Here is a 123,827-nt window from a genome sequence, read left to right as displayed (position 1 = left end):
TGACCTTTTAAAATCTTCTCTAAAAGGTTACCAAGTCTGTTTACTTAATCCTGTTTTAATTAATGTTACATGTTTTGCAAATTATTACATAAGGACATATTTCAGTAAGGCTTTAAAGGAGGAAGAAGCGACCTCAAAGAGCTCGCTGCTGGCCAGACCAGGAAAGAAGTGCTCAGGTTGCACGCGGACAAGCCTTGAGAACGTGGAGAGCTGCTGCCGGTGCGGGGCGCTGAGAGCCGCGGGCAGAGGCACGCTGCAGCCCGTGGCAGGTGGTTCGAGCCTGGGAGAGGTTTCTGTCCCCAAACCCGGGCCGCACACAGGGCTGCAGAGACTGGGAGCAGGTCTTGCTAGTGAGAGGCATGGGCAGGTTTGAAACGGGGATGAATTTGGCCCTAAAAGGAGGGTCTCAGACTCTCGTCATGATTGACATCAGATAGTCTTGTCCATAACGTCATTATTAAATACAGCCCTTTTGGTACCTTTTCTTTCTATTTTGCTGGTAAGTAGGCTCAGGTTTTTCAGAAGGTGAGATCTGAAGGTAGCACAGGCTGGGCCTGGTCTTACTGCCATGGGCTTCTTTACCGATGGGGACCGCTGGGGACCATCAGAAGGAGATGGGCCAGGCATGCAGGGCCCGAGCTGCCAGCACATGCCAAACCCTCCAATCCTTTAAAAAGAGGAACTGAGCCCGGTTGGCGTGGCTCAGTGGTTGAGTGTCAACCTATGAACCAAAGGTCGCAGTTCGATTCCTGGTCAGGACACATGCCCGGGTTGTGGGCTCGATCCCCAGTAGGGGGTGTACAGGAAGCAGCCAATCAATGATTCTCATCATTGATGTTCTATCTCTCTCTCCTTCTCCCTACCTCTCTGAAATCAACAAAACCATATTTTTTTTTAAAAAAAAAATAGAAACTAAACATGTGGCCCCAGGTTTACTTACCAATGCGGCATTGGCCGTCAGATTCACGCTGCTACATTATACTCAAGTTGCTTCCTCCACCCAATTTTGAGAGCTGACTGCTGACCAAGGAAAACCTCATTATCCAGTGGAATTTATTAATAGAGCTCCAGGCCCCAGAGTGAGATCTCTGAGGTACCCGGGACAACCTAATAATTCTGCCTCTTCGTCACAAAGCCATCCAATCCAGGGTTTTTTCAAATTCATTTACTTAAGAAGTTAGATCGTTCATTACAGTTAATCTGGTGGCAAAGACAGCCAGCTGCTCGAGTGGGAGCCCCAATTTTCTAACAAATTGAATAAACACGCGTTCGTTCGTTTGTTGCTGTGATTATAGAATCAGCAAAACTGCCTGTTCCTCAGCATGAAAAATTAAGATCCTAATTGTTTCATTATGACTTTTCTCTCTGTTACAAGTTAGATGAAATGGAGAATCTCTGAGTCACAAACGAAACAAAGTCATGGTTAAGAATAAAAACCACTGGAACAGAGTCTGAAGCCTCTAACAGCAGGCTGCAGCCGGCCCTTCCTCTAATACGGAGCCCACCTCCTCCTGAGCGGGCGCTGATCCCCCCACAGACCTGTCTTTCCAAACTGCTTCCGCTTTACTGAAATCCGGTGTTTCACAGGGTAATGGTTCACCAAGACCTTCTACTGTATGCATTTCACTATGTGCAACAGCTTTGCAAGAGTCCAGGAACATGCTAAGGAGAGTTTAGGTGTGTTGCCTTCTTATCCTTTACACTTAAAGGAGATTAATTTGCAGAAATGGCACTCTTTACTCCGAAGAATATCTGTGTGCAGTTGGGGCAGTGGGAACACTTATTTTTTTTTTCTTTATGTTTCAGTTACAGTTTACATTCGGTATTATTTTGTATGTTTCAGGTGTGCAGCACAGTGGCTAGACAATCACATACTTTACAAATTGTTCCCCTGATATTTCCAGTACCCACCTGGCACCATACCTAGTTATTACAGTCTTATTGACTATACTAGAGGCCCGGTGCATGAAATTCATGCACGAGGGGGTGGGGGGCTCAGCCCGGCCTGCACCCTCTCAAAATCTGGGACCCCTCAGCAGATGTCCAACTGCCGATCCATGTGGGATTGGGCCTAAACCAGCAGTCAGACATCCCTCTCGCAATCCGGGACCGCTGGCTCCTAACTGCTCACCTGCCTGCCTGCCTGATCGCCCCCAACCACTCGCCTGCCTGCCTGATCACCCCTAACCACTTGCCTTCCTGCCTGATTGCCCCTGACTGCTCTGCCTGCCTGCCTGATCGCCCCTAACCACTCGCCTGCCTGCCTGATAGCCTCTGACTGCTCTGCCTGCCTGCCTAATAGCCCCTAACCACCTCTGCCTTGGCCCCTGCCGCCACAGCTTCATCCGGAAGGACGTCCAGAAGGCCGTTCAGCTGACCAGTCTAATTAGCATATTGAGCTTTTATTATTATAGATTTGCTATACTTTACATCCCCAGGACTATTTTGTAACTACCAATCAGTACTTCTCAATGCCTTCACCTTTTCAACCACTTCCCCAACCCCACCCCTCTGGCAACCATGAGTGTGCTCTGTGTCTGTCTGTGTTTAGTTTGGGAAATGCTCATATTCGTGCTGCTCTCATTTCCCTAAAGAGAAGGAAAAGTACTAAAGGACATTTCAGGCCTCTCCTCCCTGCTTCCTGGCAGCGAGGACAGACTTAGCTGTTTGGAGACCGTGGGGGCATGGAAATGGGAACAGAGTGAAATTATATTAGACTAGAGCTAACGGTAGAAGAGAGTAAAATTCCTTAAGCAGAGAACAACAATCGTGTACTACCTTTTGGGAAAGGCCGATATACACTAATATCCACACTGGAAATTGAGCCCACAACCTGGGCATGTGCCCTGACCAGGAATCGAACCGGCAATCCTGTGGTGCACGGGACGATGCCCAACCAACAGAGCCACACCAGCCAGGGCTCACCTAATTTTTTATTGCTCATGACATTTGCAATGCTTCGGGGAACCATTTCCTTGGACAGAGTAAGGTTTTTGGGTTGTTTTACTGTATTTGTCAATGCAAGAAACTAAGAAATAAGAAAGCAGCATCAAACTGAGTCTGTTAGTGAAGGCATGAGGAGAAAACTACCTCACACACTCCTTAGTTTATAACAAGGCTTTCAAACTGTAATGAAAACAAAGTGATTTTCCTCTTAAGAAAAACATATGAGGAGTGCCTTCAGATATCAAGAGAAGGCTGGGTATGCACAGCACAAGCACAGTATGACAGCGGTACCCATCGCATTAACAAAAAGTTTGCGCCGAAGCCGGTTTGGCTCAGTGGATAGAGCGTAGGCCTGCGGACTGGGGGGTCCTGGGTTTGATTCCGGTCAAGGGCATGTGCATTGGTTGCGGGCACATCCCCGGTAGGGGGTGTGCAGGAGGCGGCTGGTCGATGTTTCTCTCTCATCGATGTTTCTGGCTCTCTGTCCCTCTCCCTTCCTCTCTGTGAAAAATCAATAAAATATATTAAAAGAAAAAAAACACACAAAAAGTTTGCAATGCGACAACTGTTACAAATGAATTTCTAGGCATGCAAGTGAGTGAATTCAGTTTTAAAAGCTTGTATGTGTTTTTTATTAAACTAAATGCCAGGATTAGGAATATCTGTCACTTACAAAGCATTCCATATGTTATATTAAAGCCATCGGAAAAGCTATTGTGTTAATCACAAAATCCATTCAGCTTTTAATGGACAAGAGTAATTTAATCAATTCAATGCTTCAACTCAGCAAGAATTTCCAGTGTGTATCCTGCACGACTCTTAAGTATTAAGAGATGATATGAAGGAAGCAAATCTCATGGTTGATGTACATGCGGCCCAAGCCTGCAATCAAAATAAAGCCGATAATCTTGAACAAAATTGGAAACTTAAAATAGCACAATGGTTGTTACTACCCACAGAATTGATTATGGGTTTATGGCTCATAGAGCCATTTGAAATGCATCTAATAGAGGGCTCACAAAGAGCATTCTCAAATGGAATTTAAGTGAAGCATGTTTACAAATAGTCATATATTGCATACTTACCGCCTGTCAGTCACTGAACTAAGACATGAATGGAATTAAGTCAACTGCTCCTCACCACGTCCCACAAGAGGGGAGCCACTGCAGGCACACCATAAGGAGGGGAAACGAAGGTGGTGGGACTGTGACTCTCTCAGGGTCTCACGTTCGGTCCGGAGGAAAGCCGGGTGGGAGCTGTCCACACTAGATCTCCCGACGCAGCCTTGTTTGCAGAGATTATGGCCTATTATCCACAGTAAACTCATCCACTCCAATCATACACCCTTACTTCACTGCTTAGGAAATATGACAACCCGCCTTTAAACACCCCAAGTATTTAATTAAGGGTGTAATCCTCAGTCCTGGTGTTGACTTTGAAACCAATGTTTTAGTTTATAACTAACTTCTGTTTTAAGATTTGAAAGATTATGTATGCCAACTTCTAACCAGCGCCCGACTTTGACTTTTGGGTAACTGGGAGACACTTCAGAGAGCTGCCCCAGTGAGAGACTCAAACTGGTAAGTTCTCTGTTCTCAAAGTCGGGGCCTTCGGGTTGCATCCTCTCACTCAGTATCATCATCTCCCACGGGCAGGAGTCCTCCAGGGACATTTAGACACGTGGCTCACCCACACAGCATTTAGCCAGGTAGCCATGATTTACTATGCATTCAACCCCATGTTCCAAGCACTTTAAAACCCACAACCTCACTTAAATACCATTAGAAATCCTGTGTTATAAGGAAACAAAGAGATTTGGCCACAGCTGACAAGCGGGACAGAGGAACTCTTACCTACATTTTATCAGAGGTTTTATTGATTTAACAATTTTCTATTTGAGCCTCCATTTTAGACTGCTTTGTGACAAATTAAATGACACTGTGAACAATGAAAATTTGTCTTAAAATATAAAAATTTCAAGAAAAGCCATCCGTCTTGATTTTCTGGATGGATGAGATAAAAACTACTAAAATGCCAGCAACTGTTTTAATGAAGAAGTATTTCCTGGGTCATTATCTTTGGTATCTTAGACGGGTAAGTTATATATCATATAACTTGCCTGGTTCTAATTCTCTGTAGCTACAAAAAAATGTGTAATGCTAACTCCAACTCCACTAAGTACTACCTCATAATAAAATGCTAATTTCAACATTTTAAAGGCAAATTGTAAAGATAGCATTGATGCAATATTGTACTCCAGGTGCCCTCTAGTGGACATAGGTGGTTTCAGAAATCACTTGCTAGGTTTTACTAGGTGTACCAGTACCAGTTAATAATGCGGATTTTTTTCAATAGATGGAGTTACACATGTTGATATATATGTGATTTGGTATGTATGCTATTTTGTTGTATTGACAGCAAGCTTCAAAACTTCATATGTCAAATTTGCTGAAGGTGTTAACACCATAGATATATTTGTGCTTAAAAATGTCAAATTTCGTGCCAAAAAAAGAGAGCATTTGCGAGAAGTTTTAATTCATTACTTTATTTTGAAGAAAAGTGCTGCTGAATATTTCGGGAAGCATATTGTGAACATGCTCCATTTCAAGATACTTGTGAACGCTGGTTTAAACGCTTTAAAAGTGATGATTTCAATGTAAAAGAAAGATCGTCCAGGTCAACCAAAAAAGTTTGAAGACCAACAATTACAAGCATTATTGGATGAAGATGTGTGTCAACCTCAAAAACAACTTGCAGAAAGATTAAACGTCGCTCAGCAAATAATTTCTGATCGTTTACAAGCAATGGGAACAATTTGAAAGGAAGGAAAATGGGTGCCACATCAACTGAACAAAAGACAAATGGAAAACTGAAAAGTCATCAGTAAAATGTTGCTTCAATGGCACGAAAGAAAGTTTTTCTTTCATCGAATTGTGACTGGCGATGAAAAGTGGATTTATTTTGAGAATCCCAAATGCACAAAATCGTGGGTTGATCCAGGTCAACCATCAACATCGACTGCAAGGCCAAATCGCTTCCGAAAGAAGACAATGCTCTGCCTTTGGTGGGATCAGGAAGGTGTGGTGTATTATGAGCTTCTAAAACCAGGTGAATCCATTAATACTGATCACTACCGACAACAAATAATCAATTTGAACCACGATTTGATCATGAAAGGACCAGAATGTGCCAGAAGACACGACAAAGTAATTTTGCTTCATAACACACCATCACACACTTCAACACCAGTTAAAGACACGTTAAAAGATCTTGCCTGGGAAGTATTAATTCACCAAAACTTGCTCCTTCAGATGACCACTTGTTCCGATCAATGGCACACGCACTGTCTGAGCAGCACTTCAAAACGTACAAAGAAGTGGAAAATTGGGTCTCTGAATGGCTTGCCTCAAAACAAGAAAAGTTGTATTGGGACGGTATCCACAAATTACCCAAAAGATGGGGAAATGTGTAGCTAGCGATGGACATTACTTTGAATAAAGCACTTTTGATATTTCTCTTGAAATTATCGTGTTTTCTTTGATTACAAAATCCGCATTATAAACCGGTACACCTAGTAAGTGAAGCCCGCCTTTGGAAGGAATGAGCATCCCTTCGCCCTATGCAGGCCCCTCTTGTTTCTCCTCCTTTACTCTTGTCCAGATTCCCAAGATACAAAGACAATGCCACTTAGTGTTAAGGCGAGTAAAACTTGACAGGGCTGGGAGGTAGGTAGGGGGCATGGCATACAGTTTTCCTGCGATGGAGCATTACCAAACAGGTTTGACCCTGAGGAAGATGATGAAATGGGCCACGTTTTTCTTCAGCATCCTGCCACTTCCCCTTTAGACCCTGCCCCGACTCCTGCAGCCCCATCAGCCTCCTCTCCTCCCTGGAGGCACTGCTTCTACAAACTCCTGGCAAGCCTGACATTTGGAAGACAGGTTGGGGTATGCTATTAGGGTACCTACATGCATGTGCAACTTCATGGAGTCTTCTGGAAATTAGGCCTAAGGGTGTGAATGTCGAATGGAAGAATTTCAGTTGAGATTGAAAGTTATTTGGGCTGCACAAGCCTCAAAATACTCAATAGTCTAAGTAGCTGACTGATGAGGTAATTTCTGTCAGGAGGCATGTCCTTAGCTGTGTGATGGATGGTCCCTCTTCCTGCTGCTGCAGAGACTCAAACACCTGCCTGTCACCAGAGCTCTGCTCCACCAGCTCTCATTATACTTTCACAGTTAGTGTCAACTTCTGTTTAGTGACTTCAACTCACCCTTAAGTCCTCTGTTCTCTCATTTTCTACCCAGTCTTTCTGGATTCGTCTTCCCCTCCTCCACTCACCACAAAAGCTCCCAGGAGAGGCCGAAAGCCAGGTGGGAATCAGTGCCAAACTTGCCCGGACAGGTGTCAGGTTAGCAAAAATCTGTCTAGTTATGCTAAAAGCACGAGTTAGGTGTGGCTTCACCTGCTCTTCTAGTTGATTTGCACACTTATTTGGAGAATGAATGGGAACATTTTGATTTGGGCAGACACCTCTGTCCTGCGGCCACCTGGAAGTCAACTCTCTGGGTTTGTCTGTCTGAACATATCTTAGTTTCACTTCCATTTTGAAAGGAATTCTTGCTGAGTGGAGAATTCTGGCTTAGCAGCTGGTTCCAATCCTCTGAGGAGACTCTGCTATCTTCTGGCTTCTATTATTTTTGGTGAGAAGTCGGGTAGTATTTGTTGAATTACTACCATTCAAGTAAGTTTTGTCTTCTGTATTTAAGATTGTTTCCTCCTTTAATTTCCACCGTGTCACCATGATGCATCTGGATACATAGGTTTCTTTATATTCGTATTGTTTGGAACTTATTGAACTACTTGAATCTCTAACTTGATGTGCATCTTGGAAAATTCTCAAAGAATCTCTTCATATACTGCTTTTGCCCTATCCTCTCTCCTTTCTAGGACTCCAAATAAACAGATAGGATCTCTCACTGAACTCATTTTTTCACCCACTTTCCACCCTTTTCCTCTCCTTGCTTCAGTTTGGATGATTTCTCCTGACCTGTACTTCTTCACATGTGTCCAATGCAAGGCTCTGCCTCTCAGCTGCTGCTTCATAAGTGGTCACACACTCCAAGGAAAGCAGTCCCAAATGACGGTCTCCTCTCTCTGGACTGCCTTCTGGATTTGGGTCCTCTTATAATTGGCTATATTGGTCACACTTTGTTTTTGTTAAGATGTTTTCTTCTACTTGGTTTGCAGTTTTACTTGGCTTCAGCAGGAAGGCTAAATGACCTGGTCGGCCATAACCAGCACCGGTCTTCAAGGTGGTCATTCATAACAGGTTCATAAACACGGATCTTCCTTTCTCCCGGAAAGAAGAGGATTACACATTTGTAACTGGGCATCAGACACAACACTCTGGCAGACGAGATTCATGTGCCCACGTTTAACAAGGTCACAAGGACTGCAGGAACAAAGACTGTGCTTCACTTTAGAACCAAAGATGAGAAAATGCTTTCTCAGGAAATTGGTCTGGTACCTGCCATCATAATAGAGTTGGCATTCATTTTAAATAAAGATTAGGTCCTCAGAATAGAAAAAAAGACCATCTAATAAATTTATACAGTGAATAGCGTGTCTTTATTCTATTTACAGTACATTTGTTATAAATATAATACATTTTTGAAAAGCTTATTTTTATTAACTGAGATTTATATTTTAAACAGATCAACTCAAATGTTAAAGTTACATAATAAAGAATATAATTTAAATGACAAAAATCTCATATTGTGAAATAGTGCACACTATGCTGAGATGAATGAGGAAAAAAAGGTCAAACTCCTTTCAAAACTATATTCAAAGCATCAGAAAAAAATTTCTTTTTACAAAGTTATGTATAAGCCATAGGGAACCACCAGGTACTGAACCATGACTTTGTAACCAAAGTTCAGAACTGATTTTAGAGAACCGTGTGAAGCAAGACAGGAAAGTTTGTATTTCATACTCTATTGAACTTCACAGTAAAGCTGGAGTTTGACTAAAGGCTTAACAGGAGAGTACTGCCAACGAGGCCTTTTCTTCCTCAAAATCGTCTAATGTTCGCATACCATCAGTAAGTTGTAACAGCAGACTTAGACACTGGTTTTTAAGATGGTGCTTAATAAGGTGCATGGATATGTTGAAGTTCTGCAATATGAGCATGTAAATTATTACCAGGTTTAAAGAAATACAAAAGAAGAATATCAGTTTCTCAGTCCAACGTGCTTTACATCATCAGCAAATTGACAAGTATTTTGCAGTGATCCGACACCAACCTCGAGAGCAAGTTAGGTATTTCAAATACTGCTGTAAAAGTCAGTCAGTAAAATAATCTGATTCTTGTGGATTTCAGTACAACTTCACAAGCTGTCACACATTATTAATGATGATCAGGGCAGGCATGGAGTTCTGCTGACTTGTTTCAAACACTGTGACTTGGTCCGATAACTTGGCAAATACCCTAGGAGTTCCAAGGTTATAGACACCTGTGTGGACAAAGCATGCTTTCAGCTGCAAACTGTGAATCTCCTCGCTTTTAAGCTGCAGTTTATACTGTGTTTGTCCAAGCCATGTAAATGATCCATGGATTTCCAATGATTCTGGACTAAGGAAGGAGGGAAAGGGTAAGTTGAAGGGTTTTTTCTTTATAAAGTTAACCCCAAAGTCCCAAATAACACATCCCTTCTATCTAGCAATTTTATTTCTAGAAATAATTTTATGAAGCCAACTATTTATTAAACACTCAAAACAGCAGCTAGCAAATGATGGAACCTGTTTTCAAACCGGAGCTTTTAACCACCTGGCTAACCATACATAAAAACCCATGTGTATGTAAGAATGCTTATAATATTGAAACTGTTTATAATACTGAAAAATGGAAAGCAACTCAGTATCTACCAATAACTCATTAGTTACTTAATTACAATACAAATAATCATAAACAGAATGTGTTTGGATTTCCGAGAGTTGCTTCCGATCAACAATGAGTGTATGTTTCACATTACTTTTCTAACAATCCACAAATTTCTGAATTCCAAAAAGCACCAGCTGTTGGAATATCAGATGCGGGAGTATGAACCAGCATTTTTTTTAAGTATTATTTATAATCAGGAAAATAAAACTTAAAAAAACACACCTTTTATCACAATCTTGCTGGTTTTCAATTTTAGAGTTCCTTCTCACCAACAAACTTCCATAAAACTTTTAGCTCTGGTCAAATTAATGTCCTGCTTGGGGGAGGCTTTCCATTTTGTCCCTACCCTATGCTAAGATAACCCTCCGTGACCCTTTGCTAGCACTTCTGCAACACCAAACAGAAGAAATCAGGACACGCCTGAGTAAACTTTATCCATGTTAGTAACTATTTGCAGAATTTCAAAATATTAAATTGCTCTCAAATCAACCTTAAACTATAAAAAAACCTTTCACTACATAAACCTTTACCTTGTGGTTTTATGCCGAAGATCAACTATGACATCAACATCAGCCTTAGAACAATTGGAGAGTAAAAGGGTGACTGGTACTAAACACAGGCTATGGAAGAAAATAAACACAATAATTAGCTGTGTGTTTTTAAAAACCAACTTTCGAGTAAATAACACTTAAGAATACCTTATAGAGAAGCAGCTCCTTAAAAACAACTAGATTTAAGAAGGAATAAAACTGGGACCCAAAACCACTTAAGACAAATTGTGTATGTGAATAAAGTAAAACATAGTAATACAATGCCTAAGTATCAGAATATACACATCCACAAAACCATTTTTTATTTCAATGTATTATAGTTAATCTTAAAAAAAAACACAAAAACAAAACACTAAAATATTTCTAGGTGGTTATTTCCCAAAATGAAAACAAAAGTAAATAATCTCAACTACAAAAGACCAACAGAGGAAAAATAAATCCTGGAACTGCCAACACATAACCCTGTTCTCCTCCCCACTCAGTCTCTCAGGAAACAGAACACCTTCGGCACGATGCCACGTGCGCTTTCACTGGGAATGGGGCCACGGCTCGCCAGCCCCAGCACATTCCTGCTTTCCTATTACACTTCATTCACTCCTGTCAATTCTTTCACCCACACATCTTAGGAACCCAGCACTTCACCCCCTCTTCATTTTCCTCTGGAAGTTTACCACTTGGTAAATCTTAAGTAATTAATACTGTCGAAACTTGAACTGTTTTGATGTGTCTATATTGCATTCATGTCTTGGGTTTAATTTCTGTCTCTAAAACAAACACAAAATTATATAATATTTTTTCCTTGTTTCTGACTTAATGATAAACCTGCTCATTAAAAGGAATACTTTTGGCAACTGAGGTGGCTGAGGCAATATCCATCTTTAACCATAGCAGCAACACAGAGAACTGTAGTCAAGGGTAAATTACTAACACCAATACTTATAGATTAACTATTATTCTAAATTTCTCCTTCAGCATTTGGGTTAATGCCATTGTCAAATTAAACAAGTGTGTATGTGTTGTATAAAAATTTTAACAAAAAAACCCTCAAACCTTTTTTGATGAAATGGGTGGTTAAGTGACTCTGGGTAGTGAAGACTTGTTTTAATGAGACTAGAAAGCTGCTCTACAGATGGTCTCGAAGAAACTGCAGTGTGTTCTGGCCTGAAAAATTTTAATGGTTCCATTTCCGGTGGCTCCTGAAAAAATACATGACAATAAAAGCACTGCCTTATTATAATGTATAATGAATACAAAGTTAAAACCAATAAAGTAAAGCAGACACTATTTCTGCTGTTATTTAAACCAACAGTTGGAATCATTTGCAATATAATTTAGGATAAAGAAACTAGGATATGGAATCATTTATTCATTTCCCATTTATTATATGCTGTACTTAAATGTTGTTGTTTTTTAATATATTTTTATTAGTTTCAGAGAGGGAAGGGAGAGGGAGAAAGAGATAGAAACATCAAGGAGAGAGAATCATTGACTGGCTGTCGCCATGAATTCCAGCAACTTCACATATTAGCTCTATGATCTTAGATAAGCTAGTTAATAGGTTAAGACTTAATTTCCTCATATGTAAAAAGGGGTTCATAATAATAACAATAATTTCAAAAGTTGTGGTTCTTATCTGGTGAAAGGGCTTAGTAGTAAGGCTATCTTCATCCTGTTGTATAGCATCTGTTTACCTTTTTAATGTAAAGCTTGAAAATTAAGATCTATTTATAAACACAATATAAAGTAACTATTTGAATTACTGGACTAAATGTGCTTAAATTTTGTTCACAGATACTATGAGAACTTTTTGGTAAGACCAAACAGTATTTCAGGAGAAATAAGAAAACACATTAAACACTATTACCAGCTGCTACCCCACTCCAGAGGGCGTCCGGTACATTTTAAGAGATGCCCCTGGAATTCCACAACAGGGTGGGCCTGTTACAAGTGAGGAAATCTAGAGAACACTGTTCTCTCGAGCAAAGCAGTTCTTAATATAGATATATATTAATATAGTATGAATTCTAGATTCAATATAGAGTATACCGTAGGAACCACAAATGCATCTTAATACTCTTAGAAGGGGTTAATGAATTTTATAAGAAATTTACGTTCATTTCTAATTTTAATCAGTCTTCTCAACCAACCACCAACTCAAATCCTAACATAAAGGCTTGCACAAGCCAGACCGCATCCAAAATACAACCTCCCCCCCACCCCCGCCTTGTTTACAGGAAAGCCCCAAAGCAAACCGTTAGTACCTGTTTCTGCGGATACGAATAGGCTTCTTTTCCTACAGTGTGAAGAACAACATGATGCTGACCTTCCAAAATAAGCTGCTTACTGTCTTCCACCACGTAAGCCTAAGACACAAAGCATAAGAATGTCACCCTGCTGAGCAGGAACCTGAAAAGCAACTCAGGGATTCTCTTTCCCTGCTGCTGCGGAGTTAGGCTGAGGTGGGGGTTGGGTGTGTTCAAATCTTGGCTCCATCCCTAACCCACCTCCATGGCTGAGGGCGCATTGCTGCTGGAGGGTAATGGGGCTAATGCTGCTCTGCGCTGAAGACTGCCCTCAGCGCCATGGCCTAGCGTGCGGAACTAGGGGAATACATCAGTCACTGTGAAACCCACAGAGGAAAGCCCCGGAGAAGCGGTTGGCTGCAGTTGAGTGGTGGTTACGGACTAGGGCAAAGAGTCTCAGGCCAAGGATGTCACCGAGGAGTATTTCAAATCCAAGAAATGAACAAATAAACTCGGCTTTGTTTCTAAAAAAAAAAAAAGTAACCAACGCAGTATTTAATGGAAGGCAGAAATATTATGGCTACTACCTACCAATTACTAACACTCACGGCTGTGTCAGCATTTCTACTTTTTTTTATTCACTGAATCTATGAAGTATTTGTCGAAATCTGTCTGCCTCAATATAACACAGCTGGCTTGGACATTTCAGAGACACATCTGAAATCTGTTCCAATTTGCTCTAGAGTGCCTAAGGCACTAGAACAAAAGAACAGTGTCATGAGACAAGCTCCTTTTCCTTACTGGAATACCAATATAGAGGCAAAGGCTTATTATATTCCTCTCTATCTGCTGGAAGTATATGCAGCAGCATTCTCAGATAAAATATTATGTCATAAAAAAAAATGCTATAGGCCCTGGCCAGCTGGGTAGCTCAGTTGGTTAGAGCGTCATCCCAATATGTCAAAGCTGCAGGTTCAATCCCCAGTCAGAGCACATACAAGAATATATCAATGAATGCATCAATAAATAGAACAACAAACTGATGTTTCTCTCTCTCTCCAAAATAAATAAAAATAAATTTTAAAATATGATACAGCAAAAAATAAAGGTAAAAATAAAGAAAACAAAGGAGAGAGGCAAATGGAATATATGAAAGATGAATAGCAACAAATGAGTAATGGGTACCAAGAGGTTCATGCTGCTATTTCCCCTTTTTCAGAGTTTGGAGAGTTTACTAATTAGTAAAGAGTTTAATACCTGCTGCCATGAAGCTCATCATGTGTACAGTATTCTCAGCATCACTTAGAAATAGCAATAATACAGAGGAAAGTGACTGAATTTGAATTCTTCCTTTTGGCAAAAAAAGTCATTATGGAACTACTAAAAAGTTATAAAACAACCTTAATACTGAAACTGGAATATTGAAGCAGGAAAAACATAGGTAGCAGTTTACATTTGTTCTTCAGCTCAAGAGTCAAATATGTACAAGCAAGGCTGGCTGAAATAACGTCACGTCACATACCTTCCACAATATGACAACATTCAAATCGACCTCACTGCACTTCTGAATTAATCTCACAGCGTCCTCTATCGACTGCTTTTCCGCATGCGCTGACGGCTGGACTTTTTTTAATTCAGAGGATAAACTTCGATAAAAGAAATCTGCACACGGGCTTGCCGAACTTATTATCTGTTAAAAGAATATCACTTGTCTAATCAATGTTTTCTACTGAATACACCCTGCCAAATTTATATTTCTGTAACTTGTACATACCCAAAAGGCTTATTTGATAATTTCAGGTCAATGTGTTGACTATAGAGAGGCCACACTAATACTTAAACACCTAAAATATCTGGTACAAATTACCTGGAATCTTAAAAGATGTTACTTCAACATAATTAATCTACACTGCTGTGACATTAGGTTTGATCTTTCAAGTATCCATGATGAATGAGTAGCTCTAAGAAAATGATTAAAAAATAAATTGTTGAAAAGAAAGTAAATTTTTTCACTATTAAAATATTAAAAGTATTTCTCATTCAAATACTTAGAACACTAGGCAACATCCCACCAACCAGAATGCAAGTGACTCTGGTATTAATTTGGCTCTTATACTTGAAGGGAGAGAATATGAGAAAAGAATTTTAAATGGACTCAGCGCTGCAGGATTTCCCTTAATGGAACATTGTTTCATCGTAAAATCTCTTAGATTTCCTGCATTACAGGCTGTATTATATAGATGCCAACCTTAGATTTAATAACTATTAATAAATATATACATTGTCCCCATTAGGAGTGAACTTTTCTGGTAAACTACTGTCCCATAGTTTTCTCATTGATCTGCAATGCTTGGTAAGTTCTACTCAACCAGATTCATCATAAGGGGAAATGCCTTTGTTTCTGTCTTCAATGTTCCCATACAAAACTATGCAGTAACAATACAATAACAATTACAACCTGAATATAATTCAAGAGGCCTGGTGATGTTTCTAGGTATTTTAAATTTAAAAATGAACCAAACAAAGCAAATGAAGTCCTGAAAGCTAAATTCAACCATTTGGGAAGCACAGTAGCTCCAAAAGTCATACTTGTTTTAGAATTATTGGGGTTTTGGTGCTCTGAGCTATTTCTAAATACCTGTTTCCTCAAAATGTCAAAAGACAGTTACAAAGAGTAAGTCAGATGAAGGCAAATGATAAGAGAAATACAAAAAGTAAAAGGATGTTTGGAATTATCAAGGGAAAAAACACAAGGAAGAAATAATGCCAATAACAGCACACAACATAGAATTTTACATCCTTGGTCCAGAATTTTTTAGAAGCAGATCCCCAGATCACCTCTTCAGATTATCTGCAGGGCTGGTTGAAAATGCATATTCCCAATCTCCACCCAAGACATAAAGAAAAGGAGCTTTAGAGGTAGAAAGGCAAAGCTCTCATTTTCACAAAATTCTCTAAGTCAAAAATAGGGTCTGCAGACTGATAACCTCAAGATCACCTGGCAGCTTCCTATAAAATAAAAGGCTAATATGCAAATCGACTGAACAGTGGAACGTCCTGTCACTATGATGCACACTGATCACCAGGGGGCAGACACTCAACATAGGAGCTGCCCCCTGGTGGTCAGTGCACTCCCACAGGGGGTAGCGCTGCTCAGCCAGAAGCTGGGCTCACGGCTGGTGAGCTCACTGGCAGTGGCGGGAACCTTTCCCGCCTCCATGGCAGCACTAAGGATGTCCGACTGCCGGCTTAGGCCCGCTCCCCCCAAGGGATCCCAGACTGCGAGAGGGCGCAGGCCGGGCTGAGGGGACCCTCCCCACCACCATCCCCCCCACTGCGAGTGGATGAATTTTGTGCACCAGGCTTCCAGTATAATAATATATAATAAAAGGCTAATATGCAAATCGACCGAACGGCAGAACAACTGGTCGCTATGATGCACACTGACCACCAGGGGGCAAACGCTCAGTGCAGTGTGCTGCCACAGGGGGCGTGCTGCTCAGCCAGAAGCTGGGGTCACGGCTGGCGAGCGCAGTGGTGGTGGCAGGAGCCTCTCCTGCCTCCGTGGCAGCGCTTGCTAAGGATGTTCGACTGCTGGCTTAGGCCCGCTCCCTAAGACGTCAGTCAGACATCCCCTGAGGGCTCCTGGACTGTGAGAGGGCACAGGCTGGGCTAAGGGACCCCCCTCCCCCCACCCCCGAGTGCATGAATTTCATGCACCGGGCCTCTAGTAATAATATATTCTCAGGCTCACTCCAGTCCTGCTACATCAGAATCTGCATTTTACATCCCCAGGTGACTCATATGCACATTTTGAAAGTTTGAAAACTACTACTCTAGGGAATTCTTACAAATAATGAAGTTGGGAGTATCACTGCTTTAGACAGTAATACATTTAAAATTATAAGAGTTCATTACTTGGGTCTCAGAACCATATGGTAACCAAAATCCGGAGGATTATCATCTATATGTTCCACTGTGACCACTTTCTCTAGTAGACAGGTTCCTTCATATAATCCTATTTCTTTTTTTTTTTAGCCCCAAGAACTATACTTATTTCATGATACTCTTAAAAGAAAGTTAATTTTAAGTAATTGATTAAAATGGTATAACCCTTATAGCATTTTTGGTCTGTTTTGGGACATGAAGTCAAGTTGTAAAACCCAACAAAGTTGACAAGTTCATCCACCAAAGAATGCGGGGATTACTAAAGCAATAGTTTTGCCAAAAGAGGCAGATGTTCCAAAACTGTGACTTTTATTGTCATTATTCTTATTCTTCTTATTTTTTTTGGAGAACTGTGAATTTTAAAATCAAATGCTACTATGTAAAACTTCAGATAATAAAAAAAGAAAATTATAAAAAAAAAATCAAATGCCTCTGTGTTTATTTGCATACCTGTTCATTTCCAAAGATGATATCTGCAAAGGTGTATTTTTCTGAGGACTGTGTGGCATCTGAAAAATAGAGGGGAAAAACCTAATCATATCACTGGCACGAAATATAAAATGACCACAAAGAACGGTTAAAGTAAAATGATTTACCTTCTTTTTCCTTACATCGTATTGCCTTGAAGCAAAACTTTCCTTTTTCCCTACTGCCAAGTTTGGCATCTAGGAAGAATAGAAAATTTCAAAGATCGTTCTCAGTTTATGACATGCGAAAAGCAATTCATTATTCAGATTTCCTCAGTCAAATTGGAAAATAATTCATAATTATAAATAACTAGAGGCCCAGTACATGACTTTGTGCATGGGTGGGGTCCCTCGGCCTGGTCGGCGATTGGGGCCAATGGGAGCCGCAGAAGGTTGGCAGGGGGAGGGGCCATGGGAGGTTCCAATCGGGGCCATTGGGGCCAGCCAGCTGGGGGGGGGGGGGGCGGGAGCAGGGGAGGGACCACGGGAGGTGGGTTGGCCAGGGGGAGAGACCACAGGAGGTTGGCCAGCCATGGGAAATTGGCTGTGGGAGCACAATGACCACCAGGGAGGAGCTCCTGCGCCGAGTGTCTGCCCCCTGGTGGTCAGTACGCGTCATAGCAACCAGTCAACCGGTCGTTCGGTCACTTAGGCTTTTATATATATAGACTAGAGGCCCAGTGCACAAAATTCGTGCATGGGGGGTGTCCCTCAGCCCAGCCTGTACCCTCTCACAATCCAGGACTTTTCGGGGGATGTCCGACTGCCGGTTTAGGCCCGCCAGCAGTCGCAATCTGGGACCACTGGCTCCTAACTGCTCGTCTGCCTGCCTGATCACCCCAACCACCTCTGGCTGCCTGCCTAATCGCCCCTAACCACTCTGCCTGACTGCCTGAATGCCCCTAACTGCCTCTGCCTGCCTGCCTGATTGCCCCTAACCACCTCTACCTACCTGCCTGCCTGATAGCCTCTAACCACTCGCCTTCCTGCACGATTGCCCCTAACCACCTCTGCCTGCCAGCCTGATCACCCCTAACCGCTCCCTGGGGGGCAGGACCAGCTGGAGCGAGGGGCCATGGTCGTTCTGGTCTCTGGTCGTTCTACCGTTTTGGTCACTGGGCTTTTATTACATAGGATGTTTAAGGAAAAATGTCTTTGCTATCATCTCAATAAACTAAATCTCACTCAGCTCTTTAAAAGGATAAAATTAAATTTTCTTGAAAGACATGTTCATATGTTTGTCTGTCTATATATACACTGAGTGGCCAGATTATTATGTGTTCAGAGATCATAATAATCTGGCCACTCAGTGTATATAGACAGAAAGTTTGAAAGATTAGAACTTGTGGGCTAGGATGTCTAAAATCCCACCACTCTACCGATACTTCATTTCCGTTCAGTATCTAATCTAATAATAGACAAATATGCAAATTGACCGCACCTTCGCTATGCCCAAGCCACGCCCGCCAGCCAAGCCACGCCCGCCAACCAATCAGGACGAATATGCAAATTATCCCAACAAAGATGGCGGCTAATTTGCATATCGCGACAGCGTAGAAAGAAGCCAAGAGCTGCAGAAGGGAGCAAAGCTGCAGAGAAGCAAGCAAGCCGGGGGGGAGGAGAAGGGAGGAGCGGAGGCGGGGCCGGGGGAGAAGGGGCGGGGCCGGGGCCAGGGGAGAAGGGAGGAGCGGAGGCGGGGCCAGGGGAGAAGGAAGGAGCGAAGGCGGGGCCGGGGGAGAAGGAAGGAGAGCGGGCTGGCGGAGAAGGCGGGGTGGGGGAGAAGGGAGGAGCAGAGGCGGGGCCGGGGGAGAAGGGAAAAGCAGGCGGGCTGGCAGAGAAGGCGGGCCGGGGGAGAAGGGAAAAGCGGAGGCGGGGCCAGGGGAGAAGGAAGGAGAGTGGGCTGACAGAGAAGGCGGGGCGGGGGAAGGGAGGAGCAGAGGCGGGGCCGGGGGAGAAGGGAAGAGCGGAGGCGGGGCCGGGGGAGAAGGGAACAGCAGGCGGGTTGGCAGAGAAGGCGGGCCGGGGGAGAAGGGAGGAGCGGAGGCGGGGCCAGGGAAGAAGGAAGGAGAGCGGGCTGGCGGAGATCGCGGGGCGGGGGACAAGGGAGGAGAGCAGGCAGGGTGGGGTAGAGTGCAGCAGGAAACCCTATTGCAGGATTTTTCCTGCAACAGGAACGCTAGTTTATAATAATAAAAGTGCAATATGCTAATTAGACCAGACGGCCGAACGACCTTACGGACTAAGCTGGAGCTGTGAGGGCCAAGGCAGCCACCACGACTGCAAGGACAGAGCCCCTTGCACGAATTTCGTGCATCGGGCCTCTAGTTTCTTCATAATATGCATGATTTATACCAATATTGTTATATGCACATAATTTGCGAGAATATATTTTTTCACCATTGCAAACACCTCTAAAATGCTAATATATTTTAAATACCACAATAGTTTTGGTTGCAGCTTAATTTATATTACAGCTACACTGAATTTTTCCCTAGTGAGCATAAATCTTGCAATAAACTGCTCTGACCTATATGGGTTTACCTTATTTTAAGTTAATTCCTTTATATAAATGCCCAAAACAAGGATGACCCTGAGGCTAAGGGTTTAAACATTTTTTATATTTTTTGAATATGTATCATACAATTCATTTCCAGAAGGAGCAAATATCATTTTTCCAGCCTCACTCCACTCTTGTTACTGGCAGGATGATAAACTGATAGAAATATTCTGGAAAACAATTTGTCAGTATATATCACAAGTATGAATATTCTTTTTTTTCGATGTTATATAGGTATGGAAATACACAGAAGAGCCAGGGAGTACATAAGCATGGTTATATTCAGAAAATCCAGCCTTCTGATGGCAAAGGAAACTTCCATATTCTAGTCTATAAGTTTCTGAACTGTTTGAAATTTTGACAGTGATTGTGTATTCAGGTACCAATTTTACAAGTGAATAAAAAATAATGCAAATAGATCTTGAAGAGGATAAAAAGATGGAAGATGGAAAAGAATCAATTAAAAAAGTAATTTGATTTATAGTTACGTAAACTAATGAAGGCACAATTTAATGCTTAATAAAATCAGTTTTAAGGAAGGTACCATATTATGGTACTATTCTAGAGGAAAAAAAAGTCAAGCAATGAAGATATGTCAGAATTTACTATGAAGAGGGAAAAAAGCACAAACCTTTGTTTTCAGAGAGATTTACAGATTTCTGTAACTTCCAGTGTTTGCTACAACTTGATACTTGTACTATATGGAATTCCTTAACACCTGCTTCACTCTATCAAAAAGAAATAACACAATCATTCAGGATTAAAGAACGCTAACGTATTCTAATGAAAATAATATTCAAACACTGATACCAAAGTCAACATCGATTAACATTATATGGAAATTTTATTTTAAAATAAATTAACGATACACATTTCAGAAAGTTTGTTATTTAAATTCCTTTAACATTCTTAAAAAGACAAACCAACATTGCATCTAAGAAATGTTTATAATGTATTCCTAGTGGCAAATTTTAAAAACACTAAAAGTATTCATAATGAGTTACTGGTAGTGTTTAATAGATTGAGAATTATTTGTTCTCAATTTTTAATCAAAATTATATCATTATTTCATTTCTTCTGATCGCTCTGATATAACCCATTCCCATTAAGGCAAAAAAACAAACAAAAAACTCTACAAAACAATAAGCATGACCAATGGACACAGACAATAGGGGGGTATGTGCTGGAGGGCGGGAGCGAACGGGGAGAGGTCAATAGGAAAAAGGAGACATATGTAAAACTTTCAACAATAAAGAATTTAAAAAATAAATAAAAATAAAATTATATGAGAAAAAACACAACTTACAAAACAGAATCCCAATATAAAGTTATTTAAACCACATATGTTTTTATTCTCCTGAATAAGAGCCAATATGAACATTAAAATTTTCTTACTCTTTCAATTTTTTGGGGGGGGGGGTCGTGGGGGGGGTCATCCAAGTATTAGTGCATTAACCCTAAATATCCTAAAAATAAGTGCCCTTACAAATTTATGAAGCTAAAAGCAAATTACATTATAGAATTAATAATATTTTAATAAGTATTTGAATCGAACCACTCTAAAGCTCAGATCCTATTTTAATTATGAGATTGCATTCCTTTTTAAGAATATTTATTTTTATATTTTGAGTACATAAACAGGAATGGTAAAATGTTTAAAAAGCTTTGGAAATTGTACTGTCAGAAAAGTATGTGAAGGTTTATCAAATTAATACTGAATGTGAAATCCTAACAGAGCTTTATAAATTTAATTACAAAAGAGATTCTCAATGGTGAGATCTCTTTTGGGTTGAATTACTAGCATATGAGGCTAAATTATCATGTGCAAATGTACCATATTTATGCCACCAGATCTTTTTATTTGGAGACTTAAAATTATAAAGCTAATGGAGAATTAGTATGTTTTCATACTCTGTTCTTGTGAACGGAAAAATATCCATTACTAAAAACAAAGGAAATACTTCAAATAGAGTTAAAAACAAAATTTAGTTTTAAACCAACTTACAGTATTGATATTTTCCACATCCACAAAGACTAGCATATTGCCTCCTCTGCCCTCCTCATCTTCAAGAGAATTACTTCTGCAGACAGTGGCACGTACGTTCAGAGATCGGCTGGTGCAAATAACTGCTGTGTGTCTTAATATCCTGTGACTGAAGAAACAAAAAACTGCAAATTTAATCTAAAAGCCTCTTCCTCTGTGTATGATTCTCTAATTCCAAATAAAGCTTTTAAAACCTCATCACTTTCAGAATCATTTATTTTAAAAATATATATATATAATGAAGTAAAATTACCTAGTTGGCCTTAAGTTCAATCAATTCTCATTTGGAGGGTACTATTAGTCTCTCTGACTTAGGAAAACAATCTTCATGTAGTCATGTCCTGACCATGCCTCTTCTGTGACAGCAGTTCCAAAGAAACTACCCACCAAGTCAACTCCAACCTTTCACCTGTCACTCAAAGCCCTCCACAATAAAGCTTTACATTTCAGGCTGTATTTAGTTCCCTTTACTTGCTCCTTTATGTTTTACACTGTGGCCAAACTAACTGGTTCAGGTTGTAAATCTCGTAACTCTTCATATATACAGTCCTGGGAAACCCACTACACTCTTGCCTATCCCCCTTGATATGCAAATTCTGAAGTCTTCACTTTCCTTGGAAGCTCATTTCATCTCTACTCCATTCCCTAAGGCCTTCCCTGTTGTCTTGGCCAGAGTATTCTCCAGCATCTTCTTGAGAATTAGCACTGAATGAGGATTTGAAATGTTCTTATGCTTACAAATACTGCGTCATTTCTCCTCAGGGTCGTATTTTAAATACTCCATTAAATAAGATAAATGTAGCACAATCACTCCTAGTTAATTTTATAAAAATGACAATGCATTAACACAAAGAAAATATTCTGCTGTGTAATAGGATAGGTCACAGTCCTTGTCAGAGACAGGTTTGATTTCTTCAGTGAGCTCCATTAAAACACCACCCCAATCATCTGTCAAGCACATACATACTTTTTTTTATACATTCTCGTGGGGCAGGAGAGGGCACAAGGGAAAAAGAAGTTAAAGTTAAAATAATAAAACAGAATGACTGCAGGCATGTTGTCTTCATATACAAATGATACTTGTGAACTTCATTATTATGTGATAACTCTGGACAAAAAAATCAGTTTTATTAAAGAATCATAAAGTTTAGCCCTAACCGGTTTGGCTCAGTGGATAGAGCGTTGGCCTGCAGACTCAAGGGTCCCAGGTTCGATTCCAGTCAAGGGCATGTACCTTGGTTGCGGGCACATAGCCAGTGCGGAATGTGCAGGAGGCAGCTGATCGATGTTTCTCTCTCATCGATGTTTCTAACTCTCTATCCCTCTCCCTTCCTCTCTGTAAAAAAAATCAATAAAATATATTTAAAAAAAAAAAGAATCATAAAGTTTATAAATAGTGACGCCACTAAAAAGATTAAACTAGCCTGGCTGGTATTGCTCAGTGGTTGAGCACTGACCTATGAACTAGGTCACGGTTCGATTCCTGGTCAGGGCACATGCCTGGGTTGAGGGCTCTTTCTCGATAGGGGGCATGCAGGAGGCAGCTGACCAATGATTCTCTCTCATCACTGATGTTTTTTTCTCTCTCGCTCTTCTTCCCTGAATCAATAAAAATATCTTTTAAAAGATTAATGTAGCTTAATTTTTTCTACTTTCGGCCACTTAGAACTTATAGCTCGCTATATTAGGAACAGCCTCAGATATAAACATCATGTAGAAGTTGGAAGGGAGTACTTCATAAAAAATTGACATGCTAGCAAATATCAAAATGTTTATTTGAATTTGTACACATATATTAAACGAAGAGGTTAAATCAGAAGTTTCCTAATGCTCACCGTATTTTAGGCAGCTTTTTAACACTTTCATAGTAAAACAGAAAGTTAATTTCATGGACACCTTCTTCATCTGGCCCACGTAACCACAGTGGCAGCTGGACTGAAGCTCCAGGGAGAAGAACAGTGTCTGGAAGGGGAACAGGAATCACCTCTGGCTGACTTCCGATGCCAATGCCAAAGTCCACAGAAGACGCTGACGAGGTGAGTGCTGTACACACAGAGGTGGACTCTGTCACCACAGTCTTGTAAGCACTACAGTTCTCAGAAGCTGAGGGACTTAGTGGTGTTAGAGCAGTCGTGTTACCACCAAAAGTAAAGAACTCTGGACGTTTAGAAACAACCTTCAATCCAGTAAGAGGACATTTGCTGACATTGACAAATTCTACATAAGCTTTTCGGATTTCTCCACAGAGGAGCCCTGTAGGGAAATGTATAAAGAACACCTGCATTGGAGGGAAAAAATAGTATTATATTGTCTGTTAACAACTCTGACCCCCGAGTGAATGAATGACACTTTAAGATGCTATATTCTTTACTAAAGGTTTGCAAGTATTTTATTCTCTTTGATCTCTCTCTGAATATGTGGCAATTAACAACTCCATTTTAGAAAAGAGATAGAAACCAATGTTACTCAGTAGCAGACTTCAGTTATGAATTAAAGGAAAAATGTCACTAACAGAGGGTTACTGGCAAAATCTTCACAGCTCTGTAGATAACAGACAAGAGAAGTCAAAAGTAATTTAATATGGTTATATGAATTAAATAATCATCAGTCAAAAAGTCCTTATCAATATTAACTTAAAAAATAGCTCATTTATTTATACATCATTAAAATGAAAAGATACTAGTACATTATAGGTCTTAAAAGGGAAGAACACAGAGATCCATGATTCCATACCCATAATTTGAGAACCTCAAAAGCTCAAAGACACTCAAGCTTTCAGGAACTCACATGGAAGCAAAAGCTGAACTTGACTAATGTGGGCTTTATATAGCTTTTCCCATTTAGTGTATTACTCATTTAGTGTATGATTCACGCAAGAAATGAGCTTGATAACCAGGTGCTGCCACAAACCCAACAGGAGTTACATAACACTTTGAACATAAATATGAACATAGTCACACAATTTCTAAAAATTAAGACAAAAAGTGACTTCCAACACACATCTGGTTTCGAGACATTCAGATATTGTGGACCTATATTAAGAGGTAGAAATATGGGCTAACAACTACTTGCATTTAAAGAATCGTTAAGTATAAATGTCAGAACGACACTGAGTATATCAGAAAGGATAACTATAACCAGTATGAGGGGAAATGTTCTAATAAAGTTATGGCTGGCAATCCCAAAGGAGTTATAAAAATCCAGGAATACCTGTGTTTCTTAATCTAAGTTTGAATGGAACTACATTATCACCACAGTTTTAAGGAATCAGATAAAATTTGTGTATATTAGAAGCTTTAAAATGGATATGACAAAATAAGGGATTAATGTAGAATCCCAATTATAGGATAAAAAGAGGAAAAAATAAAGCAGCATAGCATTATACTGAAGACACTGACTGAACTGATTGGCTAGTGTCAAATAAACTTAACTCAAATTACCTAATATTTGTGGAGGAATATCAATTTTGAGATGTTACATCAAAACAATGACATGAGTAACTAGTGAGACAGAGTACCACAGCCACACTACAATATACAGACAACTGGACACCATTAACAAGGCTACGGCGCTGGTGAAAATGGGAAAGGTGATGGTATACGTAAAAGATCAGTGATACACCATATGGAGATGTTGTGTAATGTAACTTCAGAATAAAGGTTTTACTAAGTATAATAAGTTGGCTCTTTAAGAAGAATCAACATATCTAGCCTTTATTTCAAATGCAGTTACTGAAAGTCCTTTTAAACAGTCAATATTTGTAACAACTTTAATTTAAATGGAAAAGACCAAGACTTACTAATTTATCTTAAAAATACCTATGTGTAAATACAAATATGCAAAAATGATATGCATGTGGTTATTCACTGTGGTTTTATCTGTAAGGGAAAAGGACTAGACACAAATAAACATCTATCACACAAGTCTGGTTGAATAAACTAGACAGTCTATACTAGAAAGTCAGTGGAAACTTGAAGGGGCCTGCTCTTCTCTCTGCTTTTCTATATTAAAATGGTAGTATATATACAGTATTTTAATTTTTATCTTTTTTTCAATGAGTTTCAGTAATTTTCATCCTTACTTGTTTTGATAAATATCCTATAATAGAGGCCCAGTGCACGAATTCGTGCACAGGTGGGGTCCCTCGGCCTGGCTGGCGATTGAGGCCTATCAGGGGGCAGGCTGGCCAGGAGGAAGAGCTGCAGGAAGTTGGCTGGCCAGGGGGAGGGACTGCGGGAGGTTGGGGAGGGGCCGTGGGAGGTTGGCTGTGGGAGTGCAATGACCACCAGGGGGCAGCTCTTGTGTTAAGCGTCTGGCCCCTGGTGGTCAGTGCGCGTCATAGCAACTGGTCGATCGGTCATACCAGTTGTTCGGTCATCATGGTCGCTTAGGCTTTTATATATAAAGATAATAAAAGCGTAGTATGCTAAGTGTCCAACCAATCGGTCAACCATTCAGTTGACCACTCGACCAGTCACTATGACACACACTGACCACCAGGGGGCAGACGATCAGACCGGTAGGTTAGCTTGCTGCTTGGGTCCGACCAATCGGGACTGGGTGAGAAGGCTGGATACGCCCTGGAGCCCTCCTGCAGTCCCTCCCCGGCTGGCCAGGCCCATCGGCCCCAATCAGGACTGGGTGAGATGACCCAGATCAGCCATGATCGCTGGCCAGGCAGAGGGACCTCACCCGTTCACAAATTCGTGCACCGGGCCTCTAGTATAATATAAGACATTATTTCATCAGATTGTAGATCGGCAACTTCTTTCACTACTCCTTTAAAGTTCAAATCCTATAAAATATTTCTGACATAAGATATTAGGAATAGCTCAACCAGCATGGCTTAGTGGTTAACCTTTTGCACTCGGATGTCGAGTGTGACTCGACACGGTTAGCATCGGTAGCAGCTCGTATGTCGAATTGTATTGAATGTATCAATAATTTGAAATATAAAAAAATCCAAATAAATAAGTTTGTATGAAAAGAAACTCCAGTTTTTTATTCTACTGCCGCGCTTTGTAAAATCTGGGGTATTTAAAAAATTAAATCCCGAGTAGAATAAAGGAATCGAGAAAAAAGCAAGTGAGTGCAAAGGGTTAAGCATCAACCTATGAACCAGGTCACGGTTCAATTCTCGGCCAGGTTGTGGGCTCAGTCCCCAGTGTGGGGAGTGCAGGAGGCAGCTGATCAATGATTCTGTCTCATCATTGATGTTTCTATCTCTCTCCCCATCTCCCTTCCTCTCTGAATATATATATATATATATATATATATATATATATATATATATATTTTTTTTTTTTTTTTTAAACAAGAGTACAGTATTGACACAGAAATGGATGAGGGAATAGAGTACTGAGCCAAACAGGTATCACCTGAAAACAAAATAAAACAGGGTATGCGTACTTTCAGGATATTAGTATATTAAGTATAATAAGTTTGCAATATTCAAATGGTAATTGGAACTAGAAACCAAGTTTGATCCCTACCCCTTGACATTCAGAAGATGAAATTCCCTTGGATTAAAAATAAAACACATAGAAGTTTGACCAGGGAAGTCTGTGTAATTATAAAACTTAGAAGCAACAAAGTAAGAGACTATCAGGTATTATTTTATATATGTTTAAAACCTGAACATGGTGAAAGATACCAAATTAAAGTTAAAATAGGTGCAAAATAGGAATCAACAGAAACTAGCACTGAAATCAGTCTACAAGTCTTTTATTGGCCCTATTCACATGACACTAAATGCAACCTAATTAAGCAAGTGTAAAACTTGGAAAGAATATAAGCAGCTCAGCAATAGCCTATGCTCAACACACATATCACCATTGTCATGAGTATGTTACCTATCAATAGGTATAGATTTAGTACCCACAAAAATCACCCAATGAGAAAAGGGAAATAACACCAATTAAAGGGGTATTAATAGAATTATATGGACATATGGAAGAAAAAAAATCATATAGACAAAAAATACGAAGATTGACAAACCTTGTCAGTTATCAGAGAAATGTAAATGAAAGCAATGTAATTTTCACCAATCTGATTTGCCAAAGTTAAAAAAAACCAAAACTGCTGAAACCGGTTTGGCTCAGTGGATAGAGCGTCGGCCTGCGGACTGATAGGTCCCAGGTTCGATTCTGGTCAAGGGCATGTACCTTGGTTGCGGGCACATCCCCAGTAGGGGGTGTGCAGGAGGCAGCTGATCGATGTTTCTCTCTCATCGATGTTTCTAACTCTCTATCCCTATCTCTTCCTCTCTGTAAAAAATCAATAAAAATATATTTTAAAAACAAACAAACAAAAAACAAACAAAACTGAAAAATACGTAACATGGCAATGTGCACTTGCACTCCAAAGAAAAGTGCAAACTACTACAGCCTTGCTGAAGGTAATTTTGTGGTATGTTGTAAAGATTTAAATTTCTATACCCTTTGACCAAGCAATTCCATTTCTAAAGTTTAATCTAAACTAGAATATGGACACAATATATACATAATGATGTTTACCAAAAAAAAAAAATGTCAGTAATGATGAAAAACTAGAACCACACCCATCAATAGAAAAATGGTTAAAATATGTTACAATGTAAAATAAAGGAACACCGTACGTAGCTGTTAAAAAAAAAAAAAAGTTTTCACTGAATGAAAACAGTATGTTGTGAAAGACAAAAGCAAGCCACAGGGTCAAATGTGCAGTATGATTCTACTTATAATTGCTAAAACTATATGTAAGGGTACTATGAAGTCTGAAAAGAGAACCACCAATTTGGTATCACGGGCACTTTTTGAAGGTAAATGACGACGCTTTTAACTTCCCTTATTAGAGAAATGTGAGGATGCAGGAGGAAGGACTGCCTTCCAGTGTTCACCCTTAGACTTCACAACCCTGCATTGGTTCTGCCTCACAGGTAGAGACACCTGACCCAAGGTAGGCCAGAATTCTCTCCCAGAAATTTGAAACTTGTATTAAAGTGGCACCAAAACTGTAAGTTATAAGACTAAGGCCATATCAAAAGCAATACTTTTAAAAGGCTTACAAACATTTACTGCTACATTCCCTGGAGCTGCTGAGTCCTTATTTTTCTTTGGGACTTATTATTCCATAATTCTTTAGTTGTCGGGTGATAGCCAATACCCTTCAACTAAATAATGTTTTCTCTTTTTTGGCTTCTGCAAACTAGCATCAGTGAGTCTTCTGCAACTAAAAGACCTTGAACTCCTACGGCATGAATGTAGAAGTGGGTGGGGATACAAACAAACAAGGTGAAGGGAACGTTGCTTTTTATCCATATTACTTTAAATTTTTACAGCATTCCCATATTACTTTTATATCTTTACTAAAAAAAAAAAAAGCCACTGATTGTATTAACAAAAACGTTCTTTTAGAAGTTTTTCCAATTTCCATTCATATTTTGAGGGTCATATTTCATAACCAGGCTGTGACTTAATGCCAAGTTGCATGATTACCTTTATCTTCGTGAACTAGATTTAATCCTAGCTTAATAATAATTTTAAAAGATCAATGTATTATCAATAACCTCAAAGCCTAAAATTAATTTACTCAAAGTATAATCTGAACTTATAAATAATTAAATCCACAAATTTTTAAAAAGTGAAATACCTCCAACAGTGGCATTTCCTCAATGATTATGGGATCTAATCGTCGATCAGGACCATATGTTATAGATGTTTTCTCTTCTTTTGTGGTGTTAAGTCGAGGACCTTGAATTTCTAAATCTTGTCTCCCTCGAACTGACATGCTCAAGGAATGTTTCCCTGAAATAAAAAACAATCAATGTCCTAACAAACTTGGTATGTTATTATAAGTTTAGCCTGAATATATGAATACTCTAAGTTTCAGATGATTTCTCGAAAAATTCTAAACTATTGACTAGCATGGTTCATCAATAAATTATGCTTTATTTTCATTTTGATTATACCTATTTTATGCTGCTTAATTACTCATCTTATTAGGATTTTCTTACTTTGCAGAACGACTACCTATCACTAAATAGGAACCTGTATTTTTGAAACCTGTATTTAACCATAATGGCTATTATCCAAAAAATTTCTATCTAAGAGAATGGCTGTGTTGGGACCAGGTTATGAAAAAGATCCATTCTCGTCCTTGCCAGTTTGGCTCAGTGGATAGTGTTGGCCTACGGACTGAAGGGTCCGAGGTTTGATTCCGGTCAAGGGCACATGTCCGGTCAAGGGCTTGATCCTCATGTGGGGTGTGCAGGAGGCAGCTGATGAATGATTCTCTCTCATCATTGATGTTTCTATCTCTCTCTCCCTTTCCCTTCCTCTCTGAAATCAATAAAAAGAAAGGTATGAGAAAAAGCATATTTTTCAAAAAAGAATAGCATCTTTAAAAAAAAATCTATTATCAAAGGGAAAAAATTCCAAAATATTGAAGAGATCAACTTTTCACTTTTACTCATATTCAAATATACTATACTAATGTGTATACTGATAACAAATATATGTGCTAATATTTCTTTATAACTACAACTTTCACTTTTACTCATATTCAAAGATATAGTAAACTAACATAAATACTGATAGTAAATGCATATACTAATATTTCTGGATAACTACATTTTCTCAATAGATTGTACAAAGAAAATTAAACTCATTTAATATTTATGTGAGATTATCCCCCAAAAGCTTTGACACAGTGGGAAAAAATCAAGGGTATTAAACTATCTTTCCTACAGGACTACTCAGAGCCTTTAATGTTCATATGGTCACTGTAATATTCCCAGGAGACATATAATGTAGCATTTCCCATACTTTATTTGATCTAGATCCCTATTAGCATTTTACATAATAATAAACTACACTAAATCATGAAAATTCTGCTTATAAGATGCAACTTATTTCAATAGTTAATTCAGGGCTTGTTCTCATTAACGTCCTAAAATAACATCCTATCTAATAAGAGTAATGTGCAAATAAACCATCACTCCGCTACACCCACAAGCCACGCCCAGAAGCCAATCAGGAGCAAGTATGCAAATTAACCCAAGATGGCTGCAGCCACGTAGAGAGCAGGAGGGAGGCTTGGGTTTCCCCAGTGATGGAGGAAGCCAAGCTTTCAGCACACCCTGGCCGGCCCAGGCCTCCGCTTAAGGCTACAAAGTTTCAATTATAGAAGATAAATAAATCCCAACAGAAATGGCTGCCGCCACGGAGCGAGCAAAAGGCTTGGCTCCACTCTAGGCTACAAAGTTTCAATTGTAGAAGATAAATAAATCCCAGATACCAGGGCCTTCACTTGGGTCACCGGGGGTTGTGGCCGGCCTGCAAACCACCACAGGCCCCTTACCCAGGCCACCCCACACTCCAAGGGAACCCCCACCCTGATCCGGGACACCCTTCTGGGCAAACCAGCTGGACCCTACCCATGCACCAGGCCTCTATCCTATCTAATCATACCTAATAAAATGGTAATATGCAAATTACCAACACTCCGCTACGCCCACGACTGGGCCGTTGGGAGGCTGGGGGCGGGACTCGGGGTGGCCGATTGGGCTGACTCACGAGTCCCCGCCCCCGTTCCTCCTGCCGTTCCCAACGGCCGGAGCTGCGGGAGGACCCATGGGGCCAGCGGAAGGTGGCGGTGGCGGAACTCCGGGTGGCTGATTGCGTGGCTGCCGGCACCAGTTTTCCGCCAGCAGCAGTTTTCCTCTGGCCTCCCGCCTATTGGAGTGCCTCCCGCCAGTGCGATCGGCCACCCTGAGTTCCTCCAGCGCCGTTTCCTCTGGCCACCCGCCGATCGGAGCACCTCCCGCCAGCACGATCGGCCACCCTGAGTTCCTCCACCGGCGGCGCTGGAGGAACTCTGATCGCGCTGGAGGCCAGAGGAAACGGCGCTCCGATCGGTGGGTGGCCAGAGGAAAACTGGTGCTGGCGGAAAACTGGTGCCAGCAGCCAGGTGAAGGAAGGTCTTTTGCACGAAACTTCGTGCAACGGGCTTCTAGTAAAAGAATAATATGCAAATTGACCATCACTCCAACACACAATATGGCTGCCCCATGTGGTCAAAAATCCTGCCACCATGTGGACACAAGATGGCCACCACAAGTTGGCAAGCAGGGGAGGGCAGTTGGGAGGGAATAGGCCTGCAAGGGAGGGCAGTTGGGGGGGCAATCAAGCCTGCAGGGGAGGGCAGTTAGGGGTGACCAGGCGGGCAGAGGAGGGAAGTTGGGAGTGACCGGACCTGCAGGGACGGACAGTTGGGGGGGACCCAGGCCTGCAGGGGAGAGCAGTTGGGGGGGACCAGGCCTGCAGGGGACAGCAGTTAGGGGCAAACAGGCTGGCAGGGGAGCAGTTAGGCATCAATCAGGCTGGCAGGGGAGTGCTTAAGGGGTGATCAGGCCAGCAGGCAGAAGCGGTTAGGGGCAACCAGGAAGGCAGGCAGGCGAGCAGTTGGGAGCCAGCAGTCCTAGATTGTGAGAGGAATGTCCGACTGCCCGTTTAGGCCCGATCCCACCTAAACAGGCAGTCGGACATCCCTTAAGGGGTCCCAGATTGGAGAGGGTGCAGGCTGGGCTGAGGGACACCCCCTCCCCCCCCTGTGCACGAATTTCATGCACCGGGCCTCTAGTCTATTTATATAAAAGCCTAGCGACCGAACGGCAGAACGACCAGTCGCTATGATGCGCACTGACCACCAGGGGGCAGATGCTCAACGCAGGAGTTGCCCCCTGGTGATCAGTGAGCTCCCACATGGAGAGCTCCACTCAGCCACAAGCTGGGCTGACAGCTCTAAGCGCAGCAGTGGTGGCAAGAGCCTCCTCGGCAGTGCTAAGGATGTCCAACTTGGGCCCGGGGGGAGCAAGCCTAAGCCATCAGTTGGACATCCCCCGAGGGCTCCCAGAGGGATGTCTGACTGCCAGCTTAGGCCTGATCCCCTGGGGAGCGGGCCTAAGCCGGCACACGTGGACCCCCCCACCTGAGTGCATGAATTTTCGTGCACTGGGCTTCTAGTTAATAAATATATTTCGAACCATAAATGAAACAATGATCTATAGTTTACTGAAAACCATAACTTACTGGTATTAGATTAAGATCCTAAGTATGTACAAGTGGGAAAGGAAAAGATCTTAAAATTCTTAACATTCAGCTTACTTACTTAAAATGTGCAATAAATTAGGAAGATTACTTATAAATGTTGCCTGCCTGTCAACCAAGAATTAAAAATATAGTACTAAAATGCAGAATACCATACTCAACTTCAGTGTAAATTTTTTGTTTTTAATTTTGAATTCTTATGGATTCATTCCACTTCTGTTTACTTTGTATAAAAATCATTTGTATCTAAATTCAAGTCTGTTTTAAAAAATAAGCCTTATCTACTAAAGTGAAGTGCCAAAAGAAGGGATTTTACAGTATACTGTGTAGCATCTTGTCAACTTAAATAACTATATGTAACAATTACAAGATAATATTAGATCTCGAAGTGTTCCCTAAGTTTAAAGAAAAAAGTAAACTATGTTAAATATGTATCTTAGAGTTTTACTCTTCTAAAATTTGTAAAACATCATCTGGGACACCAAAAATAACACTACTTTCTTCATAGGAGATATAACAGAATTTAAGGTGTTTAATATCCAATGATGTGAAAACACTGGTCTTTAATTTGCTAAAAAACGATATTCAAAAATAGAATATGCTAAGATGGTTTTTGTATTGGCAGCAGAAATCTCAGTCAATGGTTTGAATATATTTGGTCAGACTTTATTAAGTTTGGATCAGTAACAGAAAAGAGAAATACATATGGTAGAACCTAAAGATTATCAAAAGAAAATACATTAGAAGGGAATAAAGTTTATTTTTGAAGAAATGGCAGTTTCAAATAATCGAAATTATTCATTCTTCCATCTGACTAAATGCTGAATTAAAAGTACATTAAACCTATTTTTAAAATGCCTCACTTTTATTCATTTTATTCTACAGAGACTGAATGAAGTCCTAGTTTCCTAACTGTTTAGTGATGTCATAGCTTTACCTGTGTGACATCCAGGAAGAGCACCGATGCCGTCGACTGCCGTGGGGCCCTGAACAGTGCCCAGGTCATAAACAATCCCCAGAACATGCAGCTCCCCTATGTGGTGGGGAAAGAGCTTTAGTCTGGCCTGTGGAGATATTTAAGTCACTCTCATTATCTGTTTTCATAGTATCTTAAAAACAGCATCATACCTAAATTCTGTAATGTTGCAGAAATATAAACCCATGACCTAAACTTTTAAGTTATCAACTAATATTTCTTATTGGAAAACATTTTCTTCAAAAGAAAGTCTCTAAATTCAACAGAGGCCTGGATCCTTATCAATACTTTTAATAAGAATGAAATCTTCTGGTCAACCAAATATACTGACCGCAAGAAAAAAGCAAAAACTTTTCACCAGGCTTCTTAGAAAATTAACAAACCAAAGAACACTGCAAACCTATTTTTCCCACCAATTTCCTCCTGTGCAATCCCAGTATCCTAATCTTCCAAATTCTAGTTTTAAGAAAACCAGGACCTAAAACAAACTGAATAAACTGATTTTTTAGAAAGTTTTCATCTTTCTTTCAGAAAGGCTTAAGACTGAAAAATAATCAAATTACCACTTTAGATTCTTCGCTGTTAATTAAGAATTCTGAAATAACTTCAGTTCCAATCATTTCGGGTTCACTTGTTACCTAAAAAATAAATTATTTTGTAAAATATACATTCTAATAAATAAAGTTATCAATTATTAACATTCCTATGTATCAACACTAAGAACAATTAACAATAATTACAGTTAGTATTTACTAGGTTCTTACTATGTGCTAAGCAATATGCAGTTTTACTTTTACAACGGCAGTAAAGCCATTCAGTAGTGGGCACTTGTTTTTACCCCCATTTAAGTCAGTACAACTCAACTGAGGACAGTAAGTGAAAGTTGCAGCCACCAAGAGGTTAAACCTCAAGAGATAAAATTCAGCTGCTTATTATCAACAATGGCCAAAATGGCCATTTAATTTAATCTTGCAATAAGAGCAATTTCTCCCTTTCACTCCAATCAGCACCTTTTTCCAAACTGGTTAATTACACGTAAGAAAAATAATGGCAGCCTAAGCATTGGTGGAAAAATAAGGGCCGTGGGGAGAGCAAAAAAAGGCCTGTCTACTCCAATCAATGACATCAGTAAGGAACTCTAGTCTCTGGTCATGTAACAAGCAGAACTAACTGGCTCACACCTGGAGTAAACCTGATCCTCATGACCACAGATTTACTTTTACCATGAGATTACATTTCCCTAAATTCCAGTTCAGCATCTTAGTCCATCAGTAGAAATTCATGAAGAAATCCAGAGTTTGAAATTTATAGGAAAAAGAATACCTTCAATATAAACAATAAAAACTTTTACTTAACTTTAATAAACCTCCTTTGAAATCTAATTATTAAGCAGACTAATATACTTTAAAAGCTAATAGATATTTAAAACTTTTTTCCAGGAATAAAGGGTTCATACTCTTCTAATATGTATTCCAGGTATCCATAAAATATTAGAAAAATGACTAAAATTCAAGTCAGAATAGAGCCTGGGAAGTCTCATTCTTTCAAACTATTCCCAATGAGTATAGTAATCACAAAAAGTCTTCAATTAATTTAAACAGCAAGGTTTTAAATAAGCCAATCTTTTTTTAAAAATGAAACAAATAGTTTAAAGTTAATACAACAGATGTCTTTCAGGTTCCCCCTTCATAAATGAATATGAAAATGTTGGAATATTTCCCAGTTCCAAAATAATGCTAACCACATTATTAATGCACATAGGAAGGTAGTACTAAGAAGTAAAATTTATATAAAAGGTATCAGTAAATGAACTAATAAATAACTAGGTAAAAAATGTATTTATGCAAGTTCTTTCTTTTTTTGTCCAAGTTCTTTCTGATACTATCAACTGGGTAACAAAAATTCTTTGTTCCAGACATTCCTACTTCAAAAATAACATCTTAAATTGTGTGTGTGTGTGTGTGTGTTTGGGGGGGGGGGGAAGACACATGTACTACTATTTGTAATACCTTAAACAATAAAAAATAAATAAATAAATATATAAAGAGGTTATGACATAGTAAAAAATAAATATAATTCAAACAAAAAGAAATACAAATATAAGAATTTCAACTTTACTACCCATCAAGATGAAATATAAAATAGTATAAGATGGGCCGAAACTGGTTTGGCTCAGTGGATAGAGCGTCGGTCTGCAGATTGGAGGGTCCCAGGTTCAATTCTGGTCAAGGGCATGTACATTGGTTGCGGGCGTGTCCCCCTGTGGGGGGTGTGCAGGAGGCAACTGGTCGGTGTCTCTCTCTCATCGATGTTTCTAGCTCTCTATCCCTCTCCCTTCCTCTCTGTGAAAAATATATTTTAAAAAAAATAGTATAAGATGGCACTTTTAACCTATCAACTCAAGATTTTTTTTTATATAAATAAGAAGACTTCATGTTGCAAAGATGAGATACTGAACCCCATGTTGTGCTGGTGAGAAACTCATTGGTATAACCTTCTGAGAAACCAATAAAATATTAAAATATTTATTCCCTAAAATGTTCTAACTTCATGCCTAAGAATCTTTCCTACAGAAATAATCATTATAAAAAATACTATGCACCCAAATTTTCACGAACTGATTGATAGTAAACAAATGGTAACTTCCAAAATAACTACCAATAGAGAGATAAAATAACTTATAGATCATTCGTATGATGATTATTCAAAAATGAAATGTAAGACATTTTAAAATTACAATATGCAAATAAATCAACAGAGAATGAAAAAACAATATATATGAGAAAAATACAAATGAGAGTTATTGAATATATAGTGAAGTGTTAAAATGGTTATTTCTAAATACTGAGAAGACTTTTATTTTTATTCCTTAAATTCTTTTGCATTTTCAGTTTTCAACAATAAGTATATAACATACTTTCTATAACTAGGGGAAAAAAGCCTAAAAAAGAGTAAGTACAGTTCACTAAACAGAGAAGTTACAATGTTATTACAGCATCTGGTATGCTATCTCTGAAACAAGCTTATTACAAATACCTTTTAACAACTTACTAGTTCTTTAACTTCTTCATCATTCTTTCCACTGCAGTCTTTAGGTTGAAACTTCCAGAGCAATGACATATTAGTCAACAAAAGTGGAACCTTCAAAGGGTTTCTAAAAGCCACTTCCACTGTTATTGGTTCTATAAAAGAAATGCCTCAATCAGTAACTTTAATCCCATACTTCATCTTGTGTGTAAATTCTCTGAAAACGCCTTGTTTCCTACCTCTGAATTTCTGCCTAGACTATTCCACTAAATTAGCTCAAGAAACATATTAAGCTTAAATATAGGACTGCTTAAAATTACTTTAACATGCATTATATTTATAATTTTGGCCCAGTTCTGCCATTCTAAGGCTCAATCCTAAGGAAAAATTCTGTATTTTAAAAAGCCTTACAAGAACAACAGAATAGGGGCAACTGTTCTGTACTTCTATGTATATTTGAAAACTTCCATAATAAAAAGTTAAGAAAAAAAGTTTTATTCATAAAGATGACTCTTACAACATAATTTTATATAAAAAAAGATGGAAACAGCCAAATTATATAACAAGCAAACTTGAAAATAAAGTACTTCCTTTACCAACTTGTAACTGTCTATTTACCCAGGATTCAGTTTTAAAACTGCCTCCTCAAAAGCAGTGCCTCAGTTTCTCGGTACTAGAGATGGCATTCTCTCTCTGGCATTCTAACAGCGCTTTGCATCTACCTACGTGAGGCGCCCCACCGCCTGCTTTTATAAATGCAGCTCACTAAATTTTGAGTTCCTAATTTATTTTTGCATCCTCAGCTTCTGGTGACTTGGGGCACACAAAACATTACGTTGAATCTACTGTAAGTAAAACAAACAAACAAAAAACCATGTGTAAAAATTCCAGTATATCACCTTCTACAACTGCAAGCGGAAATCTTGAGTTATCTGAAAAACTATTCAAACAGTATTGCGTGGGATGGAAATTGGGTGGAATTACTCCTTTGTTAACCAAGGCCACAACTTGTTCCTCAAGTTCTCGCCACTGCTGAGAGGATTCATTGTCATATTCTTGATCAAGACTTACATGAGTAGCTGCTTGCTTTTCACCTAAAAAATAAGTATCAAAATTAAGTATACATGCTTATTACTAACTACACTCAAATGAAACACTTAAATAAAAATCTAACTTATCCAAAGAAATACATATATACACCCACTCTTGCCTATTTCCAATTATCCAAGAGAAAAAAATACCCTCTTATTAACCCTCGCCTATCTGGAACTCTGCTGGTCTTTTCCTGCTGACTCTGAAAGGATATAGTTTCTCTTATCTTCCACAGCAATTTTATATAAAATACTTCAAACATACAAAAACAAACAACCACCCATGAAGAATAATGTAACAATTGTATATCAAAATTTAACAAAAGTACTATTTTCATATAATCCCACAATTATTTTTTTATAAAATAAATGTTACAGATCTGTGAAACGCTCTTCAACCCCTCATCTCCACTGGCACCACTTCTCCCGGAGTTACTCCAGAGCCGTACAGCATCTTCATCCTTTTTTTTTTTTTTTTAAACTTTTCATATATGGGTATATACTAAACAATACATAGGATTGGTTTTATGTTTGAAATACATAAATGAAATTATATTTGATCTATCATTCTAACTTTTTTCACTCAGCCTTTTGTTGTAGTTATTACCTATGTTGAAACATGTAGAACTAGTTCACTCATGTTCTACAGCATGAATCCTTTATATGAAAATACCAAAATCTGTCAACTCATGTGCTGCTATTGTATCATTTTTGGCTATAAAAAAACAATGCTGTTATAAATACTTTTTAAATAAAACACTAAATTAGCTCAAGAAACATATTAAGCTTAAATATAGGACTGCTTAAAATTACTTTAACATGCATTATATTTATAATTTTGGCCCAGTTCTGCCATTCTAAGGCTCAATCCTAAGGAAAAATTCTGTATTTTAAAAAGCCTTACAAGAACAACAGAATAGGGGCAACTGTTCTGTACTTCTATGTATATTTGAAAACTTCCATAATAAAAAGTTAAGAAAAAAAGTTTTATTCATAAAGATGACTCTTACAACATAATTTTATATAAAAAAAAGATGGAAACAGCCAAATTATATAACAAGCAAATGTGAAAATAAAGTACTTTTATGCACTGAATGTAATATATTACAGCCATTAAAAATGCTTATCAAGATTATATAATTACAGGAGCATTCTTTATATAAGAAAGCCATTATAATTATAGCTATTTACTAGTTTTTAGTTTAGGGCTAAGAAAAAACAATGTAATAGTGATTATCTTCAGATGGCAGAAAGACAGGTGTTATGGTATAGAATTATTTATTTTCAAATATTCTTTAACAACAACACGTCAGTTTAAGTGGAGAGAGGAAAGAACTTTAAAAAAATAGTCACTAGGAAACAAGGCCAAAAAAACCTTTACTAACCATCTGCTGGTCGTCTGTCATGGCCAAAGAAAACCCGTGTTGCCGAACTGTTAATATATGGTAAAGGAAGCTGCGGCAAGGGCCCATCTGGTGATAGCTGACTTACATTCTAAGAGAAATACAAAAGAAATAAAGAAGAATTTCTGAGAAAACTCCATTTTCTTTATATTTGCTTCCCCATTTGTATTGTTGTTGTTAATCCTCACCTGAGGATATATTTTTTCCATAGCTTTTTCAGAGTGTGGGAGGGAGAGAAGGAGGGGAGAAGACAGAGAGAAACATCAATGTGAGAGAGACACATGATTGGTTGCCTGAAAGGAACCCACAACCCAGGTACATGCCCTTGACTGGGAATCGAACCCAAGACCCTTCGGTGCACAGGCCAACATTCTAACCATTAAGAGACAACGGCCAGGGCTGCTTCCCCATTTTTAAATACACACGGTATTAAAACATGTTAAGCAAAAATATTAAGATAAAGAGTTACTAGTTTTACTTAATAGATCAGAATTACAGAATTTAGAGATCATTTATTCTGGCCCAAGAAAGTCTTTCTAAGATTATTCAGCTAGTTAGCTCTCTTTGGATGCTAAACTTCCAAACATTACCTTGGTATGCATTTTACTTCCTGTGACTCATTATAGCATCCTATCTGCCAAAATTTTAATCCACATGATTTCAAATTAATAAAGCATAAAGGGTAGTTAGTTACTTCCTACAGGACAGAAATACAACAGTGTTCACTCTTCAAAGGACTTGACAAAAAATTACAACTTCCAATTTTCCCCGAAAAACAATGCTTTACATTTCCTATCCTCCTGTGCCAGGGAAATATTTTTCCTTCAATTTTTCTGGATTACACCATAATAATTTGTCTACTTCCCACAGATCCATACCTCCTCATTTTTCATGGCGAAAATAGAGGGGACATACTTTCCACAGGGTGGTATGAGAACCCAATATATTATAAAATCAATTATGATTTTTTTTTTAAAACCCAAAAGCACAATAATGAAACAGTCCAGAAAACATGTAATTTAAGATTCTAAGAACAGCCACAAATCAAATATATACTGGAATATTAAAATTCTCTTTTGCCCTAGCCAGTTTGGCTCAGTGGACAGAGTGTCGACCTGCAGACTAAAGGGTCCCAGATTTGATTCACAGTCAGGGTACTGCCCAGGTTTCAGGCTCGTCCCCAGCAGGGGGCATGCAGGAGACAGCCAATCCATGATTCTCTCTCTTCACTGATGTTTCTAGCTCTCTCTTCCTTTCCCTTCCTCTTGGAAATGAATAAAAATATATATGTTTTAAAAATTTATCTTTTAAAGAACTCTGGAAGGGCAATGCAACTCCGATCTATGACCAAAAAACAGCTTGTCACACTTTATATATATATAATTATATATATACTAGAGCAGCGGTCGCCAACCTTTCGGACCTCACGGACCAACAGTGGTCTACAGACCACTGGTTGGCGACCACTGTACTAGAGGCCTGGTGCACAAATTTGTGCACAGGTGGGGTCCCTCGACCTGGCCAGCGATCGGGGCTGGCCGGCCAGAGGGGAGGGACCACGGGAGGTTGGCTGTGGTAGCGCACTGACCACTAGGGGGCAACTCCTGCGTTGAGCGTCTGCCCCCTGGTGGTAGTGTGCATCATAGTGACCGGTTGTAATGGTCACTTAGGCTTTTATATATATAGATATTCTAATAAAACTTTGACTCCTGCTCGATAGTACTAAATATTAGGCTTTTTGCTAAAAATGATTAAAATTTTAATATCTGCTCCAGAAACTATGTATTCACCTTGTAAACATAAAGATATTCTCTGAGGAAGGACCCTTGCTGAGCCGCAGATTGTTTACTCTCGTTGATTAAAATATGCCTGAAAGCAGACACAGCATTGTCCAGCTGCCTAAGAGTATAGGATTGGCGCCCAATAGTGAAGTTAATGTGATCCTCTGCAAGAGACCAGCCTTTTCCTTTGTAAACCTGCATGGCTTGACAGTAGCAGCGTAAAGCATGCTTTTTCTGTAAGAAAATAAACACAACAAAGTATTACACAACAAATCCAAATTTCTCTGGGACTGGAAAAAAAAAATACACAGACACACAATCAACTAACTAGTAACTGATCCTTCCAAGGCTCGCATACTGAGGAAAATAAAACCAACATTTTGGAAAACCTCTTAACAATTACTACTAAAAACCAAGAGGTCCTACAGCAAGCAGCTGTTTGTCCAAGGGCAAGAAGTCTAAAAGTCAGGAACATCGATGCCCTCATGAAAACCACCTGGGCGTTCCCACAGCAGTAGCGTTATGGAGTTATGGATTAGTTAGAGGCTTGGTTGTTAGCTTATGAATGAGAGCGATCTTATAAAGTCTCAATTTTGTTACGGTCATCTCTCTTTATACCACTGCATTGGGCTGAATGGAAATACCCCATGTGTGCTAAAACTGCATATGTGAGTATATGGTTGTATACACACACATTTTTAAACTACTGTTTTGTTTGTTTGGTATTATTTTCTTTTGCCCCCTGCATCCTGCCACATGAGCAGATATTTGGAATTAATCAGCTATAATCACTGCCACCTGCTGAACTCGGATAACTTCCATCCTAAAGATGGAATTTGGTACCAAGGAAGAGGCCTCCCTCCAGAGAGAGTTTCTCCTTTGCTTCAGAGAATACTCTTGTATCCACTCCCCATCCCAGGGTAGATTACAAACTTTGCACCATGTATTGCCAGAATTATTTGTTTCTTTAAGAAATGTTTTCTTTATAAAGAGATAATGAAAGCAAATCACAGTCATCTACCACTTGACAGCATGCGGAGAATCACCATCTGACTGCTGCGACCACTCTCTATCTCCAGCAAAGCTCCCTCCAACTAACGCTTGAATGGACCCTGGGAGTTAATAAAGATCTCTCCAACCCAACTGCTTTGGGGACCAAGAAGACTTCTACTCCTTTACTATTCAGTACATGCCATCAGAAAGCAGCCTGGGAGACAACAGAAGAGCAGAGCTGAAGTGGGGAAGGTGCAACCCTATTAAATAGTAAATACTGTTTGAATGCATTCATCGTATCTGGATTTTCACATATATGATTTGGTTTAGCCTTACAGAAAATTGGGGCAAAATTCCAATTTATTTTTTTTAAAGGAGGCTCAGAAAAATTGCTCTACCAAAGTAAAGTTGTAAGCAGAACATCATGGTATTTTTTTCACTGTATTCCCCCATTCAATCTTGGCTGCCACAATCAGACAGACAGAAAGCGCGAGGAACCTTTGTTCTTGCATCTGCACTGGAACCTTGGCAGCAACAGTGACTGCTCCAGGTCTGTCAAATAGATGCACAGAATTTCAAAACTGAATCCCAGATTTCTCTAAATCTAAACCTCATGCTCTTATCAACATAAAACATTACACATTACCTTGAAACAAAATTTGTATCCGTCTTTAGGATTAATATTAAGTCATAAAACATTGACAAATGACATACATTTATAAAATAAATAGCAAATTGTAACAAATAAAAACTAAAATAATGTTATTTTCTTTTTAAAGAAATTGCACTCACCTGCCCTGCTTTACTAAACCGATGGCCTGCCAATATCATATGAAACGCGTATTTTCTAACCATGGGACTCTTCATGTTTATAAAGCAGTGAGCCGCCTGTTCCAAAAGCAGTGCACTTCGAAGATCAGAGTCCTGTTGAATGTTTAAGAGGAAAGGTGAGTTTCACAAAATTAAAAATAAGATAATAGGTGAAAAACATTTACTTCCTTAACCTTTTGCACTCGGATGTCGAGTTTGACTCAACACGGTTAGCATTAGAATAAAGGAATTGAGAAAAAAGCAAGCGAGTGCAAAGGGTTAGTATGTAACACATTCAATATTTAACTTAGAGTATCTGAGGGCAGAGAGCAAGGGGTAATCCAATCCTGATCATTCTTTTTTCCAATAAGCACATTAAAAAAATAAAATCCTTCAGAAAACACTCTATCATGAAGTATTTTCTTTTGCTTTTCATAAAGCCAAATGCCTGTTATGACATACACCAAGTAAAATGTCTCTGAAGAAATGCAACCCCTTTTCAAATGGCAAAACAGTATGTAAACTGAGAATTGAATACAAATATACTGATAAATGATAAACCAGAAAACAGAGCACACACAAACACACAAAAATAGATTCACACCAATCTAATTTCCTCTGGAAATTGATCTGTGACATCCAATAGTGTATTTCCATCCAAAAACAAAGGGGGGGGGGGGGGGAATAAAACAGAATGTGTAAATTATAATTTAATCTAATACTTTATCCTCCATAAAGTTTTACTGTATTTGAAAAGCATTCTTAATTTTTGCTACAATTCAAGTAGGCCAAAATAGCTACTTCATTAGAAAGTTCAGAAGGCTTCCCCTTCAAGGAGTATTGCCTGCTATATTAATAAACTAGAGGCCCAGTGCATGATTAAATCATGCACATGTAGGGTCCCCTACACGCTTTCGCTTTCGATCACGGGGGAGCTGGGTGCCTGTCCGCTGGTGCACCAGGCCTTTCAGAAGCCTCTGGCGCGGCGGAGGCTTCTGAAAGGCCTGGTGCCTGAGAGGACAGGCACCCAGCTCCCCCGCTTTTGATGGCCCGCAGCGGGAGGTGAGCTCGCTGCCCCAGAGGCCCCTTCTGTGCCGCAGCACAGCCAAGGTGCAGACGTTGAGCTTGCACCTCCGCTGGCGACGCGAGCTCAGCGTCCCGCCGGCCCAATCGGCCACCCCGGCCACCCCGAGTCCCGCCCCCCCGCGCCTCCTGGCCAATCGTGGGCATAGCGAAGGTACAGTCAATTTGCATATTTGGCTATTATTAGGTAGGATGGTACAACTCAAATTATTTCTCCTTCAACTGAATCGTACAACAGTGTCTACAAAAACCACATACTGAACTTATATCCTTATCCATAAGAAAAATCTTTCAACTGAAAGAGCCATCATTACTTTCAAAATCACTGAGAAAGTACTGAAGGTTGCTGATCAAGTACCAACAACATTTTCACCAAAACTTTCTCTAGGTTTCCAACTACTCTGAAGCAGAACTTACCATGCCCTTCCACGTGTTCTGCTGCATTATTTTCCCCAGGGAAAGTTGAAAACAGAAAACATTGACTTTAAATGAAATAATTTCAACAGATTATAGTTACATCAAAAAGTATTCAGACACTATTATAACTATCTCTGCAGCAATCACAAAATTATATTAGAGTTGGAACAGATCTGAGGAAACACTCCAGAAAGCATTCAGTAAATGGTAGATATATTATCTATTTCAAACCCCTCAGAACAAAAACTAAATAATCAGATAATTTTTCTAGTAACTAAGAGCCAAAAGCTAGTAAGTGAGAAAATTAGGAATATACATTTAACAAGTGGTTCTATATCAATGCATCAGAATTACCACGCCCACCAGCCAATCAGGGCGAGTATGCAAATTAACCCCAATCCAAGATGGCTACAGCCACAGTGAGCAAGGTTTCCCAGGTAACAGAGGAAGCCAAGCTTTCCCATAGCTGTTGCAGGCCTAAGCCTCCACTCAAGCTACAAAGTTTCAATTATAGAAGGTAAACAAATTCAAACAAATGGCGGCAGAATGGAGCTTGAGAGAGCAGGCCACAGTTGCCGGCGGCAACAGGGGAAGCAAAGCTTTCCACACACCCTGGCCGGGCTCACCCGCTTAAGGCTACAAAGTTTCAATTGTAGAAGGTGAATTAACTGCCACAGAAATGGCTGCCGGAGCCCCAGGCTTGGCTCCGCTCCAGGCTACAAAGTTTCAATTGTAAAAGGAAAATAAATTCCAAATACCAGGGCCTCCCCTTGGGTTGCCAGGGGGCGTGGCCGGCCTGCAAACCACCACAGGCCCCTCGCTCAGGCCGCCCCACACCCCAAGGGAATCCCCACCCTTATCTGTGACCCCCTTCAGGGCAAACCAGCTGGCCCCCACCTGTGCACCAGGCCTCTATCCTATCTCATAAAAGAGTAATATACAGATTGATCATCACTGCAACACACAATATAGCTGCCCCCATGTGGACACAAGATGGCCACCACAAGATGGCCAGCAGGAGAGGGCAGTTGGGAGGCACCCGGCCTGCAAGGGAGGGCAGTTGAGAGGGACCAGGCTTGCAAGGGAGTGCAGTTGGAGGTGATCAACCCTGCAGGAGAGGGCAGTTAGGGGTGACCAGGCTGGCAGAGGAGGGAAGTTGGGGGCAAACAGGCTGGCAGAGTGGTTAGGGGGTGATCAGGCTGGCAGGCAGAAGCGGTTAGGGGCAATCAGGAAGGCAGGCAGGCAAACAGTTGGGAGCCAGCAGTCCTGGATTGTGAGAGGGATGTCCGACTGCCCGTTTAGGCCCGATCCCACCAGGATAAACGGGCAGTCGGACATCCCTCCAGCAGTCCCAGATTGGAGAGGGTACAGGCTGGGCTGAGGGACAACCCCCTGCCGTGCACGAATTTCGTGCACCGGGCTTCTAGTCTCTTTAATAAAAGAAAAATTACTTTCTCAACATACATTTCTTTAACAGTAGGCTGTTAATCTTTTCCTATGCTTAAAGGTCTTTGTACTTTTTTTGTGAATTGCCTTTTTATACTCTTTTGTGAATGGGTTTTTGTGATTATGTGGTTTGTAAAAGCCCTTTGTACACTTAATCAACATCAAGCCTTTATCATACATTTGCAAATAGTATTTCCCAATTTTGACATGAAAGAGTTTATTCTTTAGTAGTCAAGCATATTATATTTGCCTTTGTTTTCAGGATACTGCATCAAACTAGGAAAGGATGTTATCATTCCTAGATTTTTAAAATGCTCTCCTATAGTTTCTTCTCGTTATTTTTTGTTTTATTTTTCACATTATAATTAATCCAGCTATAGTTATATTATCATGTAATGAATAATCCAACCCCAAACAGCTAGCTACAAGTCACAATAGCATTCAGTGAATTATCTAACACTCTTCACTAAATTAAATGACACCTAAACATATGTATTTAAATTCTCATTCCATTACATTACTCTGTCTACTCTTATCACTGTAAACAGTTTTAATTTCTATAGCCTTCTAATACATTTTAATAAACAGAACAGGTACTTCCCTCTAAATTACTTTTTCTATTTTGGAACTTTATTTAGACTTCTCAATAGTTTCACAGTTTTTTCTCTCAGTCCTATATATTTCTTAAGTTTATTCCTAGCATGCATGTACACATAACATTCAAACACACACATTCAGAATAAATACATATTTTTAAATTGCCAGAGAAACTTCATTAAATTGCAAAATTTGGATGGGCAGCAATCTGGACATTCTGATTAATATAAGGATATGCCACAGATATCTTTGATAGTGTGTAAATGATTCTAATATGTAATCCAGATGAGAACTAGCACAGTAAACCCTCCGCGTTCTCAAATTTAACCCTCAAGGACTGACCAATTTAGGAGAGACCTGGAAGCCCATGGCATGTATTAATTTAGCTAAAACAAAATTTGACTCTTGTATCCAGAAAGCTGTTGTCTGAGAAAGCATGAATTTTCAGGTCTGAATAACTACATTCATATCTCACTGCAGCTTAGTTCTGCTAGCCCATCTCTTTCAGTGACACCTCAAGAAGAAAAAAACACTGCTTTGAAACACACAAAAAAAGCCCTGAAAAGAATGACAACTGCCATGAATGTTTTTGAAAGGAAAATGAAAGAATTTTAGTGATAGTTTTATTTAGAAAGAAGCTATAAGTGAGTTGAAGAAGAATATTTTATTTTCTGTAGTTCATGATATGACAAGCCTATTATATATACTAGAGGCCCGGTGCACGAAATACGTGCACAGGGGGAGGGGGTCCCTCAGCCCAACCTGCACCCTCTCCAATCTGGGACCCCTTGAGGGATGTCTGGCTGCCTGTTTAGCATCGGGCCTAAATGGGCAGTCAGACATCCCTCTCACAATCCAGGATTGCTGGCTCCCAACTGCTCGCCTGCCTGCCTTCCTGATTGCCCCTAACTGCTTCTGCCTGCCAGCCTGATCACCCCCTAACCACTCCGCTGCCAGCCTGGTTGATGCGTAACTGCTCTCCTGCCGGCCTGGTTGCCCCTAACTGTCCTCCTCTGTAGGTCTGGTCACCCCTAACTGCCCTCCCCTGCAGGCCTGGTCACCCCTAACTGCCCTCCCCTGCAGGCCTGGTCACCCCTAACTGCCCTCCCCTGCAGGCCTGGTCACCCCTAACTGCCCTCCCCTGCATGCCTGGTGCCCCCCAACTGCCCTTCCCTGCAGGCCCGGTCACCCCCAACTTCCCTCCTCTGCCCACCTGGTCACCCCTAACTGCCCTCCCCTGCAGGCTTGATCACCCCCAACTGCCCTACCTTGCAGACCTGGTCCCTCCCAACTGCCCTCCCCTGCTGGCCATCTTGTTGGTGGCCATCTTGTGTCCATATGGGGGCAGCCATCTTGTGTGTTGGAGTGATGGGCAATCTGCATATTACTTTTATTAGATAGGACAGAGGCCTGGTGCATGAGTAGGGGCCAGCTGGTTTGCCCAGAAGGGTGTCCCAGATCAGGGTGGGGGTTTCCTTAGGGCGTGGGGCGGCCTGGGCAAAGGGCCTGTGGTGGTTTGCAGGCCGGCCACGCCCCCCGGCGACCCAAGCGGAGGCCCTGGTATCTGGGATTTATCTATCTTCTACAATTGAAACTTTGTAGCGTGGAGTGGAGCCAAGCCTCCTGCTTGCTCTGTGGTGGCAGGCATTTCTGTTGCTATTTATCTATCTTCTATAATTGAAACTTTGTAACCTTAAGCAGAGGCCTGGCCGGCCAGGTGTGCTGAAAGCTTGGCTTCCTCCATCACCACGGGCAACCCTAGCCTCCTGCTCTCTCTAGCTCCGTGGCTGCCGCCATTTCTGTTGGGATTTATCTTCTATAATTGAAACTTTGTAGCCTTGAGTAGAGGCCTCCGCCAGCCAGGGTGTGCAGAAAGCTTGGCTTCCTCCATTGCCAGGGAGACCCAAGCCTCCCTCCTGCTTGCTCAGTGGCCACAGACATCTTGGTTGGGGTTAATTTGCATACTAGCTTCTTGATTGGCTGGTGGGGCATGGCTTGTGGGTGTAGCGGAGTGGTTAATTTGCATATTACTCTTTTATTAGATGAGGAACTAAGGGAAAAAAAAAACCCTGTGATACCACTTTAACAAGAACTCTAGCTTATAAACTTTGCCCACAACCAAGAGATAATTTTAACAAAAACTGAAAGGGCAACGTTAACTTAAATTATGAAGATAAATATAGGGGGAAATCATCTAAGCTAAAGGCGTGAATAAACACTTCCACCAGCTACACAAGCTTAACTGAAATCAGCTCCCAAGGATGGCTTAAGATTTTTTTCTTCACACAATTGTGAGCTTACCAGGAAATGTGCTACCAGCTGATCAATTTAACACAGGACAGTTCCTCCCAAGCTGGAGAAATTTATAAAAACCGTTGCTATTTCTCCCTGGGAAACTGATTTAAGGTCTTTAGATACAGTAGTAGACAAAAAGAGCTTTAAGACTAGAATAAATGTTCAACACAGAAACACAGACACAAGCAGAGGAAAAGCATCCCTTCTTAAACAGCAAATGCAGGCCCACGATCCTCTGTGGTGGTGAATGCGGCATGCTTTGTCTTTAAGCTGGGATGCTCTGCCACGCTGAGAACAACACAAGTATAAGATCCACTTGCCCATCCACTTGCAGTCCAAAATATAAAGTCAGAGCACAACTCTTCCCAGGCCTCACAGCTGTCTTTTGCTCTAATGGCATTAGCAAATTCTAACAAGCACAATTCATAAATGTCAAGAGTATGTAACGCAGTTCCCTATCCTCAAGACGAGGGAACTTTTTACGATATTATGCAGCCCTCCTAGTTAATGAAATACATACAATAAACACAAATTATTAGTTAAAATTTAACATAACTTTATATGCATTATGTCTAGAAGTCTTTACTTTCAAAACTGCCTCAAAGAAATATCTGAAAGGTACAGAAGAAAAGGCCAGAGAATCACAATTCCTGGAGAAATAGAGCCACACATCACCCCAAAGTAGTAAATAACAATGATAAATTTGCTAGAATTTATGACAAAATAAATCACCCAAGTTTGAAAAAGGTGAAAGCAAAGAGATGGAAAGGAAAAGAGAACAAGGACAGAAAATTACAAGGTTACAATGCAGACTGAAGAATTTGCTCTAAAAAAATTTTATTCAAGCTCCTAAACCATAAGTTCCTTTTCTATTCACTGAGGATCCCTAGGTTGAAAACAACAGCAACATATACAAACCCAAGTTAAGATTGCTAACTATAATACAGAACATCAACAGACCCAGGAGCCTATATTCAGCTCTATCAAATAGTTTATGTCTGGCAACAGTTCATATTGGTCAGTGTTCATGCGGAATCAATTATTAAACATTTTGAATATCATCTCTTAACCTAATTAGTTACATCATACAGAAACCTTTTGAGAACAATTAAGGTTCAGTTCAACAAACATTTGTAAATCATATACCATGTGCCAAGCCCTGTGTCAGGTACTAAGGATAAAAACAGAGAAGGTAGCACAGTCCCCTACTATCAAAAGCTCATAGCTTAAATGTAATATGACAAGTCAGGTCTCACAGCACTATAAGAGAGGGCATGACAGAGACACTTAGGACAACCTGGTGTACTGCAGATGACTGTATGAAGGTCATAACAGAAAAAGGGCCAGGAGAAGGACATTAAGGAGATGAAACAAGACATTAGGAGGGATTTTTTTAAAGGGAGAGATAAGTATAATATTTGTATATAAAAAAATACATATTTAAGAAGTTAACCACCCCCCACCCCCACCCCCAATTGTGTTACTAACAGGTAAGAGAATATCTCAACTAGTTTCAAAACCTTAAGCAAATGAGAAGCTACCTGGTTATGACAATTTAAGATTACGATCTATAAGGTAAGAAAGTTTATGTGGTTACTCACTGATATGTCAACTTAAAAGACAGGTCTAAAAGGCAGTTGGCCATACAAATCTAAAACTCAAGAAGTCAGGGCTGGAGACAGATTTGAGAGTGAAAATCCTGCCTATGAACAAATCACCCCCAAAATATATAGTGTGAAAAGTACAGAATGGTCCTAAAAGTAAAATCATAGTGTATAGCCCTGGCCGGGTGGCTCAGTTGATTGGAGCATCATCCCATATACCAGGTTACTGGTTCAATCCCCAGTCGGGGAGCAATTGATGGATGTTTGTCTCTCATACTGATGTTTCTCTCAATCCGCCCCCCCCCCCTTTCTTCTCTCTCTAAAAATCAATAAAAACATATCCTCGGGTGATGATAATAAAGAAATAAAATAAGTAAAATAAATAAAACCGTAGTGTACATTACATTAAAATTTAAGGAACAAAGGAGGTGTTTGATTTTGTTCTTCTGTTCTTAAGCGCGTTCATCTAAAAAATGTGTCTTTAACCATACTTTTAAAGAAATTACTATCATTCTTTACAAGTTTGTAGGCAATGCAACTTAATAATGTTATAAATCTTTAATGGCAACTATAAATGGATTACTTTTTCTCTTGAAATATTCATATAGATTTTTTAAATGCTTATGGTGACTTTTTTTAAAGGTCATACTACTAAAATAAGATTAAAAATTCCTGAGTTATCACTCTTTTAAGTATCAATTTTACATGAGGAATGATGCACATGCTTGTTTAATTGTTGTTATGCATGGGTCACAACCTAATTCATAGAAGATGTACAACATGTTTGTGGTTAATAATGATGTAGACTTAAATCTATAAATAAAATCAGTCTATAAAATATTGCATGTAAAATTTATTCAAATAACTAAAGTAGCCATGTTATAAATTCCCAAAGAGAGATTCCCCTCTAATTTTGTTTGGCACACCCTCAAACAAAAAGGGACACTTACTAAAAATTATGAAATAACACTAATTAAAACAAATACTACACAGTTTCAGTACCTCACTGGTCAACCGTATTAGAAGAGCTGCAGCCTCTGAATATTTGCTTTGGCTTTTTAAGATTTCAGCACTAAGCAATACACATCTTTCAGCCAATACCATATTCCTAAAAAAAAGGCAAGAAAAATATAATTAGCACTACAATATCTTTATACATCATAGTAACTATGTGTTCAACAAAAGTTTCCAATTCTAGTTTTCAAGTAAAAAGAAATCCATGTCCTTATTTTCCACTTACCAAAAAAGTTAAAAAATAAACACTCCTAAGAATTCTCATAACTATTCAAAGCTTTTCATCATGTAATTTTGTGGTAAAAATACTAAGTAAAGTCACATTTCCAGTGTGCAAAGAGCTAGGACTTATCTGGTATCTGTAAGCCAGCAGCTACTTAACAAATAAAACTTGCTCTGAACAGAAATGAATACAAACTTTTCACTCTTTTAATTCTGGCTCCCTTTGCTACCTCACTCTCCTAGTTCTTTTTCACAGTCTCCTTCAATCCTTCCTCTCACAGAAAGCTGTATCTCCTGCCAGAATCTCCAAATCTATTCTCAAATAGATTACATAAGGTATAATAGGTAAAATTCAATATTGGCCCCACCATTTACTAGCTGTGTGCCCTTGGGAAAGTTAAACTCTTCAGTTTCAGTCTTCTCAATTGTAAAGTACAGATAATAATAGTACCATTTTATAGGCTTAAGATTAAATGAGCATGTAAACTATTTTGGCATAGTAGCAAATGCTGAACACTCAATAAATGCCAATTATTATTATTAGTGTTGTGCTGTAAATATAACACCATAACTAGTACTACTTATACTTCAACATTATAAGACAACCCATGCATGCTACATAGAAAAGTCAGATTAATCTTCCTGAAAAACAACTTTTATTATGTCAAGGCTGTACTCAAATATTCAGTAACTTCCCATTTACTACTACTTAACTCTTACCTACAGCTTAATAGAGGGTTGAGGCTCCCCACACGGATTTTCTCTCAAACCATCTTTCCACATGTCGCACCCAATACTTTTAATACTCTCAAACCCCCTACCCTCGCCACGGCTCTATTCCCTTTCTCTAGGTAGGCAGCATCCAAATCATCATTCCTAACAATCACAATTTCTGAATTGTCTTTATGTCCATCAAATCCCAAACCACCTTTCTTTCAAGGTCTATTCCCCAAACATCCCATGAAACTCCCTGCCTAATTCTGGACCAGCTCATTGTCTCATTAAAGTAATGAGTTCTAACAGTTCTCATGATGTGTACAAAACGTTTCTCATTTCCTTCCCTGGACTATTATTTGTTTGTGTTTTGCCTATTTAACAATGAAAGTTCAAAATGGCTAATTCCTGGTTTAACAGCGGTTAAGGTTAGATGTTCCCACAATACAAATCACCCTCAATATTACATGTAACCTCAACATTACACATAACAAATTCCTAAGCACAAATCCAAATAAAATAGGAAACACTAGTTTTAGATTACCTCATCTTGTCTCTGACTACATTAACTTGCATGGGAAACACAGAACAACTTATATTCAATAACAATGTGAATGCCAACTTACTTCTAAAGGGAAAGAACATAAATATTCTAGTCACCTACTTGCAGATATCCCTGTATGTCTGGATTGCTGTATCCATGTAATGTGCAGGGTATGGCCTCGCTGCTCCTTGCTGAAGAAAAGCTGACACTGCTGCCATTTCCTGGAGGAAAAGACATTATTTACACTATTTCAAAAATGCTTGTGGTTCAGCATTCACATGTTTTAAGAGGACTGTCCCAACATTATTTTTCCCCAAGGCCTATTACTTTTAGGGCAGCTTTTACAGACTACAAGGATTTTTACGCATGCATACATTATGTTATAGTAGATAAGCCTTTATTTTCCAGTGCTGAACTACTTTCTCTCATATAACTACTATTAATATCTTCATCTAAATGGCTCAAATGCAGTATTTATCATACTACAGATAAAAAATGAAAAAACTTAAGTGCCATAAAATCGTAGAAATTTTTGCCATATCTTTAGAAGATTTTATCTCCATACAAATATTAAATTTGCAGGTACATTATGTAAAATTTAATAACTGTATATTTAAACCTATGTTATATTAATGAAATGACATTCAGTATGTGTGATTTCATTATCAGCTTACATGGTATGACTGTAATAGAAAAATCAGATGTCTAACCAAGAATAGTTCACATAATTTTTTAAAACACTTGAACATGAAAATTTTCTGTTCCTGAACAAGTTGGTCAAAAAGTTAGTTGACTTTTTCATTGAAAAGTATTACAGAAATAAAAGGGAAGAGTAATATAATTTTGATATTTTAGCTTCACATTTTTAAATTACCCATTTTAGTTTTATATATACATAGCATTAAAAAATACAAAACAGAAGCAATTAAACAAGTGTCTACATGATAACGACCCAATGGAGTATTTTGAGTTCTTATACAGTTTGTTCTTCACACTTTTGTTTAAAAGCTTACATGTTTTAAAGAAGATTCAGTAGAAAGCAACAATGCTAGTTTTACTCTTTTCCAGGCACAGGAAGCAAATTATATTTTTTTTTTTTAAAAAAAACAACTTTTCAAAAATACAAAAAGGTGATAACAAGTATAGAAAATTCTTTCTAAAACACCAATTACTCACATTGTACCATAGATGCTACAATGCTGACAGCTTATTACATACAAGGAGGTATGCTAAGCACCTTATATGCCTTATACCTTATTGAATCCTGTGCCATTAGGATTCATATTTTATAGACAAGAAAACCGAAGCTTACAAATACTCAATAATTTGCATAAGAGAACAGTCTGTCTTACATCAAAGCTTACACCAATTTATAGTCTTACATCAGGGGAAAAAAAAAACATTTCAAGCAATTTTAAAAGACTATTCAAGAAGTCCAAAATAAAAGCATCTTCTAAAAAAAGGAAACTTTACACTTTGAATATAGGAACTGAAATTGGAATCAAATTTTGAAAACATACAGAAAAATTAGGTGTTAATCAAAACTAAGAAATGAATCTTTACATACTACCACTAGAGGCCCGGTGCACGAAATTCGTGCATGAGGGAGGGGGGGGGGAGGTGTCCCTCAGCCCAGCCTGCACCTTCTCCAATCTGGGATCCCTCTCACAATCCAGGACTGCTGGCTCCCAACTTCTCACCTGCCTGCCTTCCTGATTGTCCCTAACCACTTTTGCCTGCCAGCCTGATCACCCCCTAACCACTGCCCTGCCAGCCTGATTGACGCCTAACTGCTCCCCTGCCAGCCTGTTTGCCCCCAACTTCCTTCTTCTGCCGACCTGGTCACCCCTAACTGCCCTCCCCTGCAGGCTTGATTGCCCCCAACTGCCCTCCCTTGCAGGCCTGGTCCCTCCCAATTGCCCTCCCCTGCTGGCCATCTTGTGTCCACATGGGGGCAGGATCTTTGACCACATGGGGGCAGCCATATTGTGTTGGAGTGATGGTCAATCTGCATATTACTCCTTTATTAGATAGGAAAAAGGCCTGGTGCATGGGTGGGGGCCAGCTGGTTTACCCAGAAGGGTGTCCCGGATCAGGGTGGGGTTCCCTTGGGGCATGGGGCAGCCTGGGTGAGGGGCCTGTGGTGATTTGCAGGCCGGCCACGCTCCCCGGTGACCCAAGCAGAGGCCCTGGTATCTGGGGTTTATTTATCTTCTACAATTGAAACTTTGTAGCCTGGAGCAAAGCCAAGCCTTCTGCTTGCTCCGTGGCTGCCGCCATTTCTGTTTGGATTTGTTTACCTTCTATAATTGAAACTTTGTAGCCTTAAGCGGAGGCCTGGGCCGGCCAGGGCAGGTTGAAAGCTTGGCTTCCGTGGTCGCCAGGAGCAACCCTAGCCTGCTCTCTCCAGCTCCGTGGCTGCCGCCATTTTTCTTGGGATTTATCTTCTATAATTGAAACTTTGTATTCTTGAGTGGAGGCCTGGGCCCACCAGGGTATGTGGAAAGCTTGGCTTCCTCTATTGCTGGGGAAACCCAAGCCTCCCTCCTGCTGTGGCGGCAGCCATTTGGGTTGGGATTAATTTGCATACTTGCACTGATTGGCTGGTGGGCATGGCTGGTGGGTGTAGCGGAGTGATGGTTCATTTGCATATTGCTCTTTTATTAGGTAGGGTGTTTAAAAGCACTAGCTTGAGGAAAATCCATCAATTCAGCTAAACTAATTCAAAACCCATAAAGCATTGTATGCTCTTTGAATACAACTTTATCCCTAGGTATTTTGTTTGCCATTTCATTAGCAGAAATGTCTACATCTTATGGTAGCGGAAGTAAATTATATAGAATACCAACCAAGGCACCAGCTGCATAAAGCATTGCTTGATCATTAAGAAAATCCTTCTTTGCAGTATGATAGCAACTGTAAGCCAGGTCATAATGCTGCACCAAGAAACATAAGTCAGCCATTTTCCTGATTTGAAGCTCTGGTGCTTCTGGTGGATACCTATAAATACAAAATATGGTAAGAAAGTAATTTGTGATTTATGACCCATACACCACTAAGTATTATCAAATGTTTAACAGCTGCTTAACTGCCCAGAACATTGTAAAAACCGATCATGTTTTACAAAAATCCTATCTTCAAGGAAAGAGTGTCATGTCTCAAAGATATCTGGAACTATAGTTAAATATATATTTAAATAATTTATAACCCTATACTGAGAACTTCTCAACAACAGGCAAGCACTTTCTCCATGGTCAAATTATGAAGGAAATAGTTAATTCCAGTTTTATATACAACCAGGAAAAAAATTTAAATCCAAAACGTGCTTTTACTTTACCTTAAAACAGTATCTTATATTAAATAAAATTTTCTAAGTACAGGCTGTCTTAGAATCACAAGACCACAATATTTTAACATAAAAGAATCATTAATGAGCACCTAATCTTACAGCACCTTTTTACAAATAGGAAAACAGAACCAACGTAAAGTGACTCCGTTATCTTCTTTATTTTTAGACATCCAATTACTTAAAAGTTTTTAATTAATGGAATTTACCTACAGTCACTGTTCTTACCTACCTGAATTTGATCAATGTGAAAGTAAGAAAGTGAAAAAATAGTCATTTTTTACAGGCTATCATATAGTCAAACACTAGTAAGAGTTAAACACGGGGGGGGGGGGGGGGGGGGGGGGATATTATTTCACTCACAGCAATCCAGATGTATTTTTCAGCTCATTTATGCTCTTTTCTGGAACTTTACTGCCACTAAACCATTTTTTAGTTGCAGAAAATAGAGACCGACTCAAACCTTTTCTTGATATAAGCTAAGAGAAAAGATTAAAAACATTGACAAATATGAGAATTTAATATTTTTATTTTATATACAAAAGAAAAAACTCTAAATAAGTAAAAAGCTTCAATAGTGAGCAAATGTTTATTTTTAACAACACTGATTTTTTTTTTTTAATTGTCGAATATGCTGAAAAACCCCTAGTGAAAATGATTTAACAGAATTTCATTAGGGATAGTAATGTTACTAAAACCTAATATTGGTTTTTCCTTAAAAAAAAAAAAAAAACATTTTAAATACTTTAAAAAACTTATACTATTATATTCTGAAGTGTACTATGTACTGAAAATTTTAAAATATTAATATAAAAAAAATCAAATCTTACCTGATCATTTAATTGCCGAATTGTTTTCTCTATATGTGGCAAAAGGCCCCGAAATGTGAATTCTTGTACAAACTGTCGAATTCTATCATGATCAGTAAGGGTTAAGCATGCACCATGAATAATTCCAGGATTTGCTTTCTTTGTTTCATGTAATGATGAGGCAGATTTTACATGATCTGGGCCATCAATGTTGTTCGAAGGGTCACTAGATGAGTCCAATTGAAGTGGGTGGGCTCTAAAGTTATTTGGTAAGCCATCTACTGAAAAACAGACCTTTCTTTTACTCTCAGTATGTAAAAATATTACTATCATACTGTTAAAGAAAAGAAAGGATGTAGGAATCCTTTATTTTTCTGTATATCTTAGACATCTATGGTACAATAACATTAATATTTTCCCCTTTAAAATTACAAGGCTTGGGTTATTACTTGTTACACATAATAGAAATTTTAAAAGTCATGTAAATAAATTAAGAAAAATTCAGTTTTTAATTATTTTCAAGTTGCAAAACTAAGCAATAAGAAATATTATAATAAAAAATTGTAAAGCTACCCCTATTACCAAAACTATAATTTAAAATATAAAAAGAAACCCTCAAAATCATGTTAATTTTGGAAATAATTCATGCTGCACATATCTCCCCTTGCTTTCCATAAATTTTTGAGAAATGTAGTACTTAGAAAATTTAAATGTCAAATAAAAACAATCTCAACAAAATCTTCAGAAGAAAACCTAACCTGTAGATTATCTTTATTATTAATATTTCTCCTATCTTTAATCTATAAAGTTTAGCATGTTTTGACAACAGTGCATATATTCAATTAAAAAGAGAAATTTACAGAAAGGGTATCAAGACCTTTGACTTCGTTATCTAATCCATCCAATGAAAGCAAGTTACTATCAGAATTCTTATTTGAAGATATAGTACAAGGGCCATCCTCATATGATTCCTATCAAAACAAAATAAAAAGCATTAGCACTTACACTTAATCATTTTAAGATAACTCTAAATCCATTAACATATATGGCTGCTCTGCTTCATTTATTTGCTACAGCAGGACTCTTCTTCCAATCCTCCAAATTCTTAACTTTTTTCTACGCATCTTTTTCTAGCACTCCAGTCCACACCTACTATATTCTTAAATTTCCTTCCACATTCAATCTAATCTACTACCCTGATTCTTCTGGATTCAAATGATCTCTATCCCAGTTTATCTGTGTATAAATGATGGGTACAAGCCAATATGAATATCTGTATATGCATCTAAGTAAGGAATAACAGCAAAAGAAATGTACTATTAAAGTCAAGCCAGGGGAAAAAGAGATGGCATGGAACCTCCTGGTCATGAACCCAGTGTTAATAGGTTGAAATGCATACTGAACATATCAAAATGTTTTAGAAAAATATCCAATGCAATGCTTATTTGAACAAATACACTGTTTCCTCAATCAACGAAGAAAACAAACTAAAAATACTCAGTGTAGTCAATCAGACCAGTAAGTTTGAGGTATTATTCCAAATCCTATATAAAATAGAATTTAATAAAGGGAAAGTGATCATGACAAAAAACAGTCTAAACCCTTTAAGAAAAATTTGAAAAAGACTTGGTATATTTAGCCTGGAAAAATATAGAAGGGGACATGAACGCCATTCTCCGATATTTTGAAAGTTGTCTTAACAGAAAATTTATAGTCCTCACAGGACAAATTAGTACGAACAAATGGAGAAAATTTTTGGTTGACCCTCACTCAAGGTGTTCATAGATGGAAAGGGTCACGTGGGAAGATAGTGAGCAATGTAACTGAGGTCATTCATAGGTTCAAAGGAAATTAAAGCATTAGAAAACAGGGGTTAGGTTCGGTAACCTTTAAACTATCCTCCAAGGACCTCTAGGGTTATCAGCTATAGAATTGTTGATACTTCTGGTTTTGTGTTAAAAGTTCTCAAACTGAACAGTCTCAACCTTAGATACTGGGCTCTAAACTAAATATTCCACTACTATTCCTATTCTGAGTGTGGCCTTAGGACCATTTTAAAACACAGAGCCCCTTCACATCTAACTGGTTCTTTTTTTCTCACCTTTCCCCAGCATTATCTTAAAGAAGTCAGTAATCATCTCAATATTGCAAATATCAGTACAGAACTATATGTGGATCACAATTTCCATATATATAGAAAAGTAGGGCAAATAAACAGATTACTAAATATTTACAGATCTAAAGTTACATAAACTTTATAATTGGTATTTTTTAAAATATCACATAAAGAGAATACAATGTTAATTATACAAAACAAAAATATTTTCCATTTACTTAAGAAATCCTACTTCTAAACAAAAACCAGTCAACTCTGGATTATCTGAAATAATCTTAGGAACTTGTCATTTGACTATTTACTACCAAGTGGCAGACAATGCTTTCTCAACAGTGCGTTGCCCGGTGGGTGTAGCTCAGGGGCCTGAGCGTAGTCCTATGCCCCAAGAGGTCACCAGTTAAATTCCGGGTCATGGCACAGGCACAGGCACAGGCTGCGGATCGATGCCTAACAGCAGTTGTGCAGGAGGAAGCCTATCGATGTTTCTATCTCATCAATATTTCTCACTCTCCCCCTCGAATTCCTCTCTCTCTTTAAAAAAAAAAAAAAAAAAAAAATCAATAAAAACATATTTTTTTAGAAAGTTTGACAGTGTGAAACTGTATATCAACCCATTTCAGACAACAGTTAACATTAGTATGGAACTCTAGATTAAGAAAGTAGATTAGGAAGAAACAACACTTCCTGAAAACTCCAAGGAAAGGAATCACAGAAAAGTTATGGAAAAAAGCCCACCCACCACCTAAAAAAAGTATGAGCTCTAAAAGGTGGCCATAAGAATAGCATATTGAAAATGAAGGAATTCAACCCCACAGCATGTGAATAATAAAGAATTGACTGTAAAAAAAAAAAAAAAAAAAAAAAGAATTGACTGTAAGCATTCATAATGAATTAAATGTACAAGTCAAAAATTCTAGCCAACTTAATTCAATTCTCAATGTATAAGTCACTTTTCATCTTTTCAGGAAAAAAGATCAATTAACATTGATATTATGTGCCTGAAAGGAGAAACATAGGGATTATTATTAGTTAAAAATAGCTTTGAACCAGTGATTTAAGAGTTCACATAGTGATGAATGAAAGCTAGCCAGATTCCAAAATAAATATTATTAATTCTATTAGTTAAACTAAGATACAAAAAATTCTACAGATACCATTATGTCATAAAACTGAAATAGAGCTTTTATGGTTTGCTTCATTGTTGTTTTCTACATATACCTGGTTTTGAATACTATTTTTCTGAAGATACTGACTCCAAGGATCTGGTATCTGTTCATCTGATGCTTGATTAGATGTTCGAGAATTAATTTTAAGTAAATAGCAACCCTGAGTTCCATATTTCTGTTTCATTTCTTCATAAATGGATTCAGCTCTAAATTAAAAAATGAAAAACAACAAGTAAGTACTTAGCAGACTTTAGGCAATAAAAGATACTAAAATAATTTTTAAATGATGTAAAAATAATCCCCTAAAAAGGCAGAACAGAAAATTAGAGATAGACTAATTTTCAAATGAAAACAAAGATAATGATCTTAACTGAAATTCATCTAGCTTGGATAAAGCAGGGTTTCCAAAGTGTGTTTCATGGAATAAAATTTTGCAAGCTACTCCTATGTTACTCAAAAAGAGTTCTGGTGGTCAAACTAGTTTGGGGAATTACAGTAAACAGTTTTTTTGCAGCAAACCATCTCTAAGTCTTCCATTTGTTAATGTGCACTATGAATTTACAAAGAGCAGCAAACAGTACTGTAACTCTTTCAACTCTGAGGATTTCAAGAAATATGACTTTGGGAAATTCTATCTTAGAGAACAGACATTTATAAAAAAAACTAAGTGCTAAAATAGAAAAGTACAGTACCCCACACTTACAAAACATCTTAAGCTGCCAATTTACCCTTCACTTAGCTGTCTCCAAAGGGACACAGTATAGAAGAGGAAAGAGAAAACTCAAGAAGAGCAGCCATAGAATTTATTACATAAAATCATTCAATTTTTCTTGCAAAATTTATAATAGTTATATCCATGAGCTGTATATCAGATGTAACAAAAAGCATTTTGATTTCCATACTTTATATTAACTAAACCTCCTCACTGGTGGGAAATAAAATAATTCAAATGACAAAACAGCCTAAGAAGCAAACAGTATATTCTGATGGAAAATGAAATTTTGGTACTTAGAGCTAATCTAGTTTAAATAGGTACTTTTTTTAGTCAATCAGTCATCTGGTGAAAAAAAAAAGTTCTGGAAAATCTTATATATCATGTTCAAATTGCTAATACTATGCAAATAACAAGCCTAGCGTACAATGAAACCATAGTGCATACTATAAAATTAAGGCTAGAATAGTTATAAATTTCTATAAACACAGATATAAGGATACATGCATGTACATATACTCAAGTACAATAAACTAACCTTCTGCTCGATTTACCAATGATACTGCTAAACATGTGAATCACTAATCTAATACCTGAACTACCACTTAAATGTCCTAGAAGATACATAACATATTTAACTGACAGAAACTAATCTTAACAACCAGTTCAAGATTATTTCTATTCTTTATCCTACAGGCTACAGAGTATTTATGATTTCAAAGATTAGTAATCCTCAAAATAATTCTTTGGTTCTATAGAGAAAAATTTATTAAAAAGATGGCTTGTGCTCAAAATAAGGGCAAGAAATAATTACTCAACTGCATATTATAAATGTCACTGTGACATCAGAAAAGTGAGAAACAAAAGATTTGGTACACATCTTAAACCAAGAGTCAAAGTCAACTCCATAAGTAAAATTGCTTTTAATGCTATCTTATTTTTTAAGACATTTTTAAAGATATGTTATTCAGTTATCTGAAAGATAAAAGGACTACAGCAAATCACTAATAATAAATAGTACAGGAAACATAAGGAAGAAATGTTCGGATGTTTCTGAGGTTGTGAAAAACATCAAGGCTAAAAATATAAAGTGCCAAGAGAGTGAAGAGTGAAAAATGAAGTGCCTATAAGCAACAGCCAGGAAGTGAAAAGTCAGATGAAAACTGGGAAGGAAAAAAAGAGAGAAAATGAGAGAGAATTTTATATAAAGTAAGAAATAACACCTTAGACCTATAGGTATAAAATGGCAAGCACTTGTGTACAATGATTATGCTAACAGAGATTCACAGTGAAAGAAAAGTTTGGGTAAGCATATGAAATCCAACATAAAATGATTCAGCTATTAACTATAACTCTGAAATAAAAGATATAGTTATGTTTTTTTTACTCAATTCTTACTTTCACAGATGAAAAATATACCTAAAATTTAAATAAACCATGTTCAAATTAAAGTTATATTATTTAAAAGAAAATCTCTCAATTAACAATGGAAAGCTTACCTCTGTTCATCTCCTGCACTTACATCGTATAAGAGGACATAATATTTAAGTGTATTTGGTATAAACCACTTGGGGTAGGAATAGTCATTATTGTGCTGAATTCGATGCTGCTCTTGTGACAACTTTCCAAACTGTTCCATAGGTTCTGCTTCACTAGACGATGCTACCAGCATACCTTATGAGCCATATTATTAAGGTAATTATCATTTACCACTCAGTGATAAAAATATCCTATTAAAAGAAACTTAGGAAGATAATTTCTCAGCCAAAAAAAATTGGTACCATAGGTTTTCACAGCAAGCACAAAATAATGTCTCCAACACTTCTATGTTATTCAAGATTCTAAATCTTAAAGATATTTTGTTGACATTGTTATGTCATTTACATATCAATATGGAAAATAAAAACGGACAATATCAAAACTGTACAACTATCAATATATCCAACAATTCTGCTGAATCTTGCTCCTTCCCATTCCATTTCCCTGCAGTTTCATACTCTATCCTACCTCTTAACTTTTCTCTGTAATCTCCATTTAAAAAACTAAAAAAACCATTAACTGTCAAAGGAGGTTAATAGCTACAAAACAGCTTACCAGTAGGGGACGCGCAGGAGGCAGCCAATCAATGTGTCTCTCTCACACCGATGTTACTTTCTCTCTCTCCTTATCCCTTCCTTTCTCTCTAAAATCATTAAAAACATATTATTTTTAAAAAGTTATTATGCATAAACCACTTGAGTTGGGGGATAAAGAAAAACAATAAGCAATCCCTCAGTATTCTTATTTTATAATCAAAAATTAATTTATTACACCAATCCCTATCTAGTATGCCACTTAACACAACAATAACGAAAACTTTTGAAGCATTATCAATTTTAAAATAATCCAGCCCTAGCTGGTTTGGCTCAGTGGATAGAGCATCGGCCTGCAGACTGAAGGGTCTGGGTTGCATTCTGGTCAAGGGCACATGTCTGGGTTATGGGCTCGGTCCCCGTAATGGGGCGTGCAGGAGGCAGCCATTCAATGATTCTCTCTCACCATTGATGTTTCTCTCTCTTTCTCCCTTTCCCTTCCCCTCTGAAATCAATAAAAATATATATTTTTAAAAATCCACATTCTCTATATCCTTTCAACAATTTTGCCTTCATATAACTATTTCTGAGATTAGTAACTTCCAAAAAATTTGATTTTAAGAGAACAAAAAGGTCAAAGGATACACGCTAAATAGTGGTTCAGAAATTCATGATCTGATGCTGGCATTGACTGAAGAAAGGTCTCTCTGTAAGCCTCAAACCATGGAGTAGTAGCTAAAATCAATCATAAACAAAACAGTTAAATTTCTCAATAGAACCAGTTTACAACAGACTAAATTTCAAGTCCATACTCCTTAAAGGCATAAGTTAGTAATTTCTAGCAATAAACAAGCATTTTCACCTGTGCTTTAATATATACGTACGTAGTATGTATATATGATAAGGCCATATACACAAATACATTCATATATGAGAGTACATACAGGGGGTGTCCCAAAGAAATGTATACATACTTTGAATAATTATAAAGGCAGTATTTATTAAAATACATTTTCATTTCAAAATGTAATAGAATCAGCTTTTAGAGTGTGTATACATTTTTTGGCACACCCTGTATATTTGCAAATATAAAATTGATTTATTCCCAAACCTACATAATAATCCCACAATTTACTTACCTATTAATGCTTTAAATATCACCTACATGAGTAAAACGATTTTAGAACTAAAGTTTTGTGTTCTTGCCACTAGTCACATTGTCATAAGTAGCTCCTTTTCATAAATGATATCATTTCAGAACACTGGTTCTTAACTGAGAGTGGCTTTAACCACCAGGAAACATTTAGCAATGTCTGGAGATACTCTGGGTTGTCACAACTGGGAGTGAGAAAGGGGTGCTACTGGCATCAAGGGAAAGAGGAATGACGCAAAACATCCTACAATAAACACAACAAGACAGTCCCCCACTTCAAAGAATTATATGGCTCAATGTCAATAGTGGCAAGGCTGACAAACACTACTTTATAATTTAATTACTTGACTATGACAGTAACAAAACCTCTTTAAATGGAATTTCAAAGCATATTTACCTTATAATCAAATATAAAAGATAGGTGTTTTCACTTTTTGAATACATGTACTGTATATTAAGCGTTTCTTAAAATATCAAATCGCTCTTGCTCCATGCTAAGCATTTTACATTACAACTATTCTAACATTTTTTTATTTGAACTTAGTCATTTCACTAGGTTTAAGTAGATTATCTAAATCACAGTATTTCTAAAAGGACATCTATTCCTAGTTTCTTATGCCAATTACCAAGTCATATTTTTTTTTGTTTGTTTCATCTTAATCACTGAAAACAGCAAATAGATTTTCTGTTTAATACTACATTAAATGAGTGGGAAGGTTGAAGAGAAAAAAGCTATTCAGCTTGACCAAATAGCATATTTCACCTGGTAGCAGACATACACAAACATTTAATTCCAAGAAATGCCGTATGAGAATAACCCATATATTGTTTAGGAGGGCTATTAGTGTAACAATTTCATGTTCACTGCTATAGGGAAAAAAAACAACATTCCCAGAAATATTATAATCTATATGAAAAGTGGCAAAAATAATGCCCGACCAGTGTTGCTCAGTAGTTGAGCATCGACCTGTGAACCAAGATTTCTGGTCAGGCCATATGCCTGGATTGCTGGCTCAATCCCTAGTAGGAGGCGTGCAGGAGGCACCCGATCGATGATTCTCATCATTGATGTTTCTCTCTCTCTCTCTCTCTCTCTCTCTCTCTCCCCCTTCTTACTCTCTGAAATCAATAAAAATATACGTATATTTCAAAATAAAGTTAAATTTTAAAAAGCAAGTATACACACACAAGTTCTTAAATTGAAATACTTTCTAAATACTGGTACAAGACACTGGATACTCACTAAGGATATGAAAAACGAGGGAAAATTTTTAAAATATGTATGGCAGAAGTGGGTTTTATCTTTTAAGAAGGTCACATTCACATTGAGAGAGTAAATTTTCCCTTCAGCCTTTTATTTCCCTAAGGGGCTAATTAAGAAGTCCTTCAGTTATTTTACATGCCAATAAATCAAGGGCATCCTTCTTTTTTTTTTTTTCAAATGACATTTCTGTAGAAAGTGGAAAACATAATAGTCTTATGTTACTGTAGAGTAACCCAAAATGTCTTCTGTTAACAAAAAGACTTCAACGTTTAGTGACAATTCTCTCCCTTTATAAATTCTCTTATACTTATTTGAGGATGAAATTAGTACTTTGCCCATACCACTTTCCTTGGAATTTCAAGAGCCAACCATGTTATCCTACCAGTTTCTCTATGCAGAATGCATTTTGCCTTGGTAAGGAAGGTTAAGGAAGGCAGCGAAGGGCCAGAAAACAACATGATGGTCTAACTCCCAGCCATCCTTCTTTGCTCCCTTTGCAGTATCAGTGATTTGGAACACAAAGTTATTACTATTCCCAACAAATGTCTAACAAGGGCTACAGCAGTGAATTAAACCTAGAGCAACGTGGGTCCTCATCCTACTGAAACCAAAAGTATTTACGTAATGACCCCAAATCTGCAGGTGAAAAATACTGAATATCCTAAATATAAGCATCACCTGTAAATCACGTATTTGCCCTTTCTAATCATTTACAAAAGCTGAAGGTGCCAGAAAACACTATCAAACTAAGAAATACTAACATATTACAAAATAATGTTGGCACTTATGACTATGCAACTTTAGATAAAACAGTAGTAGACATACCAAAACTAAATGCAGGGTGGAGCAAAAGTAGGTTTACAGCTGTGAGTACACAAAACACAGTTTATTCTTACAGTATTATTGTTATTTTCTTTGAAATGACAGAGGATATTTTTTTTTCTGATCAAGCCTCGAAATTTTATTTTTTCGAGGATATATTTTTTTAAAATATATTTAGAACATTACATAAATATTCTAAACCTAATATTTAGTTGATAAAGCAATTAATTATTATTTTCCATATGAACAACTCAACTGTAAGCCTACTTTTGCCCCACCCTGTACTAGTATATATTCAGAATAAAAATATCCTAGTAAAGGAAAGGAATTAAATAATTAAATGTAAAATACTTAATTACATAAATGTATAGCCTCAAAGTAAAGAATATTTGACATTAAACTCATTTGTAAAATGTGGCTTGTCTGAATTAAGATGTGATATAGATTTCAAAGGCAGTACCAAAAAATTAAAATTTCCAATTACACGTAGAAATAATATTTTGTATAGTCTGGATTAAGAAAAATATAGTATTAAAATTAATTTCACCTGTTTTAAGATTTTTTTTATTGACTTTTAGAGAGAGAAGGGAGCGGGAGAAACATTGATGGTAAGAGTGAAACACTGATCAGCTGCCTCCTGCGCATCCCAACCAGGGATTGAGTCCACAACCTGGGCATGTGCCCTGACCAGGAATTGAACTGAGATGAGAATCCTTGGGTGCATGGGATGATGCCCAACTGAGCCACACTGGCCAGGGCTTCACGTGTTTTTTTATATTCTTTATTGTAGCTAAAGAACATTAAAAACAATATAAGTGGCTCACAAATTTCTACTGGACAGTGCTAGTCTAGAATGCTGTTACACTGCCCTCATTTCTGATTTGGCTAATTGTGAAAAACTGTGTCTTCCACAGTCAAATTTATTTTCTTTGCCAATATGGACTAAAAATGAAAAGTTCTCAATACTCATCTGGGCTCAAAGGAGAAAAAATGAAAACAAAGGGAACGGCTAGAAATATGTCTTCATTCTTCCTTTATAACTTCTTGAAAGAAAAGCTCTGAGACAACTGTTGAAAAGTATCACCTACACAACCCAAAACTTTCAATGTTTCCAATATGCTTCCTTTTTCCTGACCTATTTTAATCTTTAAGCAGAAAACCATGAATTAGCAAACATTAGAAGAAAACAACTGGTATGAAATGACAGAGATCACAACAAAGAGGAAAGCTACTAGAAAAAACAGGTTATTCTTGGATAAAAACATTTTAAAAGGCCACCAATAAAATCAATTTTGGTGTGTAAAATAAAAAGATGCAATATACTATGGGCAACACAAAACTTAAAACTGAAGGATGATATAATAGTAATGATTTATTTCACTACTGTATCATCTTTCTAGGCAATTTCATCATTCTTGCACTTTTGATAATTCACAGGATGATGAAAAATACTTTAAGATATTGGAAAAATAAGAACACTAAGTTCTTTATTGCACTAGACATATTTTAAGTAATTGTCATTTTTAAAAGCATTCTTTATGCTTTTTATTCTTACATAAAAATTTAGGAAAAAATATTAAAGAATATTTAAACAATCCTCTAAAATACTGTTTACACATGACTACTCTCCAGAGAAAAAAGTAGGAAAAAACATTCTTCCTTATCAAAACAAAGTGTAACCCAAATTATACTATTCTGAAACAATACCTGGATTTAGAAGATAATGTAAAATCAAGAGTAAACAATAAACAAGAGAAGATAGGATAGATAACTTAAGTTGCACAAGCATCACCAGACTGTCTCTGTTTTAGAAAAATTAGACATGTTAATTGGGACAAATATTTTTTTTTAAAAAGTAGCTGAGTAGAAAAAAGATAATAGGCAGGAGTAGAGTGAGAACACTCTGGAAAACTCAGACCAACATAGAAAATACCTGTATTTAATGAGGATTCTTTCATTTCCATCAATGTGTCTTTCCAATTACTGTACCAAGGAACACTAGCTTTAATTGACCGATCTGATGAAGAAAACATGGCACTGATAAGGTAGTCTTATGAGGTAAAGATATAACATGTATTTATCTTAAATAGAATGGGTAAACAGTATGCTGACTCACATTAATGGCAAAAACTAGAAGTATTTTTCCAGACATAGAGAATATCTTATTTGAAATGAGTAAAATCACTCATATATCTCTAGAGTATCACTGTTATAACGGAATTTTATTATAATGCATTCAGTGCTTCAGCGTATCTCATTCCAGTCTTCAAGACCAACATAGGAGATGTCTTAAAGCAGGAGCAGGGAGAGAAGCTAAAGACTGTTTTCTTCTGCAATGTAGCGTATCCAAACCACTGGGGGTTCTTTTTAAACTCTGCCAATGGAATCAGCTATAAAGCAGTGCCTGCACCTGTGCTTAAAGACAAACAGCACTCAATCCTTCCGTAGGTGGAGTGTTAGCAGGGGCCTGAGAATATAAGTAATTTAACTGGATAAAATAAATTTTTAAACTAATATTTTGCAATTGTCATTATATTAATGGATATTAATATACAGGACATTTTTTAAAATATATTTTTATTGATTTCAGAGAGAGGGGGGGGAGAGGGGGGGAGAGGGGGAGAGAGAGAGAGAGAGAGAGAGAGAGAGAGAGAGAGAGAGACAGAGACACATCAAATAATGAGAGAGAGTCATTGATCTGCTGCTTCCTGCATGTCCCCCGCTGGGGATGGAGCCCAGATCCTGGGCATGTGCCCTGACCAGGAATTGAACTGTGACCTCCTGGTTCACAGGTCAACACTCAACCACTGAGCCATGCCAGTCAGCTGGATAAAATAATTTCTCACAACCAAATCATGACCATATTGTTCCTATAAACTATCTACCAAACCACTTTAATATATCATTTAAAAAAATAATAAGCCCACCCCCAGCAGCCAGACATCAGATTTGAGAAACTTACTCTCGAGAAACTAAATGACCCCATATTAAAGAACTGTAAGTAATAAAAGCAGGGTAACAGAAGACAAGTTTTGTTATGCCCAGTCAGGGCTTTAATGCCTCAATTAGAGAGAGAAAATAATGCCAAGGGCTCAACAGACATTTGAGTAAGATTCCAATATGAAAGAGAGACCTAAACAAACTGGAAAATAATACAAATGAGAGAAAAATCATAAGAGAAGAAAACTTAACAACTTATTAATATTTTCAGAATTAAGTTACCACAATAGGAAACAAGAACTACATGCTACAAAAAGAAAAATCAGCCCAGCCGGAGTGGCTCAGTGGTTGAGCGTCGACCTCTGAACAAGGAGGTCACAGGTTCCCGGAGAGGGAATATGCCCAGGTGACGGGCTCAATCCCCAGGAGGGGGTGGGGGGGAGACGGACATGCAGGAGGCAGCCAATCAATGATTCTCTCTCATCATTGATATCTCTCTCTCTCTCTCTCTCTCTCCTCCCCCTTCCTCTCTGAAATCAATAAAAATGTATTTTTTAAAAATAAAAGAAAAATCAAGAGCAAGGGAATATTAAAATTTCAATAGAAGATAGAAAATAAAGTCAAGAGTATCCCCCAGAAAGTAAAACAAAAAGACCTAAGAGATGGAGATGGACAATATTAGAAGAAAGATGAAAACATCAAAGGAGTAACTCAGGAAACCCTACATCCAGCTAACAGTAGTCGTTCTAGAAAGAGCAAAGAAAACAATGGAGAAGAAATTAACAAAGTAATAAAAAACCATACACACAAGAAATTTCTCAGGATTAAAGATTATGCATGGCCAGATTATCAAAAGGGGCTACACAATACAATGAGTAAAAAAGGAGTTAAATCAGGTCCAACATGAAATTTCAAAGTAAGTGGAAGAGCTTCTAAAAGTTGAAGGGAATAGGGGGAGACATATCATAATGGCATATAGTTTCTTTACAATACTAGAAGTTACAAGAAGTGAAACAATTCTGTGAGAAATTATTTCTAACTTAGAATATATATATAGTCAAGTATATAAGAAAACTATTTTTCAGACATTCGTTTCTCAAAAACTGTACCTTCCCAGCAGAGTTTCTTAGGAAGGTACGGAGATGTCCTTCACCAAACCCAGGAAATATGCCCAGGAGATATGAGTGAGAGACTACGGAGAAGGAGAGGGAAGGAAATCCCAGAGAGGACAGTGTGGAGCAGGCCTTGGGCAGTAACCAGTCCAAAATGGGGAAGAATGGTGTTTTGCAACTTTTATTTCATTATCTCCCCATGAGCCTTTTTCTTTCCTAACTGGTCCTTTCCCCCAAAAAATGCTTTTAAATAATACCACAGATATACTATGTATCCATTTATGTAGCACAGGCCTTTGGAGAGCCACAAACCATTGTAATATCTAGATTTTTTGTCTACCAAATCTCTCTCCCACTGAAGGATATCATTCCCCGTGGAGTAGAAGACTTCAGGAAGGAGATCTTTTGATATGGAAAAATAACCATAATATTCTAAACTTGAAATTATCAAGTTAACTTACCTTGCTGTAATTAAATTAACACAGAAGAAAAATTATGAACATTTAAACAATTTAATTTTACAAATATTTCTATCTATACAAGTATAACCAACTAACTTCGTGACCTAAAACATACCACTTAGGTTCTCTTAGTATGTTTACCACAATCTTTAAATATGCAATTATTTTAAATAAATTAAATTTATTATAAATTGCACTGACCTAAAAACATTATTTTATTAGGCTACTGAAATATCCTGATTAGATGATGTACTTTTAATCTTTTCCCTCTAAAAACCTATCCCATGTCCCTCTTTTTCATACTGAGTCACACCAAATACTGTTAACTCACTTTACATATTAATATATCATTTCACCCACCAATCTTATCATAAAAATGTTTATCACTAAAGCACTCAAAAAGTATTAAATATTTATCCATACATTAATTATAGTACTATTTAATTATAGTACTATTTGTCACAAAAGAATATGTTGTTTTTCATCTACTATTTTTCTTACATTCAAGAAATATTTATTATATACATGTTCTAGGCATTATTTTAGGTGCTAGGAGTAAAATAAAGAGCCAAAGTCCATGCCCTTATGGAGCATCTATTAGCTTCACAAGTAGAACTATAAAAACAATTTTAATGAAAAAATAAAAAATCATGTAATTCAGTCTCAATGGCTGCGTACTCATCTATCTATAATAATAAAAGCATAATATGCTAATTATACCTGACGACCTTCCGGAGGAAGCTGGGGCTTCGAGGGAAGCCAGGGTCCCAGGTGCCAGAGGGAAGCTGGTGCCGGCAGCCAGGGGAAGGAAGGCCTACTCTTGCACAAATTTTGTGCATCGGGCCTCTAGTTTGATTTTAACTTCCTTAAAAGCAGTAACTGCTATTTTCAACATTGTATTCCAGATCTATCATTCAGTAAGCACTTAAGTGTTTGTTAAATGATTTCCAAGTTACAGAAGTACTTTTTCTTAAAAAAGAACAATTCCTTTTAAAAATAATAAACCTTATTACATACCACTGATGTTGAGGTCATAGTCTCCTGCCGTAATCACATTAGCTACTAGTCCATCCGCAGGCTGACTGCCAGAAACAACATCACTCAGAAGTTTCCGAATGGCTCCAGGCTGAGGCGGTTGGGTGATAATGTTGCTTACTGCTATCTTCAAATTTTTTATTATGTGAAGCTGATTATTAGGATCTCTCATATGAACTTTAGGGGGGAAAAAACATGAAATTAATTCTACACAATTCATAACAACCCAACTATAACAATAAAAAAAATTGGGTTAATGTTTTACAAACAAAAAAGATGATCAAATCAGAAACCAGAAAGTCCTAGTGGAACAGTCTTTCATAAATACAACTGACTGACAACATTCCCTTATTACCAAAAGGGCTAGCCAGACAGTCTAACCTTCCCTCGCAATGCTACTGCTCATGTCCCTACAGTATGTACTTTCCTTCTTCCTGTTGGGAGTTGCCAGGGACCCACCACTTACATACCACGTCGCTAATTCTCACCTCACACCAAGGCTGTCCAGAGCATTGTGAAGTCTGTGGTACCAACGCTGACAATAGTAAGGACTAAATGATGCACTGGGGATTCCTCTACCTCCCCAAGTGTGCTCCCTGCATTCTCAGCCACTATTGTACTATCATAAAAATCCCGGGATGTTGATAGTGGGAAGGTACTGGAACAGAAGGTATACGGAAACTCTTTCTGCTCAATTTTGCTGTGAACCTAAAACTGCTCTAAAAAATAAAGCCTATTTTAAAAAATCAACACCCAAATCCCTCTTCCCATCCCCAATATCTCTTGCCGCTACCCTGTTACAGGTCTTGCCTCAAGTCCATGGGATTTATAACCAGTGGCTCAGAGCGACAGACCAAGGCGTAGGTTCTTAGGAGATTATACCAAGACAGTATCCACAGTGCACAGTAGGAAATGTGAGCATATCTTTTCATAAAATATATTCAAGCAGTTTCCGGAGTAGTATTAGAGCAGCCCATTATATTAAGGTCCAATTTTTGAAGTCAGACTTTTGGGTTTTTTTTAGAAAATATATTTTTATTTATTTCAGAGAGGAAGGGGGAGAGAGAGAATCATTGATCTGCTACCTCCTGCTGGAGATCGAGCCCGTACCCGGGCATGTGCCCTTGACCGGAATCAAACCCGGGACCCTTCAGTCGGAGGCTGACGCTCTATCCACTGAGCCAAATCAGCTAGGGCTGGAGTCACACTTTCTTTTAAATCCCACCACTTATTAACCGGGTTACCCTAAATAACCTTTTAACTTTTCTGTTCTTCAATTTCCTCATCTGTAACATGTGATTAAAACCTACTTCACAGGGTTATTTTAAAGATGTACGTGGGATATTGTTGGGTGAGATAGTAAATGTAAAGCACTGAGCCCCATGCCTGCCACATACGTAATCATGTAGTTAAGTTCTCAAGAGGTGATGGAGGCAGCAGGTGTAACACACTATTATAAGAACATCATGAATCATTGTATACAAGTAAGAGGCAACTCTGGAAAATTCGCTTTGGATACCTACCCATAAAAAAATGACTTTTATTCCCAATGGAAAATGCTTTATACTAAACTTTTAATTTCAGGCCTGCCTATATTTTAAATAAGGTTACATCTGTAAAAACTGTCTTCCTAAATTTCCTGTGAACCCTTGTTGATTTCTAAGCTTTTAATTAAAAAAATAAAACATAAAACAACAAGTTTATAAAAACTATAAGGAATAAATATGTGTACTTGTATTACAAATATATGTACAAAAGTACAAATAAAATACATGCAAATTCCATTATAATGATTGCCTATGAAGGAAGGAAATGAGACCAAGGGAAGGTTTAAAGGTGACTTCAAGGGCATCACTAATGTTTGGTTTCTTTTCAAAGGAAAGAAGACACAAAGTAAATATGACAAGAAGGTTAGTATTTGTTGGTTCTGGGTAGTGGGAAGCTGTATGTTTCTAGTATTCTTTGCATTCTTCTGTAATTGTTTATTTTTTCTAACTTAAACACACACAGAGCTCTCTCCCTAATTAAACTTTCCAGCTAGTCTAACTATGAAACAGAGAAACCAAAAAACAAGAAAATATTATGGTACATTTCTGATATTTTTAGAAACAAGTATTTTCCTTAAAGTTAGTTTGTAATTGTTGAGTAACGTGAGTAGCCATGTGTGTACTAAACATCTCTCAAGCCTGGCCAGTGTGGCTCAGTGGTTGAGCGTGGAACGTATGAATCAGGAGGTCTAGTTCGATTCCGATCCAGACATATTCCCAGTAGGGGGCATGCAGGAAGCATCAATGATTCTCTCTCATCATTGATGTTTTTCTCTCTCTTTCCTTTCCTCTCTGAAATCAATAAGTATATATATTATATATATATACACACACACACACACACACACACACACACACACACATATATAAACCTCTCGTAAAGTTTTAAATTGGCCAGATATCTTTTAGTATTCCTAAGTATTAACACAAAAAGGATATTCTAGTTTTGCACTATATTCAGAGTGGGCTTATCGTTAGGTAACCCTAATAAATCCAGAAATGAGTTAACAGGTGTGGTAGCCAGTCTCTGAGATGGCCCCCAATGATCCCGATAGTTCCTGTTACACACACTCTTGTGTAGTCACCTCCTACATCCTAGGGTTGCTATGTGTGACCAACAGAACACAGCAAAAGCAATGGTATAGCACTTCTGAGATAAGGTTATAAAAGAGTACAGCTTCTATCCTGGGTCCTCTCTCTGATCACTCCCTCTGGAAGAAGCTAACTGCCATGCCCCGGGATACTCAGGGAGCCTATGGACAGGCCCACGTGGCACAGACTGAGGTCTCAGGCCAGTATCAGTGAGGAAGTGAGACTTGCCAGCAACCATGAGTGAGCTTGGAAGAGGATCCTCCAGCCCCAGAGGACTGTAGTTCTTGCTGACAGCTCCACTTGCAACTTCAAGAGAGACCCTGAGCCAAAAGCATCCAGCTAAGCCACTCCCAGATTCCTGAGAAACAGTAAATGCTTTTGTTTCTAAGGTACTAAGTTTGAGGGTCATTTGTTAAATGATAATAGAAACAAGAATATCAAAATATAAGAGCTAATTAAGAAAAATGCTCTTAAATTCAAAAGCTTCAGAACTAAATTATATTAAGGCTTTGTTAAGATTATAACCACACAAATGAAGAATGAATATATATATATGTATGTGTGTATGTATATATATGTACATATGTGTATATATATGTGTGTATGTATATATATATATATATATATATATATATATATGAAAGGCTAAGTAACCATCCAACCATCCAGTACTTATGACACACACTGACCACCAGGGGGCAGACGCTCAACGCAGGAGCTGCAGAGCTGCAGTGACTTGGCAGCGGCAGAACTCTGCAGAGTGCCCTCTCACACTCCAGGACCCCTCGCGGAATGTCGGTTTCGACTGGATCCCTGCAGGCCAAGCCGAGGGACCCCACCTGTCAGAGGGACCCCACTCACTCCTGATGCCCCAGACAGAGGGAGGTTGGCTCCAGGGCGTGTCCAGCCCATCTCACCCAGTCACGCCCCGCCAGCTACCTTCTAATTAATTTCCTTTCAATGTGCACGAATCCGTGCACCGGATCACTAGTATATCATATAACATCTCAGTTTCAAAATGATATTCAACAGTGTGGTGATTTCCGGAAAAGGGGAAAGTGGTGTGTAAGAGGGTATAGGAAGGATAAATGAGGATGGAAGAGAAATTTAAAAGTCAATAAAATTCCATTAAAGTTAAAAAAATGAAATTCAAATCTACCATTTTCTTAATTTTATAGGTTACCAGATAGTATCTTGAATACTGTATTATGAAGTAATATTTCTCAGTATACGCTACTCCATGGAATACTGCTTCAAGAAAGTTAAGAGCTTGTTTCTGAAAAATTGATCCCGTGTTCAAATAAACTTGGGAAATAAAAAATAGTATATATCTAAGAAAAAGGTATTATGGAAATAATAAAACTTGAAACAGCCTTTGCCTAATGGGCCAGGGAGTAAGAACAAGTTTTTAATTTAACCTAGGTTGGGTCATCTAGATTTATAGAGAAGGCAAAGTCCTAAAATTTGGTTTTCAGATAAAAATTAAATCATTAGATTTTTTATGCACTCATTGGTTGCTTCTTTTTTTATTTACTGTTGACAGTATCACAGATGTCCATTTTCCCCTTCTTTGCCCCACTCCGCCCAGTCCCCTCACTAAGATCTTTTTAACCCGTACCAGTGTGGCTCAATTGGCTGGAGTGCAGTCCCCATACACCAAAAGGTGACCCGTTCAATTCCCAATCAGGGCACATACCCAGGTTGTGGGTTCGATCCCAGGTCTGGGCACCTGCCAGAAGCAACCAATTGATGTTTTTCTTTTTCTCTCGCTCTCCTTTCTCTCTTCCCCTTCCTCTCGCTCAAATGAATAAAAACATATCCTCAAAAAAAAGAAAAAAAAACACAAAAAACACAAAACACCATATCCTCAAGTGAGGATTTTTTTAAATGATCTTTTAATATTGATTATATATTGAAATAACATTTTGGAAATACTGGGTTAAATAATATACATATCAGTCATTAAAACTAATTTCACCTGTTTCTTTTCACTTTATCATGTGAACACTAACTTTAAATTATATATGCGACTCACATTATATTTCTATTGGATAGTGCTGCTGCCCAGTGTGAATAAGTAATTCTAAATACTGCCAGGAGATGAGAGGACCTGATTAGTACCTGTCTTGAGTCACAGGGCCTGTGTTTAAACCTTTCCCACATGTAAGACTGGACATGTGAACACTCGGCCTCAGTGTCCTCCAATGTACAGTGACGATAACAGTGTCTACCTCATAGAATTCAGTAAAGACCACAAGAGAAAAGCTACGGAAAACGGGTATCAGGTATTAGCATTATTACTTATTAACAAAGCAGGAGAGCGCACGCACGTCTCTCAAAGAATTGAAGAATGTAGGGCACTTCGCTGTTCTTGTTGACTTAGCGCAACACTGGAGGAGCTGGCTGTGGCACGGGCTGAAGAAAACCCACGCGCTCCCAAACTCTGTGTCCTGGGCACCTTCCTCCCTGTCCACACTACAGGGAACTCAGAAAGGAGCTGCTCGCCGAGGAGCACACCTGTGGCTGTGAGCGCACGAGTTTGGGGCACAGCACGTTTCTGTGCAGAAGTCATAGAACCGAATCATCATCATAGGCGTTCACTTGGCACAGCTGTATTTTTTAAAAATATACTTTTATTGATTTCAGAGAGGAAGGAAGAGGGAGAGAGATATAGAAACATCCATGATGACAGAGAATCATGGTGGATCGGCTGCCTCCTGCAAGTCCCCCACTGGGGGATGGAGCCCACAACCCGGGCATGTGCCCTTGACCAGAATCGAACCTGGGACCTTTCAGTTCGCAAGCCAACACTCTACCCACTGAGCCAGACCGGCTCTCGATTCCAATAATTACAGGCTGTTGTTGTTCCTTGTGGTTAAGCCCCTATAGGGCAACACGGCTGTATTGAATGAAGCCTTCGTCTTATACATACTTTGCTGTGTTCTGTTTGCAAAGTACAGACAAAGGCACTGGATAAATCATACCTGGGGTTCTGTTAGACCTGGTTTCTTCCTAACAAAGACGCTAAAGCTGTAAAAACCAGGTAGCTCCTCCATAAAAGACACATTCCTACTAATGATTTAATTTTTATCTGAAAAAACACATTTTGGGCCTTTTCCTTCCCTGTAAATGAACAATCTGTTCTTACTCCCTGGTCCGTTAGAGGCAAAGGCTGTTTCAAGTTTTATTATTTCCATACTACCTTTTTATTTTCTGGAGAAGTTAAAATATGACAGACCTAAGAAAAAGTTTACATTTTCAATGGGGGAAAAAAAAAGTAAAATAGCGAAACGGGAGCTGAGAAAGAGATGAGCCTCGTTGCTGTTCAAAAACAATCGCCCCAAGTCCAGTTTGACAGCCGGGGGGGGGTGATGATCCGGCTTCTCCCCCGGACCTCCCTAGCCTCACCGGTCTGACAGCTCCCCCCCTCGCGGCGGCCCGCGTTTTCTCTGCAGAAACTACCCAACAGGCGGCCGGTGCGAGGTGACAAGAAGGCGCCTGGAGGGTCCGGGGTCAGGCTCCCTCCCGGCCCCGCCGCCCGCAGCCCCGCCGCGGGGCCCGGCCGCAGCGCACGCGCCGCCCTCGGGGATGTAAACACGGCCCTCTCCCCGCCCGCCCGCCCCCGCCTCCCTCCCGGCCGGCCCCGCGCGCGGACGCCCGGGGACCCGGGGGCAGACCACGTACCCTCGGAAGTGAGGCGGGTGAAAGGCTTCAGCAGCTCGGCGAAGCTCAGGTGGTTGAGGCGAGTGAGCCGCTCGGCGTCGTCGCTGCAGAGCGCGGCCACGCAGGGCACGAAGGAGTCCGGGATGAGCTCGTGCACCGACTGCACGCACTGGGCCATCGCTCACGGCCGCCCCGCGGCGGCAGCAGCCCCGGCCGCCGCCCGCCGGCCTCGCCCGGCCGGGCGGGGCCCCGCAGGGAAGCCTCGAGACCGAGCCAAGCGCCCGACTCCGCCGCCTCGGCGCCCGGGGCCCACGCCGCCGACCCCGCCCCGTCACCGCCGCTCCTCCGCGCTCGCCACGGCGGCTCACGTCCCACCCATGAGGCGGACACGCCGGCCGGCCCCGGGGAATCCTTCCGACCGCGAAGCCTCGGTCACTGCCCGGCCGGAACCGCCATGTTGAGGCCGAACCCTGACCCACCGGCAGAACTAGTCCCGACGGCCCCCGCGCTCGCCCCTCACGTGACGGCGTTAAAGGAGGCAATGGGGGCGGGGAGAGAGCGGAGGAGACGGAAGTGGAGGGCGACGGGAGCCGATTGGACGCTAGCACCGGAAGTCGTGTGGCGTCTGGAACCCGCCCACTGGGCGGGGTCTGGGCGGGGCTACGAGCGTGGTGGGCGGAGCTAGGCGTGGGCGATACTCGGCGTCCCACCAGCTAGACTCGCAGGGACTCCCCGGAGCCCGGCGCGGAGCGGGGGGGCCCCCGGGCGGGCCCGCGCCGAGATCAACGCTGTCAGAGTGGCAAAGGCGCCGCCTGCCTTCCACGCCCCCCGGCCTCGGTGGGACCCCAAGGGCTCTCCGGGAAACTAGGTAAACGGTGCCCTGCTTGCTCGCCCCGCCCCGCCCCGCCCCGCCCCCCGTGCAGCGGCGAGGGGCACCTGCTCCCTGCAGAGGGTGCTGCCCTGCCCCTCACTGCCCCCGCCCCCCACACACTCACACCAGCCCGGGGCGGGCGGGGTCCTCTGTTTGGACACAGACTGCCTTGTAGAAACACACCGCCACGAATGTGAGCTCCACCCGAGGACAGGAACGTGCGCCCCGCGTGCCCTGCCATTAACGGGAGTGGCGGATGGGGGCCCGCCCGTGGGGACCCGGCGGCGCCTGCCCTGCCGCGGGGCGCAGGGGAAGGGTGCGCCTGCTAGCGTCCGAGTGGGTCGTCTGCAGCCGCTGCCTCGTCCCCCCTCCCTGCTCCGGCGTTTACTTCCGAGCGATGGGGGTGCAGGAAGCCAGTCCTCATGGGGCGGGGGGGGGGGTCCTGAACCGGCCTCCATCCCTAAGCTCTCATTGTTGTAGATTGTTCCTCTCAATAGGCAGAGGGGACGGGGTGAAGTTTACTGTCGCGTTCCTCAGTTGTTGGAATGGCTTCTGAATTACATGCCCAGAGCATCAGGGAGGGAAGAGGCCATGTGCTGTCATCACGGTTTCTGGTGCCTTATATAAAGGAGGTTTCCCCACCATCAGTAATCCACATTGTCGGGTTGTTGGGCCCGTGAGGTCTGTACTGCGGTAGGAACTTAGGACAGGTGGGACCTGTGACTTCCTTCTGTAAACTGAGGAATGGGGGGTCGGGAAGGACTGTAGGACATAATGACGTGGCAGCTTTGGCCACAGATGAATCATGAGAAGGTAATACCTGCACGTTGAGGATATGGAAATTAATTTTCTGAAAACGATCCGTGCCAGAGCACCTCTTGGAAATTTTTCTCGTGTCCCCCGGGGGTCCATATGTTCCCTTTTGAATACCTCTGATGTCGTTCCCTTGCATTTTATAATGTAAGAATCTCATACAATTGAATATGATGAGTTAAAAGACATATTTTTTGGAAACAGGGTTCCTAAATGCAAGCATACTACTTTATCTGGTACTCAATTCAGAAATTAAAAAGGCAATTTATTTTTTTAAACAAAAGATAAAACAAGCTGTATTACATTCTTTAAGAAGGATTTTCAAGGGCAATTTAGCTTAAATTTATTTTCTGGAGATATAATCCACATGCCATAAAATTCACCCCTTTATCGTATGCAATCCAGTGGTTTTTAGTATAGTCAGAAAGTTGTACAACCATTACTACTGTCTAATTCCGGAACATTTTCATCACCACCAAAGAAACCTGATACCCACGACCAGTCACTCTGCACCCCACGCAACTTCTAGCCCCTGACAATCACTAATCTCCTGTCTGTAGATTTACTTATTCTGTGTATTTCCTATTAGTAGAATCATACAGTATGTGACTTGGTGTTTGAACCTTAACGTGTTCAAGGTTCCTCCATGTTGTAATATGAATCAGTACTTCATTCCTTTCTTAGGGCTGAGCTTAAATGGTCTTCTGCTTTGACTTGACCATCTCCCAGCACATTCACACACAGGGTTTTCAGTGAGTGATTCACTGTAAAAATCTATTTCCCAGTTAATCTAAGGTGTCCATTTCCTCAGGTCAGTATTGCTCTCATTAAAGGTTAAAGCTGAGTCACTGATACATTGGGAAACATGGACTGATGGTTTAACATCAAATGGTAGAAATGGCATTCAGCAATTTCACTCACATCCCATTGGCTCCAGTGAGTCTATTTGTCACACCTGTCTCCAAAGGAGACTTGGAAAACAGGTTCAGAGGTTCTGTTGCTAATGAAGAGGAGGAAATGAATATGGGATAACAGTCAGGGGTTCCCAGCACACTGTGTTATGAAGGAGGTACCCTGCGGAAGGTATTTGCGTGGGGTCAGAGATATCACACTGCTCTCGTTCCTCTGACTCCTCCAGACACTGCCTCTTTTCGCAGCACATGTCCTCTGAACCATTCTGTGTCCAGGAAAAACTAGGTGCTGTGATTGGCCAGGCCCTGACAATGTGCACACCCTCAAGGCCAAGAGGACAGATTCTATCACTAAAAGAAAGGAAGCTTGAAAAAAATAAAAGAAAGGAAGCTTGCTCTACTAAATAAGACAAGAAATTAAGGATCTGTTTTCCAAGCACTGAAGGTGAGGCTCAGCTTTCTTCTTTACCAAAATCAAAGAATCCTATAGAATGTCAATGGGCTTATATGCTGTGTTAGCAGATGTTCATGACTTATTTTGTACGTATAATAAGACTGTTGGCTGGTGTGGTCAGTTTTAAACAACACAGACATTGAAATCAGAAGCATCTGGGTTTAAAAGCAGGTCTACCACTTGTTGCCGGAATCTGATCATGGCCTCACTAATAGAAAGATGTGGAAGACTGGTCAACCTTGAAGCTCTGAAAGGTCAGAGCCAACCACTCCCTATCTAATTGAGACAATGGTAACTGAGGCAACTTCCCCACCAAATAATCATGTAAATCCTTACTGATAAAGTAATCTGCTTATTACCTGCCTAAGGGCTATGGGTGTATCCCAAACCTGAATAAAAGGGATGGCAAGGCCAAAGCAAGGTGGTAGTCCTCCCACTAGAGGTGGGCTCCCGCCTGGCCCCCAGTATTCCCAAATTAATACTTTTCTAGTCTCTTTCATTTGTGTTCGGCCTTCTCCAGAACCCGAACCCTGAACCACGCGGGACGTGAAAGGGGTTCCTACAACTTGTGAATAAGAACAGTGTCACCATTACTGACCTACATCTATCAAGCATGGCACTTTACATACATTGTCCAGTACTTCTGTTTCTCACACACACCCCGAAAAGGACGTGTCACCAACGTTCAGATGTAGAAACGGAAGCACAAAGCGTTAGTTAACTTGCCAAGAGGCAGTCAGCCCGGGAGCCATAAACAGCCAGCTTGGTTTTCAACCCCGGAGACTCGATCAGTAGGATGAATTGCCTTTCCATGTTTCCTTGCTTGGAAAGCACTTACAGAAATTTTAGTTTGCAATAGTATGTATTATCTGTGACTTTTGACAAGTTCCTTATCTTTTCTGAGCCTCGCTTTCTTTATCTGTGAGCTTAGAAGTTTGGGGTTAGAATATTTCTTGTGTTTGTTTCAATGTGAAGATCTGAGGCTATTAACATTCTTTCCACTATTATTAAATTTCACTACGTTAACAGTAGATGGTGCTATTGAGTACTGGCTTTAAAACCCAATAAAAACAATTCTAATTACTGAATTCATAGTCCTCAAAGGAGACACCTTCTCAGAGCATGCGAGGTCAGGGGATGCTCAGGAAAGTTGCACGTTCAAGTTTGTTAAGCTGAAAAATGTTTTGTTATGCTACTTTAAAACACTAAAAAGAGAAAGGTTTAAATATGTAATCTGCATATTGGCCCATACTTTATTTTATTTACTGTACTGGATGTTTTAAGACAACTTATTAACATTAATATTCTGATTACAAAAGATGGCATCTATTTCTCAATTATATTAAGAGTGAATCATAACCACAATTTTGCATTCTAAAGCTCATAATTCTATTTTATACTTATAGGTATTTAACCTCCAAATATAGCTTCCTCTAAGTTAATCTGCAGCAAGTAAAAATATATATTTTCACTCTTACACTTCTAAGATGGGGGGAGGGTGCATGGAAATATTGAACATCTCAACTGCAAACAATTTTATAAATTTTTTATTTCTCAAGAATTAGTCTAAAAATAAATACAGGCCTGGCCGGCTTGGCTCAGTAATTGAGTGTCAACCTATGAACCAGGTCAGGGTTCGATTCCCAGTCAGGGCACATGCCCAGGTTGCAGGCTCAATCCCCAGTGTGGGGTGTGCAGGAGGCAGCCAATCAATGATTCTCTCTCATTATTGATGTTTCTATCTCTCTCTCCCTCTGCCTTCCTCTCTAAAATCAATAAAAATATATTTTAAAAATAAATAAATACAGTTGCATGCCATATTGATTGCTGTCATAGACCCATGATTTCCTATTTAGGGAAAGTTACAATATTATTTTATACTAGAGGCCCGTTGCAGGAAGATTCCTGCAAGAAAAGGGCTTCCGGCGGGCTTTCCTCCCGCCACCGCCACCTCTCCCGCCCCCCCCCCGCGCTTTCCCTGCCACCTCTGCTCCCCAACCCCCACCCCACGCTTTTCCTCCCGCCGCCACCACCCCCCACCCTCCGCGCTTTCCCTTCCGCAGCCACCGCTGCCCCGCACTTTCCCTCCCGCCGCCGCCTGGTGCTTTCCCTTCCCTCCCGCCATCTCTGCCCCCCACCCCACGCTTTCCCTCCCACAGCTGACCCCCCCTGCGCTTTCCCTCCCGCCACCGCTGCCCCGCGCTTTCCCTCCCGCCACCACCTGGTGCTTTCCCTTCCCTCCCACCATCTCTGCCCCCCACCCCACGCTTTCCCTCCCACAGCTGACCCCCCCTGCGCTTTCCCTCCCGCCACCGCTGCCCCGCGCTTTCCCTCTGGCAGCCGCCTTGCTTTCTGCTTTCCCTCCCTCTTCCTTCTATGCTGTCTTCAGTCTTCACTCCTCCCTCCCTCAGCGTATGCAAATTAACCGCCATCTTTGTTGGGTTAATTTGCATACTTGTTCTAATTGGCTGTGGGCATAGCGAAGGTACGGTCAATTAGCATTTTTCTCTTTTATTAGTGTAGATGTGAGGAAACAGTCCTAGAGAGGTAAAATAATTTTTCCGAAGGTTATACGCCTAGCTTCCCAATTTCCTGACTTCCAGTCTCAAGCACTTTTCATTATACTTTCTCAGTTTATATATTAACTAAATTTTGTGGGGGGGTTTTGTTTGTTTCTTCTGATTTAAGAAATTACTTAGAGCAACATGTATTGTTTTAATGAGTACTTCCTTTTTTTAGCGGGGGGAGAGGGAGAGAGAGAAAAAGAAACATTGATCGCTTGGCTCCCATATGCACCCCGACCAGGGATTGAACCCACAACCCAGGTATGTGCCCTGACCAGGAATCGAACTGGTGACCTGGTGCATAGGACGACACTCCACCAACTGAGCCACACCGGCCAGGACTAATGAGTACTTCTTCATAAATATTTTTAATTCTAATACATTAAGAATTACTTTAGCTACATAAAAGTAAAAGGAATAGTTATAGCTGCTAATCAGTACCCAAAAGCTATTTAGTTTATTTTTTAGCTAACTAGCTGTGCGAGTTAAATGTGTGTGTGTGTGTGTGTGTGTGTGTGTGTGTGTATGCAATTTGAAAAAAAATTAAAAAAACCTAAACACATGGAATGGCATCTCATGTTCATGGATCGGAAGACTTAACATCATTAAATGGGTATTATACTAAATGAGTAAGTCAGAGAGGACAAATACCATATTATTTCACTTAAATGTGCAATAAAAAAACAAATGAATAAATAAAACAAAATAAAAACAGTCTCATAGATACAGAGAACAAACTGAAGGTTGCCAGAGGGCAGGGAGGTGGGGGAATTGGCAAAAAATAAATAAATAAATAAAAGTGAAGGAGAATAAGAGGTACAAACCACCAGTTATGAAAAATAAGCCATATGGATGTAATGCACAGCATTGGGAAAATAGTCAATATTATCATAATAATTCTGTATGGTGACAGATGGTTACTAGAATTACTGTCGTGATCACATCATAAGGAATATAAATGTCGAATTAACTATGTTGTACGCCTGAAACTAATATACAGGCAGTCCTCGGGTTACATATGTCGTTTCATGGTTATGTCACCATCTCCCATTTATTTATATAAAAAAAAAGTTCCATCATTTCAACGTATGTACATATGTATGTGCTTTATGTTTTTTATTATTTACCGCAAATAAAGGTCAGGAATTGTTATCTTTCTTTTAAATTTTTTTTACTGTCAGTTCATTCCTGCTGTGTCTGTGCTCCATGTGAGTGACGTAAGTGCTTATGTAAGTAGGTTCCGACTTATGGCGAAAATCACGTTACGTCACGCCGTAGGAAGGGATCTCCGATGTAACCCGAGGACCTACTGTAATATTGTATGTCAAATATCCTATATAATAAAATCCTAATATGCAAATTGAACAGCAGAAAAACTGGTTGCTATGACGCACACTGACCACCAGGGGGCAGATGCTCAATGCAGGAGCTGCCCCCTGGTGGTCAGTGCACTCCCACAGGGGGAGCACCTGCTCAGCCAGACGCCGGGCTCACGGCTGGTGAGTGCAGCGGTGGTGGCAGGAGCCTCTCCCGTCTCTGAGGCAGGCGGGTGGTAAGGAGCGAGGGGTCCCATACTGCGAGAGGGTGCAGGCCCAGCTGAGGGCCCACCTCCTCCCCACCCCCACAGTGCACAAATCTCGTGCACCGGGCCTCTAGTACTTCAATAAACAAGAAAAATGAGTGAAGGATATAAAGAGAAAAATCAAAGTTTTACTTGGTGGCTGTATAAATTAAATGTTCTACTTCTGAAAAGAATTTGGTGGCATGTATCAAGAGCTACAGAAATGTTCATAGTCCTCCACACATTGATTCCCCTAGGGAGAATGCATGTCATTTCATTTCATTCAACAAATATTTATTGACTACTTTTCATATGTTAGGCATTGCTCTAAACTCTAGGGTTTAGGACAGGCCAATAAAGACCTGTCAATATCAGGTAGATCACCACTGTTAGAGGTTTGAACCCCGTGTGTCGCTCTCCATGGTTCTGAACCATACCCATCACGACACAGTCTACTTCACTAACATCCCCTAGGTCCGTGGTCGGCAAACTCATGAGTCAACAGAGCCAAATATCAACAGTACAACGATTGAAATTTCTTTTGAGAGCCAAATTTTTTAAACTTAGACTTCTTCTAACACCACTTCTTCAAAATAGACTCGCCCAGGCCGTGGTATTTTGTGGAAGAGCCAACCACACTCAAGGGGCCAAAGAGCCGCATGTGGCTCGCGAGCCGCAGTTTGCCGACCCCGGCCCTAGGTAATCTTCCCCAGAATTGTGAAGCAGAGCGGAGAAGAGAGAGTAGTAAGACAGAAATGTGGGATCCAGAGGAAGACAAATCATCGCAAAGGCATAGCCACTTAGATTCAGGCAGAAAAAAAAGGAGATTTCCTTTGAGATTATTTTCAAAAAGTTTATTTTCAGCTGCAAGGTTCCACAGTAAAGGAAACAATCAATAGAATGAAAAGGCAACATATGGAATGGGAGAAAATATTTTCAAATTCTATATCTGATAGAGGGATAATCTCCAAAATATATACAAACGATCATTTGTCCTATGAAAAACATGCTCAACATCACAAAATCATCAGGAAAATTTAAATCAAATGAGATAACACTTCACACCTGTCAGGGTGGTTATTATCAGAAAAACAAAAGACAAATGTTGGCATGATGTACATGGTTGATGGGGATGCAAAATGGTGCAGCTAATATATAAAACGGTATGGTTCCTGCCTGGTGTGGCTCAGCTGGTTGGAACATTGTCTCTTGCACTGAAGGGTCACAGGTTCGATTCCCAGTCAGGACACATGCCCAGGTTGCAGGCTCCATCTCCAGTGGCATGCAAGAGGCAGCTGATCAGTGTTTTGCTCTGACATTGATCTTTCTCTCTCTCTCCCTCTCTTTTCCTCTCTCTAGAAATCAATTTTTTAAAAAGTCTTTTAAGTAAATAAAACAGTATGGAAGTTCCTCAAAAATTTTAAAAATAGAATTACCGTACCATATAATCCAACAATCCTACTCTGTGGAATTCCAAAGAATTCAAACCAGTATCTTGAAGAAATATTAGCATTTCAATTTTATTACAGCACTATTCACTATAGCCAAGATGTGGAATCAACCTAAATGTCCATCAACAGAGAAATGGATAAAGAAGTTGTGGTATATACATATAATGGAATATGATTCCGTTTTTAGAAGAAGAAAATTATGGACAGTTCCCTTGGTGGTCCCGGATCTGTCTCTTGCTTCAACAGTGTTTGGATGGAATAGACCCGGGGACCCAGCCTCCAGCCACTCTCCTGTGTCTTATCCAGTCTCCACCTTCAGAACCACCTCTGAGACCATCAACACACTGAGTTTTTTTCCTACCTTAACTCCTTATTGCTGAAAAACCATGAGCTCCCAAATTCGTCAGAATTATTCCATCAAGGTGGAGGCTGTGGTCAACCGCCTGGCCAACCTGCCTCTGTGGGCCCCACATTACCTCTCTCAGGGCTTCTATTTCGACCGACCGTGATAATATGGCTCTGGAGGGTGTGGACCACTTCTTCCTCGAGTTGGCAGAGAAGTAACTGGGCGCCCAGCGTCTCTTAAAGATGCAAAGCCAGCGTGGTGGCCACCTTCTTCCAGGATGTGCAGGATGAGTGGGCAAAACCCAGGACGCCATGGAAGCTGCCCTGGCCTTGGAGAGGAACCTGACCCGGCCCTAGTGGAGCTGCAGGCCCTAGTTCTACCCGTGCAGAACTCAGCTCCGTGACTTCCCAGAGAACCACTTCCTGGGTGAGGAGGTGAAACTCATCAGGAAGATGGGCCACACCTGACTCACCTCCGAAGGCTGCCGGCCCCCAGGCTGGGCTGCGAGAGTGTCTCTTTGAAAGGCTCCCCCTCAAGCACGACCAGGAGCCCCCAGAGGGGGCTTTTAGAGGCCCCTCTGCACCCCCCTGGTGTCTTCTCTTATAAGGACACTTATTCTCTTGGATCAGGTCCTCACCCTTAGGACCCTACTTAACCTTAATTGCTTCCTTAGAGGCCCCATCTTCAAATACAGCTATATTGGCGTTAGGGCTGCAGCATATGAATGGAGGGGAACACACACATTCAGTCCATAATATTTGGAAATCCTCAAATATTTAGAAGTTAAACAACAGACTTCTAAGTAATCCATGGGTCAAATTAAAAAAGGAAAATTGGAGAATATTTCAAACTGAATGATAACAAAAATACAAATTACTTATTTGGGGTGGAGAGGAAATGCAACGAAGGCAGTGCTCAGAGAAAGTTTTATAGCTTTAAATTCAACAAACAAGTGCCGACGAGGATGTGGAGAAAAGGGAAGCCTCGTGGGAATGTGGGCTGGTGCAGCCGCTATGAAAACGGTATGGAATTTACCCCAAAAATTAAAAACGGAACTGCCATTTGAACCAGTGATCCCACTTCTAGGAATGTATCCTAAGAAGCCTGAAACACAATCAGGAAGAATATACACACCCCTGTGTTCGTAACAGCACAATTTACAATAGCTAAGACCTGGAAACAGCCCAAGTGCCCATCAGTAGATGAGTGGATAAAAAAGCTGTGGTACATTTACACAATGGAATGCTATGCAGCAGTAAAAAAGGGATTTCTTAACCTTTGCAATAGCAAGGATGGACCTGGAGAGTATTTTGCTGAGTGAAATAAGCCAGTGAGAGAAAAATAAACATCATATGATCTCACTTATAAGTGGAATCTAATGAACAAAATAAACTGAAGAACAATATAGTTCCAGAGACATGGAGGCATGGAACAGACTAATATGTCTCAGAGGGGGGATGGGAAGAAATTAAGAATAACCAATGGGTGCAGGAAACCGACCATTGTCTCACTAATAGAAAAGATGTAAAAGGCTGGTCAACCTTGAAGCTCTGAAAGGTCAGAGCCAACCACTCCCTATCTAATTGAGACAATGGTAACTGAGGCAACTTCCCCATCTTGTAATCATGTAAATCCTTACTGATATGGTAATCCGCTTATTACCTTTACCCAAATTAACTCTTTTCCAGTCTCTCTTCATTTTGATTTCGGCCTTCTCCAGAAACCGGACCTGAACAGGAACCCTGAAAAACGAGAGACGTGAAAGGGGCTCCCACAAATGGGCACAGATAATAGTGGCCTGGGGTGGGCAGAGCTGGGAGGAGGAGGGTAAAGGGGAGGGAATTGGGGGGCATCAATTTACTGTCAACAATTAAAAACAAAACCCGGAAAACATTGGTCCTCTCTTACACGTCATGTCTGAGCTCTTTTCCTCCTAGACGGCATTTAGAAATCACTGCGCTAGCCTTGCTTTCTGCTGACAGGCAGCAGTGACGCAGTAAATGTAGGTTTGGGCTGATCCTAGCGTAAAGTAAGCATCTGAATAGTGTCAATATTTTTAAAACATAAAATTTAAATAGAACTTATGCTGTAACAGTAAAATGACAGGAGCTCAGTTCTTATTTTTGGGCGAAACATTTCCACGGCACTTCCTATTATCTATTTTAAGGGCCCACACTGACTGTCCCTGGGTAAAAAATTGGGACAACTATTGGAATAATTTTGTTCATCTACTTTTCCCATCGATCCCACTGTTTCCAAAGGAAAGCAAACAAAATAAAACAAAGAACAACCGATTTCGTCATAGTTACTTGGATAACTCAGACCAAAGGCAGTCATTTGGTTTGAATTATATGGTTTGCTTTCCCCAGTTAGCCATTCTACCTTGCCTGTGTATAAATGCTATTTTAATGTTGCTGGCATAAAAAAAAAGCAAATGACTACACTTTCCAGAAGGTAGGTGACTTAACTCACTCATGCACACTCAGGCTGGGCCTTGACCTTCCATTTAAATCTGTGCCTATAAAAACACCAAGCGTACAAAAGGGTTAATAGTATCTGTGATCCAAAGTTGGCTCTGGGTATTTATTTATTTATTTATTTTTGTCTGCAGATTATGGTTTACATACTTAAGCAGTGCTTTAGAGATTATCAGAAAACAGAATTCCTTGGTATAGTCTTCTTTATTCCATCTCCAGTAAGTCCCTTAATCTATATTATACCTAAATTAATTCTCTCTCTCTCTTCCCCTCCCTCCCTCCCTCCCTCTCTCTTTGTTAATCCTCACCAGAGGAAATTTTTTCCCATTGATTTTTACAGTGGAAAGGAAGGAATGAGAGAGGAAGAGAGAGAGAAACATCAATGTGAGAAAGACACATCAATTGGTTGCCTCTTGCACCCACCCTGACCAGAGCTGGGGATCGAACCTGCAACCCAGGTATGTGCCCTTAACGGGAAATCAAACCCAAAACCCTTAGGTGCAAGGACTGGCGCTCTAACCACTGAGCAACCAGCCAGGGAAAGTCTCTCTTTTTTTTTTTAAATGAAATCCTTTCATTTTAAATAGCTGAAACATTATTATGTTTACATTTGTCCATCTACGATTGAAACTCTTAAGACAGTGAAAGTGTAATTTCTAAAAAAAGGTCTAGGATCTAAATTTCTTTCCTGATATTTCAAATTACATGGTAGGGTTAAGGCAATGTTTGCTTAATTCTTAGGACTCCAAGTAGAAACCCTTGAATAATGACAGCTGGCACTTCCAGACCGTTTACCAAAGGTTAGATGTCAGAGTTCTACATTGTTAATCACTGAAAATGCGCGACAACTCTAGTGAGAAGTGGGTGCTGTCATTGTCTCCACCACTGAGGAGGCCAAGACCCAGAGAAACTAACTGGCTCGGCCACAACCTCCACTGCAGGCAGCGGTGGAGTTAGAATCTAACCTCCAGCTGTCAAAAAAAATAAAAGAATAAAAATAAAACAACTTCAGCTATCAGGCCCGGACTCCACAGTCTTGTCTATTACATGCTATGCCTCTGCTGTTGCCACTACTCTTTGTCATGTCATAGCTTGTACTTGTCCTTCCTCCTCAATAAATACTTCCTGAATGGACCTAAATCAAATTATTTTTTTAATATATTTTTATTGATTTCAGAGAGGAAGGGAGAGGGAGTGATAGAAACATCAATGATAAGAGAGAATCATTGATCGGCTGCCGTGTCCTGACTGGGAATCAAACCATGACCTCCTGGTTCATAGGTCAGCGCTCAACCACGGAGCCATGCTGGCTGGGCTGAATCAAATCCTTCATGTTGCACTTGAGAAATATTAGAATTGACCTTTTCTGAGAAGCAGCACAGGTATAAAGAATATTAATTTGAAAAAAATAGTACTCAACATTTCTGCTTTAGTTTGAGGATTCACTGGCACAAGCCCTAAAATGAGAAGATTTACTAGAACAAGCCAGAATAAACATAGGAAATGCATCCTGGACCTGCTGTTCATGCTTTTGAGCAATTGTGTCAATTACCGGGTCAGATGTCCCTCTGGACAATACATAGGCACCACAGAACGTACTCTCGCCACCCAAACTACACAGGCGGCCAAAATGCGAAAGACGGGAGATGATCTTGGTCTTGGTTACTGCAAAAATGCAATGCAGGGATCCTCACTGGCACCCAGCACACCCACTGGCCTTACACTGGGGACCCAGAATTTGGCCGGCAGTAAGCAGGTTTGGGATTCCAGACATTTCGAGAATATTTTAAAGTTTTTACAGTGTTCTATTTGGTCACATAACATGTGAACGAACTTTGACAAATAGAAGATAGTGTTCAAGTAGAAAGTCGTGTTTTTTTAACCATCCTCAGAATCTGGAGGCTTCTCTAGTCTTCAACACCGATGGACTGACATCGGAGAGGATGTACTTCTGCCATCCAGCTAGGTGCCCCCTGGACTTACTCTTCCCGCCTTCTCCTAGCAGCAGCCTCCTAGGCCCGTGGTCGGCCCCTTGAGTGTGGCTCTTCCACAAAATACCTCGGCCTGGGCGAGTCTATTTTGAAGAAGTGGCGTTAGAAGAAGTTTACGTTTAAAACATGTGGCTCTCCAAAGAAATTTCAATCGTGGTGCTGTGGATATTTGGCTCTGTCGACTAATGAGTTTGCCGACCACGGAACTAGGGCATAACCTCAACTGCTCTGCTGACGGCTGTGACCACAGCTGGCACTGACACTGCCAGCCCTCCCTTCCCCTCCCTCCCCTCCCCCTCCCCCCTTTGGCAGAGCTCTGCCCTCGACCTCTATCCTGTATTCTCTTCCTCCCTCTCCCCCTCCTCACCCTCCCTGCATTCATTGGCTTCGCCCTGACCCCACGCCCCGCCCCTCGCTCAGAGCAATGCATCACTGAGTGACCCTTCATAAGGCGCTGTCCCCACACACAGGATGTGACTGCAGGGGGTGTGATCGGCATCCCAGTGCTGACCGTCAGGGAGCACTTCCTGGGATGATTCTCTGACCACCGATAACGGGTTTTCCTCCAGAAAGCGGCAGGCTAGTGGAGCGCCCTCTATTTTTTTTTTTTTTATTGATTAGGGTTTTACATATGTGTCCTTATCCCCCCATTGCCCCTCCACCCCCCAACTCATGCCCTCACCCCCCTGATGTCTGTGTCCATTGGTTAGGCCAGTGGTCAGCAAACCGGCTCGCGAGCCACATGCGGCTCTTAGGCCCCTTGAGTGTGGCTCTTCCACAAAATACCGCGTGCAGGCGCACACGTACAGTGCGATTGAAACTTCGTGGCCCATGCGCAGAAGTCGGTTTTTGGCTCTCCAAAGAAATTTCAATCGTTGTACTGTTGATACTTGGCTCTGTTGACTAATGAGTTTGCCGACCACTGGGTTAGGCTTATAAGCATGCATACAAGTCCTTTGGTTGATCTCTCCCCCTTACCGCCACCCTCCCCTGCCTTCCCCCTGAGGTCTGACGGTCTGATCCACGCCTCTCTGTCTCTGGGTCTGTCTTTGTTCCTCAGTTTATGTTGTTCATTATATTCCACAGATGAGTGAGATCGTGTGGTATCTCTCTTCCTCTGCCTGGCTGATTTTGGAGCTCCCTCTATTGTAAGAAAATCCTTCAGCAATGTCAATTTTTGGAAAGCTGGAAGGCTCCATGTCCGACCCTGCAACTTATTCATGTCTTCACATCATGTCCTTGAGGTCATAATCCGAGAGAGTTTATCCTGCTTGAGTTTGGAAACGTACATCAGAGCGATGAATGACGTCAGGCACAACTCTGCAGCGAGGTTAGAGCTGAGAGAGACGGGGTTCCAACGGAGACCTGGGTTCCGGAGCAGATTGTACCAGCTGCGTGGATGGTAGAATTATACAATGTGACCTAATTTTTCATCGAACTCTGGGTTTCTCATTGACCAAAGGGCAAGAAGGGACATAAAGTCTAATATTCAAAATAGAAGCAGAAGCGACCCTATGCAGCCCGGTGATAGGCCAGCCTGTGCTTGGTTCCCTCTGTGATGAAGTACTAGCTCCAAAGCGAAGACTTCGCTGCACCTGGGGTTGAGCTCAGCCATGGCTCTGCATGACTTCAACCTTTTGTCTGCCTTTTGCTTTCCAGAGCAATAAGAACGCTGCCTACTTTTACATATTGGAAGAGAGCTACCTAGCTATTGTGTGCCTTTATAACCTGCTCTTCTCTGGCCTAAAAATGCACACCCTCTTCGGCAGTTCCGTTTTTGCACGGCTCTAAGTTCCCTCTCCATTTTTCCCTCACTTCTCAGAGAATACTTTCATTTGTCTGTGTTCCTTTCAAAATGGACACAGTGTTCCAGATGTGATCCGACCAGTACGCAGTACAATACAGCTATTGTCTCCCATCATCTGGAGAGTACTTTTGGGGGTCACTTAACAAATAGAAATGGGAAAAAAACAAAACAAGTTTGACAGTGACTGCCATGTACGTAGCTGACACTCCAAAAACATGCCTGGATCTTGTCAAATAAAAAGCCAGCATGTTTTGCTTGTTTCTTTTTTTGTTTTTTGTTTGTGTGTGTTTTTTAAGAACACTTACAGAATATACGGTTACAGGTTTATGGGACATTTAATTTTGTATCCACCTTCTCAGTATATTTGAATTTAGGTTTAGCATGGGTAGGCAACCCTTTTTCAGGAATAATTGCATTAGCATCAGTAACTACCTCAATTTAACTCCATTTTCAGGCAGTCCATCAGCTGCTCAGAAGGGATTCTTTTTTTTTTTTTTTTCAAGAAGGGATTCTTGCCTGAACAGAGAATTGCACCTGAGAGGATTAGTCAGAGCACGCATACAATCCGGCCCTGGCCAGCTGCTGCTGTTGGGGGGAGTGCTCATTGATATCGTGGCTCTTCTCCAAGGGGACACGACACTGGAAACTGGCACCGTCTATTTCTAATACAGACATCGGTCACGTTTCCTTTCTGAGCAGAGTAGATACTTCTGTGAGACCAAGACGTGTTTTCTGTAGTCACGCTAGTAACCAGGTACAAGACTGCCCTTCTCAAACGCTCTTGCGCCCAGACCAGAGTTTGGAATCACCATTTGTCCACGCTGGTGGCTGCTGGGGACAGGATGCAGACATTATTGGTTCCCCGTCATCTCGCCAGCAGCTGATACGGTGCTTGGCAAGGAGGGAACATTTTTTCAGGATTACTTTAAAGTCAAGAACACCAGATTGAAGACCCAAATACTGATGCAGGCCGGGACCTCCCAAATCAGTGTCCAACCTCTGTATCTTAGATACGGGCCCTGGAGACACGGAAGAGTGAAGGAACTTGTCCAGCGTGACAATATCTCAGTCTAATTGGTTACCAAGTCATCCCTAGACGTTAAAAACTGAATCCGGAGCGGCAGAAGGACTTCTCCAGGGCAGGCCCCGGGGTCTCCCACTCTGGCCCCAGGTAGGTTACCTTACTTAGCATGCCTGGATTGGAGGAAGCTTGAAAAGAGGTCTTAGCCACAGACCTGGAAGAAACCCCGGGATTTAAAAGAGTGATCAAAAGCAAGGCAGGGTGAGCAGCTGGGCCCTGAGACCAGACGGAGACTGAACGATTGACGTGCTGCTTCCTTCCTGTCAGTGGCCGGCACGTCTCCCCGTGTCCACACCGCTGTCCCCTCTGTTGGGCTGAAGGAGGTCAGACTCGGGGACAGGAGTTGGCACTCAGAGACAGGGCCCACGGGCGGCGATCAGAGGCCACGCCGCGCAGGTGCACACGCTTCTCCCCACGCCAGGGCCGGAGGGAGGTCACAGGTGTTGTCTCCGGAATCCAGAGGAGGCTCTGCCGCCGATCTCCGGGAAACGTTTTGCTCAACAGGGCTCTTCGCTGCACGATTTTGAAGGTTTTTAATATACTAACGGGAGTTTTGAACCTCCCAAAAGGCAAACTGGTCCGCAGAGCCGGCCAAATGTATTTGACCCCTGTTAAATCAATTGAACAAGGAGGCTGTTAGACAGGTGACTCTAATCCTGTGGGCCCACTAAGCCAGTGGTCGGCAAACTCATTAGTCAGCAGAGCCAAATATCCACAGTACAACGATTGGAATTTCTTTTGAGAGCCCAGTTTTTTAAACTTAAACTTCTTCTAATGCCACTTCTTCAAAATAGACTCGCCCAGGCCGTGGTATTTTGTGGAAGAGCCACACTCAAGGGGCCAAAGAGCCGCATGTGGCTCGAGAGCCGCAGTTTGCTTAGTGACTAAGCAAACCAAATCCCAGCTTGTAAATGCCTCAAAGTTACGAAACCAAACCTAAGGACAACCAATTACAAACAGCCACGTGGGCGTGAAGCTGTAGCCAATCCGTTTCCTCTCTTTACTCCCACACTTTCTCTGTGTAAGTCCTGCCCCGGCTCCTGCCCCATGAGCGCTCTTATCTGTTTCCAGCACTGCCCTGTTCCAATCGATTTTTGCTCAAAAACAAAACAAAACACTCTTCCAAAGTTCAATATGCCTCAGTTATCTTTAACACCATAATCCTCCTACATTTTATTAAGACTTAAAGGACTTGTTTTCCCAAGGAGTACACTTGTTTTTCAAATTTGGTTTTGCCGTGACTTCAGTTAGGGATATAATTCATATCGGAAACCAGTACACACATACTTGTAAAACGGAAACGAATGTCTCCTAGAACAGTACTTACCTTTCCTGTATGTGCTGCCCATATTTTCTGTTCTACCTCCCTTCCTTCCTAATGTATGCCGGGTTTCAAACCCACCCAACTGACTTCACAATCTACCCATAGGTCCCAGCCTGCAGTTGCTTTAGCAAACACTGCTTCAGCAAATCCTGTCCCTTCCACCTGCCTTTTACCTGTAAGCTGTGCAACTTTATTGACGGGACCTACGGTCTAGATGAAAATAACAGAGTGGGGTTAAATAACCCTCAGCTGTGTTACTGTGTCACATCGGAGCGTGCCTTGCAGGAAGCGGAGTTGGGAAAGCCTGGAGACGGTGATCACAGTCATCAAGGAGGTCTCAGTTTCTTTGCTAGATACCTTCCGACCCAGGAAGTGAAGAGGGACCAGAGCTACATTATTCTAACATAATGGATGTGCTGTTAACAAGAATGATGTGCTAATTTGCAATAATCTGGAAGATCTGTTGTTGAAGTGAAGCATCCATCTTCTATAAAAACTGCTGTTTGAAATTTAACCCTGCTATTTGGTTTCTGTAAACGCTTGCTTTCTTGCTTAAATAATAAGGAAAATAAGACTACTCTCACTTCAGAGAGGCCATTAAACCTTCCCCGGACGAAGTTATCAGTGCTGGCACCAGGCCAGGCCTTTGGTTGAGGTCTCAAGGCCCCAGCACATAGGGGCTCTTTAAGAACTTACAAAGGGGGCTGGAAACACCCCATATTTTGGAGACAAAGAAGGTAAAAACATAAAAATAGGGAAAGTTCCTCCATGTTGGGGCCCAGAATTTGAGAGACATTTTCCTCTGGGCCCGTGCGTAATAAATGTAACTCCATCTCTCTAAGCGTTGTTTGGTTCTTCTCTGGTTTTCTGTAACAGAAGGAATAAAGCAAGATGTACAGTGTTGTGCACAGCATGCTCCCATCTGTGTACAGAAGGGGGTTATATATACATTTATATGCTTGGTACACATAGAACATCTCTGGGGTATAAATTGGCCACAGTGGTGTGTCATTGGTTGCAGCTGCTGTGAAGTGGACTTTATTTTTCACTGTTTATCCTTTTATACTATTTTAATTTTTTACCATAAACACATTGCTTTTTAAAAACAATGATATACTACTAAATGGATAAATAAGCATATTTTATGAGAGTGTGAAAATCTGAAAAACCAAGAAACTCCCCGTGCTTGGTTTTGTAAGTCGCTGAAAGTGACGACTCCTGCAAGAAATAAAATTGCCAACGTTCAATCTTGAAGACATAGGTATGTGCTATGGTGATTGCTAGACATTCTGTTTCTTCCATGGGACTCTTGACTTTATTAAGAAAAACCATCTATGCCTCAGATGTGTGTTCTCTATCCTACCTCTTCCCCGATGTATGGTTTTTTAAAAAAAATACAGGAAGAGGGTTCCACATATGTTTTCTCAGGATGACTCATGTTTCCCATTTTACCTGCAACTGAGTAGAAATGCCAGTGGCACCGTGAAAAGGAGAAAAAAACAGAGGAACGCCCTGGGGGGCAAGGCTCCTACAGGAGAAGCAAAAGGAGGCAACAGGGGAATTCAAGGGACTGCAGCACCGTTTCTCCAACTTCAGCACTGACATGTTACCAGGGATACGCAGTGTTCTCAAACTTCAATATTGATATGAATTACTAGGGATACGCAATGGTTCTCAAGCTTCAACACTGATACGAATTACCATGGATATGCAGTGGTTCTCAGACTTCAATATTGGTAAGAATTCCAGAGATACTGGTTAAAAATTTAGCCTCCTGAGTCCTGCCCCCGAGATTCTGATACAGTGGGTCTTAGATAAATTCTCTTTTCTGAACCTTCCGGGATTAGTCTCAAGTAAAGGGGAGTGTGACAATCTCGTTGAGACACACACACACACACACACAAAAAAAAAACAAAAAAAACCAAAGACCATTTCTGCTACACACATCACCAACACAAGGACTGCGAATGTCAGAAAAAGGTCTATTCTCCTCAAGTTTTTCGCCTCTAACGCAGATTTTCTCAAGTGAGTTAATACATATGAGGAGCAATGCCTTAGAGTTCTGGGTCTGAAAATGCTAGTTTTCCAGACGATAAGCCAACTAAATGCTTGAGAGGCTGCACAGGATCCGAACCGCTTTTTAATGAACACTGGGATCCTGTTTAAAGCCCTTGTGAAGAAAATGCCCAGTTGGTTTCAAACCTGTCGTCAGTGGCACATTACAAGCAACAACCTTATTAAAAGTACATCTGCACAAACATGTAAATGTCCCTATGACGCTTTTCCTTACTTCATCGCCACAGATTGTTTTCAATCTTATTTTGTTTTCCTTTGCAAAGTTGATGAATACCCAGGCACCGATCCCAGTTTGGGTTTAAACTTTGTTCTAAATGCTTGAATAGTGTCCCAGATTCTGTCTCTTTTTTAAGCAACAGCATTTTGGCCTCGAGTGAGTCACTCATCAAACAGATGTGAGTTACTAAGTTGGCAAAGCCAGCGGACCCAATCAGCAATCCCAGTGTTAATACCTCCTCGAGAATGTCCTGCCTTAATTGGTTTGGCTCAGTGGATAGAGCGTTGGCCTGTGGACTGAAGGGGCCCAGGTTCAATTCCGGTCAAGGGCATGTACCTTGGTTGCAGGCACATCTCCAGTAGGAGGTGTGCAGGAGGCAGCTGATGGATGTTTCTCTCTCATCGATGTTTCTAACTCTATCCCTCTCCCTTCCTCTCTGTAAAAATAATTTATAAAATATATTTTTTAAAAAAGAGAGAGAGAATGTCCTAACCTGGGTAATCAATCACGCAGATAACATCGTGTTTGATCAAGTTTTCCCCAGTCCCAAAAGAAGGCAGTTCATTCAATGACCGTTCCATACTCGGGATTTTATTTTTTCATACTCGGTATTTTAGAAGACAGCAAAAAAGGACGTCTTCAGCCCTGGCCAGGGTGGCTCAGTTAGTTGGAGTGTCGTCCCAGACACCCAAAGGTGGTGGTTCGATTCCCGGTCAGTGAATATACCAGGTTGCAGATTCAATCCCCTCTGGGGATGCATGCGGGAGGCAACCGATGGATGTTTCTCTCTCTTCCTTCTTCTCCCTCGCTCTCAAAAAAAAAAAAAAAAAAAGATTTAAGAAAAAAGGAGGTCTTCAAAAGATTCAGTTGGGACCCCAGCCAGTTTGGCTCAGTGGATAGAGCGTCGGCCCGCAGACTGAAGGGTTCTGGGTTCGATTCCGGTCAAGGGCACGTACCTCGGTTGCAGGTTCAATCCCCATGTGGGAGGTAACCAATCGATGCGTCTCTCTCACATCGTTGTTTCTCTCTCTGTGTCTCTCCCTCTCCACTCTCTACAAATCAATGGAAAACTTCCCCGGGTGAGGATGAACAACAACAACAAAAAGAGATTCAGTTGGGTTCAAACTGGCCTGGCCTCTTTCCGGGGCCCCCTCCGTCCTGAGTGCAGGCCACACATGCCTTGTGAGACATATATAGGCAGCTTCATCTTTATAGCACCCCTTTCACAAAGTGGTCTAGCTTCCTCCTTGTTTAAAGCTCGTAAGAAGAACTCACTGCTTGTCCAGGCAGCCCATTCTGTTTTAGAAAACAGTGGTTAGGAGGCTCTTGCTTATGTTCCTTCTCCATGCGCCCATTGGTGCTCGCCCGGACTCACGTGCCCTTCGAAGGAAAGCAGAGTGAGTGCGTCTGTCGTGCAGGTGACAGCCTCCCCGCTTCCTGCGACAGCTGTGACGCTCCAGCTGCTCGCTTTGTCTCCGCTCTGGCTTCGGAAAGAGGTCGGAGGAAATGACTCAGTGGGGTTTACCATGAGTGTGAATCTAGTTGCCTTTAAGCTACTTTATGCAAAGATTCAACAACCAAAAAGAAAAAAGATCTCTAGAAGACAGATTTAGATCGCGCTGAGATCTACTGAGAAGTTTTCCTCGGAAGAGGCAGGTGTACCTTGCTCTTTCTCAGTGGGTACACCTGAGTGGTGGAGCATTTTTCGTGTGAGTCTTTTGTTTTTCTAATCATGTGTGTGTGTGATTTTTAAGAGAAATAAAAACAACTGCGTGGGCTGACCGTTGGACTGCGTTGGGGACAGATAAGTTCTGTGGAATACGTAATTCTTTTTCGAGTGGCCACCAGGTTTTGAGTTTCTTGAAGGCCAGGATTATGTCTTATTCTTCTTGGTCTCACCAGTGCCTAGTAGAATGCACGCAACAAAGTTGGCCTCAAAAAATGCTTATTGAATTGAATTTACCTGAATTTCCAGAAGTGGATAGATCACCAAAGAGAGGGAGAAATGAACTGAATTTACTGGACTCTTCTAATCTTGTCCTCCTACCTCCTACTTCCCAGAAATACCCTCAAGGAGACGAAATTATACTGATAGCCCTTTGACAAATGATATCTAGGCCTCCCCCCCCCCCGCCCCCCCACACACACACCTTAAAAGTGCTGCCTTTGGAAGTATCAACATTGTGATAACCCTAAAGCAATGACGTTCTAGGTGTCATGACTGCCATTCTTTGCCATCAAGCCAGTATGCCAATTTCTAATACGGCCTTTCACGGAAGGTGCCTTTAACGGGAAAACTGTAATGACAGGCAGCGATGTCTTGGGGCCTATTTTGGTGTCAAGTGGTGCCTCAGATTAGGAGTTGGAGAAACTCAAGTCAATGACTTGGCAGAGAGATCGAGAGAGACCCCCCCCCTCCCCCCAGGAGATAAGCTGGAGAGGGTTAGGGGAAAGGAGAGCTGCCGCGGAGTCACCCCCAAGGCCACAGCTGGGTCTGCCGGAACTCCGCAGAGCCTTCTGACCCGATGACCTACTTTGTGCAGGGCGGGGAGTGCTGTAGATTACAACAGAGTGGAACTGGCAAAGCCCCGTGAGTGCACACTGCCTGTGTCTGTGTTCCCGTATGTGAGGACTGCTTGTGCTCTGACCAGGTCATTGGATCAGCAGCAGCACCTGCCCTGTTGCAGGAAGCACGGCTATTTTCTCAGAGTAAAGCTGGCACCAGTCTTGGCCCTTGGCCACACTCACTACCCTCAGAAGGGGTGGGAGTCTGACTCAGCTGACAAGAGAAGTCCAGCCCGGGGGGCAAAGAGCCGTGCCCTCAGGAAAGGTGAGCATTGTCTGGGAGATCTGGTATTTGGTGGCGACCTCCACTCACCAACCAGCCTGGGTTGCAGAGAGACAGGCTCTTTTTTTTTTTTTTTTAATTTTTCCACTTTTTTTTAAATTTAGGTATTATATGTGTACATATCTTACCATTATCCCCCCCACCCCACACCCATACATGCCCTCACCCCCCAGAGTTTTGTGTCCATTGGTTATGCTTATATGCATGCATACAAGTCCTTCGGTTGATCTCTTATCTCCCCCACCTCTCCCTAACCTTCCCCCTGTAATTTGACAGTCTGTTTGATGCTTTACTGCAGAGACAGGCTCTTGGTCCTCAAGGAGAAGACAGGCAAATGCAAGACAGAGCTCCAATTCCAGGGAAAGCATTGCTAGTTGGCCTGGAACGTACTGTGTGGTCCTGCTTGGAACCATAAAGGACGCCGTTCTTGATAGGAAATGCTTGGAGTGCCAGGACATTCCAGAATACCAGGAAAGCAACTTTTGCAACAGGAACTGAGGCAGAAGCCATCTTTATAAATTGGGGCAAAAGGACCTTGAAATGGAAACAGTGGCCCAGGACCACCTGGGGAGGGGGCTAAGCAGGCTGCTCTTGCATTTACTGGCGATCTCAGAGTCAGCACTAGCCACAGCTGCGTCACAATGACCCCTACCATCCTTTAAAATGCAGGGGTGGATAGTCTCGCAGTGTGTGTTTCTGTTGTGAGCCATTGAGAATGACTGCTGTTTACTTAGCATATTAAAGTAGTGTTAACCACCCCTGAAGAAGAGAAAATTCTGCACTGGGTATTCTTTCCAGACATATGGGCAAGACACTATGCTCCATAATGCAGATTGCAACTTGCTTATAACCTAACTAGAGGCCTGGTGCACAAAAATTTGTGCACTCAGGGGGCCCTTCAGCCCAGCCTGGGCCCTCTCACAGCCTGGGATCCCTCGGGGGATGTCCACCTGCCGGCATAGGCCCGCTTTCTGGAGGATTGGGCCTAAGCTGGCAGTCAGACATCCCTCTGGCAGCCCGGGAGCCCTCAGGGGATGTCTGACTGCAGCTTAGGCCCGCTCTCCCAGTTGGCCATCCTTAGTGCTGCCGTGGAGGTGAGAGAGGCTCCCGCCACTACTGTACTTGCCTGGCACCTGGCTGAGTCGAGCTCCCGCTGTGGGAGCGCACTGACCACCAGGGGGCAGCTCTTGCATTGAGCATCTGCCCCCTGGTGGTCAGTGCGCATCATAGCAATCGGTCGTTCCCAGTCATTAGGGTCAATTTGCATATTACCCTTATATTATATAGGATTGGAAAGTTCAATAGTTAAGTCTTTTAAAAAGTCCAAGACAGCAACAGAAGAGTGATCACAACACAGTACTTGGTTAATAACCAAACCCATTGTGTTAGCTGTGCTTTGTATGCCAGTTCAGAGAGAGTAACCACTTCCATTTTGGAAGACGAAAGAAAATGTATGAAGGAAGTGGGACTTGAAGGACTTCCCGTTTATTAAGTCCTCATTACTTGTCACGCATGGATTTGGATTCCTCAGAACAACCCTAGGAAATAGGTATCAGTATCCGCAGTCTACAAAGGAGGAAACTGAGGCTCAGAGGGCTTAAACCCATATGTACCTGTAAAGAAAAAAGCCACACTCCCGTGTGTCTCCCCTGCTCTCGATAGATACCCTTTGATAATACTATCTCACTTCTGATGCCAGATGTGTGGGTTTTCCACACACCTAGCAATTCTGGGACACCAGCTGGGTGTCCTACAATTTTACTCAATTCTGACACATCTACCTGAAGATAGCCTGCGATCCCACAGGCTAAGGGCTGTCAAATGACAACAATAAAAAATTCAGTAACCAGTTTGATGTCCTTTATTCAAAGGTAAACAACCACTGAGGATGGGAAAGCTCAGTGCCTCACCAGCCGTGACGCACTCTCCCCGAGGGACATCTGGGCAGCAGGTGAGTTTTATAGGCTGTTAGAAGAGGCGGCATGGAACAGGGCACGATTGGCTTGGAGGCCCAGATTTCCTTGGAAGGCTAGCAGGTCAATCAGGAAATAAGGAAAAATATTTGGGTTGCATTGATTGGCTGAGGTTGCATAGCTAACCTCATTCAGAACAAGGAAATCAATACAGAGTCTTGGCAGTTAGGGGTGGCCTGGCTGGATATGCTGTGATTCTGGTTAAGCGGAGCATTTATAGGAACTCAAAAGCTAAGTTTTGGGTTGCTGATACGACACCCAGGCAGGAGTGGCTCCACCTTGGGCCTAGACATTCTCAGTCCCACAAGACTGCACCGCACCACACACACACACACACACACACACACACACACACACACACACACACACACTCCATGTGCCAATCACAAGTCCGGGTTGTCACTTGTGCTTCTGACTGAACACCTGTACACTGGAGTTTCCCATTACCATCTCTTCAGGTTTGATTAATGTACTAGAGTGGCTCACAAAACTCAGGAAAACAGCACTTACTAGATCCCTGGTTTATTGTAAGAGGACGAAACTCAGGAAGAGCCAGATGGAAGAGTTGCAGAGGACAAAGTATGTTGGAAAGGACCCAAAGCTTCCACGCCCTCGCTGGACACACCACGCTCCTAGCACCTTCACCGGATGACCGTCCCTGTCTTTTTGGGGGTGTATGGAGGCTTCCGGACATGGGAGGGTTGGTTAAATACTAGTAAGTGGCCATTGCTGATGGATTCAACCTCCTGCCCCTCTCTTTTCCTGGAGGTTTAGGATGGAGCATCCTGAAAGTGCCACCCCTCTAATCATGGTTGGTTGCCCTGGCAACCAGCCCTCATCCTTGGAAGCTTTCCAAAAAGTTACCTCAGGAACATGAACTCAGGTGTGGTTGGAAGGGGCTTGTTATGAATAGCAAGACGTTCCTCGCACATGCATGGCTCCGCAGCTATTTCAGGAACACAGAATAAAGGATCAAATACCAGAACAAAAAAATTCTCCCAGTGCGCTCATCACTTCAGACATTCCAAGGGTTTTAGGAGGCCTGTGAAACAGAAACAGGGATAAAGACCAAATTTATATTTTGTATTATGAAGAAGAATATCGCAGTATCTTATATCAACGCTTCTATTTTTTCTCCACCAAGAGAGTCGCACAATCCAGTCAAAGCCCACCCTCCACCCCCCTCGGTCAGGTTGAACAGTGTGAACCAGCGCAGGGAGATCTAGCGATGGAAGGGATGCTTGGAGTTCTGCCAGCAGCTGGATTTGACAGCGGCGGAGATTTCAGGAAAGTGGAGGGGACATTCCATCATCGAAGTTAAGTAAGAAGTACTTAAAAGACCTTTAAAATGTAAGGACTTTGTTTTAGAAGGCCTTCAATAATAGTCCAAAGAGGAGCGGGAACTATTTATGTTTGCACCAAGCCCTCCGTGCCTGGAGCCCAAGACGGGGCATGGAGCTCCTGGAGAGCATGCACCAGCACCCCATCATGCTGCTACTCTGATCTTAGACTTCCAGCCTCCAGACGGCGAGAAAACAAAAACCATCTCTTTTCTTTAAACCACCAGCCTGTATTGAGTAATGGCAGCCCGAGCTAACGCATACCAAGGGTTTACTGGAGGCTTCTGGGAAACTTTGTCTCTGCTCTGCTAGGCAAACCACAGGAAGTCTCCTTCTCACCCCATACACCAACAAGCACCGAAGTCACCCCAACTGCCTCTAGCGCCATCCACACCCCCCACCAGGGAAGCCAGCTTTAGAACACAGCTGACCTGGCAAATGGAGCCAGAATCCTGATCAAATTATGCCTGAAGCCAATACGACTTTTGAACTTCCTGTTCTAGGAGCCAAAACAATTTCTGATGGTTCAAACAGGCTTGAGGCAGGTTTCTGCTTCTGGCCGATTCCAGCCACCTCGGGCCATTGTGAGGACAATTAAAGGACTTCGAATAAGGAAAGGAAGGCGCTTGCTCCAGTGCATGGTGTGTACCAGTGACAGCTATGACTACCTTAGGCAGGAAACGAATTTGTACGTCACTCCCTGTAGTGGTGACGACTGAGAGATCTCTCTGGGTTTAGGGAATTTTCCTATCAGTGAGTAGAGGTGGTGGCAGGCAGAAGCAGTCTCTGGAAAACAATGAGGACTGGAATAAACCGACGGGGAACTGACCTGGGATTTGCCCCTGGCAAACCAGATTTGGATTCTGATGGCCAGCGGAGAAACCAGCCCCAGGAACCAAGCAGAACTGACGGAAATGTTGAGCCACAGCCTCCTTCCCACCAATTTCCGTTTTTCCGTTGGGAGTTTTTCTCTGGTCCTCGCATATCCAACAGCCAGCTCTGCTCTAGGAACTTCCTTAAGGCTTTTCTTTGCTCTATTAGAGCTCCCATTTTTCAGTTTCTCTGGAATGTGCTCTCGTATAAACGCTACTTCTCCTGTTTAAATGTTTACACTACTGAACTAGTAAAAAAGGGGTAAAATGAGAGAAGCTCATGAAGGTCTTCTGTTGTATTTTTCATTAGAGTCAAATGGATTAACTACATCTTTGAAGCAAAGCAATAAAAACATCTGAAAATCATTCCCAAACCTCGTTGTTTACTTGATGGTGAGCAGTTTCTAAACAACACCAACGGAGCCAGGAAGGTAGTCTCTGCGGGCCACCGAACAGCTCTTCCTTGAATTGTTGTAGCTGCTCATTAAACTGGCATTCAGGGTACGATTGTTAGTGTTTGCTATTCTTATCGGTGGCTCTTCCACATTCTGAAAACTATTCAGTCCTTGAATTACTTGTAAAATCATTTCCTTGTTTTTAAGAAGCTTGTAAGACGTTCAATTAACTCTTAGGATCCTACAGCAAAATGAAGGAATGGGCAAGGGTTGACGGCAAGCATGTTCAATGCAGTATTATTTATAATAGCAAAAAAGCAAATAACCAAATATTCAATAATAGGGAATTGGTTGAATCAATTATGGTACAATGCATAAAATGCCATTAAGATAGATAATAAAATTATATGAACGTTTATTGATGTGTACAAATAAATAACAACATGAACCAATTGATAGTTCCTCCCTTCCCCCAACCGATGGACGGAGTATGACGTAACCTGCACCTTTGGCCTGGACATTCCTGAGCACCGAACCAGGCACCTTATGTGGACTGTACATTGAACCGCCAATCAGCACCTGCCAAATACCCTAAGCCCTCGACTCCTAAGTACCTAAGTGCCTAATCATGTGCCTTGTATGAAACCACCAATCAGCGCGTGCCGAGTACCCTAAGCCCCAGCCCTTCCCATTCCTCCCCTCAAAAGGCGTGTTCCCCTCCGAACGTGTGGCTACTCCCCCTTGTGGGGCAGCCGGGCAGGGGTCCTTCTCCTCCAATAAAGCTCGTAGTCCTGGTTTTTGGCCCTCTGTCTCATCTTTCACCACTAATAATATTTTATATAATTATGTTTATTCCTATGGAAAGATGCTTCTTTCAGTGGTAATAATCTGCAGAGACATGGTGCCAATTACAAGTGTAGATATACTGTTGCTAGGGAAGTGGCCCTGTGTTATGTTAGGCAGAGAATCGGGGCAGCCCATCAGAGAAACTGATGACAGCTATGCTCCAACCTGTGTGCCATAGCACACAGCAGCCTCCAGCAAAGTGGGATGGAATCTGTGAGTCAGTGATGGTGCCCAGGGGGAACAGCCTCTTTGGTAAGCGTGTGTGGGATACCTCAGGAGAGCCCCCAGAAATACCTACGGCCAAACTGGAAGAGGGTGGAGGAAGTCCTGCATCAGTGATTGTAGGGCTGAGAATCCATGAACTTTTTTTTTTTTTACTTCTTTTGTTTGTTTGTTTTCTTATATATATATATATTTTTATTAATTTCAGAGAGGAAGGGAGAAGGAGAGAGAGATAGAAACATTAATGATAAGAGAGAATCACTGATCGGCTGCCTCCTGCACGCTCCCTACTGGGGATCGAGCCCACAACCCGGGCATGTGCCCTGACCAGGAATCCAACCGTGACCTCCTGGTTCACAGATCGACATTCAACCAGGAAGCCACACTGGCCGGGCTAAATGACGATGGTTAACAGGTTTCCATGTGTTCTGTAAACAGATAAAGCTTTGGAAAACTGGCTCACTTTTACTTTCCCCATAAACAATATTTTTCACTGCATAACAATAGATGACATGTTTATACATCTTAAGCAAAGAGTTCTTAACTACTTACAAGTAATTGAGAAGACTTTACTTATAAAACTATGTTGACATTAATATTAATAATTTAATTTCCCAAGAACTCCCTATATTCCTGCATTTTATGTTAGTTACAGACAGAGAAGTAAAAGTTTCCTTCCAAGTAGAGCTCATCTTTAAATTATCAGGAGATGCGAAATAACTTTGAGTGATTAGTTCCAGGGGACCTTCCACTGGCCATCTAACAAACTCTCGTGTTCCTACCGTGTTTAAGCCGTAAGCTAGCTGTTAGGTCCATATGGTTGAGTGAGATCAGGTCGATAATTGAGGAGACAGACAAGACAATCGAATAATATATTTTTAGTTAACCCTTGACATGAATGCTTCTAAAACCAGAGCATCTAATGTGAAATGAACAATAGGCCAAAAGCAATGCAAGTAAGGACAAATAAATGAACTTGCTAATCGTTTCCTGCTGCTGACGTAATCTCCTGTGAAGCCTCTACCTCAACTATATTCCAGAAAAGATCATCTTCCTTAAGCAATTCTTTGGGCTGAAAAGGACAGTTTGGGATTCCTGAGTGTGATTGGGGAAAATCAGCCTGCAAAATTTTCCCAGTTCGTAAGTGCTTCATATAGCTTGCTCGTTCAACCAGTTCATCCAGTTGAATTACTAAAGGGGCAATGATTGGATCACTGCCCAACGTCAATTACTTCCTTTCTCATTGTATAGCAGACCAATGGTTCAGAAACTGATGACAGCTATGCTCCAACCTGATAAACCCACCCCCTTCCCCAATGACTACTTCAGGATCCCAGGCCTCAATTATTTAGACCATTCTTATTTTGAGGATGAATATGACTTAATTCAGTCCAATAAAGGAAGTTTATTGAGGAGTTTTGGATGTATCATCACTTTCAACATCTCACAACCATTCCATCCCCAAATAATCCCATGACCTAGAAAGCCTACCATCAAGAAATAGATTGCTATGAACAACATAGACTGATGAACAAGAACAGACCCAGAAACAAGGAGGCATGGATCAGACTGTCAGGTCTCAGAGGGAGGGTAGGAGAGGGTAGGGGTAAAGGGGAGAGATCAACCAAAGGACTTGTGTGCAAGCATATGAGCCTAACCAGCGGTTAAGGACAACAGGGGGGTGGGGGCATGTGTGGGGAGGGGTGTGGGATGGGAATGGGGGGATGAGGACAAATATGTGATACCTTAATCAATAAAGAAATTTAAAAATAAAGAAAAAGAAATAAATAGATTGCTGCCCTGGCTGGTTTTGCTCAGTGGATAGAGCGACAGCCTGCGGACTGAAGGGTCCCGGGTTCGATTCTGCTCAAGGGCATGTACCTTGGTTGCGGGCACATCCCCAGTGGCGGGTGTGCAGAAGGCCGCTGATCGATGTTTCTCTCTCATCAATATTTCTAACTCTCTATCCCTCTTTTCCCCTCTATAAAAAAAAATCAATAAAATATATATATTTTAAAAAGAAATAGATTGCTGAATAGGTTGCTGCTTAGCCCTGAGCAGAGGATTTTGTGTTGATGCTCAGCCCAGATATGACAGAAAAGGACTCTGAATAAAGGAGGTCACCCCAGAGGACAGTACTAGGGCTCAATTAGGGCAATAAAAAGGTGATCCCCTCAGACTGGTTAACCAAGTCTCTCTGCATGGCAGAGAGCTCCCGCTATTCCTGTCCAACAGGAAATGATGTGTTTTGAACTCTTAAGTTGTTGCCCAGCCTCCCATTTCCCATCATTTTAATCAGTTCTTTGAGTACTGGGTTGCTGGGAGTGATTTACCACCCAGACACAGGCCCCCTGAGGAACTATAGCTAGAATTGATAAAGTAACAACCCAATGCGCAGATTGCGGAACTTGGCACTGATACCACCGATGGATGTCTGTGGGCTGGCTCCTGGGGAATGCATCTCAGGTCAGAGGGGTCATGCATGGAGATGTATGTAGTGGATGCTGCAGTGCCCCACGCAGACCTCCCCATGCCAAGGCACTCAGTGCCGCCATCTGCCAGGAGTGATGTCTGCTGGTGGCTCCTGGCCACCAGAAATTGTCTTACCTCTGAATGACACCTGTCCTCAGGGGAAGACTGCAGCCAAATTACAGGAAGGCGGGATGTGGAGTACTACCCACTAGCTTCCCTGCACCTGAATGCCTATCTCAGTCTATTTCCTGGGAATCCAACCTAAGGTAATAATTGATGCCCTAGCCGGCTTGGCTCAGTGGATAGAGCGTCAGCCTGCGGACTGAAGGGTCCCAGGTTCGATTCCGGCCAAGGGCACATGCCTGGGTTGTGAGCTCGATCCCCAGTAGGGGGCGTGCAGGAGGCAGCCGATTAATGATTCTCTCTCATCGTTGATGTTTCTATCTCTCTCTCCTCCTCGCTTCCTCTCTGAAATCAATAAAGAAATATATAAAAAATAATAATAATAATTGATAATAATAATGCCAGGAAATACTTAAGAGGGCTTCTAATGTACCAGCCACTCTTCAAAGTGCTTCACATACACTAACTCATTCAATTCTCACAACCCTATGTGGTAGGTGCCATTACTAACCCTGTCTTACAGATGAAGCTAATGAAGCACAGAGAGGTTAAGTAAGCCATGCCAGTTCACACAGCTGGTCAGCGCCAGCGCTGGCATCGAAGCCTGGGCCTTCTGTTTGGAGAGTTCTGTGCTCTTGCCTGTGCTGCCTCTCAGCCACCGGCACGGCACTTCCTGTGTGTCAGCCACCTCCACGCCGGTACCTCTGCTGAGAAATGCCAGGCCAAGGGAAATATCAAGTTGCTACCGACGCAGGTGCATCCCAGATGAAATGTGGCTCATCTTGTCCATGGCCCAGAGGCTCGGCCCCTGCAGGAGCTGCCTGGCTCCTCCCCGGCCTCCCGGGCTGTCTCAGGGGGACATGAGCCACATCGGCGGCAGACCCCTCAGTGCAGACAAAGGCTCCCGTGCCTTCTTTAAGCAAAGAGTGTGGCAGGGGTAGCTGCTGCTGGGACAAGAGGACTCAGCGGAAAGCCATGAGCCTGACAGGTCTCAGGCAGTCTGGCTCCACAGCAGTGCTGTTCATCCTGCACCCACCGCCTCTCACAGGGAGAAGGAAGGGGGGTGCGCAGAGAGGCTAGCCAGCCCCAAGGGAAGGGCCAGGGCAGGCTCCAGCCCCTGCCCCACCCCTGACCTCCGTAGCAGCCGCCTCGTTCTTCAGGAACGTGACCCTGAGGAATCTCCCTCCTGCTCTCCAGGTGTTAGTTTAAGAACTCAGGCCTCGCCCGGCCGGCGTGGCTCAGCGGTTGAGCTTCAACCTATGAAGCAGGAGGTCACAGATCAATTCCTGGTCAGGGCACACCCCCAGGTTGTGGGCTCAATCCCCAGGAGGGGCATGCAGGAGGCAGCCGATCAATGATTCTCTCTCATCATGGATGTTTCTCTCTCCATCTCCCTTCCTCTCTGACATCAATAAAAATACCTTCAGAAAAAGACCTCAGGCCTCACCTCAGCACCTGACATGGCCTGAGCCACAGGGATTGGAGCCAGAATTAAGGGCCATGAAAATGGGTTGGGAACACGAGGGAAGTTTCCTTGAACTCTTAGTTGGCAGTTACCTTACCTCTTCCCTGAGAAGGAGGCGGGCACGAAGGGGGCAAGACAAAAGGAAATGAAGGCTGCGCAGAAGCCCGCACTTCCTCTGGGTTTGCAGCTGCAGGAGTCAGCCAGCCTCCTTCCCATCCAGTTAAGTCTGTGTGAGTTAGGAGGTCTGGTCGCACCTGACAGCAGGGGCAGCTCCAGACTTCACTCACACCACCTCCCTCTCCCGAGCCGCGGTTTGCCGCTCTGTTGACGAATGAGTTTGCCGACCACTCGTCTAGCCCTATTAGCGTCCTTGTGAGACAGACAATGGGAACATGTATTGATTGATTTTACACAGAGAGAGGAAGGGAAGGGAGGAGAGAGAGACCTGGATTTGTTGTCCCACTTATTTCCGCACTCACTGGTTGTATGTGCCTTGACCAGGGATGGAACCCATCCCCTTGGTTTATCAGGAGGACGCTGTTAACCAACTGAGCTACCAGCCATGGCTAGAGCATTTGTGGGTTTTTGTTTGTTTGTTTTGTTTTGTTTTAAATTATTTGTTCAGAGTCTTTTGGTTACAAGGAACAAGAGCCCACTTTAGCTATCTTACGCAAAAGAGAGACCTTGTTGGAAAATCAGGACATTTCACAGAATCCAAGGACAGAGTCCCACTGGGGCGCAGGAATAAGCCAAAGCCCAAACACTGTAGAACCCAAGCTTCCTCACCCCCCACATCCCTCTGGGCCTCTTCCTTCTCTCTGCCCCCCCCCCCTCCACACACACACACACACACACACACACACACACACACACACGTCACAGCGCCCGCAGACGCTGCTCATTTCCTCCCCTCCCCCTCCCGGCTCTCTCCTCGGTCCGTTGACATGTCGCTGCCTCCGGATTTCAGAATTCCCAGGAGCAGACTTCTGGGCCAGCGCCGGGCAGGTAGCCACGGCTGAGCCAGGCCACAGCGGCTGGAGGCCGGGGAGGGCTACCGGGTGCAAAGTCGCGTCCAGGAGGGAGGCTGCTCCTGCGAGCGGAGAGGCCGGAGGGCGGAGGGGGTGGGAGCCCAGGCAGAGAGAGAAGAAGGCCCCAGCCTTTGGCTCTGACCCGCACGAAGGGCCACGCCGGGAAGGCCGCTGGGCCGGCGGGTTATCCGCAGCTGCCCTTGGTCCACGCGGTCCTTCTAGAGCAGAAGGCGCCGCCGGGCAGCCGTGAGACACGGACTCCTCGGTGCCTGCAGACCCGGCGCCCCAGCGGGTGTGCGTGCCCCGGCCCGCTCCCTGTCCCCCAAAGGGCGCCCCAGCGGGTGTGCGTGCCCCTGCCCGCTCCCTGTCCCCCAAAGGGCGCCCCAGCGGGTGTGCGTGCCCCTGCCCGCTCCCTGTCCCCCAAAGGGCGCCCCAGCGGGTGTGCGTGCCCCTGCCCGCTCCCTCTCCCCCAAAGGGCGCCCCAGCGGGTGTGCGTGCCCCTGCCCGCTCCCTCTCCCCCAAAGGGCGCCCCAGCGGGTGTGCGTGCCCCTGCCCGCTCCCTGTCCCCCAAAGGGCGCCCCAGCGGGTGTGCGTGCCCCTGCCCGCTCCCTCTCCCCCAAAGGGCGCCCCAGCGGGTGTGCGTGCCCCTGCCCGCTCCCTCTCCCCCAAAGGGCGCCCCAGCGGGTGTGCGTGCCCCTGCCCGCTCCCTGTCCCCCAAAGGGCGCCCCAGCGGGTGTGCGTGCCCCTGCCCGCTCCCTCTCCCCCAAAGGGCGCCCCAGCGGGTGTGCGTGCCCCTGCCCGCTCCCTGTCCCCCAAAGGGCGCCCCAGCGGGTGTGCGTGCCCCTGCCCGCTCCCTGTCCCCCAAAGGGCGCCCCAGCGGGTGTGCGTGCCCCTGCCCGCTCCCTCTCCCCCAAAGGGCGCCCCAGCGGGTGTGCGTGCCCCTGCCCGCTCCCTCTCCCCCAAAGGGCGCCCCAGCGGGTGTGCGTGCCCCTGCCCGCTCCCTGTCCCCCAAAGGGCGCGGCCGGTGCGGGAGGGGTGCGTTCACCGGGCCACGCGCTGCGCACCCGCGGCTGGTGACGTTTCTGCAGCGGCTCACACACGTCACACACATGTCACACACATGTCACACACACAAAGCGCGGGAAGGGGGCGGGGCACTGCTGTGTCTGCATCCAGGCACCCACCCCGGGCCCCGGGAGCCCCAGTCTGCGCCCCCGGGGTGAGGTGGGGCTGCGCCCACGCAGGCGGTGGTGCGGGGTGGTGGAGGCTGCGCCCCGCATGGCCCTATGGATCCGCTGGAAGACCGTCTTTCCTAGGGCCCTGGTCGGCAAACCGCGGCTCTCGAGCCACATGCGGCTCTTTGGCCCCTTGAGTGTGGCTCTTCCACAAAATACCACGGCCTGGGCGAGTCTATGTTGAAGAAGTGGCATTAGACGAAGTTGAAGTGTAAAAAATGTGGCTCTCCAAAGAAATTTCAATCGCTGTCCTGTTGATATTTGGCTCTGTTGACTGATGAGTTTGCCGACCGCTGTGGGGGGATTGGACGGCCGCAGAGCCATCAGCCTGGCTCGCGGAGAGCCATCGGGCCTGGATTCCCCGCTTCCCGGAGGAGAGGGGCCGGAGCCTCGGAGGGAGAGCCTCGGTGCTGCCTCTCTTCTCTGCAGCTGCCCACTTCGTCCCCCGGCTCTCTGTCTTCACCTGGACCCGGGGACCAGCTAGCCCAGTGGTCGGCAAACTCATCAGTCAGCAGAGCCAAATATCAACAGGACAACGATTGACATTTCTTTGGAGAGCCACATTTTTTAAACTTAAACTTCTTCTAACGCCACTTCTTCAACATAGACTCGCCCAGGCCGTGGTATTTTGTGGAAGAGCCACACTCAAGGGGCCAAAGAGCCGCATGAGGCTCGCGAGCCGCAGTTTGCCGAACACTGAGCTAGGAGGAGGGCACTCCGACGCCAAGAAGGCCTTCTTTCCCCGTTCGGCCTTCCGTGTGCCAGGGGCACAGTGGTTCCATTTACAATTTTCAGTTTTTGTTGCTGTAAGTTTTGTTTGGAGCAGAATGAACCACAGTCACTGTTGAGCTTATATTACTCTAACATAAAAATTACTTCTTAAAGTCTGTTTGTCTACAAATCACTATTCATAACCTCAGCTTTTGGCCGACCTTTTGGCTACTCATTCTCATTTGGCAATGGAGTTCCAGATCATTCTCTGAAACAAATTGAATCAAGTAGCATTGTCATTAAATCTTTTGAGTTTGTTAGTTTACATATGGCAAGCAATTGTAGTTATAAAGACATATTGAAATTGCAAATATAAACAATATTTATAAATATAATTCGCTATTTAATTATAAATATAAGGAAATAAAAATAGCAATTGTAAATATAAACAAAGGTTAAATATAAGCAAACTTAGAGCCACTTATTTTTCAACCTTTGATTGGGCTCATATGTTTAAAAAAATGAATAGCTTCAAATTTGACGGACTGTATTTATTTGTATCTGATCACAAGGTTGTTCACCTCACCCACATTGGCATTTTAATAGTAACCAGCTTAATATATTAGAAAGGAAGCCAGTGTTATATTGGGATCAACAGAAGAAGAAAATAGGCCAAAACAATTCATTAGAGCTTTACACATACACTAAAAAACAATCGTGGCATCTTCTTAACCCGATAGATCCAATCACCCAGTGCCTTGAAGAAGCATTTATGGAGTTAACTTAATTCTCTTTGTATGATTTTTTTTTAATGTACTCTTGAATAGGGTGCTTTTAGTACACTTTTATTGCCAGTGATGATATATTGTTTTGGTATACAACACTGGAGTTGGAGAAATGCTATACTTTTCGTAATCTCAGTTGAAGTCTTAAAATGAATAAACTTAATTCCAGTGTCCATTGACCCATAACATCTCTTCCTTTAATGTCTGTTGCCAATTGTGAAGGGTCAGAGAGTGACCCCACCCAGCCGTCACCCCACCTCACCTGGCTGGATACCAGTGGTGAGAAGGCTTTGTATACCCAGCGCGGCATCTGCAGAGTTGCCACGCAGCATGTCATCGTCCCATCTGGCCCATCATTTTGTCTGTGGCCCAACATTCCTACGTGGACATGTCTCTGCGCCCTGTCCCACCTTTCCTATCGCTTATAGGAAGGACCAAGAGACCAACTATAAATGGGGAAGGGAGCAGGAAAGGAAGGAGCGGAACACAATACTGCACAAAATGAGTGTTCTCTAGCACTTCCTTAAAGACAATGGCTGCTTTTTCCCACATCTGAAGACATCACTGGTTCAACTGATTTGCATTTTGACATAATGTCAAAAGATGACACCCACACTCTGACTGCTATGCCATTTTTTTAAATGGAGAAATTGCTCTCTTGGCTTGAGGCACGGAAGAATAGCTCCTAGCACGTGTCTTCACAGAAATTTCTGCATAAAGCCCACACACTAGTTGTTGACACGCCAGATCATTGGAATGTAACCTCTACCAAAATTTCTTTGTGTCTATTTTTCAGCTGACCTACATTTCACATGGTGAGGGCCTAGGCCAGAAGTTAATGGTGTGCTAGGGTGTTAGGCCTATTTCTATGCTTGAGTTTTCCATTTGTAAAATGGGAATTGAAAAGTTTACATTTGCTTCCTTCCGGGGACATCTTCTTATTTATATTACTAGAGACCGGGTGTGTGGGGTCCCTTGGCCTGGCCTGCGGGAATCAGGCTGAAATTGGCTCTCTGACATCTCCTGAGGGGTTCCGGATTGCAAGAGGGTGGTTCTCAGGTGACACACCCTGGAATTGGGCTCCCTTCTCTCTGGTTCTGGGTGCATCACCTGAGAACGGCAGCTGCCAAGTCACCGCAGCTCAGCAGCTCCTGTGTTGAACGTCTTCCCCCTGGTGGTCAGTGCACACCATAGCTACCAGTCGGACAGTTGAATGGTTGGCCAGTCAGCTGGTTGCTTAGGCTTTTATATATACAGATTATCTATATTATTTGCTTATAATGGCAACATAGAAAGCAATTACATATTTGTAATTAAAACCTAAAGCTTTGACATTCTTCTGTAGTAAAAGATAGCTAGTTGTATAGGTTATAGAAGAATGTCCAATGGCAAACTATCTATATCATTATTTTTGTACAAAACCATAAAAAAGATTTTATATTTGTATGCAATTAATCTTGGGCTACCTTGTTATATTGCTTCTAATTTTGTTTTAAACTATTTACATCATTTACTGTTACTTATCCTTTCATCGTTTATGATCTTACCTCCCTGAATAGATATCTCTTATAAACAGGCCAGGACTTTCCAGGTACTAAATAACTACATTTTTCTTTCAAATGTGTTCATTTGAAGCGTTGAGGGATGCAGTGAGAATGCTCTCACCTCACTGGGAAGCCGCTTACGTGTCTGCAGAATGAGAGAACTGGGTCAGATGCCCTCTGTGGTCCTTTCCCATTCTAGAATACCATGGTTTCATGCTCCTTGACATAGAACACGCCAAATGCGGACTGGTTTAAGCATTACCCAGGTGTGCTGCCCACGGAGTTCTCCTGGAGTGAGTCAGCATGCTTTGAGGACACGCTGTCATGTGACTGTCCACAGTGCAGTGAGCTGCAATGATCAGAATGGCATGGGGATCGCGGCCCCTGACCTGCTCTCTGGAAACCCGGCCACCAGCAGCAGTGAGCCTGGCTGGTAGGAAAACGGAGGACAGTTCTCCAGTGGGAAAGCCCAGTTATGCTGAAACTGGGCAGAAGACCAAGGTCCTTGACTGGCTCACCCAGCTGAACTCCTTCCTAAGTCTTGCTTTCAGCAGAGCTGGGGTGAAGTCCCTTTAAGAAGGGAATAGTGCCTCATTTTACCATCAGGTAACAGTTGAGATTGTGGAGGTGTGCTAAACACGATTCAAGACCACACCCGGACGTTTGTTTCTGTAGAATACTATGAATCTGGCTCTTGATGGCTTTATAGACAGGTATTTTTAAAATTGTCTTTGTAAATTCCGGAATATGTATGTTTCGGTCCCAGGGTAATGCCATCCAGGACTGAGAAGGCGTGGTCAAGGTTGAGGACAGCTTGCTTTGGGGATGAATGTAAGTAACTCCTGGCACCTGGCATCTCTGTCGTTGTCAGAGGAATCGGAAGGACCTGCCGTTTGCCCACCACATTGGAACTGTTTCTCAGAGAATGGCCCATTGACTCCTGCATCAGAACCAGCGAGGGGGCTGTTAAAACCGCAGCTTCCATCGCTCACTCCTGGCTCATTTAATTGAAAAACCTTGAAATGAGGCCGTTTTAATAAGCTCCTCAGGTGATTCTGATACTAGATAGAGTTTGAGACCCCTTAGCATAGGCAGGGTAACTATGTCACTTTTCTACTGAAACTCTTTTTTTTTTCCATTGACCCCTTCTACTCCCCCCCCCCCCCTCCGCCCCGCCCCAGGCCCTCACCACCCTGTTGTCTGTGTCCATGGGTTATGCATATACGCAGACAAGTTCTTTGGTTGATCTCTTCCCACCCACAAAGCCACAGAAGCAAGTTGAAAATATTTCACCTGTCAAATGTAGCTTTCTTGACCTTGCCTCTGCCTAGGACAGTGGTGGGCAAACTCATTAGTCAACAGAGCGGCAAACCGCGGCGCGAGCCCGCAGTTTGCCGACCACTGGCCTAGGTCTCCAGTTTTGTCTTTTTCTGTCCTCACTACCCGCTCGCTATGTGCTTAAAAACTCTGAAACAAGGCTCTCCGAGCAGAGCATGCTACTTCTTCCCTCCTTATCTGCGCTCACCTGGAACGTTCCACCTTGCTTTCATTCCAGTTTCCCTCCCCCTGGATGTTCTTTCTTTCCCTTCCCTTTCTTTCCGTTACCCTGGGCTAAGAGAGCACCACGCTCTTTCTCCTATGGAGCTATAAATGTAATGCTGTTTTCCTGTCCATCTTTCCGGCCAGGCCACGAACGGCCTTGAGAACAAAGGATAAATATGTCAGTGATTTGGTTGTAAGAACTTGACTTTGAAGAAATAAATCAAGCTAAAAGGAAGAATTGGTAAGAAGCTGCATAGCTAGGAGGCAAAAAAGGAAGTGTGTATCACGTATGTTTAGGAAGGACAGACACCAGAGAAGCCGCAGATCACACCAGGGGTGGGCAATTAGGGGTAAAAAAGTACACACTATGGCCCCAGCCGGTTTGGCTCAGTGGATAGAGCATCGGCCTGCGGACTGAAGGGTCCTGGGTTCGATTCTGGTCAAGGGCATGTACCTCAGTTACAGGCTCCTCCCCGGGCCCCCGCCCTGGTTGGGGCTCGTGCAGGAGGCAATCAAGTGATGTGTTTCTCTCCCATTGACATTTCTCTCTGTCTGTCCCTCTCTCTTGCACGCTCTCTAAAAATCAATGGAAAAATGTCCTCAGGTGAGGGTTAAAAAAAAAAGAGTACACACCACGACTGGCAGCCCTACCAAAGTCAAGTGAGATAGTGAATGGACAATTCGATAAGGAAGCGTGTGGGGCTGTTACTGGAGCAGATGAGGAGATGCTTGGCAGACAAAAGCAACAGCTGTCCACTCCGTCTCCTGAGGACGCCCCCAAAGCCGAGTGAGGACTCTGACGCCTAGTAGGCTGTCATTGGGTGTCTGCTGAATGAATAAAGTCAGAGAGAGAACTAACACTCATTTCACTCTATCTGCTAGGCGGTGAGTGAGGGTTTCAACGTGATTGCATTCAGCCTCTCACAACAGGTCTACAGGGAAACGTTCTGTGTTTTCCAAATGAGGAACCTAAGTCCAAGGACGTAACTGGCCAAGGTCACTCGGCGAGAGAGAGAGCTAGGATCTTGAACATGGACGGCACCGCCTCCCCCCAGTGAGAAATATATAATGATTTTTCTCCTTAAGAAGTATATCTTACATTGATTGTTGTTTTCTTCAATAACATCCTTTTTTAGTTAACCGTGTCTTAGAAATACCTCAATATTATGTCAAATAGAGGAAGGCATAGCGGTCAAGTTCACACAGCGAGAGCCAGATTTCCTGGGTTGGACTCCAGGCTCTATTTTTCACTTTAAATGTGATCTGAGGCAAGATTTTAACCTATTTCCACCTCTGTTTCTCTGGAAAACCAGGATGACAATATTAATTACCTATATCATAGAGTTATTATGAGGATTAAATTAGTTAACACAAATAAAGTTCTTAGACTAATACCTATAGTTAAGTACTATGTTAGGTCGAGGCAGGGGGAAGTCCAGAGCCGATGCAAGGTAGATGGTGACAGAGATAACTGGCGCCTTCCCAGACCCCTGGCCCGAGGCAGAAATTCCACACTCTCCTGCCCTCCACCCTCCCCTCACTAAACAGCTGTATAAAGTGAATTTATTCTCTGGCTGAGACCATCATCATCATCATCATTGCTGCCAGCTTTATAAGTTCATTAAGAGCCTAATAAATAATATCAGATGCTTAATTTTTATCTATCCTCCCAGATCCCATTTTCCTGCACTATTTTTTAAAATTTTGTTTATTTTTCCCAAGATTCTTAGCACTTCTCATTTCGCTACAAGTGCCTTAGTGAAAAGCACACAGATTTAAAAATAAAAGATTTAGAATTAAAACATGATTCTGCCAGTTATTGGCTATGTGACCTTTTGCTAAGTTAAATTTTCTGAGCCTATAAAATGGGAACAATAATCTCTACCTTGTGAGATTAGTACTAGAGTTACGTATATAAGTACATGTATAGCCTCGTACATGCTAGGTACTTTACATGCATTCTCTAACTTTTGGAGTAGCCACAAGCAGAATCAATTGGAAGGCAAATAGAGCAGACTAGGAAAGAATGGAGGAGGTGGTATGAGACTATGAGACGTGGATGTGGTGTAGAACGTCACCAAACTGGTTTGGCTCAGTGGATAAAGTGTTGGCCTGCGGATTGAAGGGTCCCAGGTTCAATTCTGGTCAAGGGCACATGCCCAGGTTGCGGCTCCATCCCCAGGAGGCAGCCGATCAATGATTCTCATCACTGATGTTTCTATCTCTCTCTCCCTCTCCCTTCCTCTCTGAAATCAATAAAAATGTGTTCAAAAAAAGAAAGTCACCAAACCAAGACCTGCAATTTGAGTTGAAAGTAGTTGAGAGTGATGGGTGTCAGGCAAAGCAAAAAAAAAAAAAAAAAAAAAAAAAAAAGCAGGCACAAAGGCCCTGAAAACAGAAAGAACTCAGTACACTCCAAGAACTGAAAGAAATAGAGGAATTTAGAGCCATGTAGAATAAAGGAGAGAGTGGTTGCCATTGTTGAAAGAGTAAAATCTGCAGGGGTAACCAGATGTTTGCCTTTAAAAGGGTCGCTTTACTTCCAATGTGGATAATAGCTTGGACCGTGGCCATCGTGAATGCAGGTGGAAGGAATAGGAACTATTGCCACAGGTCACACCGGAGAACGCAGTGATTTAAAGTAAGTGGTAGCTGGCCATGGGAATAGAGAAAAATAAAAACAATTCAAGAACTACTGAATAAGAAACCTCTGAGACATATACTGAGGGCAGAATTCTGACTGTGACTGTGATTGATCCAATGTGAATGAGGAAGAGGAAGAGGAAGAAATCAAGGACGGCATCCAGGTGTCTGGGCGGAGCCGCGTGCTAAGAGACAGGTGAACAGCTGGAGGTGGGGGGCGGCTGCTGTAATGAGTTTGTTATTACACATGTTGAGCTGACGATGCCTAACGCAGCCAGGTGGCTGTGTCAGCACGCTGCTGGGCATTTGACTTGAAGGTCTTTGGAATCCAGTCCATCAGCAAGCCCTTTGAGGTCTTTCTTCTAAAGGTGTCCCACACCGGCCCCTTTCTCCTCTTCTACCCAGTCAACCTGCAGGTTCGGGCCTTTATCATCTTCTCTGGGACTGAGTCAGTGGCCTCCGAACTGGCTTCTCTGCTTTCCTATTTTGTTCCTGTCTTTTTTGACACCACATAGCAGTCAGAGTCAATCAATTCATGGCACCTGGAATAAAACCCAAACTCTTGGTCCAGGCCTGGAAACCTGGATATGATCAGGCCTGTTTCCGACCTCCTCTCATCCCATCCACACCTCTGGCCCCCCATGCTCCAGCTCCACACCCCTTCTTTCTGCTTTTCGTTCTTGCCTCACTCACTGTACCCAGTGCTCAGCCAGCTTCGTCCCTAAATCTTGGAGCGGCTTTCTCCTTTTCATTATTCATGATGCTGCTCAAATATCACATCCAAAAAGCCTTCTCTGACCTTCTTAGCCTTCTCCCACCCTCTCTCCCTGTTCTGTCTTCTTCATGGCTCTTATTATCTGAAATGATCTTGCTCATTTGTTTATTTGTCGATTACTTGTATCTTCTCATTAAAATTCAAGTCTGGGGAAACTGGATGAAGTTTATGGGATCATTTTGTATTTATATGTATTATTGTATTACATAGTATTGTATGTATATTATGTATTATGAATTATTTCTTAGTAAGCATGTGGAACTATAATTATCTCAAAATACATTTTATTTTTTTTTAGTAAATCCTGAGATGAGAAAAGCTGGATTTTGTTTGTTGGGAACTGGGTCCCCATCACCAGAATAGACTCTGGCATACAGTAGGCACTAAATAAATCGTATTAATAAATTATATATATATATATATATATATATATATATATATATATATATATATATATTTTGCCCTGACCGGTTTGGCTCAGTGGATAGAGCGTCGGCCTGCGGACTGAAGGGTCCCAGGTTTGATTCCAGTCAAGGGCATGTACCTTGGTTGCGGGCACATCCCCAGTGGGGGGTGTGCAGGAGGCAGCTGACCGATATTTCTCTCTCATCGGTGTTTCTAACTCTCTATCCCTCTCCCTTCCTCTCTGTAAAGAATCAATAAAATATATTTTTTAAAAATACATGATATTTTTGGTTAGGTTTAGAAGAGAATGGGGCAGAGAACACGAACAAGAGCAGGAGATCCCAGGCCGAAGGAGTGGGGGTGTAGGGATGGGCACGGGGCTCCTGTTTTAGGGCTGGCACCCAGCGCTGGTCTTCAGCACTCGGTCCCCTCTTCCATGGTGAGACACTGAAGTGGCGAGGAGCGCAGTCTCCGGAGATGCGCAGTCACCGAGCATCCGTGGGGCCTGGTAGGATCCCAGCAGTGCAGGGTGGATGGGGCCACCCCTTACAAGTGGGTGTGGGCTGATTCCCATAAAGCCTGCCCAGGCCCGCTCGTCCCTGAACTTGCCCCGGGGAGAAGGCGGAGGTGCACCAGGGCCTGGAAGGTTCCCAGCTGCGCCGGGTCCGCCCGAGCCTTCTGCTCCGCGGTTGCAGTTTCAGGTTTCAGTCCCCGCAGGACCCCGAGGCGCTGCATCCTGCGCGGCACCGCCCCCGCCCCCGCCCCGCCCCGCCCGGGCCGCCCCAGAGGCAGCTTCGGACTCGCAGGCGCACCTCGCCCGCCGCCCGGGGCCGGGCTGCGGGGCCGGGCTGCGCGGGGCTGGGCCGCCCGGGGACGGCGGCGTGCGCCGGGCGCGCCGGGAGGCGGCGGCGGCCGCGGGGCCGGGACTTCCTTCCTCCGCGGGACCACAAAACCCCGCCGCGGCGGGCGCTCCGGGCAGCGGGCCGGCGGGAGGCGCGGCGATGGGCTCCGTGCTGAGCAGCGACGGCGGCAAGTCCGTGCCCGCCGCGGCCCCCCCGCGGGCCCCGGAGCGCCGGCGGGCCCCCGAGCTGCCCGTCACGTCCTTCGACTGCTCCGTGTGCCTCGAGGTGCTGCACCGGCCCGTGCGGACCCGCTGCGGCCACGTGTGAGTGCCCGGAGCCCGGCCGGCGGGCCCCCCGGGGCGGCCGGTGCCGAGCGCGCCGAGGGCTCGGGGAGGGGGCGGCGGGGGGCGGCCGGGAGTCACTTGGACCCGTCGGGTGCGGGCCACGGGGGCGGGGAGGGAATTCCGGGTCGGAAGGTGACACCGGATTTCAGGAGAAAAAAAAAAAACACAGCAAAAAAGCGGGCCGTACCGCGCCTAGAGCTGCTTCCTCCGACGCACAGGTGCGGCGCCCCGGGGTGGGTCCCGGGCGTGGAACCCGCCCAGAGCCAGGGCTGCCAGCTGGCCGGGGCGGGGGGTCCGGGCAGGGGCCTCCGGGCCGGAGAAGGAGCACCTGGGGCTCCGCCTTGGCACCGGGCGGGGGGCTCCCGGAGGGCACGGTTCCCCCCCCCCCCCGCTGCGCTCCCGTAAGCGGCGGTGCGTCCCCCAAACCCCGGGGGGGGGGGGAGCTTTGTCTTCCTGGCTGTGCGTGTGCCCTGCTCCCGACGCCCGCGGGGGCTCCACGCGTGCACGCCCGGCCCGTGCCAATTGCCCTCCACCCCCGGCCGCGCCTCCGGCTCCTAAGACGGACACGCACCCTCCGAGGTTCCCGGGGCCCTGGAGGGCCCAGCGGCTCACTGGACTCGGTCAGGTTGAACTTGAACCGCCTCGCGGGGTGGGGTCTGCGCTGGATGGTGGCGCCATGTGAGACCCGAGACCCGGGAGCCGGACCACCTGCCTCCCGCCCGGCCCCGCGCCCCGCCGGAAAGCGGGGACAAAAATAACCGAAAAGCCACGTGCTCCGTCCGTCACTCAAACTCGCTGTTGGCACGCAGCCCTGGGTGGTTTCTCAGAAGAGTTGGAAAACAGAGTCTCTCCATGAAACTGGCACGTTCTTAAGACGCGCTTGAGCAATCTGTGAGTTTGTTTGTTTCCTTAGGAGCTCGCTCCCGTGGGTGCGTGGTGACTGTGGGTGCGTGGTGACTGTGGGTGCGTGGTGACTGTGGGTGCGTGGTGACTGTGGGTGCGTGGTGACTGTGGGTGCGTGGTGACTGTGGGTGCGTGGTGACTGTGGGTGCGAGTGGGGATGGCTGGAGCCAGAGCGGAAACCGAGGGCCGCCCACCACCTGTAGTTGGAGGCAGCTCCAGGGCAGTAGCTTACCCCTTAAAACAAAACAAAACAAAAAACAAAAAAGTGCCATATTCTAGATCAGACGAGATCGGGCACGTTCAGGGTGGTGTGGCCGTAGACAAAAGTGCCATATTCTAAATGTAAGCGCACAAAACACTTTCTAAAGAACTGAGGTGGCCCTCGACACCTGTAGCCTAGGCACGTGAACTGGTTTTCACGCTGCAGAAGCCGGGCAGTGAGCCACGGGGAGAGAAG

The 123,827-nt window shown here is 42.1% G+C and overlaps 2 protein-coding genes across 5 annotated transcripts in view; one reads left to right on the top strand and one right to left on the bottom strand.

Annotated features, from left to right (window-relative positions):
* Positions 1–8,541: 8,541 nt before the first annotated feature.
* TRAPPC8 (trafficking protein particle complex subunit 8) lies at positions 8,542–78,586 on the bottom strand. Of its 4 annotated transcripts, none has more exons than XM_079784229.1 (30): positions 78,135–78,586; positions 71,794–71,988; positions 68,197–68,280; positions 63,670–63,759; positions 62,452–62,626; positions 60,293–60,446; positions 57,836–57,929; positions 56,980–57,239; positions 56,513–56,628; positions 55,653–55,803; positions 52,924–53,024; positions 51,312–51,417; positions 42,850–42,981; positions 41,074–41,298; positions 39,266–39,374; positions 37,689–37,883; positions 36,814–36,944; positions 34,326–34,400; positions 33,724–33,850; positions 29,329–29,483; positions 23,535–23,977; positions 21,661–21,808; positions 20,287–20,383; positions 17,228–17,296; positions 17,082–17,140; positions 14,206–14,373; positions 12,702–12,803; positions 11,491–11,636; positions 10,420–10,509; positions 8,542–9,580 (listed from the first exon to the last, which is right to left on the bottom strand). In XM_079784229.1, the coding sequence occupies exons 1-30, from the start codon at positions 78,289–78,291 to the stop codon at positions 9,346–9,348; spliced, it is 4,389 nt and encodes a 1,462-aa protein (XP_079640355.1). In that variant the 5' UTR covers positions 78,292–78,586; the 3' UTR covers positions 8,542–9,345. The 4 variants fall into 4 exon arrangements, with proteins under 4 accessions (XP_079640355.1, XP_079640356.1, XP_079640357.1 ...); XM_079784230.1 differs by having other exon boundaries at positions 56,980–57,236; positions 78,135–78,584; XM_079784231.1 differs by lacking the exon at positions 68,197–68,280 and having other exon boundaries at positions 78,135–78,584.
* Positions 78,587–122,182: 43,596 nt separating this feature from the next.
* Positions 122,183–123,827, top strand: part of RNF125 (ring finger protein 125) — a 21,550-nt gene continuing 19,905 nt past the window's right edge. The window contains exon 1 of the mRNA XM_079783444.1: positions 122,183–122,446. Coding sequence (XP_079639570.1) covers positions 122,283–122,446 — 164 coding nt within the window. The 5' untranslated portion in view covers positions 122,183–122,282. The remainder of the gene's footprint in view (positions 122,447–123,827) is intronic.

Source organism: Cnephaeus nilssonii (genome assembly GCF_951640355.1).
Source record: "Cnephaeus nilssonii genome assembly, chromosome: 11".
Classification (NCBI taxonomy): Eukaryota; Metazoa; Chordata; class Mammalia; order Chiroptera; family Vespertilionidae; genus Cnephaeus; species Cnephaeus nilssonii.
This window is presented reverse-complemented; position numbering and strand designations above follow the sequence as displayed.

Excerpts from the sequence above, each read along its gene's own strand:
- TRAPPC8 (XM_079784229.1), bottom strand. The coding sequence starts at position 78,291 with ATGGCCCAGTGCGTGCAGTCGGTGCACGAGCTCATCCCGGACTCCTTC. Across the intron at positions 53,025-55,652 it reads TTTATGCAGCTGGTGCCTTG|GAAATGGCAGCAGTGTCAGC; the intron begins GTTGGTATTCTA and ends CTTTTCCTCCAG. Across the intron at positions 21,809-23,534 it reads AAAAAGCTGCCTAAAATACG|TCACAGGATATTAAGACACA; the intron begins GTGAGCATTAGG and ends TTGTTTCTTCAG.